At 41.4% G+C, this 142,011-nt stretch overlaps 9 protein-coding genes across 18 annotated transcripts in view; 7 read left to right on the top strand and 2 right to left on the bottom strand.

Moving 5' to 3' along the window:
• Window positions 1-4,207, top strand: part of LOC133468005 (sine oculis-binding protein homolog) — a 10,786-nt gene extending 6,579 nt beyond the window's left edge. For 2 of the 3 annotated variants that reach the window (XM_061753323.1, XM_061753321.1), the window contains exons 5-7: window positions 137-232; window positions 304-2,244; window positions 4,071-4,207. In XM_061753323.1, coding sequence (XP_061609307.1) covers window positions 137-232; window positions 304-2,238 — 2,031 coding nt within the window. In that variant the 3' untranslated portion in view covers window positions 2,239-2,244; window positions 4,071-4,207. The remainder of the gene's footprint in view (window positions 1-136; window positions 233-303; window positions 2,245-4,070) is intronic. The other variant, XM_061753322.1, reaches the window with a different exon arrangement.
• A 4,528-nt stretch (window positions 4,208-8,735) lies between these two features.
• On the top strand, window positions 8,736-39,742 carry LOC133468003 (rho-associated protein kinase 2-like). 6 transcript variants are annotated; one of them, XM_061753315.1, is made up of 34 exons: window positions 8,736-9,188; window positions 14,724-14,805; window positions 15,859-15,959; window positions 17,508-17,645; window positions 18,826-19,086; window positions 19,414-19,558; window positions 19,769-19,907; window positions 21,012-21,103; window positions 23,267-23,426; window positions 24,203-24,299; window positions 24,390-24,472; window positions 24,545-24,593; window positions 24,671-24,806; window positions 24,929-25,020; window positions 25,756-26,002; window positions 26,655-26,761; window positions 26,874-27,033; window positions 27,458-27,618; window positions 28,857-29,041; window positions 29,135-29,204; window positions 29,351-29,454; window positions 30,788-30,974; window positions 31,684-31,777; window positions 31,875-31,969; window positions 33,209-33,397; window positions 34,205-34,373; window positions 34,526-34,738; window positions 35,135-35,202; window positions 35,296-35,384; window positions 35,797-35,875; window positions 36,569-36,836; window positions 36,915-37,182; window positions 38,214-38,315; window positions 39,252-39,742. In XM_061753315.1, exons 1-33 carry the CDS (start codon window positions 9,093-9,095, stop codon window positions 38,287-38,289), a joined length of 4,500 nt encoding a protein of 1,499 aa, XP_061609299.1. In that variant the 5' UTR covers window positions 8,736-9,092; the 3' UTR covers window positions 38,290-38,315; window positions 39,252-39,742. The 6 variants fall into 6 exon arrangements, with proteins under 6 accessions (XP_061609299.1, XP_061609300.1, XP_061609301.1 ...); XM_061753316.1 differs by lacking the exons at window positions 38,214-38,315; window positions 39,252-39,742 and adding an exon at window positions 37,982-38,187 and having other exon boundaries at window positions 8,737-9,188; XM_061753317.1 differs by lacking the exon at window positions 38,214-38,315 and having other exon boundaries at window positions 8,738-9,188.
• A 140-nt stretch (window positions 39,743-39,882) lies between these two features.
• LOC133468006 (leucine-rich alpha-2-glycoprotein-like) lies at window positions 39,883-43,056 on the top strand. Its single transcript, XM_061753324.1, has 2 exons — window positions 39,883-41,170; window positions 42,029-43,056. Exon 2 carries the CDS (start codon window positions 42,031-42,033, stop codon window positions 43,018-43,020), a length of 990 nt encoding a protein of 329 aa, XP_061609308.1. The 5' UTR covers window positions 39,883-41,170; window positions 42,029-42,030; the 3' UTR covers window positions 43,021-43,056.
• A 1,050-nt stretch (window positions 43,057-44,106) lies between these two features.
• Window positions 44,107-45,877, top strand: LOC133468007 (phospholipase A2 inhibitor beta-like). Its single transcript, XM_061753326.1, has 2 exons — window positions 44,107-44,271; window positions 44,363-45,877. The coding sequence occupies exon 2, from the start codon at window positions 44,372-44,374 to the stop codon at window positions 45,353-45,355; it is 984 nt and encodes a 327-aa protein (XP_061609310.1). The 5' UTR covers window positions 44,107-44,271; window positions 44,363-44,371; the 3' UTR covers window positions 45,356-45,877.
• A 10,536-nt stretch (window positions 45,878-56,413) lies between these two features.
• On the bottom strand, window positions 56,414-61,342 carry LOC133468586 (potassium voltage-gated channel subfamily F member 1-like). Of its 2 annotated transcripts, XM_061754664.1 has the most exons (3): window positions 61,256-61,342; window positions 60,479-61,166; window positions 56,414-59,937 (listed from the first exon to the last, which is right to left on the bottom strand). In XM_061754664.1, the coding sequence occupies exons 2-3, from the start codon at window positions 61,136-61,138 to the stop codon at window positions 59,158-59,160; spliced, it is 1,440 nt and encodes a 479-aa protein (XP_061610648.1). In that variant the 5' UTR covers window positions 61,139-61,166; window positions 61,256-61,342; the 3' UTR covers window positions 56,414-59,157. The 2 variants fall into 2 exon arrangements, with proteins under 2 accessions (XP_061610648.1, XP_061610647.1); XM_061754663.1 differs by having other exon boundaries at window positions 60,479-61,325.
• A 982-nt stretch (window positions 61,343-62,324) lies between these two features.
• Window positions 62,325-70,195, top strand: pdia6 (protein disulfide isomerase family A, member 6). Of its 2 annotated transcripts, none has more exons than XM_061753513.1 (13): window positions 62,325-62,468; window positions 62,761-62,905; window positions 63,730-63,787; window positions 64,034-64,160; window positions 64,263-64,369; window positions 64,442-64,572; window positions 64,896-65,010; window positions 65,970-66,110; window positions 66,402-66,486; window positions 67,028-67,100; window positions 67,184-67,342; window positions 67,433-67,529; window positions 69,627-70,195. In XM_061753513.1, the coding sequence occupies exons 1-13, from the start codon at window positions 62,450-62,452 to the stop codon at window positions 69,696-69,698; spliced, it is 1,329 nt and encodes a 442-aa protein (XP_061609497.1). In that variant the 5' UTR covers window positions 62,325-62,449; the 3' UTR covers window positions 69,699-70,195. The 2 variants fall into 2 exon arrangements, with proteins under 2 accessions (XP_061609497.1, XP_061609498.1); XM_061753514.1 differs by having other exon boundaries at window positions 62,326-62,468; window positions 64,445-64,572.
• On the bottom strand, window positions 69,936-77,416 carry hpcal1 (hippocalcin-like 1). The gene is made up of 4 exons (XM_061753516.1): window positions 77,137-77,416; window positions 72,206-72,699; window positions 71,409-71,514; window positions 69,936-70,898 (listed from the first exon to the last, which is right to left on the bottom strand). Exons 2-4 carry the CDS (start codon window positions 72,581-72,583, stop codon window positions 70,801-70,803), a joined length of 582 nt encoding a protein of 193 aa, XP_061609500.1. The 5' UTR covers window positions 72,584-72,699; window positions 77,137-77,416; the 3' UTR covers window positions 69,936-70,800.
• Window positions 77,417-80,913: 3,497 nt separating this feature from the next.
• apobb.1 (apolipoprotein Bb, tandem duplicate 1) lies at window positions 80,914-98,668 on the top strand. Its single transcript, XM_061753512.1, has 29 exons — window positions 80,914-81,071; window positions 82,702-82,884; window positions 83,900-83,932; window positions 84,020-84,132; window positions 84,864-85,009; window positions 85,099-85,246; window positions 85,364-85,516; window positions 85,637-85,761; window positions 85,866-85,951; window positions 86,040-86,484; window positions 86,570-86,684; window positions 86,798-86,944; window positions 87,032-87,243; window positions 87,347-87,542; window positions 87,625-87,801; window positions 87,881-88,084; window positions 88,186-88,353; window positions 88,444-88,649; window positions 88,750-88,932; window positions 89,025-89,155; window positions 89,258-89,468; window positions 89,553-89,725; window positions 90,010-90,170; window positions 90,252-90,361; window positions 90,444-90,817; window positions 90,903-96,914; window positions 97,005-97,116; window positions 97,211-97,397; window positions 97,486-98,668. The coding sequence occupies exons 2-29, from the start codon at window positions 82,827-82,829 to the stop codon at window positions 98,473-98,475; spliced, it is 11,376 nt and encodes a 3,791-aa protein (XP_061609496.1). The 5' UTR covers window positions 80,914-81,071; window positions 82,702-82,826; the 3' UTR covers window positions 98,476-98,668.
• Window positions 98,669-102,155: 3,487 nt separating this feature from the next.
• Window positions 102,156-141,705, top strand: LOC133468701 (apolipoprotein B-100-like). The gene is given in 51 exon segments (XM_061754907.1): window positions 102,156-102,355; window positions 102,559-102,603; window positions 102,964-103,076; window positions 103,168-103,313; window positions 104,018-104,165; window positions 106,029-106,181; window positions 106,354-106,478; window positions 106,600-106,685; window positions 106,782-107,232; window positions 107,321-107,438; window positions 107,912-108,058; window positions 108,149-108,360; window positions 108,436-108,655; window positions 108,747-108,920; window positions 109,001-109,204; window positions 109,284-109,451; window positions 109,552-109,757; window positions 109,953-110,117; window positions 110,301-110,422; window positions 110,535-110,736; window positions 110,852-111,024; window positions 111,113-111,288; window positions 111,376-111,491; window positions 111,605-111,966; window positions 112,066-116,744; window positions 116,846-117,938; window positions 121,779-121,808; window positions 122,096-122,781; window positions 124,555-124,613; window positions 127,714-128,071; window positions 128,887-128,955; window positions 129,223-129,328; window positions 130,096-130,283; window positions 130,981-131,153; window positions 131,264-131,636; window positions 131,709-131,802; window positions 132,589-132,696; window positions 132,815-132,960; window positions 133,256-133,379; window positions 133,468-133,608; window positions 134,017-134,322; window positions 134,418-134,645; window positions 135,598-135,865; window positions 135,978-136,107; window positions 136,206-136,340; window positions 136,487-136,624; window positions 137,142-137,267; window positions 137,516-137,587; window positions 138,345-138,466; window positions 138,938-139,130; window positions 139,494-141,705. Coding segments are annotated over 51 exon segments (14,364 nt in total). The 5' UTR covers window positions 102,156-102,300; the 3' UTR covers window positions 139,626-141,705.
• The last annotated feature ends 306 nt before the right edge of the window (window positions 141,706-142,011 follow it).

Genomic DNA, 142,011 nt, shown 5'->3' with positions numbered 1-142,011 from the left:
CCACTAACATATATTCTTTTAGCAACTACATCGCTATGGTTTTAAGTTAATCCATCACATGTGTGAACTCAAGTTTTCCTAACTGCTTGACATTGGGGCAATGTGGATGTGTCATACTGTGGTTTCTACCAATTAGGCCAGAGATGAGGACCTCCATGGGGAGAGATCCCCTCAGCACCCCCATACAGAGGACTCACCAAGGCTGGTGATGAAGATAAACAGCAATGTTAGAGTAAGAGGATACTTAATAAACAGTTCTACATAGGTAATTTGATTATGGATCACCTGTGTGACCCTCCACAGTCTCTCTCTCCTGGGTTGCAGGTGTGTGATTGGTGTAAGCATGTCCGCCACACCAAAGAATACCTGGATTTTGGATCTGGTGAAGAACGACTCCAGTTCTGTAGCACCAAATGTCTAAATCAGTATAAGATGGATGTGTTCTACAGAGAGGCTCGTGCAGCCCTTACATGTTCCAGCCCAGCTAGAGCTGGCCAAGAGGGGAGGTCGGACCACAATATTGTTGGGCAAAAGCTTCTCACTCCAGAGTCTTGGAACAGCAGTAATAGTACAGGGGAAGCACATCAAAGAAACATATCTCCCAAGGGCCCTACACCAATCCTTGGATCATCAGAATCATCATCCATGTCCCCTTCAGAGTCATCATCCTCTTCAAAGCTTCCTGTCACTGGGCAGAGAACTCTGGACAGGCCCATGCAACCTCCTCCACCTCCTCCTGCTGTAGAATTGTCACCTCACCCTACACTTATTCCTCCTCCTCTTCCACACCACCAGCTAGAACATCCACTGATTCCTCAAATGCGAATGCCCTTCATTAGACCTCCTCTTCATGCCCAGGGTCTTAGAAGCCCTCTTACCACTGCTCACCATCCAAGACCCCCTGGTCCATCTTCCAGCCCTATCTACAGACCTCCCCATTCTCCACACCTGCAGCCCCCCACTTCCTCCTCCATCAACCCCCCAGGATTGATGCATCCTCTCCCTCGGCCCTACTACCCTGGCTTGCACTCGCCTCCACTTATGTTACCCAGAGGCCCTGTTCCAATGCCTCCCTTAATGAACTTTGGCATTCCTTCCTTTAGTCCTCTCCTACCCCAGCCCACTGTCCTGGTACCATACCCAATTATTGTTCCTCTACCTGTCCCAATACCCATTCCAATACCAATTCCAGTCCCCCCCAAAACAAATCTAGAAACCCAAAATCACACTGGTGTTATACAGCCTGTGCCAGAGGGAACAGACAGATGTAGATCCATACCTGCAAGGTTTCCATCTCCTGGGATCCCTGAAGGGAACAACCAATTGCTACACTACAGACTAAGTGGAAACATGCCTCATGGTCTCCCTTCACCCAGTGACCGCAATGCCAAGGACATAGGCTGGGTTAAATCAGAGAGACCCTTCTCATCACCATCATCAACGTGCTACAGTGGGACATTGTCCCCCAGAGCGCAGTACAACACATCACCCTCCTCAACACGCAGCTCGGAAGGACCGACAGACTATAAACAACAGCACTCAGAACGACAAGTTATACAGAGGGTTTTACAGAGAACCCAAGTGAAGCTGGAATCCAATTTCAAGGCAGTCGTGGACTTCTCAGGACCGGAAGAGTTAGGTTCTGTTCAGGGTACCAAATCAGGGCTCCATGAGATAATTAGACCCAGTCCACCTCCACCACCACAGCCCCCTTCACATGACACTGTATACCAACAAGACTGCCACACCTCACCTTCACACACTCCACCAAGCCCTATAGTGAACAACCACCCATATGATGCCATGGCTTCTGTCCTGAAATCTCAGAACTATGGTCCTAATGGGATTTCCTCAGTGCTATCCATAGCCAGTCCAGGCTCAACCTTACCCCAGAGAGTGCCTGTACCACCCAAAGATCCTGCACTAACTGAGCTTGAATCTATAAAAGAAAACAAGTGCTCAGTTGTCTGCTCTGTGCGAGTTGATGGTCCAGTCAATCAGACAGAAGAGCCTTTAGCAGTAGTTCGGGATGCAGGAGAGGACCCACACTTGCCAGACGAGGACCACGCCTATGCCCTACCTACTGCACCAAAGACAGGTGGGACCACCACCCCACTGCTCTTGCCCAAACTCAGGGACAAGGGTAGCTTGAGGAGCCCTGCTAATACGCCCAGTGCTGGAGACATGGAGCCAGCTCTGAAAAGGAGATGCCTACGAATCCGTGATCAAAACAAATAAAAAGAGGTAAGAAATGATAGTTCCAGGCAAGAACACTTAAAATGCTTTATTTGGTGAGGGAATGAGAGGAAAAGTGGACTAACTACTGTATATTTACTATTGATCTTAGAAATCCCATTGCATTAGAATACTTAGCAACCCTTTCCCAAGTGACATGCCATGTTGTGAATTAAAAACCACCAATTATACTAAACTCTATTTGACCAAGGACCGGAAAGTCTGTGCACAGACTCCCATAGGAGAAACTGAATCACAGGTTTCACATGCGCATGGTCACTAAACAGCATGGCGCCGAAGAGAAAGAATCCTGGTTACCTGGCACTCTTCGGGGTTCTAAGGTTACAACAGGGGAAGGAGGTGAAGGGCACGGGTAGTGAGAGTCACTTTGAAAGGCGATCACTTTCGACAACCTGACAGTCACAATGCTTTGGTTGCATGCCAGGATCCCTTTAGCTGCACCAAGTTGTGTGTGTGTATACCATATACTTTTATCCCGGGCGGTTTGCAGTGCGGAAATTGTTTATAGGCTTTTTGTATCAGACAAAAATAGATAACTGGTGCCCAAGAGAAGATCAAGCAAGCTTTGTAAATGACCGGTGAAGTCAAATTGAGACATGACAAACCTTCAGTTTAGAAGCAGATGATTGTCAGAAAGACTTACAAGGTACTACTGTAAGACCCAGCTGGAATACAGCTCAGGGGCTTCTTCAGAAAACATATGGACAAAACCAGAGTGATTCAATTATGCACGTCATAGTGACACCCTAGCTTGGCTGACTTAAGCGCTCTCCTATCATCCTCTTCCCTGTCTGCACTCACAACTGCTGTTCGTTGCCAAACAGATGTTAAGTATAGCAGAACAGCCTCCTTACTTTGGACCTATCAAAGGGCCCTCTTTATTTCACTCGCTGAGTTGGTAGTCCAAATGTCTGTAACACCACCCGTCCGTCCGCGCCCACTGGTATCTCGCCATAATGAGATCATGTTACTGTTTGACTGTATGCCCTGAGATTAAGCCGCTGATATTTCAGACATGGTTTTTAATTTCAACTGCTCTGCTTTTCCGCTGCGTTGTCCCTCAAAAGGTCAACAGTCATCTTTAAAAACAATATTTTGAAATGCTATTGACGGACAGTACGCAAACCGTTGTCTTTTGAATTAATGGTTTTGGCACAAGTATCGCAAGATTCCCTTTCACTAAAAGTGAGTGTTGTCATCTGTTGTGGTTTCAAGTGTTCCCTTAGTAACAGATACATATGAAATCACAGCATGCTGCTTGTGTCGTGCAGACGGATTTATGGTCCGGCGTTGTGTGTAACGAGAGCTGGCTGCTGCCCTATGTGAATGGCTTTAGCTCGCCACCTCTGTGCTCTGAGCACCGCATTACAGTCCTCCCTCATTGTCTTTACAGCTAAACGTCTTTTAAAATATTTCTCACTCTGAAAGAAATGGCAGCCAACTGGGGGATTTGGGCTCAGGAATCAGTTGCTTTTTCTGTCTAAATTTCCTTGCGTTTATTTGGGATATTTTATAGGCTTGTGTAATCTGAGCCCACCACTTGAGTATTCGCTGAGCTTTTGAAACTAAAATGCAATGAGAGCGAGGGAGTATAGAACACTGCCTTCACATGAGTGCGTGCCTGTTGGCATTTAATTTGCACGTGTGTGTGTGAGAGAGAGGCCAGATGTTCTTGGTTTGATTGTGTAAGTTATCGGTAGTGTCGACTTGACTCAAAGTGTTTATATGACATTGGCGGATAAATAAATGTGATATGTTTCAAGGATCTCTTACATATTATCCTCATCTCCCCTTCTGTTTTTTTTCCTTCCCAGCGGATGAACAGCACCCCTGTTCAACACAGTATGGCAGCGCCAGATTCAGTACCCCGCCCTCGTGTGGACGGTGCCAGTGCTAACACCTTCCCGCCTGCTCTCCACAGCCCACCAGTGTTGCCCGGCCTGTGGACCAGCAGGATGCCAAAGCACGACGCCCAGATGGCCACGAGAAGTTTATGTGGGGGGGGGAGGACACAACATAATCACACATTTTGGACCAAAAAAAAGTGTCACAGGGTAGTGTGTTTTGTTGTGTCCAAGGACTGGTTTATACAGACCGTCTTTTCACATCTTGTCAGGCAATTCCCTAAAGTGTGTTGATGTTTGTCCACTCGTCTTCCTCAACCCCCTTCTCCTCCTCCTCTTCCTTGGTCCACACAGCAGACAAGGCACTGATCAGCCTTGTGTGGTCTTCTCAGATGGAGCCTGAACATGATCTCTTTCCAGGGGAAACGGCTTGTTTTCTCTGCCCAGCTTGCACAAAGAGCCACATTGTTCCTCTCCGCATATACCACACAAACTCCCTGATCCAGGTTTTGGGTTACCTGGCCGACGGGGGCTCAGACTTCAGGAGAAGGATTTTATTTTATTTTTTGACCGACAGCTAGAAATATAGGATAACCTCTCTTCCATCTCCCTGCCAAATCTAAGTACACTAACCCTTGAATTCTGAAGTATTCACCAACTACTTTTTCTTCCTTTCAGGGAGGGGGGAGATATTTTTTTTTTAAACATCACAGAGGAATTTTGGAGTTAAGACTGTTGACTGAGCAGTATGACAGATGTCTGAATTAGATACCTGTAAAATAATGTATAAAAAGCATAGATTATAAGAGGGATTACCTACTGATATACAGTGGCTACGATGATATGTGATCACTCTAGTGGTCCTGATGATGTGGGTCCATAAATGTTGTTTAAAGACCCCAGCTATCAAAATTCACCTAATTTGTTCAGATGGATGTTTGACCACGTTTCCTTAAATCGACGACAGAGAAAATAATGACTTTTTTTTTTTTTTTTTAATAACGGAACAAGGGAATTTCTTGTACGAAGCACCACAATGCTGCCTATAGGAGGTGTGCGCATGTTGCTCAACTTCCCACAGCTGACTTTTGACAGCTAACTACTGGAGACTGAATCAACAGCGCCTCTGCTGGTTGCAGCTAAGTAGCGCACTCGCCTCTGTTGCCTCAAAACGCAATTAATCAACAATCAAATCCACACAATCAACCAAATTCTTGTTCAATTATTTAATAATTATGTTAAACAAATAATAATAATTCTACTTGCAAAGAATGCCATAATGGCACAACCTTGTACAACTGATCTAGATTCTGCCTTTTAAAAAGGGGCGCTGATGAAATGATTCCAGAAAATAGCAGGCTTGTCATTTTTAGGTGTTATATTAAACCATCAAATGCTGTAGTATACAGCAATCAGTATTACATTTCCCTCTTTTTGGAACACATCCTGAGATTTTATTTTTTTTCCCCCTCTTTGATCACAGACATACAAAGTTTGTGTTATAATAATTTATGGATGAGACTCATAGATTAACACGAAAGTGATTTTATTTGTCAGTTCTTATTCACAAAGTCACGTATGTGTGCGTTTTGAAGCTCTTAAATCCCCATTCTATTTATACAGATAGGTCTAAACATATTTGGACAGTGACAGGGTTTTCATGATTTTGCCTTTATACCCCACCACGAAATAAAGTCAAAGTGAAAGTCTACACTTTAATCACATCTTGAGTCTTTCAAATCCATTATGGTGGTTCATAACGATAAATCATCAAAACTTCGTCACTGTCCAAATACTGTACTCCTGTAACCTAACTGTACTGCATCCCCACTAGAGAGCACTGTATGCTTTGGAAATGTTACATCTGCTTGTTTGTGGTGAGTCAGCACCAGGAAATGTTACCAGTGCCACCAGACGGACTTTAAATGCCAAATACATGATCTGCTATGCCATTATTTTACTTTTCATGCCATAAAGCATTATCACACACAAAAAAAACCCACAAGTGTGTAGTCATATTTGATGGGCTAAGTAGCCAACTCAACAGTTAGAATAACCATATCCGAATGTGACCCCCCACCTGTGCCATCATTCCAGAACTACATCCAGTTATGTGTGCTTGTCCAAGCGCATGCGTGCCTCCTGCGGCGACCCACGTCACGTCACATCACCCCACTCATTCCAGCCTCCACTCTCACCACCACAGGTCATTGGGATGCCATTACTGGAAGTCATCCTTGGCTGGCCAAGGGACTTGGACAACAGCTTGTGTGAGTCACTACAAATAAATAAAGAAATAAAATAACCCTCTTATCACACCATAGGCCAAAACAAGTCAAATATATGACTGCCATTACTGATTTTGTTGCACATTTTAACTATTGGCTGTTTCCCCCCCCCTCCCTTATGCTTTATATGTGCTTACCGAAATTTGGTAAAAAGTACTTTAGTGTCACAGTTTTGTTGCTATCACACATTTAGCCCACTGAATAAATACCACAGGTTGTTTGTATTTGAACTCTTTGTAAAGTTAAATAAAAGTTCTTCTAAGAGCAACAATTCTTCTCCCCCCTGAGTGCCATGTCTGAATCTTGAATCTGTGTTTACATAATTAAGTAATTCAGGCCTATGACAGCCATAATCTTAGTTGCTAAAGTCTATTTTTAGCTGCAGCCGCATGTCTGCGAGACTGTGCATCAGCATTCCTTAAATACTGAAAGTCAGTGAGTCGAGGCTTTGAAAGAGATAGATGAGATAAGGGGGCAGGAATTCCGGCCTAGTGGTGGGGTGGGTGGGGGAGATTGGAGGGTGCAAGTGTATCCCGACATGGGGCAACAACATCGAGTGGCAGGATGGATGAAGAAAACTGGTGGGCTGAAGTCCTCAAAAAAAACTTGCTAATAATAATAATGTATGTGTAAGGTGGGGAAGGTGGATGACAATTAAGTAAAAATAAAACACAGCCCTACCGGAACTACCACTTTCAAAATAAAAGCAAGAGGTAGAGCTGCAAATGCAAGTAATGCTCCTTTTGGTAAGGTTTATTTTAAATGTTTGACTACAAATACAATGTGTCTCTGGAGTGCCTGTCCACCCATCAAGTGAGAAATTCTAAGATTATAAAACAATCAGAGTGGCAGTGTTATCACAGATTAGTGTTAGCTAACAGTGTTACCAGTATTAGCTTGTGACAGTAATGTTAGAATAATGTTCGGTCAATAATGCACTAAGTTGTGTGTCTGTGTATAACATATAGTTTTATTTTTTTAAGGCATGAGTTGACTGTACAACTGACAAAAGATCCACAGCCTAAAACGAGATCATTTCACATGTGCTGTAAAAAAATATATATCAGCGGCAGACCATGCATTTGATAACTGGGCCTTCAGTGTGGGCTAATCTGACATAATACAGCTCTTAATATGACCACTATCACTTTGAAATTACATCAGCAATACCATACATTACACAATATAACAGCACACAACTGTGTTCAACATCAATATTTATTGAATAACATGACAAAAGTATTAAATAAAGTACATCATCCGCACCAGAGATTCAGATTTTTGTATGTATCAAAGTGAACAGATGACTACAGATGTGCTTTTCTGGTCGAAGTTTGTTTGAATCCGATTGGTTAAAGAAACAGTCCCATTGCTATGAAATAGCACATACACAAACTGGAAGCGTTCCAGCCAAGAGTAATGCTACGAAACGAAGGGAACATACTGTGGTACCTTACGAGTTTTGTTTTTGTTGTTGTTGTTGCGAGCTGTCGCTTGTTCGATTTTTCTGTTTTGTTCCGAGAGCAAAATTGTGAGTTACAAGCAAGCTTCAGTGAAAGTCAAACACACTAATACAAAATGAAAACACTCCCAAGGTGCATGGAGCAGTCGCTCACACTGCGTTAGTCCACTAACCACGTAATGAATGGCAAGCTGACTGATTGTGGCTTCTGATGTCGCTAAACTGGCAGTGCTGCTTCAAAGCACACGTCAGCGCGTGTAAATGAATACATCATGAAACAAATATGACAATTTAGGTTGTAAATGTAGGTGAGTGCTTCAGACAGTGTTAAGGCGAGCAGAGAAGGCCTTGCTGGCCCTGACGCCTCACGACTGAAAATATGGCTTTTAATTGTTGATCCATTCCTGACCTTGGTATTTTTTACTAGTTAATTACAAACAAACATGTTATTGAAACACCTGGGAACTCTTTTATATTGTTAAAAAAAATGCACGATTTCTTTAATGTCGCAAATGTGTTCTTTTTTTTTTTAAACATCAGAATCATATTCACTTTGTAATAAAATAAAAACTGTCATTAAAGTTGCTTAAAAAACAAGAGTGTTATCGTCACTTATAGACGTCATTTACATACCAGCTATTTGGGCCGTCACTGATAAAAAAAAAAGACAGGCAGCCACACCCATCAGACAAACCAAGCAAAAACAATAGTTCAGTTTTGTCCCCAACTCTCCTTCCTCTTATTTTCTCACAGGCTACGATGTCAACATGAGTTTTTCCAGTTTGAAAGAGGAGTTCAAAAGCAGAAGTTTTAATTTGGTGGTCCTTACCGGAAGTGTCATGTCGCATCTCATCTGACAGCGGCGTGTGCGTCGAGCTGTCCTCGGATCAGTTTTGCTTGGCTTGCACCTGCGACAAGATCGAAGCGGGCTCACCTGAGCAGAGCAAAGCCGCCTCGCGTCGGCTCGGCACTCCGAGGAGTCCGCTTTGCCGGTTCCCCTGCCCGTGGACACTTTTAAGGAACACTTTTTTGATGAAGAACTTTGTACGCGGATAATTCATTAACCTGCCTAACTTTTTAACTGCTACTTACCGGAGTGCTGGCACGAGGAGCAACTGGCAAGTCGTGAGTAATCAAGCCTAGATAACGTCAAGAGGGATCCAAAGATCACACTTCCGGTGTGTTTTTGTTTTTATTTTTTTAAATTAGTTTATTTATGATATCTGAAGAGGAATATTAAGCATGCTCGGGGCGGAGAGCAGACTGGAAAGCCGGCTCAATAAGCTGGAGGTCCTCATGAGGAACCCGGAGTCGATGCTAAACTTGGAAACACTGCTGGTGAGTCGGAAAAAAAAATAAAAAATCGAAGGACAACTCAGGTAAGAGGTGGAAATGCCATTATTGTAGCGTCATAATGGCCGCAGGTTAGACGAGCTCATTTGACACCTGTAAACATACAAACACTCACGGGACAGGTTATTAGGTACACTTTCACAATCTAATGAGATCCAACACAAGGCTTCATTTGGATCAATGCTGAGAATATGTTTGTTATTCGTTATTTCGTTATTCATGGTGGACTAATGGTTAGCACGTCTTCCTCATAGTTCTGAGGTTCTGGGATTGAATCTCAGCTTCCTTCCTGTGTGGGGTTTTCTCCATCTTCTGTACGCCTTCCACGTTCCAAAAAACAAGCATGTTAGTATCAGGGGAGACAACTAAATTGTCCATAGATGTGAATGTTTGTCTATATGTGCCTATAGGATTGACTGGTGACCAGTTCGGGGTATAACCCTGCCTCACCAAAGGTCAACTGGGTTGGGCTTCATCTTTACCACAACGCTCATGAAGAAATACTAAAGTAAATGGATCGAATGTTATGATTAGGGATGGGGGAGTATCGCTTTCAGGCCGATTCCGGCCTTATTTCAAGGTATCGGGTACTCGTGAATGCTGCCGATACTAGCCACCGATACTTAAGGCAAAAAGGTCCTCCTCGCCAGTAGTTGGCACTACACTGCGGCCGTTTGACACATCGGCAAATCATCATGCACATCAGAAACGAATTATCTGTCATTGTATTCATTTGAAATGTTATGTATAAATAGTAGTATAGGTCCTTAGTATCGGGGGAGTACTCTACTGGTATCAGTCTGAGGGGGAAAAAAAAGTGGTAATGAACATAACTAGTTATGATCACTTCGTGTTAGGCTACCTTTGACTCTGCTGCTGTGTTGTGCCAATACAAAGTTCACTTGCCAGCTGTTGCTTATGCATTGGTTCATTCAGACTCAGCCAGCACAAAATGGACATCTTTGTTAAGCATCTAAAACAAGTTTGGATGACAGTTCCAAATGTTTGCCACCCAATAACCCCCCCCCAAAAAAAAAAGCTCAGTGGAGTCATTAGAGGAATGTTTTTCACTCTTGTAAATGACATAATGCTATGGCAATTTGAGAAAGTAACGTTGCGTGTTTTTCTTTGCAATAACTGCCACCCGCCCGGCCTTGTTTTAAGCATCCAGCCAGATGGACACAACAATGTCCGCTACGCCAACTAACTGCCGTGGGCCCGTCCCACACAGGAAGAGTGAGGTCACGTCCTGGAATTGAGATGGCGATAACCCGCTGTGACCTCACGTCATCCCCTTCCCGTTTGTTCACTAACACTAATATTTTTGATGTTGTTGTTAGCATCAGTAAAATAAACCCCAATGAAAGCATGAAACAGATTTCTTGCGAGGTTCGGCAGGTGTCGCAACTGCAGTGTTTGCAGTTTTCGTGTGCTTAATGCTTATCATTGAACCATGAATGGTCAAGGTTCAAAATGAAGACATCACTTCAACAGTGTTGCAGAGTTCTCAGTCTATTGTCCATACATTATCTTTTAACATGAGGGGAATTTTGCTGTTTTACAACAATAGGAATCCCCAACAAGTGCTCACCATCCACACATTGTCTAAAATGAAACACCTCAATTTAATTGAATTCAAAGGTAATACGAAAGATACAGTTTTAATTTCAAAACACTTAGCACATAGGAAATAATTTGTTCCAAGCTCTAACTGTCACCGTCATTAAAACATGTATTAAATAACATTGTCAACAGTGTTTTAAGTACCGGTAGCGTCTTTACATTCCTAGTTAACCATTATAGAATAAAAGTAAAAAATATTTGAAGACACCTAACAGACACATAATGGAGAGGGAACAGGAAGGTGTTTGCAGAGATATACAGTACCTCTTACCTTGTGCTGTTTATACCGATCGATCCATTTGAAAAATACACCAGAAGTGCGAGGACGCAGGCGTATATGTCACCACTTCTCAACTTGTAAAAATACCCATTACTACTTTCCTATTAGCTATTTTATTACTATTATGACCAAGTGATAAATATATACTCTCCTTTTTTAAATACATAGATCGCAAATGACTCTTTAGCTTTAGTTGGGCGCTTCGTGTACTTTGCGTTGAGCAGTGTTTGCTATCGCTGGTAACCTTCCGTGGTGGCATAAAAAAACAACAAAAACACCTTTAGTTGCTCACTGAGCTGAAGTCGCTCAAGATTTTTGTGTGACTTCATGCATGATGATGGTTTAAACTTTAAGTTTTGTTGCACTTTTAAGGAATATTTTACCTAAATATTTTGGTTGAACTTGGGATGTTCTGCTGTATTTGAATATTGTATTATAGTGTATCTAATATCTATTTTTTAATCTCCTTGTTGAACTGGTCGCTATCCTTAAATTCCTGACTTAACGGTGGGGGGAAAAAAGAACATTATTTATTAGAATGATATTTCTGTAAAGTGTCTCTTTGAAGTCTGAGTGAGCCAACCTCAGCCAACAGTTTTTTTAAGGACACGCTACCTAATCATGTTGAGATTTGTTCAGACTCCAGAAACAACAATCAAAAGGAGTTTCCTCTAATTGTCGAATCGTAGGGATTTACATTATAAACACACGAGATCACATGTGAGTTGACTGGCAATTGTGAGTGGAATTGTAGACTGAAGATCACCTGGAAACATGGCAATGATGTTATGATTGTTTTATCAGCCTTAGGCAGATGATAAAATCTTGGTCTGCTGTTAGCAATAAGAATGTAATAGCAGGCCAATTACTTCTCACCAAGGGTTCTGACAAAAAAAAAAAAAGGTCCCTTTAGGACTCCATCTTTCTTTTAGTGTCTTCGATCAGATGTTAGCAAAAATCGACGTTTCGTCCCAGAACAATCATCCCGATTTTTATTTATTTATTTTTTTTTTCATTAGGCCCACCGCAAACATAGCGTTGCGGCCCAAACCGACTGAACTGTTGTGTGTGCGGGGTTCAATGAACAGCGTAGCAATGTCGCCGATGTAACGGGCAATCAAAAATGCCATGTTATATCACGTGAGCTTTCGCAACCAAAATACGTGTCCCGGTTATAAGCGAGATTCAACCGGCCGCTGTCATTGTCAAGCCTTACAAGTAAAATATTTTACAGTATATATAATGCTGCTTCTTGCTTGACCACTCCCTGGGCTTGATGTTGTTTGTGGTTCAGTAAAAAAATAAAAAAATAATAATACAATATAATGTATGTGTATTGTTACCCCATAAGAAGAATGGGGGTCACAGTTTTTTAGTTGCAGGGAGGTAGTTTATACGTGCAATGGACAATTGCCTGATGTGTGGCGGGGAGTCGCCTAGCGTATTTTTTTCATAATCGTCCATTTGCTTTCAGTGGCGTCGCTCAGTGTGCACCAGGCCTCAAAAGAGAGGACCAGGACCGAAACTTGAACTTTGACCTCCACTACCTTTGCCATCTTGTTACCTAACCAGTGTAAAATGTTTAAATTTCATCCATCCATCCATTTTCTGAGCCGCTTCTCCTCACTAGGGTCGCGGGCGTGCTGGAGCCCATCCCAGCCGTCATCGGGCAGGAGGCGGGGTACACCCCGAACTGATTGTGTTTAAATTTCAAAACAACAAAAATGTAGTTTTGATCATAAGTTACACCACATTTGTTAATGCTGGAGTCTTAAAGCTTTGAATGTATCTCGCGCCACAGGCGCATATTCTTATCACCTTCACATTCCTCTTAAGACTGCTTGTTGAGTCTGGTCCTTCTTTTGGAATAAGTCAAAAAGCCAGAGAAAGTCTTGAAAAGTTATGTAGACATGTCATAATTTCGGAATAGACTTAAATGAAGATGTACTGTATTTGTGTATGATAAAAATGTCAGCCTTCTTTGTGTGTTCCTTCTATTTCGGTAACATCATTGCAGCGTATATGCATATACACGCATGCGTGCGTAATGGCAACGTCAGTCCAAAGCCATAAGCTGTTTGTCCCACAATAAATAGCATGTGAGCCTGCGGTCTATTTCCACCCGTCTGCAGTGGGGGAGATCTCTCTTCACCGCTGCTATTTAAAGTTGCAGAATTGTTCCGGATGCCCCCCTGCCCACCCAGGCACATGTCCACCGACAAGCGGACCGAGAAGACACACCTTGGAGCCGTGGCGTTTTGATTCCATGCTGAAACCCGATGCCCCCGATGACACAAGTGGGGCCACAGCGTTCAGCCCATTTAGCCCCTGTCCACCCGTCTGTCCTGCTGTGTTGACCGACAGGGAGGGGGTCCTGTGTTGAGATGAAAATGGCTGTTTTGTGATTTACAGCATTTCATCCAACCTATTGTGTCATATTCTGTCAAGAGACCTGAGTTCAAATGGTTTGGTGGGGGTATGGGGTGGCAAGGGTTGCAGGCTTTGGAACAGAATTTTGGGATGTGTGCAAAATTTCAAATATGAATTTTAGTAGTAGTTTAAGAGTCCCTGTCCATCATGGCCATAGTCAGCTATCAGGTCATCGCGGTCTGAACTTACTGCTAGGTTTCATGTTTGCTCTATGTGGTCGATGCCACAAACAAACATGATGAGTTGTTAGGAATGCCAAAGCACTATGGCTCCAAAGGGTCAAAAAGGTTCAACTTGACGACTGGTGGAAGAAACCCAGGGAGTGGTAACAGTCCAGGTTAACCAGGAAATAGCCCATCTCACCTGGCAACCCATGCTCTCGTCTCTGTTGGCCGACATTAGAGAGAAAGAAAATGAATCAAGACCATGTGTGCAATCGTCAATAAATAGCGTCCTACTCACCCATTCAAGACTGACCCAGGATCTGCTTTGAGCCCAGACTCCAAGTTTGAGAAGTCCAGGCAAGACCTGAAATAATGAATCAAATTACTTCCTTGTGACTGACGGACCTCACCTGTAGTTGTTCACTCGTGGGTTCTCTTCCAGTCAGTGTGAATGCGAGTCTTCATGGTTGTCCGTCCATCTTTATATAGCTCGCATCGGGCCAAAACCCACGTACAGTATCCAATATGTCATGTTCTTTTTTTTTTTTTTCCCTCACAAATCAATACTATTGGTCAGAACCTACGTGATTATTTTTACAAATGATTGACTAATCTTGGGATGTTTAAAATGGCTTGCTCTCTTTGATGATGCAGTGTTAATGGCACAACAAACATGCCATTTCTTGGGGTTTCTGGAAAGTTATAGTTTTGGAGATGCAAGGTTTCCACCCGACGCCTTGCAATTGCCTGGCAACCAGTCCAGCGTGCAGTCCGCCTTTTGTGCAAAGTTAGCTGATAAAGGCTCAAGCTCACCCGGGACGCGGAACAGGTTAAGTAATATAGAAAATGGACAGATGGCTAGATGGACGGACAACTTGCAAATGTTTGAATATCTAGATTTAAAAAAAAACTAACACATTTCATTGTTTTGAAAAGAAGTAGCTTTGTTATTGCTCCCAATTACATGTCCTGACTTTCCATATTTATAGCATCTCTTGGCTGATTATATTATATTTCTTCCAGGATTCCATAAATGCCTTGGCTCATGATTTGGACTATCCTGCTCTGCGGAAGAACAAGAACATCGAAACATTTCTCAACCGATGTAAGTGCTACTGTGTGAGCTTGCATGTATATGTATGTGTATGTACCATGCCTGTGTTTCCCAACCTTTATGGAGACAAGGCACATATTATACATTCAGGAAAAAAAACTCATGGCACACCACCAAACGAAAAAAACAAAACAAAATTGGATGCACACTACACAGGTTAATCAGGTTAATCATTTACCTTCTGCCATCTAGTGGAATAGCATTTAATTGTTCTGCCCCAGGCGGCACGGTGGACGACTGGTTAGAGCGTCAGCCTCACAGTTCTGAGGACCCGGGTTCAATCCTCGGCCCCCCCTGTGTGGAGTTTGCATGTTCTCCCCGTGCCTGCATGGGTTTTCTCCGGGCACTCCGGTTTCCTCCCACATCCCAAAAACATGCATTCATTGGAGACTCTAAATTGCCCGTAGGCATGACTGTGAGTGCGAATGGTTGTTTGTTTCTATGTGCCCTGCGATTGGCTGGCAACCAGTTCAGGGTGTACCCCGCCTCCTGCCCGATGACAGCTGGGATAGGCTCCAGCACGCCCGCGACCCTAGTGAGGAGAAGCGGCTCAGAAAATGGATGGATGGATGTTCTGCCCCACACTATATTTCACTGGTGTAGATTGTTGAACAAAGATACATTTGTAGTAACTAAATAATTTTCAGACCAATTAAGTGAAACTGAATATTTTCCCACAGTATACCGGATGATCTCTTGCGGCACAAATGTGTGCTGCATCAAACTGGTTGGGAAGCACTGTCATATACAACAGCCTTATAAAGCCAATATCAGCAACTTTATATTTTGGCTTCCATAAAGCAAGGACGACTTAAACTATCGATAGACATGTCATCGATAACACACATTCTCGCTCAGTTTTTCTTCAAAGAGTTACTGTTAGCAACGAGAGTTTCCCATTAACTCTGCTAGAAAATGTATGAAGACCCGACTCACGCGTCCCTGATCTTGATGTTAACAGCTCACCCTCTTCTCTCAACCTGAGCGATTGAAGTTTGACCTCCGTGTTGCTGCGGCAACACATCGATATCTCTCTCTGCGCAGATGAAAAGGCGGTGAGCCAGCTGCGCGAGCTGCAGGTCAAGCTCGAAGACTTCGAGAAGGTGAAGGTGATCGGAAGAGGCGCTTATGGAGAAGTGCAGCTGGTGAGATCCCGCTCATAAACTCTGTGTACTGTGTGCCCACCGGCCGCTCTTTTAGGTAGACCTGCGCAATCTACTGAGGTGTATCACATGGTCTGCTTTATACTGTGATTGGGTTTAAAAAAAAAAAAAAAAAAAGGGCTACAGTATTTGGCTACATAAGAGAAGCAAAAAATATGAGAAATAAAAGGGGAAAAAGTTTTTATTTACAGATAAGAAAATAAGTGCCTTCTCTTGGAAAAATGTACCTTTTGTCAAAATGTACATATGCGACCACTCCTCAATAAATCAACAGTTTAACTGGTCCGTACCGTATATCTGTTAAGGGTTAAAGGCCTCTTTATACTTGTGCGGCCGAAAACGCCCGCATTGCATCACATGACCGACGAATTGGCCCGGGCGGCCACTCTGCGTAGCTTGGCGTGCACACGACAAAAATTGTTGCTGCGCGTAGAACGCCGCGGAGATCAACTCTCGTGATTGGTCCGTTTTAGTCACATGCTGTGATGACGTACTCAGCGTGCCCCATGGTTCTACATACCATCTACGCCGCCGCCTTCTCGATCAATTTTGCAGCATAATTAAACGTATCACCTGGTCATCTAGGTCCATTTGTTCTAGCAGACACTGTTCCACGGTCGCCATTGTTGTCGCTTTGTTCCTTGTTACTGAAAGGAAAGTAAAAACGTCTACCGGAAATGGCCAAAAAAATGCAGAGGAAACTCCACCCTGTGGTGTCCTAGCCAATACCCCCGACTTGGGGGTGAACTGCAGTACATTTTCAAAACTGCGCGCGGGTATAAAGGCAAACAAAACGCGGGACAGCTGTAGTGACTTCGCGAGTATAAAGAAGCCTTACCACCGCACCCCCTCCAGCTGTCATGCTTTTTTCTCATGCGCTTTCTTGCCATACAGAAAACAATGTGAAAATAATTCCACTCATGTTCTCTGTTTCTGTGCGGGTTGCTATTCTGAAAAATAGACACTCGAGCAGTCAAAAAAGTATTTGTTTCAACCGGATGGCTCAAATCAAAAGTTGGTGACACTGACCGTGCTTTTGTAAACTAGCTCCTGGCTGTTCGCAGCAGTTTCAGCAGTGCACATCCGCGGGATACACTCTGAACTACAGAAGCCATAAAAAGAAACTCATCCTGACAACTAAACATGGGTTTAGTGATAAAATCTATTAATCACCCAGCCCTATTCATTAAATTAATATCCTTCTGACTGTGTCAATCACAATTGAGCACTATTTTAGTAGCGCACCAGCTCACAAGGCATCTTGTGTGACACTAGAAGCTCGACTTTGGTGTGTGCTGAGAGGTTTGTGGTACAAACCTGTCTGGACAGGAGCAGTGTGTGGGACGACAGTGATGCAGGGGGGTTGGTTCGCTGCAGTTTAAAAACATGTGCGAGCATGCCATTCTCCAGGCGGGCGCCTTTAATTGCAGCCTTATGTCTATGTCAATAATCCTAATCATTGTGACACTGTGACAATCTTGCTGTTCTCGTGAAGCTAACATCGTATGTATGCCAACATCTGTGCTGTAGGTGCGACACAAGGCCTCTCGGAAGGTTTATGCCATGAAGAAGCTAAACAAGTTCGAGATGATCAAGCGCTCCGACTCGGCTTTCTTCTGGGAGGAGAGGCACATCATGGCCTTCTCCAACAGCCCCTGGGTCATCCAGGTGTGAGCATGTACTGCTTTTATTACAGTTTATGCTCACTCGAGGTGGTAAAAAGGAGTAGATTGAGTGGAAATTAAGGAAAGAAGCTTGTCGCAAGGCTAATATCACTTAATTCAATCCAAATTCTGCTCGTTTCTACTTAGGTGTGCACCTTGTTAGACACTTGACTGGACAACTTTCTAAATGTTTTTATATTAATATTTTGTTTGTTTTATATTAATTTTTATTTATAAGTTTACATACCTTGGCGGAAATAGTGAAACATTGGGTATTTAATGGAAATGACAGAATGGGGACCATCTCAGTAGTTTCTTTATTGCTATGTTTTAATAGATTGGGCTTTTCTGAAATGGCTCATCGTTTAATTTGAATCCCATTAATAATAAAATTAAATGTGTATTGCCTCAGCACTGATGTTTTCTTTCAATGGCACCCATCTTACAAATTCTGCCAGGTTATGTAAACCTATGACCACAAACTTAAGTTACTTAAGTATTTTAATTTTTTTGCGTTGACATATATGTTACTTATTTTACTCTTTTTTTTCCTATCAAGTGCCATGCATCATTTACACGAGACACTGAAATTGTCAAAAAGCCCCAATCTTTTGAAGTAAAGAAAAGTTTTTCAGAAGTTATTTTTGAAAATTATATGCTATTTGAATTCACTATGTAGTAATGTCTTGAAACTTTAAAAATATATTCAAATAATAAATGTAAAATTATGAGAATAAAAACAGTATTTTTATAATCATATATCTTACAAACATACTTTTAGGAAGAAAATTGAAATAGAGAAATACAATATGATGAAGAAAACATTGGCTGTAATGTTGGTGGTCAGCATGTACTGTGTAGTTAAATCATTAGCAATGTTAATTTAAAAATGACTGGTCTAAACTTAATATGTTCACTAAGGTGTTGTATAATTTATTAACATTTAAAACGTTTCTTTTTAATTTTCTCTAAGCAGTTTCGTATGAACAAGGATTAAAGTTTGCAGAACTAACAAGAACTCCCTGTTTATGAATATACAATAGTAAGAAGCAGTGAGTAAATGATACATGGTTGTTTTATTAACAATCAGTAACAAATGGAATATTTGGGTTCATTTAAAATGAGTGTGCATTAGTGTGTGACTGACGTGCGCTCGTGTGTGTGTGTGTGTGTGTGTTTTGTAGTTGTGCTGCGCCTTCCAAGATGACCGCCACCTCTACATGGTGATGGAGTTCATGCCGGGCGGCGACGTGGTCACACTCATCTTTAACTACGACATCCCAGAGAAGTGGGCTCGCTTCTACACGGCCGAGGTGGTGCTGGCCTTGGACGCCATCCACTCCATGGGCTTCATCCACCGCGATGTCAAACCCGACAACCTGCTGCTCGACCACCACGGGCACCTTAAACTGGCCGACTTTGGCACGTGCATGAAGATGGACTCTGTAAGTTAGCATCCATGCTCTTTGACATTCTTCTCAACACACCTGGAGTTTTGAAGAGCCGGTTGCCTTTTTTCACAGCTGAACTGCCCCACCTAGTGTTTAGTAGATTGTAACAGAAAAACAGCACACACCTGTTACCCTAATGAGAACAAGCGGTATATAAAAATGGATGAATGGATGTTTCATAAATGGATTCTACATTTCCCATAGGTGTAAATTTGAGTGGTACAATATTGTGCTTTCTTGCCCTCGTTACCACATGGCAACTCCCCACTCTTAAATTGTTGAGTTCCATACATATATTATCTTGTTTTTGTGTGTCCAAAGACAGGCATGGTGCGCTGTGACACTGCCGTAGGAACACCTGACTACATCTCCCCTGAGGTGCTTCAGTCTCAGGGAGGAATGGGTCACTATGGGCGGGAGTGCGACTGGTGGTCTGTCGGGGTCGTTATGTACGAGCTGTTAGTGGGTGAGTGACCCCTTGTGGATATAATATGCTAACACACTCACCAATCGCAACATTATGTACGCTTGCATGAAAATCTGGATTGACAAAGATACTTTTTAGTTTTGTCCCATTGGTATTCATTTAATGGTAAATCTTTTTTTTTTTTTCCAAAATGTTCCCCCATTGTGAGACTAATAAAGGTTTCCTTATCTTAAATGATTTACGACACAGGTGAAACACCTTTCTATGCTGAATCCCTTGTGGGAACCTACGGAAAGATCATGAACCACAAGAATTCCCTCATCTTCCCGGATGATGTTGAGATGTCCCAGGAGGCCAAAGACCTCATCTGTGCCTTTCTAACTGACAGGTTTCTACTCCAATGCCTTGTTGATGTTTACACTTAACTCAAGCACAAAACAGCAAACAGGAATTGTGCCATCATGGAGGTCTGCATAAATGTAGTTCAGCTTCCCATTAGTTTGTATTATGTGTTTCTTTAGAGCAAACTAGTTGACTGAGTCAACAAACCCTTGGCTGGTTGCAGCCTTGTACATTTACTGTAATTAATCAACAATTACATAAATGTGACAATTCTCAATAAATCAATTTATTTAATAATTTTAACATACTCTCATCTCTCTAAGCTTGAAAATATATCTTGAAATTGCTTTAACACAGTTTTTAACACCTGAACTGCATGAACCCTGTGAATAATTGAAAACTGTGTTCAAATACTAAAGAAAACTACTTGTAAAAGTTAAGCAACCGTGAAAATGTGACAAGGACCTTTCCCCTGCAGAAGAGACAACTTCCTATTTACAATAGTAGCCCTGCCCCCCACCTGAGAGGGCTCAGACAAGACCCTTTCTACCTCACTACAGAGGAGCCTTTCACTTTTCTTCACTGTTTATTGACTCTCGTTTGCAATTCTCTCAGGTGAAAAAGTCACCTCGCCTGCTCCCGGTTATCACCACTCTGCTGTGATTTCATACCATGCTTCCTTCCATTTTGACAGAACCATAGCGGTTTTTTTTCTTTTTTTCTTTTTTTTTATATGTTAGCGGGGATTTTAAACCGCTCTTCTCCCTTTTCTGCTCCCCGCCCCTCCGTTTTCTTCCTCTTGGCTGAGTATGGAATGTCCCACACGTGGCAAGGCCAAGCTGCCGCGCCCCTCTTCCCGTGCACCCAGCAGTGGAAGAGGGAGGAAGAAGGGGGTGGAAAGAAAGTGAAGGTGGAGTTTCAGAGAGGTGGAAGGGTGGGGGGGCGCTTTAGTCCGTTATAGTTAATCGGACCGTTATTTTCTCGGGCGGTCACAGGAGGTTCTGGTGCGTGTCCACCAGTGGTCATGTGGTTGTCCATGCTGGTCACTGTGGTCCACACCTAGCGGTCAGTCCTCTCAACAGTGACTGTGATGATGGTGATAGTGGGAGGTGTTTTCAGTCTGATTGTTTTACGCCACCGCTGTGCGCAGGGAGGTTCGTCTAGGCCGCACCGGAGTGGAGGAGATCAAAAGCCATCCTTTCTTCAAAAGCGACCAGTGGACCTTTGACAACATCCGAGAGAGTAAGTGTCTTTTTGGATTTCTTCTAGCTTCCTTCTGGTTGTTAGTTTCTACTTTACTTCTTGTTTTGACCATTTTGGTGCCAGTGGACCAGTCACAGTTCTGTATTATTAGTTGATTGAGGACTTCCATGCCCTGTATTTTTGGCACATATGCTCTCCATGTGCTCATCCTGCATGAGGCAACATAGAAGAGCTGCAAGCAGGAACAACGCAGAGCAAATATGTCCTATAAATATAGATTATATACTAAAAGCAGAGACACATTTCAACCCTTTCTAACAAGATATAGTCACACTAATCAAAGCAAAAGGCTGTTGTTGTTTGGCACCAAATCCTGTAAAGCAGCCTGATAGGTGTGAGCCAATTATTATCTCATTTTATCTGGCTTTTATCAAGCTTTGGGTCGGAGCTTTGGGTAAATAATTACATGACACGCTTGCACTGCATGGTTTTGGATTGGGTTTTATCACAGCAAGAGAAGGATAACAACCGCACAAAGACATAGAAATCATATATTTTAAGAAGCGTCCAGTGTATATTACTTCAATTTAAAAAACAAAAAAACAAAAACAAAACTATTTTTTTTTTTTAAACTGAAGCTTTGGGGACTTTATAGCTTCAGTTTTCTGTTAGTCAAGATAATCAATTTAGGTAATGTTGGAACAGCTTAGCTTCAAAAGAATAAGTAACAGTTTTTAATTAAAAAATATATATATAGTTAAGTAGTGACAATTTTTGTACACATGAAATTTTATATTTTTTTTATGAATTCTCACCCCAATGTAATGGAATGCTATTCATCCTTTAAAAAAAAAGAATTAAAAAAATATTAGCACTTACAGTACATTTAGGAGAGCTCAAACATCAGTTGTGAAGTTTTAATAATTGCACTACAGATGAAAATATTATAGCATTATGTATAAGACGATGTGCAGCCTCCTTCTGCTTCACCTGGCTTCCATTAAGACGATGCACAACTTCTGATCAGAATCCGGCAAGTCTGGAAGGTGAAAACCCCGCTGTTCCGTATGTGCACGACACACACATCACACATCACACACACACACCAAACAGCACCTGCAGGGTTCGGTGCACCCTCCAGTTTAAAAATATCAACAATGCATGTGCCTCGCATGTTCGACTTTAAGACGTCGTCACCACGCATGAATGGATGGACGCGCCTGGCTGCGGCACCCTCCTCGTGGGCGGGTGGGGCCAGCCGTGCGGCGGGGCCTAATGAGAAGGGATGCCCCAGTAGCGGGGTTTGCTCCCGCTCTCTTGCTGTCACTGTGGCCACTGCTGTCTGTCATTAGCCACCCTCTATCAAGGTGCATTCTGGGAAACGGAGCCACAAGGGCCCGTTTCTCTTTCCGGCTCACCAATTTTGGGATATTTTTTTTTTTAAATCTTGATTTGCTTCATTTCTCTGCTCTCTACTTTCAGATTTGTTACCATGAAAATGAATTAAGCTTGCAAGGAAGACTCAATGTCACTTATTCTTGATTTAATGACAGTTAGTAAACTTATTGGATTCTGCCAAGAATGTGATGTTTTTGTATTTTAGGCATAAAATGGATTATTCATAAAAATGAACAGATTCGGGTGACATTCTGCTCACTGCTGGGTTATCAACCCAGGGACAAGCTATTCAGTTTAGCGATTAATCAAAAGCTCTTTTGGCATGAGCCAAGGACGAACCCTTAACTTTGATGTGGCTCCAGATAAAAGTGCAGATCAAGGAGTTTATTTGTAGCACTTATTAACTTTGCACGATTTTTGGTCATTTTTCTTAATGTGCTAATATAAGACACAAATGCCTCACATGCAGGTGATAATTTGCTTTAAAGCCTTAGTGGAGTGTTTTACTTCACCAATTGCCATTCTGTGTCATCCTGTGATGGATTTAATTTTTTTTAAGTGTGCGTTCCCTGAGAAAATTGCAACGTTTAGTCTATTTGTGAAAGCCTGTTTGTGTGTGTGAGTGTCAAAGTGTGCGTATACACAAAGTGAGCACTGTGCGTGAAAAGGAGCAGTGGTCACGCCAGCCTTACCCAAGTCTCGCTGTTTTTTTTTTTTTCACACTACGAGCAGCACTGCCAAAGCCTGCTCACTTGTGAAGGGGGCTTTTGAAGGCTTTCAACGTGTTTAAATGTCTTTCTCCAGCTGTGCCTCCCGTCGTACCTGAACTGAACAGCGACATTGACACCAGAAACTTTGATGACATCGAGGATGATAAAGGAGCCGTTGAGACCTTCCCACCACCCAAAGCCTTTGTGGGCAACCAGCTTCCATTTGTCGGCTTCACCTACTTTAAGGAAGACCAGTAAGTGTTCTTTCTTTCTTTTATTGTGACACCTGCTTGTTAGTCTTTTTTTGTTGTTGTTAAATGTCAGTTTCCATGTAGTTTCCTCCACTCAAATGACTCTCATGTGTAGCAAAGGTAACGCAGGCCTCCAACACAGGAAACAGAGGCTACGGTGGCTACTTTTTATTTTTTTCATTTTTTTAAATAGAGCCCTCCAGAACTCACACACTGTACGCCTGTTCACTCTGCACACTGTGCTGCCTTGTTCTGACAGCCGGCCTAAAATTGCCCTTGCCTCTCACCATGAGCTTGCATGCTCTCAGCGTGCATGCAAAAAAAAAAGAAAGAAACGAAACCTCCATTTTTGGTTTGAGGCCGTCTGAATGCTGTTATTACTAGCAGTTGTTGTTACTCTGCAGTCTTCGATTTCTCAAGATAGATGTGTGTATTACAGTCCATAGTCCATTCTTTTTTAAAATAAGTGTCACATGCATTGTCAAAAGGATATGCAGATGCAGGTGAAAATATACACTAACACTGCCTTTTGTATCTGGGAACCATTTTTCCATCTTGTTAAAATGGCTTCAGATTCCTTGTTTGTCATAAAACCATGTTGAAGGGTCATGTAATGATTTCCAGATATCGTTAAACCGTTAAACGTCTCTCATCATCATGATCAAAACCAATCCAGAAGCGTGAAAGTCTCAAAGTCCTTAAGATATAAACATATGGTTATTTTATTTAAATACAAAAACTACAAACCGTTGCAAAAATTTGCCTCTCTTTTCTCTCAGGCTGCTGAAGCCAAAGGAAAACAGCCCAGAGGAAGATTCTGAGAACGAAAAGGAAAAATTAGAGGAAAGGCAACAGCGCTCTGACAACAAGAAAGAAGTAAGCAATTGCTGACATATGGACACTGTGAAGTTGAATTAATAGAGGTACGGTGGTAGTATTGAATCATATTCTATTCTGTTTTGTTAGCAACTGCAGAAAAAACTGAATGAACTGGAGGAGCAGCTCGACCATGAAATGCAGGCAAAAGACGAGCTGGAGCACAAGTTCCGGTAGGAGGGGAACTTCATAGATAATAATGGATGACTCCAAATTCTGTAGTTAAAACTGCTCTTTCTCCACAGAAATGCCTCTAACCGCTTAGACAAGTTGGTCAAGGATTTAGACAAGGAGGTGAGGATGGATGCCATCGCAGCAACAGTTTTAGCTGTTTTATTCTGCTTAGTCTGTGTTCTTGTCCCTCTGGTCAGATGAATAGCAGACAGCGTATGGAGGCCTCGCTGAGGCAGATGGAGCGCGAGCGAGCGTTGCTGCAGCTCCAGAGTACCGAGAACCAGCGCAAAGTAGAGATTGAGACGGACAGGAAGCGTGGCTTGGAGAATGAATGTAAGCAGCCATATTTCAGTGTGGCCAACCTTCATTCTTTGTGTTCTACTGCGCATTTGTAGCTACTGTGTTTGATTAACCCTTTGCTTAATCGATCTTCTACTTATATCGTTAAACCCTAGTGAACAACTTGAGGGACCAGTTAGAAGATCTGAAGAAGAGGAACCACAATTCACAGATTTCCAATGAAAAGAACATCCAGCTGCAGAAACAAGTAAGGAAAAAGAGTGATGTCTGAATAAGTATTTTCTATTGACAAACTGGTAGACAGATAGAATGAATATTTAAAGAGCCAACACAGAAAAAAAACAACGCAAATCTCTACCAAGGGGTTTATGTCTTTGTGTCTGTTTGTTGGTGCAATACAATAGAATAAGGCTTGATTCATTTCGTGATAGGGTAGTGGCACACTTGAGGAATAGAAAGAATATATGAAAACTAAAACTACAATAATCAAGCTGTGCCCCCAAAAAATCATATTCCCACACTAACTTACTAGCTTTCAAATTTTAAATATAATAAAAATGATGATCCCAAAACAGCTTTGGTGACATATGTGGCCTCTTAGGGCATTTAAAAAAATGCGAGAGGTGAGTTTTTCAGGAAATAGCTGGGGATAGCTTCCACAGGAAAAAAGCAAATCGGTAAATTCATGAGTAGTAAAACGCATAATGTATATGCGATGAATACTGTATGTACATTTTTACAACATAGGGGAATATGAGTCAAATAGTATGAGTTGGTAACGTTAGACTTTGTGACATGTTGAGGCCTGGGTGGATGCAACTAAAGTTGCGAATGCTTGTTTTTTTAACATTAATAAGTATGTATTTCCATAGTAATAGTAATGAATTATCTTCAATGATGATGAAGGGGTTCTAATTATTAATTATGGCTTAATATTGATAATTTATGTTAATTGTTCACGTCATTTCCTTCTCATCGGCAGCTCGAGGAGGCGGCCGAGACACTTCAGGTGGAGCAGGAGGCTGCCACGAGGCTAAAGAAGAGCCAGGCGGAGATGCAGAAACAGGCCCAGAGCCTGGAGTTGAGCCTCAGGGAGGTGCAGGAGAAGTGCAAGCAGCTGGAGGAGGGCAAGATGGAGTTGGAGAGGCATTTGACGACACTGCGGGCTGAGTTGGAGGCGGAGAGGAGGGAGCGCATTATCAAGACGGACGTTATCGCCGACTTACAGGGTGAGTGAGCCCTTGTGTTAATGTCAGGGCTTTGTGCACACAAGTGGTCATTATGAATTATATCGAATGCCATTTTTAATAATGTGAAGCTTAATCAAATTACCAAAATCACTTAATGTTGTTGTTGTTTTATTTTGTTTTTTTAAAATTTTTTAATGGTAACATCTGCTGCGGTAATAAAATCACGTCCAACACAAGCTACGACTGGCAATAAGATGTTAATTGTTTATTTGAAGCAAGTCTTTGGAAATCTTTAAGTCATAGGTGGAAACATCTTTTCAAAAAGCCTGAAGCAAAGGGGCCACGGATGCTAACGCGGCGCCAGAACCTCTTGTGCGATGCAGTTTGGAAACATTCAATAACAAAGTCTGGCCTGTTTGCATGATGCCTCCATTTTTTCCACTCGTACTGGTTTAAAAAAAAGTCCACATATGGGTGGAGATAGGTAAAAGTATAAAACTAAGTAAATATATGATGTATTCTGGAACATTATGTCATGTCTCACCTTCAGAAGTCAGGTTGTTTTCCATGTAGTTTCTACTTTTTTTTTTTTACTTTTTTTGTTATCGTGTAATACACAGCCTGACAGATCGGACTAGGCGATTTATGTGCTTACTATGTATATCTATACACTTGTAATTACCTACCACAGGACATACAACTAGCCTGGAAGAGGAGGTGAAAGACGTGAAGTCATGTCTCTCCATCGCCGAGACCAAAAAGAGCCAACTGCAGGAGAGGCTCAATAACCTTGAGAAGGTTGTTTTCCAGTTGTTTTAACTATTAACTTGAAGTCTGTACTGAGGCTGTGCAAGAACTGCTGTGAAAACTAAGAAGTTCTAGCCAGTTTAAGTCTGCTTTGACCAACTAGGAAAAGAGCAACCAAGAGATCGAGTTGACGTTCAAGTTGAAGTCGCTCCAGCACAGTCTGGAGCAGGAGGAGGCCGAACACAAAGCTGCCAAGGCCAAGCTGGCGGATGAAAACCAAATTTACCAGTCCATTGAGGTGGCAAAATCTGCGGCTCTAAAAGGTGAGTGAAAGGATGGCTACAACTCACAAAAAAATTGGGATGTACGATTAAAAGTACACAATGCCTCATCTTACATAAACAATGCATGAAAGGAGTGCACTTAGAGCTTATCATTCATAAATGGTAATTAAAACGGTTAAAACAGTTAAAACAGTTTGGAATTTATCTTGATAATAGTCTGGTAATAAGTGGCAGAGGTCAAATTTCATATGCATGTATGTCATGACAATAGATCTTCATAGTAGAACTGTGTCTCTGGCATTGCTGTGCATCACCTACTTTCATGTTCTATAAATCAGCGACTTAAAAGTAAATTGCCCTTCATAACAGTAGGGGAAGCCCCAGTGCGACAAAAATCTTTCCCCTGCTTTAAAGTGTTTTTTGTGCAAATTGTTTATTTTGTCATCCTTTCCTTGTGTTGCAGAGATGGAGCACACCCTTCAGGAGGAGCGCATTCTGAAGCAGCAGGTGGAAGCCAAGCTGCTGCAGCTGAAGAAAGATCACTCCATGCTGGACTGCGATTACAAACAGGCTCAACACAAACTGGACGAGCTGCACACGCAAAAGGAGAAAGTTTCTGAAGAGGTGTGTTTGGTGATTTCCCACTCATCACAATGTATTAAGCAGGGTACAGTGAATCCCTGTTTATAGTGGGGCATGTGTTCCAGACCCATCTGTGACAGATGAAAGTCTGCAATATAGATGTTTTTTTTTTTTTTAAAGAAGCTTTTATTTTACCTCTCCCACAGGCTTTAGTGGAAAACTGACAATGAAAACAAGAGAATTCGCCAAACCAAAATGTTCAAACAGACCATATAATTTCGACTAATGAAAGTCTTCTAGCTTAATGGTAACATACAATGTGAAACACCACAGATGGGCTAATGAAAATTAACATAACTAATCATAAACCTTCAAACAAATGCTACTTTAACACACATAAACAGAGCATATAACAGTACACAAATTTAAAATTATTATTATTTTTTTTCAAATTTGCTAATTTCCCACAGGTTCCGTCCCTCCTGTTACTGCTTCTTATTGCTTTCGTATTACCTCTTAAAGCGGAAAATTGCTGGGTTGACTTTGTCCTGCCTCATTATTTCTGTCTCACTGTTCCTCATGGCACAGCCACAGAATAACTTTGGCTTCTAAAAGGACCTTAAGGTCAAGCTTTTTATAGTGTATTGTATTGAACATACAATAAACTTTTTTTTTTTTATCATCAAAACTGACCCACACCATACTAAGTTTACTTCGTGTCATGATTTACAGTACCACATTGACGCAAAAAATAGATGGTGCGGAATTGATGCACTGCTGGTTTCTTTCAAGTACAGTAATCCCTTGCACTTTGTGTGCTCTTTCTGAATAGCTCTAAGATGCCACCAAAGCCCTGTCTAAATACAAAACTAGTACAGTAATTGGTGTCAAAATATGTTGAGTATGTTGAAGTGATTCATCTCAACCGAGAGACAGGCTTTGTATGTCGGGGAGGAGCTTTTGCCTAGGTTGCTAGTGTAAGTTACGGAAAGTCTTCGCCACATGTACATGCGCACTTCTGGTCCACTTTTACAAAATCAAATCATCTGTAAGCCTTTCATTTTCAAGGGTAATGTTGTAAAAAGAATGAATTTATATTACATTGTTTTGGGATCGTACTTTATATTATTTATTTATTTATTTATTAGCCGCAGGGCTAGCCCTCTCTCCCTAGTTTTAATGCAATGCCTCATTAATGCGAGGATTCCGTTCCACATGACCCGCAAGATTCTTAAAAATAGATCAATTGATTCATCATGAGCTCTACTGTGCTTGTCCAGGTAAAGAACCTGAGCCTACGTGTGGAGCAGGAGGTCCACAAGCGCAGTCTTGCCCAGAGTGACCTGAAGATGGAGAAACAGCAGGTGACCGTCCTGCACACCTCAGAAAAGCAGCTCAAACAGGAGCTCAACCAACTGCTGGAGATTAAACAGGTCCTTGATAAACAGAACCAGGAGATGCGCAGGTCAGCTAAACACACAAGCGTGCTGATGTAAAGCACGCATGTTGATTTAAAGAAACTGTTGGGTGGCATGACAGATCCATGGTGCTGTTACAGGGAGAAGCAGGAGTCGGAAAGCCTGCTGAAAGATTTAAAGGACCAGCTGGAGGCGGAGCAATTCTTCACGGTAGAAAGTGTTCCCTTGCATTTTAGTGCACTCTTTGAAAACAGCAGTGCCCACCATGTTGGAAAGTCAGCATTGCTTTTGTTAGTTGACCTCTAACTGTGTGAATGTTGTGGTATGAAATGAAGGAAAAATCCTGTCTCTGTTAGACCCTTTACAAGACGCAGATCCGTGAGTTGAAGGAGGAGTGTGATGAGAGGAACACCATGTATAAAGAGGCTCAACAACGTCTGGAAGAGTACCAGGAGGACAGGTAACTAGAGGCTAAATGGCAGAACAGTAACACACTGCATGAATATTCAAGCAGTACAAACGAGTACCAAGGTTTTTTGCTTCAGGGTTCCCCCTATCGTGTAATTGACTTTTATGCCACTGGGGGGGATACGAATGGACTGCAGTAAACATGCATTGCAATACATTACTTAAACCAATAAATACATCAAAGGGAACTCATGAATCCAATAAATGTATATGCTCAACATTAATAGAACATGTCTAAATTACAGCATAATTTCTACAGTATAGAAATGTGCAAAAAACTTTGTACAAGCACTACACACAGATCTAAACAGTTAGTATTGACGTTTAGAAAATGTGAAATGTCCTGACTGGTCCATGAGACTTTTAGCTAATTGAAGTAGGTGATCTGGGTACAGTGTGCCATTAAAAGGATTGCCTTAAGAGGTAAAAATATGACATATTGTTTCTTGATGCTCGTCCCATACAAACTTTCTGTTAAACAGATCTAGTGCTAACAGGGACTGAGGTGTCCTGGCTGGGCTATCAATATTACAGACCACTGAAGTAGGTGATCTGCAGCCACCATAGCAATGATAGCGACACTACTCTTATTACAAGTGTACCATCAAAAAATAATCAAATGATCACACATGGCTGCTTTAAAGTAATGCCAAACAAGATTGTTAAACAAAATGTCAGAATTTTGCTGCCCAAATGTATACTGTGTTCCTCGTGCTTATTTGCGATTCGCTGCTCACATATTCACCTAGTCACATATTTTGCTATCTGTTGAGAAACTCACATATTCACGGGGTATAGGGACGGAGCCCCGCCGCGAATCGCGAAAATCCACAAATGTATGCACCCCTAAAAAGTGTTATACTGTAATTGCTTATGGATGTCACAAGATGGTGGCAAAGCACTGCATGAAGCTCCTTAACTCACTTTAACATAGTGCCTTGGCACTAAAATGCCATACATAATATGCAAGCAAGACACAACATGAACCGCCTCAACTCACTTCAACACAGTTCCTTGATACCAAGCTGCCAAAAGATGGCGCCAGGAATACTTTTATATGAGACAGCACTTTGGCCTGAGTGAGCTTTGCTGCTAATAACGAAGGTCTGTGAATATGCGAGAAGCAAATTGCGAATATGCGAGGGAAAGTAAAGGCAAATACATTCTTTTTTTTATCCTTGTGTACTAAAAACAGAATCAGCAGAAATGCATCTTCAAAAGATTTTTTTATGTAATTCCTTTTCCTGTAATTGTTGGGCATTGATACAGTTTTTTTTTCAACACTGTAATTAATAAGCCTTTTTTTCCCTGCTGCGCAACCACAGGGAATCACTCGCTTCCCAGCTGGAAGTCAGCCTGACCAAAGCAGACTCGGAGCAGTTGGCACGCTCCATCGTCGAGGAGCAGTATTCTGATCTGGAGAAGGAGAAGATCATGAAGGAGCTGGAGATCAAAGACATAATGGCGAGACACAAACAGGAGCTCAACGACAAGGAGGCCACCATCAGCTCGGTGAGGTGGCAGTTAGCTGCTACTAAAAATATTCATCAATGTGTTTTCTTTGGGTTATAATCAGCTAACACTAAGAACACTAAGATGTTGAGGTTCGCTCTTGGAGTGACCAGGTTGGATAAAATTAGAAGTGAGCTCATCAGAGGGACAGCCAAGGTTCGATGTTTTGGAGACAAAGTTAGAGAGAGCAGACTTCAATGGTTTGGACACGTCCAGAGGAGAAATAGTGAGTATATTGGTAGAAGCTAGAGAGCTAGAGAGCTAGAGGAAGACCAAAGAGAAGGTTGATGGATGTCGTGAGGGAAGACATGATGGCAGTTGGTGTTCGAGAGGAGGATGCAGGAGATAGGCTTACATGGAAAAGGATGACGCGCTGTGGCGACCCCTAACGGGACAAGCCGAAAGGAAAAGAAGAAGAAGAATCAGCTAACACTAAGCATGGTTTAACCATCGAATATTCAATTCCTTCCCATGCCGTGCTGAATGGTCAATTCACGCATTGCTGAATGTCGACAATCCACTGAGACATAAGTCCAATCCAAATGTGTTCATGGAGCACATTTAAAATGAACAGGGTTGACCAAAGTGCTGTACACAACAGCTTGGTATCCTGCATTTTAAATTAAGAAGGCAAGAGTAAACATGTTTCCCTGACCAGAAGGGTTAAAGTTTACTTATCACGACTTAAGCCGAATTGTCTTATTCACAGCTGGAGGAGTCCAATCGCACCCTGACTGTGGATGTGGCCAACCTAGCCAGCGAGAAGGAGGAACTCAACAACCAGATGAAAGAACTGCAGCAACGTGAGCTCTCCAGGGGAAAAAAAAAAAAAAAAAAAAGGTTTTTCGATAGATTTTTTTGAATAAATCTCCGAGCATCTGTGTTCTGCTATTTTTGCAGAGCTCAAGGAAGGAAAGGATGAGGAACAGAACATGAGCTCTCTCATAGTGATCTTTGAAAAGCAGTTGCAGACTGAAAGGACACTAAAAATTCAGGTGTGTGTGTCTGTGTGTCAAGCCGCCTACACTAGGCTTGAACGCTCTGACTTTTACTTTCAAGAATGTTTTCCACAACTAATTTCTTTGTCAGACATTTGTTGCTACCAAAAAAAGAAAAACAAGATATTTGACTGAAGGCTTATGATTCCACTCAATGTTATTCACATTCACTGTGTTTATCTTAAATATAGTTTGTGCTGTTAAAATCCTATTATAGTGCACGGCTGAAGCGGTATAGCTAAACTGAGTGAGAGCTTGTAATTGCCTTATCCCAAATGAGAAAACACTGAAAACCCATCTTAAAAATATGTGGGTTCAAGTACTGTTGAGCAAGGCATCCCTGTGCCATTCACTGTGGAACGTCTACAGTATTTGTGGCTTTTTAAAGAATGTTTCCTGTAAGAGCAGCATGGAGATGAGTGGTTAGTACACTCGCTTGACAGTTTTGAGGTTGGGCGTTCAAATCCGGGCTCCGGGATTCCTGTAAGGAGTTTGCATGTTCTCCCCGTGCTTGTGTGGGTTTTGTCCGTGTGCTCCAGCTTTCTCCCACATTCCAAAAACATGCATGTTGAGTAAATTTAAGTAAAAATTGTCCTGAAATGTGAGTGTGTGAATGTTTGTTAGCGAATATATCCCCTGGGACTGGCTAACAACTCATATAGGATGTACTCTGCTTCTACTGAGGATAAGCTGTATAGAAAATGGATGGATGGGTGGGTTTTCTCCGGGCACTCCGGTTTCCTCCCACATCCCAAAAACATGCATGAATTGGAGACTCTAAATTGCCCGTAGGCATGACTGGGAGTGCAAATGATTGTTTGTTCCTATGTACCCCGCCTCCTGCCCGATGACAGCTGGGATAGGCTCCAGCACGCCCGCGACCCTAGTGAGGAAAAGCGGCTCAGAAAATGGATGGATGGATGGATGGATGGGTGGTTTCCTATAAGAAAAAAAATGAAATATGGTATACTGTAAATAATCCTTTCCAGGCTCAAATTACCGCCATGTGTGTGTTTTGGTTTGTCCCATCAGGGAAGGCGAGTCACTTTTGGAAAAGTTTTTACTCGAAAAATCCTTCTTGACACAACCCACCCATTTTTTTATTCACACATAACTTCCATTCAAGAGTAAAAACTAGTCAACATCTTTCCGAATTGTACAACCTCACGGTACATTCAGACGTAGATGTTCCACCCTCCATCAATGTGACAACAAAATGTGCCGTGTATCACGCAGGCCGTCAACAAGCTCGCCGAGGTGATGAACCGGAGGGAGCCCACGAGGGGAGGCCACCGAGGCATCGACACGGAGGTGCACAGGAAGGAGAAGGAGAACAGGAAGCTGCAGCTGGAGCTGAGGTCCGAGAAGGACAAACTCAACAGCATCATCATCAAATACCAGCGAGAGCTGTCGGAAATGCAGGCGGTGAGGACGCCCACGCTGCCTCTGTGACTTAGATGCAGAATATGCACCCTAATACATAAACAAGAATGAGGATATATATATATATATATATATATATATACATATATATATATTTTAGATACAAATCTGATTATGACTCAAATATCCAGAGTTTTTGCGGTCGTTCAATGCAAAGGTTTCTCAGGTGTTCTATTTTTAGCTGTAAAGAAGTTCCTCAGTGCAAAGTTGCTCCTGTTTGAAGAATCAGTAGTTGGAGTGTAGGTAGTTAATAATTAGGATTTTCATGTTTAAAAACTACACCAGATGTCAATGAAACTGCAACTAACTGGTGGGCTACCATCAGCGGGGTACATACATACTGGTTTTTAAAATCGCAGCTTACTGAGGACCTGTGACCGTCTCCATTCATATCTGTATGTCTGTATTATACTGCCCCCAAGTGTGCAAAGCGTGCACACACCATGAGGAGCAACACAATCGCAATGAATTAATCATGATGCACAAAATGTTTAATTATTTACATTCTATTTGTGTCATAACTATATGATTTTATAACGTACAATATTATAGAGTGCTGTTTTTCACGAACATTTTTAGTATTTTTTTCTTAAAAGGGTGAAGCTGATTAATGACATTTCCATTCATTTCATTGGGGATAGATGATTTGAGATAATGTTTTGCATTACGAGCACGGTCACGGAACGAATTAGACTCATATCTCAAGGCAGCACTGTGTAGCGACCATGAAAGTGCATTTCTTCATAGCCTGAACTATTTCATCATAGCAAGTTTGTGTGTTTCGTGCAGCTCATTGCAGAAGAGAACCAAGTGCGTCAGGAGCTTCAAATGACATTGGCCAGCAAGGACAGCGATATCGAGCAACTGCGTTGCCAGCTCACCTCCCTCAGCGTTCACTCTCTGGACTCCACCAGCATCAGCAGCGGCAACGACCTGGACGTGGGCGAAGGCTACCCAGGTGTCAACAAACATTTCAGTTTTAACCATAATGATTGTAGCTCACCCTTTCTTGAAATCTTTCCAATTCCTCTCTTTTCACTTTATATTCTGCGCCATCCCCTGTGGTGTTTTTTCCTCCCTCTTTATGCTTCTTCAACTCCTCGGGCGCAGTGCGCATTACACACTCACACACCTCCGAATCAATGTCCTTCACCTACCAGCGTACACACAAATCAGTGCGCATCGACACCCGGCCCGAGCTCTGTTCGGCCCGCTCTCTCTTTGACTCTGACTCTGAGGATGAAGAAAAAGAAGAAAGTGAGGAGGAGCAGGGTCAGCGCCCACTGGCTCTCACCTACCAACAGCCTGAGCCTGACCTTGGAGGTGAACCCTGCATGGTGGTTCAAACTAAAGAAGGGCTTGGACATTAAAACTATTACTTTTCATTGAGATACATTTAAAAAAATAAAAAACAATAAAAAAATCATTTCTGACCATGATTCAGCTCAGCATGATGCCATCTAATCCCGCTACTCTGTTTACTCTGATTCTGCTGTGTCTTAATACGCTTGATGTCCACTGATGCATACTCACAGCTTGAATTCTGACCTGTTTTGTTCAAATGTCTTCCACCTCAAAAGAGGCACATGTTTTGTTATCTACAATATATGGACAAAGGTCTTGGCGCACACTTCTTAATTAGTTTGAACACAATAATGAGTTTACATGCAAGATAAATACCACATAAAATGTTGAACCAGGCTCTTTGTGTTGTTTTAGACTCCAGACTTGAGGGCTGGCTTTCACTCCCTACCAAGCACACAAAACGGTTTGGCTGGGACAAAAAGGTAACATAATCAAATTCAAGTACTGTAATTTCTTTTTTTATTATTATTTTATGTTTAACAAAATTGGCCCTTGTTTCCCTTTCCCTTCAACAGTTTGTGGTGGTTAGCAGTAAAAAGATTCTGTTCTACAACAGCGAGCTGGACCGAGAACAGGCCAACCCTTTCATGATCCTGGACATAGAGTGAGTCTATCGGCTTTGATTCTTACACCGGAATCATTTTACTACCCCTAGATTACGAAATAGAGCAGAAAGGAAGCAATGACATCCCCATGAGGCATCACTGGTTAACAACCACGAGAAAAGTTAGTTAAAAGGTGCTCGTCATGTACCAGTAAGACATGTACCTCAAGCATCTCATGTAGACCTCTCATTTGCCCACATTTTTTGCCTTGGATGCAGATAAATAAACTTTAAGTTTGAAGATCAGCTAGAAGTTGCAACCTAACCAAAAAAACAACAACAAAAAAAACTGTAGAAGTGGTGGAATTAGGTCATATTCAACGTAGAATTTTCACTGTCAACTGTTCGACTGCAGTTATTATTCTGGTTTCTTGCTGTTATTTCAAGTCTTCTCTGTTATTGCCCGCCACAGCAAGCTCTTTCATGTCCGACCTGTCACTCAGACTGATGTGTACCGTGCAGAAGCCGTAGAAATTCCCCGGATATTTCAGGTAAGGTAACAATACAATATGAATAAAACATTTTTTTTTCTTTCCCTCCTGTTGCTTTTTTTCTATATGCCTCACCTCTCTGATTCAATCTGGCTGAAAGCTGTTTGCATGGACTCATTAAAAGTTTGTTTCCTCAAATGCAAAAACATAACGTGGAATAATAGTGAATCTCAAAGTGGAAATTTTTTAGTACATCATCATCGAAATGTTTAAAACAATTGTCTTTGGAAAGGGAGGTGTCGTGATCAATCCGGGTAGTTGAATGTGTTGCCAAACCAAAACAACAATGGCGGCAGACACAGCTACATGTCAAAAACTAAAATATAACCACGATGAAATACAGCAATGTCTTAAGATACGAGTTTATTTCTTTCTGTGATCACAACTGCATCTTAAAACTTCCCCATTGAAATGAATGAAAATGTCATTATTCCATTTGAGCCCCCCAAATAACATAAATAGTATTGTAATGTATGAAACCCCACAGTTGATAACATTTGCTCGCAACATAACCTGCAAACACGGAAAATGCGAGCACGACAACTGTACCTAATATTTTGTCCTTGCTAGTTATCTTGCAAACTACTGTGCTAGCTTGGCATGCATTCTACAGCATAATTTTCAGAGTGTGATGCTGACAGCGCAAACGTGAAAGTTTTCAAAAACACAAAAAGCATCTTCTTCTTCTTCCAGATCCTGTACGCCAACGAGGGCGAGAGCAAACGTGATCAGGAGGTCGTCATGGAGAACACGCCCTTCGGCGAGCGCCCCTCCCACATCAACCACAAGGGCCACGAGTTTATCCTCACCCTCTATCACTTTCCGTCCAGCTGCGAGGCGTGCACTCGGCCGCTGTGGCACGTGTTTAAGCCGCCGCCGGCCCTCGAGTGCCGCCGCTGCCACACCAAGTGCCACAAAGACCACCTGGACAGGAAGGAGGAGGTCATTGTGCCCTGCAAGGGTTAGTGTTCAACTTTAAAACACTTCACTTTGTTAATTTTTATGGATATTTAATATTCTATTTCTTGTTCCTGAACAGTAAACTATGACATGTCCACCGCCAAAGAGCTGCTTTTGCTGAGCGGCAGCCGGGAGGAGCAGCAGCGATGGGTCAGCCACCTCCTCAAGCGTGTCCCCAGGAAGCACCCGCAGCCCGCCGCCCCGGCCCACCTACCCGAGACACCGGCGCGATCCTCCCCCCGCGTTTCGCCGCGCCCGTCACCCAAGGGTTCACCGCAGATTTCACCGCACCGTGGGGCCATGAGAGTGTCGTCCAACAGACAGCAGCAGCCGTCCGGGAAGGCCAGGTGAGGATGCCGACACTATTCTGATCCCAATTGTCTTCATTTATGTTTATTATCACACTACAGGGGCTCCTCGGTTTACGACTGTACTGCCTTTTGAGGTTACTAACGGCGAACAACGAACTAGAGTTTGTGCAGTGCCATGAGAATCCATCATCATGGAGCAATTTAACTTAATGTTTTGTTTTATATTCGTGGCCTTTAAGTGTTTTTCATAGAAATATTTATAGTCACTGTGACGTAACTTATGTCTTACTACTGCGTTAATGTCGGTTAGCGTTCAAATTCCGGTTATGTCTCCGCCGTAGGAACGGAAGCCGATCGTAAACCGAGGACCTCCTGTATACGTATGTTTATTTGTATTAATACCATTACTTTGCTATTTAATATTATGTAATTATTTTTTATTATTACAGTGAACCCTCACGATTTGTTGTTGGCAGTGCAAATAGCAAACATTTGCAAGTAATGGACGGTCTCCCTTTAGAATTTTCTAAATATATAGTTTAGAAGGAGCAGGGAGTTTGGGTAGCATCTTAGAGCTTTACAGAAAGAGCATAAAAATACACACATACTCGTACTGTTGGTGCAAATTGGTTAGTTTTTAAGCAAATACTTTGGTTCTTCATAAAAAAATTGCAAATAGACAGGGGTTCACTGTATTAATAATGATCATGTGCTTAGAAATACGCACCTGAAAGGGACCAAATGTTACATTGTACTTTTTAGCTACGGAGTCTGTCGGCTGTCTGTGTTTTTATTTCGACTGTTAGCCGCACGCTAACTAGCTCTCGCCCCTCAGCAGCGGCCCCATGCTACGCATCATCCTCCACTGACCTCTTCACCCCACCATTCTAACGTCTCCCATGCTTGGGAGACTGTAAGTAGCTGAGCTACCATGCGCACCCCGCCGGCTCACACGCAGTTACGCCAATTAACCCCCTAATCCTTCCACTCACAGCTCTGTACTGCCCCCTGACTTACTATTGCCCCTGGCTAATGGCCTTCAGTTGAATCTCCTACTTACTTTTCAGGTTGCTTGATTTTGGCCTGAAAGACTGGAGGTGGTCGTTGGACGACACCGACAGTGATGATGATATGTTCTTCTGAAAGAAGTGACAAAGGGGGGAAGGAGGGTAACTTGGCCTCTGCATGCGTGGTTGCATCTCGACGAGAAGCACGTTCTTGTGCGTTTTCTAACAGTTGCAGTGAAGTGAGAAAAGTTCCACTTGCCCCTTCCACACTGGCCTTTTCCACAGCTTGCTGTCCTGTGTTTAAGGGGTAAATGCGGGAATAAGGGAGTTGAAATTGATCTGCGAACTTGCCAGGAGCAACAGGGACAGAAAGTCAACTGCGTGTAATGGATAGCAGGAAGCCGCAAACTGAGCGTGAAGTTTTACACTGTTGACTCACTGCCCACGGTCCCGGTGGACGGCTGGAATGACTTCACAGAGTACTGTCCTTAAAAAATTTACTGTACTTTAAAAAGTTAAAAAAAAAAAAAAAAAAAAAAAAAAGCTTAAAAGTGGCTGTATGCATCGCTACATGCTCCATTTTAATATGTTTGTGGTTTAGTTTTAAATGCTGGAAATGTTCATGGCATTTAAGTCAGTGATTCTTTCATGTTTCACTAAAGGGAGTCCGACACACTTTGAGAATCCCTGCTCTAATTTATAACCCTTGTCCGCTGTGTGTTGTGGTGAAGACATCTACTGAATAATGTCATAATAAAATCAATCAGAGCTCCTAGTGGTAGCACTTTTTTTTGTTCTTTTTCCTCGAGGGAAATACGGAGGTGTTCTATTTGTCCAAGTGGAGGACTCATTAATTAAGGGAAGTCATGTATTCCAGTGGAGGCTATTCCAGTGGAGGAATTACTGACAGCATTTTGTAAACACACCGACAAACAGACCTTCCTGATCATTTAGTTTATTTGAACAGCATTTCATGGGTATTTTAGCTTCTTGTGTGGCTATTGCGTGGGCGTGCCATTTATAACAGCTGCAGCATGTGTGTGTCTATGTGTGTTTCTGTTTTTTTAAATGTATTTTTCTTTCTGTTTCTCTCTACAGTTAACCCTGGCTCAGCAAAGGGAATCTTCCTTGCGGCTGATTGACAGCAGTGTGCCAACATGTGATACTTTTCAGGAAAGCGGAAAACTTTAACTCAGAACTTTTTTAATAACAGGAACAATAGTGCAATCTTTTTCATTATACCAAGTTGTCAAATTGAAATTAGGAACCAAAAAAATGGACTTTCACAATTGTGTTTGAAGTGCAAGGTGTGTGAGCATTGTGTATATATAAAGTTGAGTTTTGTGTGGCATATCTTAGAGGGTTTAGCACGTGGATTATTTTTCTGTTTTTTTTTTTCTTTTTTTTTTTTATAGCATATAATATTACACATCAGCACAGGCCTGCCTGGAAATAGTTTACAGAACAAAATTGCACGTTGTCTTTGGGTCACAAGATTAGTTTTGACACATTGGACAGTTGTCTTATTGAATGGAAACGCAAACAATCTTCTTTTATTCAACGGTCAAATAAAATTACACATCCATCCATTTTCTATAACCCTTTTCCTCATTCGGGTGGCGGGTGAGCCGGGGTCTATCCCTGCAGACTTTGGGCGAGAAAGGCAAGGTACACCCAAGACTGGTTGCCATCAATTGCAGGGCACATAAAAAAAACAACCAACCATTCACACTGACGGCCAATTGTGTCTTCAATTAACGTGCATGTTTTTGGGAGGTGGGACGAAGCTGGAGTACATGAAGAAAAGTGGAGTTGACCACCATGCTTTCCATTTGATAGTCATAAAAAAATTTATGAAAAAATATTAACATGTCATCACTGGAGACTTTCTTACAATAAAAGGAAACAAAAAATGAGATAAAGAATCTGTACAAAGTCGATCTTTTCACAAGTTCTGTACCTAACACATTTTTTTCGGGCACCGTTCGACCAGAATAGTTTCATCTCCCTCTGAGGTTCTGGTGCAATGAGTGGGCCTACATTAATCTTTCAGAAGCGCCTAAAGCCAACTGGCACTCATCATACATAATGTAATAGCTCATCATTTTGCCCATCTGCTAAAAATTGTACTTCACACTGCACATCGAATACATTCTAGATCAGTGTGTGAATGACTCGAGGTTCTGGTTAAATGACCACCAAACGTCTGGCCTGACCTGGCAGTGGGCAATACGCACACATGCACGCACGCACGCTCAGTAGTAGAATTAAAGTGGAACTTATAATGATTTCAAAACTAATTTCCCCAAAGAAAATCATGGAATGCTCAGCATAAAACTGCAGTTAAGTCATATTTTAACTGCCACACAAGTGTGGAGAAGAAGAAAAAAATACACTAAGCACTTTTGATAAGTTAAAAACTAAGCGTATTTAATTACGAATAACAAAGGCATAATGAGATGAGGTATGCATTTGATTGCATAACATCCTTAGAAGTTAACCAATGTAAATTAGAAAAAGTTTGATAATTGTCAGTACATTATAAGATATGCAACCAACCGTCCAATAAAACATACACAAAAAACACCATCACATTAAAGTCTACAGAAGAACAGTATTGCATTAGTGTTTTTGCATGGCATCAAGTGAAAAAAGCATGTTATTGGAAGAATTTCAGAGAACATGCAAACTCCACACAACAAAGGGCTTGAACCGAGATTCAAACCCAGAACCATTCAACTGTGAGGCAGAATTACTAACCACCAGCGCACCTTACTGCACTGCATTAATCTTCACGTACCATATTATCAAATGTAATTAGCGATGTTCCTGTCTTGTTCTTTTTGTCCAAGTCACGTGGTCAGCTGCAACTGTCCGTCCTTGACTGTGCAGAGTGTGGGACTTGTTTGCATAATAAGTAATGATTATATTGGGAATGAGCTCCCTGAATGACTCAGTGGTTTTGCACATCCTGCAGCCTGACTGACACTCATCCACATTCAAGCATCAGCACAACAGTAAGTTGTATTCTACTTTTTACTGCCTTTTTTATCAGTACATTAGGACAGTGATTCCTGAAAGATCTGAAAGATCAGGAGTGCCATGGGAAATTATCCAATTTCATGTAATTGGTCTGAAATTATTTCTTTACTAGACATAAGTTATCTTTGTTCATCTCCAGTGTCTATGCCAGTTTAGTGTAGTGAAAGGGAAAATAATTAAATGCCCTTCCACTAGATGGCAAAAGGTATATTTAACCTGCGTATCCAACTGTTGCCAACAGAATATAGTGAACCCCGCTATTTCGCGGTTCACGAATCGCAGATTATTAAACGATCGTTGTTTTGGTGTTTTTGCACTGTACAGGCAATTCAGAATTTTTATGTGTCAGTTTTACAGTAAACCTAAAGTGGATGTGACAAATAAACAAGTAGGCGTTTGCTCTTTTTTGGAGAACTGTGCAAGCAAGAGAAGAACAAGTGCTAAGGAATACTTTTAAAAGTGTGTTTTAAAAGTGTGTGATTTAATAAGTTTAAATGTTTAAAGCATGTGGGAAGGGTACAGCTATACAAAATTTTTTTTTCATGTGGTCACAGATTTTCACCGATCGCTGGTGGGTCTGCAATCTTTCCCCATGATAAATGAGTTTACTGTAAGAGCTTTGTGTTCAACACTGCGGGCACATATTTTATACTGTTAATTTGTCCATAAATTCAGGCAAGATCATCATTATTTCAGTATGTACTGTATACTCTTTGTAACATTTTTGTTTGGTGGTGTGCTGTGAGAGTCTTATGTAAAATGCAGTATAAAGTTTTGGATACAGTGCTTTTGAAGGCGTAAGAGTTTTTAAGTATTTCTTCTTCTTCTCCTAGTAATGAAGGTGTGTGGTGCAGTTGTCTTCTTCTTGGCCTATTTTGGCTGTGTTACTTCAGCATGCCCAGCGCTTTGCCAATGCTACCCAAGGAGAGCAGAGGTGGTCTGCAATGAGGTTCCCCTGACAGCATTCCCCTCCGAAGGTCTCCCCAAGAACACCAGCACCCTCACCATCCAATTCACCAACATCACGTCCATCTCCGAGCAGGATCTCAATGCAGTGCCCCAGCTGAAAGAGCTCCACCTGTTCAGCAACCATCTAAAGAACCTCTCCTCGCACCTCCTCAGGGGTGTCCCTCACCTCACCACTTTGGACCTCACGGGCAACCAGCTGAGCCACTTGCCTCTGGATGTCTTCAGCCACGCCCCGCTTCAAATCTTGGTCCTCAAGAACAACCTGATTGAGAAAGTGGATGCCACGTGGCTTCCCGATAACTCCAACCTGACCTGGTTGGACTTCTCTGGGAATCGTTTGACAAACGTCCCTGTGGATTTTCTCCACAAGATGCCGCACCTGGAGAACCTCGACCTCTCCAACAATCATCTGGAGAAGATCTTGGCGAAGTCTTTGGATCCGCTCACCAAGCTCGATCGCCTGAATCTGCGTTACAACAAACTGGACAGTCTGGATCCTTCTTTACTCAGTAGCACCAGGAACCTCACCTACTTGTTCCTCTCTAAGAACAGGCTCAGCCAAATTCCCCAGAACATTTTTCAGGAGCTCACTCAGCTCAAACATCTCAGTCTGGACGACAACCAGCTTAACAGTGTCCCCTCAGGACTGCTCGACCATCTGAATGCTCTGGAGGACGAAGGGCTGGACCTGACCGCCAACCCGTGGGTGTGCGACGGGAAAATGGAGTACCTATTTGGGTGGCTCCAGAAGAACCAGAACAAGGCCTTCCTCCCGGAGACCATCACTTGTTCTGGTCCTCAGTCTTTGAAGAGTCGCTCGGTGATGTCACTCACAGAGACTGAACTAAAGATTTGAGTAAAGGATTTAAAATAAAAAACTTGTCTTTTCTCATCAAGTCACAGTTTACATACCGACTGAATGATATAGCTAATGCTAGCGTGGTATATCAAGCTGCTCTCTGCCTCTCACAGCAGAGAAAGGATTGAGAGAGCCCACGGGAACATTAGCTATGACAGACAAACACACTTATTAAATTGCTTCAAAATGATTATTTTAAGGATTATGCACACTTTCGCAGTTGAAACACTGCTCTGTATTCAATATAAAGTACAGATCGGGTGTTCATGTTTGATCTTTCTTGCTTTGTTTTGTCAAATGTTTACAACAGTCGTGGTTTACATCACGCATATTGTTCAGCATATCGGTAACAATTGTTTAACTGGTACCAGGTAAATGTGTCAATATTGATGCACCTGTTGGATCTGATGGGTTAACCGGCAAAGCCCACTGCATTGAATGCACCGTTCAGAAAGAGACAACTAACAAGCTAAGTTAACAAACAGTAACAACGGCGGAGAACAACGGTCTCCTTTATTTACTTGACATGGCTGATAGTAAGGAAATACATTTTATTCGAGATAAGAATGAGTGCAGCAAGAAAGCAAGCCGCTGAAGCAAAGTGGAAACGGAACGGAAATGCTGCAGCAACATGGTAAGATAACATTAGCATGTGGTTGTTTTTATTTCTGTGTCCTGAAATGTTGTTGTCGCTTATCAGCCCCTTCTCCTTCCTGACGTAGAAGACAATGAGGTAGTAATGCTAAAATAAAGTCTTCTCTGATACAAACTTGGTGAACAAAGACAGGTGACAGCCAGTAAGTATTGGATCAAGCGCTGCCGTTCTCGAGGAAAGCTCTTTAGCCGTACCCCAACAACTGGTTTTAAAGCCTCCAAAGTTCTTCTGTAAGCCAAGTCCTCCACCAAATTTGGTCATTGCTAAAAATAAAGCCAGCTAATGCTTGGTGCTCCTCAATTTAACTGACAGCAGAAGCAGCAAATCGGCCTTTAGGAGGAGCTGGTCTAAGGGCCATTATTGGCTTCACTTTAGTTGAGCTGTAAAGTCAAGTGAATGTTGTACAGTCCAAAAGGGGTAAAAGTCAAAGCTCTGAAGTGTTTGTGACGCAAAAGTCAGCAGTTGGTGAGCTGGATTGTTTGCTCGGTTCTGTTTGCCTCTTGCAACATTTTGTCCCAACTGACCGTCCTCGTTCACCTGTATATCACAGCAGCTCATTCGGCGTTAACCGACCGCTCTCGAGTTACTTTCAGGTAAGATTGAAAAACTTCATCATAATTCATAAAGACGAAAGATTCAGTATTCCTTGTGTATGCTTTTTTTTTTTTTTTTTACACTGTGCAGTGGTTGAAGATGATCTTGAGGCTGCTGCTGTTTTTGTTTGCGCTGACTAACTGCGGTGTCCACACTTGCCCAAGTCAATGCTCCTGCTCCGTTGCTGAGGTGGAGTGCGCTGACATCGCAACCATGACATCGTTCCCCGTAGATGGTTTACCACCCAACACCACTGTGTTGGCCATCTGGTCCACTCAGATCTCTTCTATAGAAGCCAGTCATTTAAATGCCTTGCCTTTTCTGAACAGGCTTCAGCTGTATGCCAACAAACTGGAAAAGCTTCCTTCGGATCTCCTGCGGAACGCTTCCCGGCTGAACTCATTGGATCTCACAGGGAATCAGATTGTACGCCTTCCTCCAGGAATCTTCAGCCAGAAGTCACTCCGCAACCTGGTCCTCAAAAACAACCGCATCGAACAAGCGGACGCCGAGTGGTTTGATGATAACAACAACCTGATCTGGTTGGACTTGTCCGGGAATCGCTTATCCGAGATCCCGGTAAATTTGCTTCAGAAGCTAAAACATCTTGAGCATCTGGACGTGAGTGACAACAATCTGGAAGATCTGCACCCAGATGCCTTGAAGAACCTGTATCACCTGGACATTCTGAACCTCGCCGGGAACAAGCTGAGCACCCTGACGCCAACGGCCTTCAGTCATAACCCGAAGCTCTCGCGTCTGTTTCTCCAGGAGAATCATCTCAGAGAGCTTCCGCCATCGCTCCTGTCAGGTCTGCAGCACCTTCAGATGCTTCTTCTTAACCAGAACCAGCTACAGCATCTCCCCACGGGCCTTTTGGATGGCAGGCACTCCTCCTTCCAGCTGATCCTAACAGCAAACCCATGGGTGTGCGACGGCAAGATGGAGTACCTGTGGAGGTGGCTTAATGAGCATTCTCAGAATGTATTTTATTTGGAGGAGGTGACATGCGCTGGACCAGAAGCTCTCAAAAACAGACAAGTGGCGTCTTTAACTGAAAGTGAACTTGGTCTGGTCAGATAAGATAATTCCATGGAAGAGAACATGGTGTGGTGTCCCTTTAACAAACAAACAAACAAAAATCAACCAGGTAGAATGTGAAAATAATGTCCATCAAAGTGATTTCTGTAAAATTCAAATACGCCCCCTTTTGGTGGTAAACAGTATAGAAATTCAGTGATGGCAAGTCACAAAGTGCACATACTTATGTGCAGTGGCATACAACTCTAATGTATCATAGTGAGAGTTGTTCCTTACAATTTTGACTCTCATACAGAGTATTAGAGGCTACAAGTAATTGAGATAACCATTAGAATTCTTGTATTGGGAGTCATTAAATTGGGCAAGTGGCCATAATGTTGTTGATCTGGCAATTGTGTTCTTTTCCAATCACCTGTAAAGTAAAATATGATCAGAGATGTCCAGAATGTAACAGAAAATATGATCAAGGACATAGAAAACTGTGATCAATGCTCCTATGGTATTTCTGTTGGTGTTCAAGAATCTCACAATAGCAGACAGAATTTTCTCCTTGTTTTCATTGCAGCATTGTGTGTCCTGTTGTTTTTAATGATGTCGAGTACAAGTGGGAGTGTGTGGGCTGAATCTTCCAGCTGACCTCTGGATTGTTTTTTTTTTTTTTCCTTTTGCATTCATTCTTCAGGTTTCTTGCGCCATCTCTAACTATATGAATCTTCTGTATTGGTAGTAATTCCTTTTGAGGATGAAATACAGCCTCCTGCTTTAGGCTCTCACTTATGAAAATGAAACATCATTCATCAATCAAAGAGCAGAGGTAAACAACTTGATTTTGATATACAGGCCAGCACAGAGTGCAGCTTTAAATGTGCCAAGCTAAATGTTGATAAAGGTGCTCTGAGACTGCGTTTAATGTCAAAGGAAACACGCACGCTCTCGCCCATGGTGGCGAAAATGCTGCAAGGCAATGTGTATTTCATCTCCAGGCTGTCATGTTTAAAAGAGAGCGGGCTGGTAAGGCTAAATGACAAAGAAACCTTTTCTCTTGACATTTCACCACACCGCCGCCTTCTAGATGACGAACTGCCAGTGAGAATGCAAAAGGTCAAAATTGAAAGTTTTGCTCTCTCTCTCTCTCTCTAACCCTAAACCAAAAGGTAAATGATATATTTTAAAATGTCAGCAAACATCTTGGTCCAAACGTTCAAAAGGAAAGCTATAGACACGTACTAATTATTTTGTCATTATGCAGCACTCTACACTTGTCATTAGGAATTACTCCACCACTTAGGCTCACAATTCACAACAACAAACACTTGCCCTTCTCAGGATCAGGATTTCTTTCTAAAGGGAATGTGGAAAATTGACTTTTTATTCCTTTTATACAAATAGTCTCTGGATTGCCTGCACCCCCAATGAGTGAGAAACTAAACCACCAGGTCAGTCTTTTGAAAATGTGTTTGTGAGTGAGCGCTTTTGGACTTCTGGTTAATTTACATAATAACTGCCGCCACAGTTTCTCTGCCTGTTGTTGGAGCTAGGCTAGGCGAAGAGCCAGTGCCCTTTTCAAGCAACGGCTGTAGGTAGGCTGCCCTGCCATGGCGAAACATCCACCTCCCCCATGGATGTGACAGCAATGTGATCATGTCAAAGCCAAAAGGTAAGTTTTGTCCACTTAAGATGTGGAATAAATCAGTTTACTTACCCAGTTTTCCTAAATTTCTAAATTGTACTTCTTAACTTTTAAAAGGTTTCCTCAATCTGGAATCATATGATTGCTCATATTCTGGATTTCATTATTTCACAACGGTGTCATCTAAAGAGCTTCAGAAGTTTCTCTGAATAAAAATTCCTCCAAAACACACTTTTTAAAGGTCTACCCATCAATGGAGCACTTTGTTCTTTAACCATTTTTCATGTCCATCTCAGGTTAAAAGGCAAAAAAAGATTTTTCTTTTTTCCCCCTCATTAAAATGTAACCTTAAAGTGGAAGAGAGGTGTCGCCTACAGGCGCCATTAACATGCGAGTGCTCCCACTGAGCCTTTTATCAACTCCCACACATCGCGACTCAAACCTGTCCATGTTCAGGGTCTGCTGGATTTTTCATTTAATCATTTTTAAGCATGTAGTTGAGGTGACGACTGCGAAAACACATCATCATCCCATGCGTGAACCTCCATCTACATCTGTCGGAAGCCCTACATGCGTTGTATCCATCCCAGCCTCCAGCTCATAAATCATCGCTCCATTACTGGAGCGAGAGAGGGGGGCAAACTTTTATCTTATTACTGAAACAGAAGACTGAGTTTGCTTCCACAATCACACGTTTGGTCGCTGTAAACGACCTTTCGCTGCTCCCGAGGGAATGAGAGGCCATTAGGAGGCTGTTGTTAGGCGGATGCTGTGTTTAAACGCCATGCCACAAATTGACGCTGTTATATTGTGAAGAAACAGAAGTCCCTAATGATGTATGAACATGAGATTAACACATTCACTGCCATTGACGGCTTTAGAAGTCAAATATCCATGTTAACTGGGAAGCCTGGCAGTGAATGAGTTAAACTGGCACATGGACTCAATCCAGCTCAATGACGATAGCGTGGACAGCTAGTTATAATTAATAAGACACAACAATGAGATAGGACACTACACTAGGATTTTGCTCACTAGAAACGTGTGGAGCCCAAATGAATTTGTAAACAGAGTTTGACCATTTTACAAAAATACAAGGTGTGTCAGAAAAGTACAGAAAAATACATTATATTTTAAACCCAAACTACAAGTTTTCCCCTTCAGTGTGGGCCAGATGATCAACCAGCAAATCTATGATAGAAAGAAATCCTGCGGTGTTTGCTTCATTTAGTGCGAGAGTTGAGGCAGGTCATGCAGACGAGGAAAGTAGGAATTGACCTTGAGACTCCAGTGGGATTACTTTGAAAGGGGAAACCTTTTAGTTTGTAGTTTGGATTTGAAATATTTTCTTTTGTGACACCTGTCGTAGACCTTTTCACACTCTTCGTGATGACTACTAACAATCAGCACGGCGACCAAGTGGTTAGCCAGTCTGCCAAACAGTTGTGAGGTTCTTGGTTCAAAATTCGACTCATTCAGCAAAAATACTTCTCTGATGTCATACAAAACGTTAGTGTGAACTATGTAAAACATGGAAACAATTGTATGTAATTTTAATGTATTTGCCGATTATAATACACAAGAAGCATTATTAAATCAAGACAATTTAATGCTTTACATAAATACATCAAAATTAATATGGAACACAGTTGAGGTCAGCATGTTGGCATGGCCCTCGACACCCGCGGCAGAAATTACTTTTACTCATCTACAAAAAAAAATATTGTTTGTTGATTGGTATATAAATTACTTTGTGAGTAACGCATAGAACTATTGAAGCTGAAGGTGCGTTTCATTGAATGACCTTGTCATCACTCATTTCGCTTTGACCGCTCAAGCATTAAAGTTGACTTTGCTTCTGCGTGGGGGGCTATTGATGAGTATCACGAAAAGTTTTAATGGATTTTTCCAAGGCGGCTCACCTTGTCGTGTCAGGACTTTGACATCAGAAATAAAGTAGATGTTCGTCACGCTGTTCACGGGGATTGCAACACCTCATTGCATGCTAAAGTTTTGCATAAAAAGTGCACCAGTGCCAGAAAACGTCAGTATATGTATCATCACCTTTTGTGTTCTTCCCCCCCTCCTCTCTTTGAACATTGATTTCTACAAGCCCAGTGATCACTCACATAAGGGGACAAACTGTCCTGACAGAGTTTAATGACCTCCAAGCATTTAAAAAAGAAGAAAAAAAAAACATCGCACAGCATTTCATCAGTGAGTGACATCTAAATCTCCTTGATGGCTCCTCACATTCTTTGCCAAGAGTTATTTGGATCCTCTAACGATTATTTAGCTCTGATGTGATGGGTATTATCATCTGGCTCGAATTGTCCCTGCGGCGGCTTTATGCGGCGTCTATAAAAGACCTTTCACCTGTTGTTGGGCTGCCTGCTGCGGTATGCTCCCATGCTGCAGGTGGGAGGGTCAAGGCGGCCGAGTAAGATCATTTATCAGCAGGCGGACGCGCTGGCAGGAATGTTTTCTGAAGGCGGACAGAGATAAAGTTAACAAAGACTTATGGACTTGGACATCCACTGAAGAAATCCATTGTGTTTGACACCGAGCTTGAAAGATGTCTGGCTGCTTATCACAAATGTCTTTGCTGACAGAAGGTCTACCTTAAAGCTCTTAATGGGGAACTAAACACGTGCTAGTCTAAACACGGTTTCATGATTAATATTGCATTCATGTAATACGAATTAAACCGATTAATTCATCAATTTTCGTCCTTCTCAGAGGGCCGCCATATTGTGCGAAATCGCCCTCCGCTGTTGACGAAAATTAAGGTCACAACTGCTCTCGTGCTTGTGTTGCGCACGTCACGTGACCCAACCCGGAAAACAGGTAGCGGACTCCCCGTGTATGCTGCGATAACTAGCATGGCTGCGGATCGATGACGTGATGGTTTGAACAAAATATGAGTAAGTTTGGGTTCAAAACATGTCATCAATCCGTAGTTTTGCAACTGGTTGTGTTGAGTGTTTGGATAACATCTAAAGAATTTTTCCTGATCATATGTGGGAGCTCTCAATTAAGATGTTGAGGGGGAAAACAAAGTGTATATATAAATATATATATATATTTTTTTTTTTAAATTCTTTTATTTTTTTATTTTTTTTGTACCCAGCTTTAGTTAAGTTTAGTTTCCTGGTTAAATACATTTAACTTATACAGATAAATAACGTCGAAACCCGATGGGATAGCGATTGTAACTTATTGTGCGACACAACTCTTCCAAATCTTTCAATATTAAATCAGATTAAAACGAAGCATTGATTTAGAACTCATAACAGCAAAACGGTCAAAGTAATTAAAACAATCAGTGAAAGTAGACCGACTGCGGCATAATCACAATAATGCAAAGCCATGTTGTTAGATTTGAAAAAGACTTTTTGGACTAATTGCAGCACAGATCAATGGGAGGAAGATACAGTCGGTCTCACGAAGCCCTCGCCGAGTATTGTTTTTTAACTTCCGAATGTGCTGCTAGGACTTACATTAATTGTGACCGTAGCAGTTCGCCGCTATCGAACGTGTACATTGCCACTCCAATAAAACACAGTTGTCTCCCGATGAGATAATCATCAGGGGCAAGTGCATCAGCAAGTACGCACGTCTCTTTTGGTCTCTCAAGGCCAATTTCCTAAATGAGATGTCCATACAGGTTATCAGCGGAGGTGACGCAGGGCCACTGCAGCATGGATCAGATGGAGAAGTGAACAACAGGACAAGAGAGAGAGAGCACCAGTTCAGCAATTTTTGTCTGAAATGTCATTTTAAGGAGCCCCATTTGGCGAGCTCCTGTTTAATATGCAAGAACAAATACACAAGAGAGCCGTTTCTTTCTTTTTATGTGCCAGCTGCTCTTTGTAACCCATGGATGGAACTCATTTGCCAAGGAAGTCAAGCATTGGATGGATTAATTTTTGGAATTTAAAACAAGCCTCGGCTTTGAACAATTCATTTGGGCCTGTCGGCCCTCAAAGGCTAAATTCACTCGGCGCTTGGCACCAGTGTGCAAGGTGCTCATTCAAGCTCCCAGATAAGGTGAGACTGAAGCGCCTTACTGGAAGGTTGCAACTAGATGACGTTTTAAGCACTGTACAACACCAAACACACAGGGAATCCATTTGGCCTTATGCCCTCCAGTGAGCGCTCTGATATAAACAGGAACCACTACTACTACACCGCCAGGGGGTCAAATGTCACGCTGGGTTGCGCAGTACACAGAGATCACGTGGAGTATTGTGTTTCGGAACCGAGACGAGAAAACCGTCCTTTTGGTTTACGGACGGCCACTCGTGTCTCGATATGTAAAACCGCTGGAGGGCAGCGTCCACTTCACATCACCCGATCCCCAAAATGCCTTAGCAGGAAATAAAATCAACTCAGATATATCTTCCAATGCTGAGCACAAAAATAATGATAAACTTATCAGTATTAATAAAGTATCTCTAAGCAATCATCTTTTTGACCGTTCACATAAAATGTATTCATTTATATCCATCTCGACATGATTGATTTGTTATTATTGTACATAAAGTACAATCATCGAGTATCAATTATCTTGTGAATGGATACCGTACCCCAGGAAACTGTGGCTGTGAATTTCGAAAACGTTTTTTTGTTTACACACAAAACTCCTGCATGACATTTTTGCTCTTTATTTGTCTTTTAGTGTTTTTATGAGAATCCTTCCACAGAGAGAGGCCAGCATCAACAAGTACTTGTGGAACATTATACAATATATCTTGAAAGATTCAAGTGGAGCTCCACTATAAAATCTGATTTAGTGTATAAACCTTTGCCACATTCATGAGTGCACGCCAGCAGAGCTCATCTCAACAACTTTTACGGCCTTAAGTGTTTTGTGAGCAAATGTAAACAAACGCACCCCGGCGGCAATATTGGAAACACCTCCGCAATCCACTGAGTTCCAATGCGAGCGCCGTTTAAAAGAAATATCCCCTTTACAAGGGTAATAACACTCAACCGTAACGCAGGGAAATCAAGCATCCACATTTAGCAAACAAACCAAAAATGCTGCGGAGACGAGATGATCCACGCAGAAGGAAATCATTCAGCACATTTGTTGGGCCCTTTGTGTTAACTTTTACTGCACAACACAACAGTGTAAGCAGAGAGGCAATTTACAGAGGAGCAAATCACATCTTCGGAGAAGCTGACTTTGATTCTATTTTCAAGTCCACCATTTCACCTCTTTAGATTACAACACGGGAGAAAAATAACAGGAGAAAAATAATGAGGCTCTAACTCTCCTCCCAAATGGGAAGATACCATGAGGCTGAATGCACTGTTTGTCCACCACCTGGAAACACTGTTTTAAGTCACCTCGGACGATATATATTTCTTATCTTTTTCATTAACAGAGAAGACAAAGTAATACAGAACGTCTGTATAATCTGGTATTGATAAACTGTGCCGCATTCACAGTCGTCAGACAACTTTAATCATCAGTCGACTTGCATTCATTTATTTTTCTGTTTGGCACCCCTCCTTGACTGCATTTATTTGCATTTTTACGAGTCTGGCGAAACAGTAGAAAGTTGCATTTCATCTCCCCTGTCAGTTTTCTCCAACTTCTAAAAGCATAAATACACAGAGAACACACCACTGTGATAATCACATTTTTTCAGTGGAAAAAGAAAAGCTAAAACTAGGATAACAATAAAATAATGTGCCCTTTAATCTGTCCAATTCAAATGAAAAAGACAAAATTGGACTTAAAAATGTATTTGATTTTAAAAAGTACAATTATCCTAATAAGCATAAATATGCACACCCTAAGGAGAATACAGGTACAGGTGAACCGCCAAATTCAAACTCAACCAGTGATACTGGTTATTAGTTCTAATTTCAAAACAGGTTTTACCATTGCAAGTAATCACAGTAGAATTGTCCTGTCCCTGGGTGATACTGTCGCCATCTTAAAAACCATTAATAACTGTATCGGCAATGTTTTAAGGAAGATTTTACATTCTCAACTGTCCTGCAAGCATACAAACTCTGTATAATAAAACTAAAATAAAGGTAAACTGCTCACCATTTGAGGGAGTTTACACAACACACTTCTTGAGTTTCACAAAACACCTCAATGGTGACAGAATTAAAGTAATTGAGGTATGTATGCCTTTCCATATTTCATGCAACAAAAGGGTTTTGGCATAGTTTTAATGAAAGGCCTTTTTACATGTGATGCAATTCATATGTTTTGAATGTATCATATAATTCGGAGCTATTGTACATAACGCATCAATGTGCACTGGACCATATTTCAGAATAAGAGCCCTGATAGGGTTAACAGAATGTTTAGTTCACATTTCGTCCCGATTTTCCATTTTCACACAAGGTCACGATTCATCTTGGTAATTGTTGTCTCGCCGACGCAGTCATAGTGCTCCGGGGTGCACTTACGTACACAACAATTCAGCTGTCTCTCTGTTAACTCCCTCGGCACATGAGAGCCCTCCTGGAACATTCTCAATTGCATCCGTTTCTTCTGGTCGGCCACATAGGGGAGATTTGTTTTACGTTCCTGATTCTGCAGCGGAAAATAAATCCCAAATGGAGACGAACACTGGGGAGACTGTAAAGCCAAATTGCTGTTACACATTATCACACATCATTATTCAAATGACTGGGTTTGGTCATCTCGGATGCGAATCCATTTAAATATCCTATTTTGAATGCCTCAGGACACACGATAACTGCATTCTGTCTCATCTTTTCTAATTGAATCCCCCAAAGTAGCTGCTTTGCTTGTACCCATTGGAATTTACTTGTGGGACTCATGGTTAGCACGTCTGCTTCATGGTTGTAAGGTTCAGGGTTGGAGTCCTGGCCTTTCAAATGCATGTCAAATACGAGTCTGCACACACTTGCCACTATTTAAAGCGCCTCTGATTAAAGTTCAGCTGTTCTATGCTTTTCCAGACATTTTTGGGTGCAGTATTGAAAATGGGGGGAAAAAAAAAGAAGTTTTTTTTGTTTTTTATTTTAATATAGAGAGGAGACATTTTAAATCCAAACATAAAGTTTATCAAGTGATAGTTGTTTTACAGTCCACACGGCCTGGGTCTGCCGAGAGCAAATATGGGTAGTACAATAACATCATATCATTGCATAGCATATATCATGTTGTTGTTTTATGTCCAGTGGTTAGACGACCAAGAGCTGGGAGGTCCTGCAAGGCGAGGCGAGGGGGAAAGTGCTGCCAAATATAATGTGGCAACATGTCATCATTTGAAAACGATGAGCGGTGCAGGTCAGCTGGCAGGAGTTTCAGGAATAATTGCCTCCTACATGGGCAAACATTGCTCTTTAAATATAGCTGCGGTGTCATTATTGTCCACCCTCACTACTCTACATGTTGACTTAGTTGTCAAATGTGTACAAGCAGGACACAAACAACAAAACATATAAAAAACATTCATGGTATACCCAATACACATAAAAAAAAAAAAAGTGTCACTTCGATAGTTTTCTTTCTGTAATAAGTTTGGATACATTGGCTTTTTCTAAATATTATTTCATGGACAAGAATATAGAAACCAATTTTTTTGTAGCTGCTCCGTAACTCGAGCGCCCACAGAATGCCGCAGACGAGCAACATGGAGGAGTGAAAATAGTGATTAGCCAACAGCCCACAGCAGGTCACAAATCAAGGAGCCAATGTATGCAGTTGTTTGTGTACGTTGGAGGCGGGTGACGAGGACAACGATATTTGTCTCGGGCAAGGAGCTCGTGAATCTATTTTTGAACCTGGAGATCCATGTGCTCTATATTTGTTTATTGTGCCGGCCTTCCTTGAACAAAGCTTTGACATTGTAGTTCCATTTGTCATTGTGCACAAAAGACCTTTTTCACCAGGCTTCGACGTGTGCCGTCCGCCTGCCGGTCAGCCGAGCTAGCCGGTGTTGTTGTAGTTGTTTGGAGCGCGAGAGGGCGGCGGGCTGGTCTCGACCTTTTGCGTGATCTTCCTGTAAGCATGCAAAAAGAAGCATGCGTTCGCGAGGAGCTTTGCGTGTGAACGCGGAGATTCACACTTTGGTGCCATGTTTACATGACAAAGATCTTCTAAAATGAAATCAAGTTCAACGTTCGACCTTCAACTCGCCTAAAAAGGCTGTAATAGGAATGCCAGGTCTGTAGATGGCGATGCCACTTTGCAGAGGTGGCAAAAGGACTCGCACTCTTTTTCTGGTTGATAACGTATGCACACCAGGGTCGGTCCAAACAACACAAATAAACATAAAAATATAGCCTAAATCTGTTACTTTGGAGGTGTGTCCATCCTTAAATGTGCAAAAAGAATTGCATACGATGCATTACTCCGCTGAAGTAAAGAACACGTTACCCTCATTTAAATCAATGGGGGGGAAAAGTTAGCCCAGGCCAACTAAAGTTTTTGTGATTAATCCGTTCCAGAAATTCTGACTCAAATTGAATCATATCAAAGCCAAAGCAATATTTCACATAGGAAATAATGTAAATCCAATTAATCCGTTCCAGACACCCAAAGATATTGACAAAAAATACATTTTGAAGAGAATAACTACAGCTTTACTACAAAAGACAGTGTGAAATAAATATAAAGGACGAAAGAACTGGATAAATGAACATTTAACATCACGCTTACCTTTATTGAAGATTGTTGAGGTGAGGAGGGGGAGCCTTTTTCTGAGCTCTTTCTTGAATTCTACAGTGTATCCCGCCTTATCAAATGGCTAGCACGAGGAAATGTCATTTTGTGTAAAAAAATTTAAACAGATGACAAGACATATTCCGCAGTGAAAGCTTTTATCCACAATTCAAGGTAACAACAACCCTCTCGGTCTGCTCGGCAACCAAGTTGGGGCACCATTGATCAAACATCCTATCAAAAGTCAGGCTTTTAAAGTTTTATAACTTTTTCTTTGGCATGCATGGTGGCTTTTTTTGGGGGGGCGGGGGGGCAGTCGCACTCAAACTATTTTGTGCTTGTTTATTGAGTGTGACTGTAAATAAGCCACCAAGAAAGGCCCAAGAAAGCATGGTGAAATTGTTATTATACTGCAAATGTGTTTCGCAGAGCTTCCACTGTGGAATATGCCTTGCCGTCTGTTCAACCCTTTATCAACAATTTCCAAAATACTTCGGATGAACACACATTAATTCTGGAAAAAGAATGGCCAAGTCACGTTTAAATATTTTTTTTTTTGTACAAAAACAGTGCGGATGGGAAAAAAAAAACAAGAGAGCATTTATATGGGTGGGGTGGGGGGGAATAGTCAAAACCCAAATACGACAAAAACTAGGGTATACAAAGTACTACTATATTTGCATTACTGTGTACCTTCTTGTTGTCATGGCCAAGTGTTGTCTTTAAAAAATATATATATCAAATAGCAATCAGTTAAAATACTGCATACAAACACATAAAGGATGTCATTGTGGTAATCACAATACTGTTTTTAACATCTGGTCTTTATTTTTAGGGTCTCTTACAGGACAAAACAGAACTGATTTATCCATTTTAGTATGACAACACAACACAGACAGAATAGACTGAAACAGTGTTCATCTTTTCTTGTTTTTTTTTTTTAAAGGGATTCATCTCTCACAATTACAATGTGGTCTACTTGTACTGCACATGTTGACAACTCCGACATTATAAAGACTTTGTTACCAGCAGATTAAATACAGCATGTAATTGCTTTCGAGTAGCCCCGCAGCGCATGCATTTACAGCAAGGACAAATATCACAAAAATCAATCATCAACATTTTGACGCCAAGCATTCCTGTATGCAACTAAAGCAAACTAAATCTGCTGTGCTATTTCCAAAATAGTGCTCCGGTGGTGTAGCAAATTTCAATATAACCTTTAAATGCGGCACACATTAGGGCAATATCAAAGTCTTCTTTTTATTTATCCAAAGACCGTATGACACATTATGAATAATTTAACTACCCACATTACTGGAGTCATGTGTACAGCTTAATCTAACTAGGCAAAAAAAAAAAAGACTTTAGTTTAATTTCTGTTTGTTTTTTCTCCAAATATAAAGACTCTATACATTTTTAAACTGACTCTTTTATTGCTCCTTTGAGGCCATTGTTACACACACATGCAACTTTATGAACAAGTCAATTCAGAGATCCTCGAAGGAGGCGGCCAAAGCTGCTGCAACGTTGAAAGCACTCACGGTTACACGTCCTGCAGGCAAAGCGAGCACGTAAACTCCCAGTGTCGGTTTTACTGGGATCGGGGGAAGGGTGGCCGTGGGGGGAAGGCGGGCCACGGCTTTTTAAACATTCTGGCACACTGGATCGAGTTTATATCTGATGCCTCATAGTCACGCCACGGCCGAAAAAGACCGTGAACAGCTGTGAGGTTGTGCTAGACTACACACCGCCCCCGAGGAGGCCTTCAGACTTTTGTTCACACACTGAACACTTTATTAGGTACACTCGTGGAGAAGATGGTGAACTGAAAAAAAAGAATATTCGAAAAATTACCGTTTTCGCCCAGCATTTATACAGTTATCGCCCAAAATGGGAACACACCATTTAAAAAAAAAAAAAAAAAAGGAAATCTTTGTAAAGTGGACAATGATAAATTCATTGTCAGATACAAGACAGGCTGGTTAATGTAACAATGTTGTGGGCCATGTGCATGTTTTCCCCCCCTCCACACCTTCCTCTATGACACAAAAACAAACATAGAAACATTATGATTTATAGAGAGGAACAATAAGGCTCACAAATATAAGGCTTGTTACTATACAGTGGATATAAAAGGACTACACACACCTGTTCAAATGCAAGCGTTTTGTAATATTACACTATGAGACAAAGATCATTTCAAAACGTTTTCCGCCATTAATGTGAACTATAACCTGTACTCAACTTGAAAAAAATATATATATTTTAGAAAGGGGAAGCAACAATAAACAACTGAAATAATGTGGTTGCACAAGTGTGCACACCCTCTTATAACTGGGTATGTTGCCGTGTTCAGAATTAATGCCATGCTTCACTGTATGTATAGTGTTCTTTTTTCAAAAACACTTGAAATCTCCCGAACGCTCGTGGCAAAATGTGTCATGGTTGCATCGCAACAAGGTGGAGGGAATTATGAACAGTTAACAAATATCAGTCAGCGTTCGTGCAAAACTTTCAAGCTTCTGCTATAAAGTTAACAAAAAATGTCAGGAAAAGCCTACAAGAACATCTGAACTTTATTTCGGGTTAATCAGAGGCACTTGAAATGATCCTACCATCAGTGAGGAAAAGATTTATTATTTTTCTTCTCCAATTTAGTTCCACAGGGCATAACTGACGCTAATGGTGGAAAACGTTTCGAAATCATTTTTCTTGGTCTAATTTATTTTTTTTATATCACCAAAAAAAACCTCTCATTTAAACAGGGGTCTGTAGACCTTTTATATCCATTGTACATGCAGCTATTCCGTGACAATTCATTCCAATGTCACAATCCACCTGCCTTGAAGAGAATCACAAAGGCACAGCTCATTGGGTCAGTACTTGAATGCACTTTCAAATCCATTTCAAAGCCTTCAAGACTGCTTCTGAGTGACCCTACCATCATTTTCTTTTTACAATCACGTCGCCATTGTTGTGTTCAAGCAGAGGCACAGTAGAGATTTGATTAGTAATTATGTGGGGTAATATTGTCTATTGTCAAGTATTTAAACTGAACTGTGAGTCCAGTCCGGTTTTAAGCCTTTTTTTTTTTTTTTTTTTTTTTTTTTAACCCTTTAGGGCAAAGTATGACCTGCAGGCCACATAAGGACCACTCTGCTCTTTTAAATGAAATATTTGCTTGATTAATTATGATTAAATTGATTATGAATATGAAAATTAAAGTAATTCTTATTACATACATTTGATTTCACATAGGCAGCACGGTAAAGGAGTGGATGGTGCATCCGCCTCACAGGTCTGAGGTCAGGCGTTTGAATTTACCTCAGTATTTTTAACAGACTTGGCATGCATGGACCCAAGTGTGTTTTCACTTTTTCTATATTTTCCACTGGTTCCAATAAACAGCAATTTTAGAAAAGCTGATCATTTTGTAGCGGTCTCTTAATTTTTTCCAGGCAGTCCCAAGATGGTGGACCCGTTGGGAGAACAACCCCCCTCGGCATTCTCCGCATGCTTTACCATTGTATCCATGTGAGGAACTGTTCAGTGTTTGGTTTCAGCTTTGCTCTCCGAGTTGGCGTTCGTGTTGGGGCCCCGGTTCGTTGCCCATCCCTTGTGGGGGGTCTTCAGGAGTACCACCTGGGTGTCCCCAGCCCCACACACGTGTTCGTGTTGGCCACCGTCCTGGTCGAAGCGCAAGGCCATCAGTTCGATCTCGTGTTTGGCGGCCGTCTCCAGAACCTGCTGCTTATTGTAGAACAGGACAAAATTGTTGATGATGGGATGGATGGGCAAGGCGATGGCGATCACGCCGCACAGGAAGCTGATGGCGGCGTTGCACCGGCCCAAGGTGGTCTTGGGGTACACGTCGCCGTAGCCCACCGTGGTCATGGTGATCACGGCCCACCAGAAGGACTGCGGGATACTGGTGAACAAGGTCTCCGGGTGGTTCTGCTCCATGGTGTAGCCCAGTGCGGAGAATAGGAAGACCCCCACGCCCATGTACATGAGGAGCAGGCCCAGCTCCTTCAGGCTGCTCTTCAGGGCACTCGTGAGGGTCTGGAGTCCCGACGAGTGGCGCGCCAACTTGAAGATGCGAGCGATGCGCATGATGCGTAAGGCCTGCACCGCCTGCTGCACGTTGGCCAGCTCCATCACGCCCGCGCCCAGCGAGGTGAGGAGGAGCACCACGAAGAAGGGCATGATGGCCATGAAGTCCACCACGTTCATGAAGGCCAGCGCGAACTTGACTTTGTTCGGGGACGAGATGAAGCGCAGGACGTACTCGACGGTGAACCAGCCGATGCACACCGTCTCGATGCACTGAAAAAAGTGAAAGTGTTATTCATCTCAAGTGCACTTTTACATGAATTTCATTGAAAACTGGACCGAAGGAAGACGTGAGAAAGGAAAAAAAGGACAATAATGTAATCAGAGGGGAAGGAATTGCAAAAGGAAATTATGTAGCATAAAGCAGTGATTCTTAAACTGTGGTACTACGTGGAAAAAAAACATTGTGGTACAGTTCAGTTGTATTTAACTTTTTTGTACAATACATTTGGATTTAATCTTTAAGAACTGCTGTTTTTAAACTTTTGTTTAGGGACTATTTTGATTTTACTATTATGTGTAGTCTACATATTTTTGAAGATATTTCTAAAAAAAAAAAAGTATTGCCAATCCCAGTTTAAGTTTATTGTCAAGCTAAACAAAACGAGAATCACGTGTGTTTAAAGCAATGGCATGACTTTGTCTTAGTCTGCCAGCTTAATGGTTACAAATATGGCGAAACGCCATAGACGGGCTAACAATTTGTGTGACGGTGTTGTAACTCTTTGAAAAAGATCATTTTTCTCAGCGTGACCTCCAAGGTGGGGTTCTCCATGAGGTTCCCCTCCTCGTCCTCCACCTGCAGGTCCGGTATGGTGCTGACACACATGACCACGGAGGAGACGAGGATGAACACGAAGGAGAGGATGGCGATGATGTGCGCCGGCAAGGAGGACTCGGGCTTCTCCATGAGCCTCCACAGGTACGTCTGGAAGCGCTGCCAGCCGATGGCACTCGGATCTCCTTCCCGGTCCACCAGGATAGTCCTCACCTTCTCGGCGATCTCCTCCAGCTCGTCCTCCACCTCCTGCAAGTTACTCTTGCAGCACTCATCCAAGAAATCCGAGTCAATTTTCCAAAAGTCCATCTCCTTCATGAAGCAGACGGGGCAGATGCCTCGCTTCACGTGGATCTCCCCGTAGTAATAAAGCTCCGTGATGCACTTGAACGCGTCTGGATCCCTGTCGAAATAAAACTCTCCCTTTTCCGGGTCGTAGTCATCGCACAGGGAAGAGATGTCCTCCGCGGGGAGGGCGGGCGCTGAGTTCACCAGTTGGGCCAGGCGGGTGTCCGGGAAGCGATTGAGAACGTCCCGGCAAAACACCTGCTTGAGCCCGCCGATGTTCACCGCGATCTCCGGCTCCTCGCTGGCTCCGGAGCCGCTCCGGCGCCGGCTCCTGTGGGTTCCCCACATTCTGCTGGAGCGGGGTGGTGGGGTGACCCTAAAATATCGTCCAATTCAAATAAAAATCTTTGATACTTTAACAACAACAACAAAAAAAATCAATAAAATTAATTAAGACAGAAATACTTAAGCAGTGGTTGATGTGTCCTTGTTCCACGCGCGAACGTTTGGTGGCTCTGAGTGGACAAAGTTGGATTTTGAAGCGCGCGTAGGGTCAAGGCAGAACTAATCGAACCAGACCAAGTTCCGGTAAGACAGCAAAATAAGAGTTTACTTTTGATTTTGAAGTCTTTCCTGTTTCGACAATCTTGAACTCCCTACATACCATAAGAAATAACGCATAGTGGAATTATTATTATTATTATTACTAACCATTTATTCACCGTTGTGCTATGATGCTATGTATTATTTTTTGCTTTGTTTTTCTCTGCTGTTTGCTGTAAGATCGACATCGGGATCGGATAAATAAAAGTGTTAACTGTAAAAGAGTAGCAGCATTATATGGAATAGAAAAACAGGAGATACAGTGGAAGATTGCACAGTGCTGTGTGGAAAGAAGAAGTTTGTTCTAGTTCGATGGAAGCTAGAATAAGATAAATACTTTATTCACCCTGTGAATTTGTCCATTTTTTTTTACAAATACTTTTAAGCGTTCAAACGTATTTCTATTTTTATTGAACAATGTTATTTATCTGAAGACTCAGAAATAGGGGACAACAAACAAAGTTGGTTCACAGGCTTTAGTTGATTATTTGTCTCCACCTCGAGACTCAAAAAAATAATACACTGTGAACAGAGGCACACAAAGCTTTAAATATACCTAACTGGTATACATCAGTCATTTAACATAACTAAATGAATACAGTCTCAAGGGGATTATCTGTCATATTAACCCCTTTGACTCCCGTAGCATTAACGTTACAATTATACATTTATTGCAAGAAAGCACAATATGTTGTGCATCAGCTCATTTCGGCGCGATTCCTCCGTGTTTTAATTATTACACGACATTCCCTCGTTTGTTTGTTTGTTTGTTTGTTTTTCGACATCGCCGACGTAAAACAATCACAACTCGTTATGGGTTTTTACTCGTTTTTCTTAAAAACCTTACACGGCGCCTCCCGATTGGTCAGCCAAGCGGAACTGTTCGTGTCAGCCAATCGGCGTTCGTAGGTTGGTTGCGCTGCTCGAGTTCAGCCAATCATCGTGGGCCACGGTGAGTCTCCTCCACTGAGTTTATTCAAGGCAGCTAAAGGCGAGCGGCGGTCGTCTTCGTACTGTTTGCGTGTCAAGGAGGAATCTTTGGAAGCTGCTCAAATCATGAAACCCTTACTTTCTGGTAAGTGGAACCGTACATTAATATAATGAGTTCTTTAAAAATGCCCCGTTTTGGGATTGTTGGGTTAGGCAGTTGTGGAGTCTGGCTTGTTTGGCTAGCTTGAATAACACAATAATCAAAGGTTTACAGGCCTCTTTAATTTTAAATTTAAACCTGCGTTAAAGCTCTCCCACATTAAGTAGAATGATGTGCTAATGCAGGATAAATCGTGTTTCAAAACGGCTGCGTTGAGCACAGCTGGCTATCCGTAGATGTGACAGAATAATGACTAAGGAGTGAGTCTTTTGTGCAGGAGTGTTGCTGGGCTGCTCGCTGCTTGTGGGTGTGCGAGCCTTTTATTCCCCCAGCGACGATGTGGTCGAACTGAACCCGTCCAACTTCAACAGAGAGGTGATCCAGAGCGACAGTCTGTGGCTGATCGAGTTCTACGCTCCCTGGTGAGTGCATTCACACATCTTGGGTGGGCCTAATGCAGCGCTTAGGGGTGTCCCAAAAAACAAATCGACAACCAAATCGTGCTATTGTTATGTTTAAAGCGTCCAGTAATTTATCCATCCATTTTCTGAGCCGCTTCTCCTCACTAGGGTCGCGGGCGTGCTGGAGCCTATCCCAGCTGTCATCGGGCAGGAGGTGGGGTACACCCTGAACTGGTTGCCAGCCAATCGCAGGGCACATAGGAACAAACAACCATTCGCACTCACAGTCATGCTTACGGGCAATTTAGAGTCTCCAATTCATGCATGTTTTTGGGATGTGGGAGGAAACCGGAGTACCCGGAGAAAACCCACGCAGGCACGGGGAGAACATGCAAACTCCACACAGGCGGGGCCGGGGATTGAACCCGGGTCCTCAGAACTGTGAGGTTGACGCTCTAACCAGTCGGCCACCGTGCCGCCGCGGCCAGTAATTGTAATAGTTAATTTAATATTTATTTATTATGTGTAACTGTTGAATAGACTCACAGTTCTTAGGTTTGGAGTTCATATCTGTGTGGAGTTTGCATGTTCTCCCCATGCTCGTGTCGATGTCTGGCTTCCCACATTCTAGAAACATGAATGTTATATTATTTGAGGACTCAAATTTGTCTATAGATGTGAACGTGAGGAGGTATATGTCTATATGTGCCTCGATTGAGTGACCTGTCCAGTATATACCCTGCTTCTCACCCAGAGTCAATTGGGATATGCGCCAGCTCATCTGTGACCCTAATGAGCACGAGTAACTACTGCATGATGTTGACATGCCTTCTCTTCTTCATCAGGTGTGGCCACTGTCAAAAGTTGACGCCAGACTGGAAGAAGGCTGCCACAGCCCTTAAGGTAAACACTACATGAGTGTATATTTATAAAGAACATTTAAAATACCCATTAATTGGAGACTCTAAATTGCCCGTAGGTGTGACTGTGAGTGCGAATGGTTGTTTGTTTGTATGTGCCCTGCGATTGGCTGGCAACCAGTTCAGGGTGTACCCTGCCTCCTGCCTGATGACAGCTGGGATAGGCTCATTGACTAGTGTATGTTGTGGTCAGATGAATGTTGAATGTACTTCCTGTGCTCTCTCTCAGGGTATTGTTAAGGTGGGTGCAGTAGATGCAGACCAACACAAATCTTTGGGAAGCCAGTATGGTGTTTCCGGCTTCCCCACTATCAAGATCTTTGGGAGCAACAAGAACAAACCCGAGCAGTATCAAGGTATTTGTGACAGGCTATATTTGTGCTCTAAACAAAAATAAAAAAAAGATTCTCGTCTTAAGTGGACAAAAAAAAAAAACTGGGGTTTATTTCATCCATCAGGTGGACGCAGTAGCCAGGCCATTGTGGATGGCGCCATGAATGCTCTGCGCGCTCTGGTCAAAGAACGACTCGATGGCAAGTCTGGCAGCTCGGGCTACAGCCAACAGGTACGAGACGAGTCAACGCAGCTTTTCTGGTCGCAAACTATAAAGCCGAGCTGAGTGAGACTTTTCCCCCAGCAGAGCAGCGGCGGTGGCAGTAAAAAGGACGTGGTGGAGCTCACCGACGACAACTTTGACAAGATGGTGCTGCAGAGCGACGACGTGTGGTTGGTGGAGTTCTTCGCCCCCTGGTGTGGACACTGCAAGAAGTGAGTTTGACCCTTTTGCTAAGCTTGGACAGTGGAACCTGTCCAGATGGCACAGATTGGAAATTCTACCAACATTTGAAGGAAAAATAGCTCTTATGAATTGTCACTTCAATCAAGTGAAGGTAGTGATTGATTGTTTTTTAGGGTTTACATTGCTTAATGCTTGTGACAGTTCGTGTCTCATTCATCTTTACTTAAGTTTGACAATCATGCCAACCTGTGTTCTAAAATGGATCGTTTGATCAAAGGTATCCCACTGTATTTTAAAGTGATTTAATTTAAAAACAAAAAAGTGACGTGATGTTGCCTTTTGCGATCGCCAGCCTGGAGCCTGAGTGGGCAGCTGCCGCTTCAGCTGTCAAGGAGCAGACGAAGGGCAAAGTTCGCCTCGGAGCCATGGACGCAACCGTACATCAGGCCGTGTCCAGCCGCTACGGGGTGAGCATAAAACCATAAATGTCCTGATGTGTAACTCTTTTAACTTTGAGGTGTTCTTTGTGCAGCAAACTAATTGAAACGGAATCATGCTTGTTGCAGCCAAGTAGTCCACTGTTTTAACTCAATTGCTACACACAATATCAATTCCACATAATCAATGAATGGCTTAATGAATAACTATACCTGTCACACACCAACTCTCTAGAGAACTACAGTCTATCAATATTTGGGGTTTCAATTATGGGTCAGTAAATTCTGCGTCGCCAGTTGAACCAAAATGTCGACGCCCTCTCTAAATTCCATCTCTACTCGTTTTGACATTATTGAATGATGTCCCAATTGGAATCGAATGGTTACTCCTTGCACTCTTCAGAAATATCAGTCATATTCCAGTGAATGAAAAATCCAATTTGATTTGAAAAATTATCTATAAAACTTCATTCATATGATACCGTAACAAACAAATGTTTATTTCTCTACTGGAAAACGTTAGTGTAGTTAGGCCTTTCACCGCAAGATGGCACTGCTGATCTTCCAGCGGCTGAATCTAAAAGGAGGCCGCTTTGTTTCTGTTTCTGTGAGTGTGTGACACATTGCGTGCTTATTTGCATTTAATTTAGCAAAGAACAAAAACTAATATGTAACAGTACAGTGAATACGACGAAAACCAAAAGTGTTTTCATACCCGCTACTGATGGCAGAAACTATGCACAGTAATTCGATAGAATATTTATATTTCTATTTTCATTTTTTTTAAGTAAATGTGGCATGGCAACAGTTGCAGTTTGATTCCTTCTGAATCAGAAAATTGTGCTTCAGCATTCCTTTTTTTTTTTCTCCTCAGCACACTTGAATGCCAATTCGAGTCGCCGCTGATTCGTGCATAGCCTTAGTTGCTACAAATACAGCCTCGGTCCATCCTAAATTGTAATACAAACATGCATTCTCTCTGTTTGCAGATCAGAGGTTTTCCCACCATTAAGATATTCCGCAAAGGGGAGGAGCCTGAGGACTACCAAGGGGGACGCTTGCGCGGTGACATCATTGAGAGGGCCTTGGATCTGTTCTCTGACAACGCCCCTGCTCCTGAACTACTGGAGGTTAGTCGGTGTGTCAAGTGCTGCATTAGACTTGCAAAAAGGTTTGAATCTTTTGGGTGAAATTTAAGGAGGAACTTAAAATTGCCTATGAACTTTAGAGGGGGAACTTAATTTGAGCGTCTCCAAACCTTTGGCTGCATATGTCGTAAAGGTCAAGTTATAGCTTAGGTTCATGCTGAAATTTAACCTGAAAGCTGACTTTCCCAAACTTCTTGTGAGTAATGTATGTGGACACCAGGCCATGACATCATCTGCAGGAAATGAGAAGGGAAGAAAATGTCTGTCTTACAGATTCTTAATGAAGATGTCCTTAAGACGACTTGTGAGGACAGTCAGCTGTGCATTATTGGCATCCTGCCACACATTTTGGACACAGGTGAGCACACACACACACACAGTGAACAGTAACCCCACCCATTCCCCATTCACGATTCGCCTCACAGCTGCCATGATAATTGTAATAACTCGAATCATTCGACTACAGAAAAAAGTAAAGGCAATATCTCTGTCGCGAAGCTTTTGCAGGGATCATTTTCCCGCACAGACTAATGTTGCTTAAGTCTCACACACCACTCCATATAGACATAAGTTGGTGGCAAGATGGGAGATAAAGTCTGTAAAAGACCAAGGTCCAAAGTTTGGGATCATGTCACGCAAAAAAAGTGCAATGTGAACCACAACAGCACACGACAATTGCCTTATCCTTGATTTCTGATTTCAAAAAGTATCCATAGATATGTTATGTATATGTAGTAATATGATGAGCCAATTAAACATTTACATGGTTTCACAGTCATAAGGGCACGCTGAGGGAAATCGTAATTGCAATGTGGCCCGTTTCCCACCCCTGCTCTCGTCAGTCATCCAGTGCTTCCTTTCTGCTCTTAAGTGAGTGCTTGTACTGTTTATGTGAACAGGTGCCGCTGGTAGAAACAGCTACCTGGACGTGATGATGAAGCTGGCCGACAAGTACAAGAAGAAGATGTGGGGGTAAGAACGAAAGCAGAGCGTCTTTACTTGGATCTAATAAGAGAGGTGATTTAATGACCTTTCTCCCGATCTTCCCTCACCAGCTGGCTTTGGGCCGAGGCTGGCAGTCAGATGGAGCTGGAGGCCTCGCTGGGCATCGGCGGCTTCGGCTACCCCGCCATGGCCGCCATCAACACGCGCAAGATGAAGTTCGCGCTGCTCAGGGGCTCCTTCAGTGACACCGGGATTCACGAGTTCCTCAGGTGAGTTGCAGAAGCTTCCTTCCTTTTTTGGCGGGGGGCATTCCAGGTTAGCAGCAGGAAGCAACAGTTCTCTTTGCTCATCTTTTGCAGGGCGCTTTCTGTTGGACGAGGCTCGACGGCCTCATTGGCAGGTGGTGTAATCCCCAAAATTCACTCCGTTGAACCGTGGGATGGAAAAGATGGACAGGTGAGACTAGGGCTGTGTGACGCATTTGATCATTAATTCTTGCTAAGAAACAGACACGATCCAGCAGTATCCTTTCCACATTGTTTGGACACATTCCACATTGCCATAGAAGGCAATGACGGAGTCGATCGGTAATCGTTGCCAAAGACGTGGTGCCCATTTATAAATTGTAAAAGCAGGAATTTATCGACATAGGAAACTTGCATGCTGCAAATATTTTGCTGATGTCGCCATGTGTCCCCCACTACAACTCCTCATGAGAAAAAAACTCAGAGCTGGACGGGGTGCTTTGTTACTTTTTGACAACAGACATATGGAACAACCGAGCCATGCCGTTTCACGGCTCATTTTGTTAAATTGTAGTTATGTTAAATCGTTTAGATTTTTTGACAAAAGCAAGAACTTAATTTTAACATCTGAAAAGAAAAACATATTTTGTGGAATTTGTTGCAAGTTAATGCTGTATGCGATGCCAGATGACCAGTTGGAGGAAAAACATATTTTGTGGTTATGTTAAATCGTTTAGATTTTTTGACAAAAGCAAGAACTTAATTTTAACATCTGAAAAGAAAAACATATTTTGTGGAATTTGTTGCAAGTTAATGCTGTATGCGATGCCAGATGACCAGTTGGAGGAAAAACATATTTTGTGGTATTTGTTGCAAGTTAATGCTGTATGCGATGCCAAATGTCCAGCTGGTTCCCCAATGTCATGAATCGTACAACCCCAATTCCAATTAAGTTGGGACGTTGTGTTAAACATAAATAAAAACAGAATACAATCATGGACTGGACAAATGGACAAATCATGTTCAACCTATATTTAATTGAATACACTACAAAGACAATATATTTAATGTTCAAACTGATAAACTTTATTGTTTTTAGCAAATAATAATTAACATAGAATTTTATGGCTGTAACACGTTCCATCAAAAGGTTCAGAGAATCTGGAGAAATCACTGCATGTAAGCGGCAAGGGCGAAAACCAACATTGAAATTGCGTGATCTTCGATCCCTCAGGCGGCACTGCATCAAAAACCGACATCAATGTGTAAAGGATATCACCACAAGGGCTCAGGAACACTTCAGAAAACCAATGTCAGTAAATAGAGTTCGGCACTACATCCGTAAGTGCAACTTGAAACTCTACTATGCAAAGCAAAAGCCATTTATCAATACCACCCAGAAACGGCGCCAGCTTCTCTGGGCCCGAGCTCATCTAAGATGGACTGATGCAAAATGAAAAAGTGTTCTGTGGTCCGACGAGTCCACATTTGAAATTGTTTTTGGAAATTGTGGATGTCGTGTCCTCCGGGCCAAAGAGGAAAAGAACCACCCGGACTGTTATGGACGCAAAGTTCAAAAGCCAGCATCTGTGATGGTATGGGGCTGTGTTAGTGCCAATGGCATGGGTATCTTACACATCTGTGAAGGCACCATTCATGCTGAAAGGTACATACAGGTTTTGGAGAAACATATGCTGCCATCCAAGCAATGTCTTTTTCATGGACGCCCCTGCTTATTTCAGCAAGACAATGCCAAACCACATTCTGCACGTGTTACAACAGCGTGGCTTTGTAGTCAAAGAGTGCGGGTACTAGACTGGCCTGCCTGCAGTCCAGACCTGTCTCCCATTGAAAATGTGTGGCGCATCATGAAGTGTAAAATACGACAACGGAGACCCTGGACTGTTGAACAGCTGAAGTTGTACATCAAGCAAGAATGGGAAAGAATACCACCTACAAAGCTTCAACAATTAGTGTCCTTAGTTCACAAATGTTTATTGAATGTTGTTAAAAGAAAAGGTGATGTAACACAGTGGTAAACGTGACCCTGTCCCAGCTTTTTTGGAACGAGTTGCAGCCATAAAATTATAAGTTAATGATTATTTGCTAAAAAAAATAAGTTTATCAGTTTGAACATTAAATATCTTGTCTTTGTAGTGTATTCAATTAAATATAGGTTGAACATGATTTGGAAATCATTGTATTCTGTTTTTATTTATGTTTCACACAATGTCCCAACTTCATTGGAATTGGGGTTGTACTTAATGTATGAATAAATCATAATTGTGTTCTTTTCTCTCCCCACAAGCTTCCTGAGGAGGAGGAATATGACCTCAGTGACGTGGAGCTGGACGATGTCTATGACAAGACTGAGTTATGAGGCTCTTAATGGGGGGAAAAAAACAAAAGGGGCTGGGATTTGATCCAGGCTGGTTTGCTTGGATGTTGTCTGATCCCGTGCGAGCCACCTCCCCTTCTCCTGTGGACAAATGGAAGGCCGGGTCAGTCGCAGTTACTGAAATACTCCAGAGGGGATGCCTGATGTTTCATCTTTGGTGAAGTCACACACACATTGGGGTGGGGCATCACTCAGATAACTGCTGACAATTGTAATCCATCATATTTAAGAGGAGGGAGAAAGCCTTTTATTGTTCATGCGTCTCCTGTTTTTACATGTGGACTCAAAAACACATTGTCTAACCCCTCAATTGGTGGCATTTTTTTTTTTTTTTTTTTTTTTTTTCCTTCCCTCCTGGTTTTCAATCCAGTCGGCGGGTTTAGGATGAAGGGGTGACATCTTGTGTAGATTTTTCATACACAAAACTTTATTTCAATTGTGTGAAAACATTTGTTACAATAATAAAACAGTAAAAACAGCCACTGTCTCTAAAGTCACTATATGATATGATGTGTTATATCACACAGTGCATGCAATACTAAAAGGCATATACATATTTTGTGTAGAAGAGCCACCGAGCATTCCTGAGCAACATTGAAGTGAATCAAATCTTAACATAATGATGTAATTAATTCCCTCTTAACGTAACATAGCTAGTCTTGATAATACTTGCAAGTAAGGAATCCAGTCAATATAAATACATGATATGGCACTTGACTTTGGGAGGACAAGTAAAATCCATTTCAAGACGGGTGGAAAGCTTTTACACGTGACAAAAGTGCAACAATCCACAGAAAAGAAAAAAAAACGCCACAACAATTATGAAAAGCAGGGTTTCCCAAACTAAGGGGCTGGACCCAAAATGGGTCACGGGTCAATTTTTTATTAGGTAACTGATTGTCATAGTAAAAGGGTTTGAAGTAAACATTTTCTGTTTTTGTCGTAATAGCTCTGTCATGGCAGTACATGATGAATTTTAGCAGAGGAACCAAATTTATAATATTGAGTAGAAAGTTTAGGAAACCCTGATGTAAACAATAAGACGCTGTGGAGTCCTGTAGATGTTTGGGAGCGCATTGTTTTCTCAGAACTGACGAGAGGTTCCCTGATCGGACTGCAGCAGTCGGACAATGGACGGGTCGCTCTTGGCACCTTTAATGAACTCCTCCAAGGACAAACGACCTGTCCATCACACAGAACAAAAGCAGTTTGTTAGACCCGAGGCTTGCGTAGCACGTTGGCTAACAGGTGACTCTGGGGGTTTAAAGTCAAGCACTTTTTAGTCTCCCAGGCTAAATCAGTGCCCGTTTGATCATGTGTTCAATATCCTTCATGTCCGGCTTAAGGTCCAATTTAAATACAATTTGATTGAGAGACTGGGTACACCCTGGTCTAGCCACCAGTCAGTAGCAGGGCACATATTACGAAATAAATAATCTTAACATTCAAATTCCACACAGTAAGGCCAGAGCCGAGTGTGGAACCAAAAACCTTAGAACTGTGAGGCAGACGTGCTAATCAGTGAAACCCCTCGTCTACCGCGGCCACACCAACAAATAATATCCAATGTTCTATTTGCAGTTGTGTCAGTCATGGTGCGTTGACTTCCTGAGAGATACAAATGTCGTTGTTTGTATTATTGTTATTGATCTGTTTTTGCAGAAATGGTTGGATAAATGCGTATCGTCTCACCGTCGTTGTCGATGTCCATCTGTCTGAAGATCTTATCCGTGCGTTTCTCTGGTGTGGATTCATCCTCGGGCATCTTCATCACTGAAGACACCATCTTATAAATGGCCTACAAAAACAGGGTTAGTCACACAGTACTTTTCTTTAATGCAGTGAACATCGACTGGAAGTGAGAACCTTATATATTGAATCTGTCTTGTAAACAATCTAAAAGGTCTCTGGCTTGGCTCAGGACCAAAAACAAGAGTAACAAAATGCCCCGATACATTTCTATCAGCAAACCCAACAGGCAAAGCCAATATTGATGTGACACCGCAGGCAGCTCGGCTCACCACATTGTGGGAGTAAATTTAACCACGGAAAGGGCAAGAGAGAGAAGTAATACCAACATTTTATATCTGATGTTTCAGAAAGAGCTTTTATAATAAATTTGAAATACAAGGACTTTTTAAAAGTAAATGTAAACTTAGCTGAAGTCAAAGATTTTGAAAGACAAATGTCACCTCAGCTTTTACACTTCCATTTGTAAGCAGTAATTGCAATCTAGTTGCGTAGCTGCTTTTCCAACCTGTTGCTTTCGAACTACCCAAAAAAATAATCAAGGTACTATGCTCGCCCATAACTGCTCCGGTCACAGGTTAAGACCCAGTCCCCAATTGCCACGGTTTGAATTTCTCGTAAGAGTATTTAGTTCTAAATGTGTGATCTTGCCCCTTTCTGGCCACTGAAAAACCTGTAGAGTTAAAATGTCTTCATAATATCGTCTCGCAGTGGAAAAGGTCTGGGCACCTGGTCCTCACCTGGACTATCTCCAGCATCTCGGCCCGGCTGATGTAGCCATTCCCGTCCAGGTCGTACATACTGAAGGCCCAGCGCAATTTCTGCTCCAGCCCGCCACGCGACGTCACACTCAGGGCGATGATGAACTCCCGGAAATCGATGGTGGTGTCGCCGTTGGTGTCGAATGTGCGGAAGACGTGTTCCGCGAACTTGGAGGCATCTCCGTAGGGAAAAAAGTTAGCGTAGATCTTCTTGAACTCCTCCACGGTCAGGTGACCGGTGGGGCAATCCTTGAGGAAGCCGCGGTACCACTCCTGCAGCTCGTGGTCGGTGAACTCGGTGTTCTCCCGCAAATCATTGAGGACCTCGGGCCGGAGCTTACTGTTCTGTTTTCCCATGATGCAGCGCTACCGGCAGCAGGCTAATAGCTGGTGTTTCTATAATGTCCCTGGAAGCTCTCCACACTCCCACTGCTTTTGTTTTGGACAACTACTCCGTTGTTGAGGAGACTCTTCTGCAAGGAACCAACAATTCTCATTAGTATGCATATGCGAAAATAATGATTCATACGTTCAATAAATGGGCGGTGGAGTTCCAGCACTTGGAGAGATGCCGTTTAGATTCTCAGCTACCTTCAAGCAGAAGTGATGCTAAAGTGTCATATTATAATAATAGGCTGGACTCCAGTAAGACCTCGGGCTCTATTTTCATTGATAGCGTATTTGCAGAAATAAACTTATGCCTGCACCCTGTACTCGCCAGCGGTTATCACAAGCTCATTCTGTAGACCCGCCTACATTGTCTGCTGCCACATCATGGCCAGAACAGTGTCAAAGCTCCACTCACGTACAGATCACTGCAATTACGCACCGTCCCCTTCCGCACATAGAACGGTGCCATGTCTCCATCGAGACTGTCAGTTGTGCCACATTTAAAGGGAATGAGAGGAGCCGCTTTGATTGGTAGTGACTGAAGTTGACTGTAAACATTCCCGCAGTGATGCAGAAACTCCCACTGTAGCCCGACCACTCTCTTATCCGCTGGCCTACGAAATTACCAACACCGGTCTAACCCACCCTTGGAGCACAGTTGCGCAGGATTTATGCCGTTCACGTAAATAGGGCCCCTTGTGTTAAAAGGATTAACAGCCGTATGTAGTGCCTTGGACAAGGCGATGACGCAACCCAAATCTGTTGAAACCCGTTGTAGTTTATCATTAGCATACACTAAAGTAGCAGTCATAGTTATATGATAATGAAGTCATAATTGAAGTAAATATTTAAATGACAAACACTTCTAGACCATAAAAAAACAATTGCAGCCGTTACTAAGCGTTTAGTTACTGTTTGCAACCTCATACCAACCAACTGACCTATGGCCAATTTTGAAATGCATCAATTCTTATTTTAGTCAACTTCCATCAGAACAGCAAGGTCAAACGTTTGTGAGGTCAGACGTCAGGAGCAATAGTTAGTGATCTAAACATCGCAGGTGTGAGTAAGCGTGGCGGAAAAAAAAAAGTATGATCGTCTCTTAGACATCGTATTATTGTATATACGGCATTTATCATTCAGGCATCTGGTTGACCAAATTAGGTCATTTCCTTGGAAAAAGCATGACTGGCATTCATGACTTTTTTTTTCTATGAAAAAAGAAAATGCTGTGAGCCTCTGACTGTCCACAAAAAAAAAAAAACTTGATGCAAAGACCCTCGAGTTTGCCACTGCTAAATCCCAACCCCCTTGTGCTGCACAGTCCACATTTTCCAGTGGCTTCTCTGTCTTGTGTGTGTGTGTGTGTGTGTGTGTGCATGTCCTGTAGGCTGCAATAGAGGCCAGTTTTACTGTAGCTTGTCACAAGCCCACCTCATTTGCTATGTCACTGTGTCAAAAACAGCCGACCCTTCTGCTCTTTTCTTCATCATGGTAAAAAAGATTTTTACCAAAAAAAACAGGGCTGATGAAAAGTGACTTATGCGTGTTTATTGCACGAATATGGATGGGGATGACCAGCCAATAATAACGTGAATGGAACAAATGATGTGAATGATTTTCTTAAGGTAGGGGATCAAATGACAAGTTGGCTCTGTTTACATCCTCATTACCGTATTCCCTTCAAATATGGTTGTCTCTGCTCTAATAGGTGCAGTGTCTTAATAGCAGGATATGTCTTCCGCTTGAATAAACACCACACCCCTAAATAGATACCGTAAATATGGTGGCAGTAATTGCTTTTGCGATGACATCTGATACCAACTTGCGTTTTCAGTACATGGCTTTACCATGCCACATACTGCATGCTAAGCAGGTATGGCGTGTGTAAAGCTGATGTTGGGAGAAGTTCGGCGTAGTGGTACAACAGTAATAGGTTAAAGGACAGGCTGGTAGGGCCAGGGTTTTATATATATATATATATATATATATATATATATATATATTACTTTGTTGTATAATATACAGGGTGTACACAAAAACAATCCCTGATTACAACATGTAGAGTATAGTAATATTCTTTCACAGCTAGTAGCTACAGTTGCATGATTTCTTTCAGTTTTGTGTGTCCTGAAATACACTCAATATGCACCCCACTGGTTACTTGGCACAAATCAATGCGATAGTGAGTCGAGCTCTGCCCAGAATCTCTGCAGTACATGCAGAGTCCTCATGCGTACTGCTTCAGTGATTTTTCTGCTCTGTCAGGGTTGCAGGAATTGGGGGTACGTACCCCAAAGAAAAAGGTCACAGTAAGTTTCGGTGACCTTAAGGGCCACTTGCACAACATCACTCAACAACAGTTAATCACCACCCTCAATAGCTACAGTAGTTGTACTGGCGCAGTGGTTCTCAAGGTGTAGTACGAGTGCCACTCGTGGTACATAGGTTCTCTCTAGTGGTACGCAAAAGAAACACTGGTCTAAATATTTAAACGGTGCACAATGTTACAGTGGCGTACTGTAATATTAAACATATCTTCTAGGAACACAACCTATGACTTGTTTTTTTTTGTGAACACTTAGGCCAAGTACGCTGCTGTATTTCAATGTTGGTCATTACGGTGGTACTTGGAAAGCGAAGTACTTTTCTAGGTGGTACTTGGTGTAAAACGTTTGAGAACCACTGCGCTAGTGTTTTCAGGCTGAAGATAAAGTAAAATGTTAGGGAATCTATGGATGCCGTATTTAAATAAATTTAGCTGTCATAATGTTGTGAAATCTGGAAATATTGCACCTTGTATATTATATGAATGGAGTGTCGTTTATCATTATATATCATTTATTTAAAAAAAAATAATAATAATCCAAAATCAGCTGGACACACATGGATGGGTGGCGTAAAAATTGGATAAATAAATAAATGCTGTATGAGGAAATGTAAAAACTAAAAACATTACAATGTTGAATTGGGAGCTTTCGTTCTTTCGATAAAAAACATTAATCAGATAATTCCTAACACATCCTTAATTAAAACGATTCCTTTTAATGATGTCAGGGGTCACCTATTATTACCGCATGATCGGATGAACATTTTAAAGTATCCTTTCATGCTGTTTAATTGGATGGAAATCAAACAAAACACAAAGCGCTGCACCAAGCTCACAAGGGGAGGACTAAAGATTCATTTTGCTGCTGTGTTCTGCATCTGTGTGTGTGTTGGTAATAAGCACAGCATCAATGCAGTTGTAGACCAATTGGTTTGGGGGAGAAAAAAAAAAAAAAAAAAAAGATAAATGAGCTCTCCCCTTATTTTCCGCTGTGTGCTGTTCTCTGAACTACTGTGGAGAACACGATGCACCGGATCAGGATGAGGTCCCCTGACACACCAGTTGCCAAGGCGACCGAATAGTGGTGCTAATGCTCAAGGAAAGGGAGGCAATGCAACTGTTAATCTGGTGCACTTGCATGACAGATGATGCGGTACTGTTTACACTCTAATGCAATAAACCACACCTTAATGAAAATACATTCAGTTTAGTTTCCATTCTATGCTTCCAACTTTGTACAAACACTCCAGTTCAATTCTGCCTCACAATGACTATTTATGGTTCCGGCCCCCACTTCGATCGCCGTGATGCTAAAACACAAAAGATGAATTACAAATTTGTCAGATATATCTGTGTATCCACCTGTTGCCGAATAAGAGTAATACGATTACTGTTGTAGTTTGGGGGGAGGGTACCGTGAGAGTTTCCCAATGTAAAATATGTGCCTTGGCTCAGAAAAGGTTGGGAACCACGAGGACGAATAGACACTTAAATATCGAAATGTTGTCTGAGTCTCTGTGGCATTTTAAGTCATTTGAATGATGGAATTTAAGGATTCCGCATTTTAAAAAAAATTATAATTAAGGCCCTAATTTGAAGGAAAAATCACATTGAGGACTTTTTAAGGATCCATGGACACCCTGCAGTACTGAACTGTGCTGCTGGATGGAAAAGCTCACGTAGATGCAATGTGTGGGTGGACTAATGCAGTTGTCCATAGTTTATTTCCCCGTGCGTCCATTTTTCACATTTTAACAGTTGGTTAGCGAGCACAATTACACCGAAATCAAATGTGCTGACTCCCTTAAGATTTCCATCAATAATGCGACTACGCTTAGTTTAGTTGCCATTTGTTATTAGTTACTTGAATGGCATTTAATGAGATTTTCCTCACAAATGATGGGGTTTTACAGTAGTGTAATAACGAAAAAATGACATTTTGACATGATTTGGTGATGATGGGATCCAATTAGCACTCATTTTCAACAACAAAAATAATAATTGTACTTAAAAATTCGCACACTGCCTTGACAGAAAGAGCTGTGATGCAGTCTAGTCCTAAATGGGTGTAACCCTCAAAACTATCATCGCGTCTTGAGGGAAAACTGGCACGGCAGCCGAACGCGGACTTTTTACGTCCCAAGAAGTTTGTTATTAAATACAAGAAAGGAAAAGAAAGAATAAAAATTACCTTATTATTTTTGGGGTTTTTCTTTTTTTTTTTTCTTTTTTTTTTTTACAGTAGAAAAGTCCGCTTTAGTCGCTCCACTTTTATGTCGTCTTCAACGGACACCAGCAACTTCAACGTCTTCTGTTGACCAAATCAACACCCACCCCCCCCCAAAAAAAATGAATGCTGGAGATGTTTTAAAGCTGATTTGTTCGGAAAGTTGTTGCGGAGCTGTTGTGTGACAGTTGTTTTGTTTTATCCTGGGCTTCTGGCGATGCTTAAGCTTGAACGGCTGGTGAAAGATGTGGCACGATCCAGCTCGGTTTTCATCCGACTCAACCATAAAACGATAAAGGGGGGGTAGTTGTTATTCATAACCCGAATATGTTCTTTCCCCCTCTCTCCTGGGAAATAAATATACGTTTTATATTATTTGAATTACTATTAAATCCTTCAAGTGAACGTTGCGGGTGCTGAAATGTTTTTTTCTTTCCTGCTGACGGTGTGACGTGTTTGTATGTCGACCCCCCTTACGTGTACGGAATGGTTCATTCCACTCTCTCTTTGCTGCTTCCATCGGAGAAAAAAATCGCAGCGTCCGGTGGAAAATTATCTCCGTAAGACTATTATTAGCTCTCTAAAATACACGTCTGAGAAGAAAATCCTACAAAACCAACACCAAATAAAACAAAAAAAAAGATTTGATGGAAAATACAGTCCTTTTTTTAAGTCTTTATTTTTAAATCCGCTTCACGTCAACTACTAAACAAACAAACGGAAGAAGAAAAAATCCCAAATCCATCACAAATCCTCTTACAGTTTATTTCCGCAAATATTTTAACAGCGAATTGTGTATGGCTTTTTAACCATATGCCGTTACTTGTGCAGCTTACAGACACTTCAGGAAGTGTGGTGGTGTGTATGTCAGCATTTCAGTGCGGGGATATCAATAATTAACCGTGTGTGTGTGTGTGTGTGTGTGTGTGTGTGTGTGTGTGTGTGTGTGTGTGCGTGTGTGTGTGTGTGTGTCTGAAGCCTGACACCTGTTCCCATGAGCACGTAGTGCGTTTATCTCTCTAAGGGGAGTGTATCCAGTACGTGCAGACAAATGGTCATCAGTAAAGTTGAAGTGAAATGAGACAAAAAAATTTTTTAAAGATGATGTATCCCAACCACACCTGGAAGATATCATCAGGTGGGATATCAATCAAGTTCCTTTAATTGGTTCGAAAATGAGCTTTGTTCATCTATCTATGGCAGCGACATGTAGTGACAGACAGAACAATGAAATGTTCTTCCACTAGATGGCACAAGGTACAATTAGTTTTGTGTTTAACTGAAAAGGTCACACTAAATTGGTACATTTGTGAACAATCATCATGATTTCAGTATAGTATATACTTTGTGACATTTTTGGTTTGGTTGTGAGATGTTTCTACTGTAATATACTGTAATATTGTCATTTGCGAGGAAGGCAAGGAGAGATTTGGGAAAGTAGCACAGAAGCAGCACACCGCTGTTAACTTTTTTTTTGGCTTCGTTTGGTTTAAATGATTCAGGAATATTGCACTAGAGGGTGCTAAGAGAAATGTTTCAAATATAGACACTTGCTATGGCTTCAAGCAGTATACAGTAAATGGAGGTTAATATTAGTTTTTTTTTTTCAATAGATGTGAGGATACTTATTATAATGGGAGCACATTCTTGTTTGAGCCAAGACAATTATGACATTATTGTTTTGTCGGTAATGTTGTGTTATTAACACCTTCCAATGTATTTCACAGAAATAATTAGAAGGGGGGGGAAATGTGGTTTTACACATTATGGTTAGAAAACAAGTCGACTTAATGCTCCTCGAGGGGAAATCAAACTGACAACGCGTCACATTTTGTAACTGTGATTGACATAATGATATAGTTGTTACTATGCACAACAAGGTGTAAGGGGGAGAAAAAACAACAACAACATTAAGTTCATCTTTGGACTGTGCACACCATAGCATCGCTTGTTTAAAGAGGTCATGTTGTGTTTAGGTGGAGAACGAAATGCCATACTTAACTGTACACATGGGAAAGGATTAGATTAGGGAAGGGTAAAGTCTTTGCATGCTTGTTGGAAACTTGTGGTATTGTGCCCAAAAAAACAAAAAGAACTTGTTGACCTACTGTCTTTTCTAAAACCAATGGCCCCTGATAGTAAAAAGGTTCCCCACTTCTGAATTTTTACAGTGAGCTGCCAAAAAAAGGGATGCAAGATTTAGCTTTAGTTTATAATTGAGATTTACATTTCTTTTTTTTTTTTTTTTAAACTTTAGTTTGATCAGGTGATATGAAGGGATTCTAGGGTTTGGGCTTTAGTCACATTGATGAGGTTTTATTTTAATGAGTTTGGATGTTTGTACAGTCATGTACAGTACAGCGTGCAAAATAGTTTGTGTGGTTTGGAGGGATGTGAGTAATAGCATCAAACCAAGTTTTAACAGTTTATAATAGGAAAATAGTTGATTTAATTGGATCGTATGTTTTTATTCATCTTTAAAAAAAATAAGAACAAGTCTGACTGAGTTGTTCATTTTGGAAGTGCCTTCCTACACAAAATTGTGGCCAATATACTGGACCCGTACTTGGTATGCAATATGTAAGGACACGATAGCATGCATGCCCTCCTTATAGTGTAGAGAAATATGATAAACTTTGATCTGTCTTCTTCGAATGTCAATGGCGTTTTATTGGGTTTGAAAAGTGTTATCATTCTCTACCTGATAAAGTGGCTGCAGGGGCACAAGACGATTTATGACACAGCAGATACCCTGTGCATGACTTGGTTGTGTCTGGACTTTCAACCAACTTTCGCCCCTCCGGATAGACCAATACCAGTAAACCTCCAGTGTGTCAATGGAGTGGTTTACAGTTAACAGTAATGCTTAAAAAAAAATTACAAATCTAAAATTAAATTTAATCAAATGTGTATGATCAGCATAGCATATTAAAATATGAAAGTCACTAGCAGCCCTCTAATGTATTTTAGGTGGCGGAAACCAGTTCCACCTTGGCGTGGAGGAATGAATTTTTTTAATTTAATTTAATTTATTTTGTTAGCAAATGAGATAGATAAGGCTGCACGGTGGACGACTGGTTAGAGCGTCTGCCTCACAGTTCTGAGGACCCGGGTTCAATCCCCGGGCCCGCCTGTGTGGAGTTTGCATGTTCTCCCCGTGCCTGCGTGGGTTTTCTCCGGGCACTCCGGTTTCCTCTCACATCCCAAAAACATGTATTAATTGGAGACTCTAAAATTGCCCGTAGGTGTGACTGTGACTGTGAGTGTGAATGGTTGTTTGTTTGTATGTGCCCTGTGATTGGCTGGCAACCAGTTCAGGGTGTACCCCGCCTCCTGCCCGATGACAGCTGGGATAGGCTCCAGCACGCCCGCGACTCTAGTGAGGAGAAGCGGCTCAGAAAATGGATGGATGGATGGATGAGGTAGATAAATGCAAAACCCCAGCAAATGCAGGATGGAAGAATTATAGTGCGGTGAGGAATATGACCATCAAAATCAATAGCGTGATTGGTTTCCTGATTGAATCTAAGAGACAAATTGCACACAGTGTCGCTTATCAAGTGTTCAAGGGCTGACCCCCCCCCCCCACGACCTCCTTGTCAGTCAATGCAAAAAAAAAAATGCAATGCTAACAAAACATGCTTCCACACTGCATGGGAATTTCGATCATTCACAAAATTTAACATACAACCTCGTGGTATAGGGATAGAAACATGTTTCAACCTTGAGTTAAAATGTTTATTTATGTTTGCTTGAACAGCAAACAAAGCCTTAGAGGAACCTTTGAATGTTTGCAGACCGAAGTTCATCATCCATCTGGTATTGAATTAGGGGGGACTGTTTTCATTTTGGGTTAGTGGCAGCGGAATCGGGGCAAGAAGCAGCAACACAAGAGCAAGGTAAAATGCTCTCAGTACTAATATCCCTATTATTTGATTTTTAACCTTGATACGTGACTGTGTTTAAATGTTGGGTATTGCCCATGGGTGGCGAACCTTTTTTTTTTCCTGTGAGAAAAGAAGCCCTCTAAGGGTCATAAACAAATTCATCAAAAAAAGATTTTTAAATGACTAACATAACGTACAGTAAATGCAATGTATCGACATTTTAGATATTTTTTTTATTACTAATTCAACAGTAAGAATGCTTTTTAAAAAATGTGAGAAAATGTAATAGGTATCATTCACAGAACATGTAGATAAGAGTCATTGTTTTTACACAATGTTAATGGACTATTGCGTTTGGAGCATGCTTTGATCGATGAGGCCACACAAAATGAGAACGAGTTCACTTGTATCAGTGACCTCATCCACACAGCTGGAAGCTTCTGCGATGACTAAGCAAATGTGCCAAAACTTGAGGGCTCACATTAAATGGATGTAATTCAGAGTTGAGCCACTGAGAACTAGACTGGCCTAATTCCATCTGGTTATTTTGCAGGCGAGTGATTTGAAGTTTTATGTGCAATAAAATCTGAGGTTTATATCTTGGTGTATCTTATATGGTACTGATGACTTCTTATGGATACTTGTTTTGACAAAACTTGTGGTTTGCCCAAGATATTAGCATTTTGCCAAATCGAATGATTTTGGACTTCGTCAAACGGATTTTTATATGAGATCATATTGCTTGCACTTTTACCCACAACGGAGGAACTGTCATATTCTTCAGTTTTCTAGGTGGGACCCCTGTCTGTATCATCTAGGTTGCCTGAAAAAAGAAACAGGCTAGTATTAGAGAGAAAAAAAAGTACAATGCCATAGTGCTCTCAGTCCAAACATGCCATTATTTCATGAAAGATGGTAAATAACATCAAATTATATTAGCATGCAAATGCACTGGCACCCTAAGTAAAACACTACTTACCTTTTGACTCTTCAATCTCTGCAGCTTACTTTCTGGCAAATTTTTGTGGAAGGTGAAGCCTGGTTTCATGGGGGAGGCCATCTTGTTAATGGGAGTTGGCACTCCATTGCGTTGATGAATCACGAAATGTGCTGATTTAAGAATTAACTGTATAGGCTATAACACCCAGAAAAAGGTCTACATATTTTTAAATACAGTATACTATATATGATCTTTAAGACAACATATTAGCTCTTAATGCATTTAATGAAATGAAATGAATTTCAAACATGAATGTCATGGCGTGGATTGATAGCATTTTGGAGAATAGCTTTTAATATCCACATTTCAACCAAATACTCGATGCTCTAATACAAAATCACCACTACTTGGAGCCTTTTCAATAATTTAGCACGAGATCCGTCTATGACTGGCTTCTAGTGGAATCAAGTTTGTATTACATAATTGTGCCATTTGATCAGCTTAGTCCATCTCGGTCAAGCACAAACATTGAGTTTGAAAACCAACAAAGTAACTTGAACTCATTGACTTGTCTTGATACGATCAAACATTTGAGTCAGGACCCCCTGTGTAACGATTTCAGAAAATCTGGTGTTGTAAGCCTCTGATTTGAGCAATGAGTATCCTTTTCAAACCTTTTCCCTTTGTCCCTCCACACTGCAGGGCACAGCGGACTTTGAGCGTTGCTCCCAGTATCTGCTCTATAAAAGACCCGAGAGGATTCGGACAACTCAGTCTCATCTGAGTACTCGCCAAACACCGAAGGGATTGAGCTTTATGAGCCCACCATGAGGGACTCAAAGCTCTGCCTTCTGCTGATCTTCAGCACATCGGCCTTGGCTGCTGGTGAGTACTTTCAACAGTTTTTATCCTTCTTTGGTCGTTGTTTTAAAGATATAGTATTCAATAATGTTAATTATCAAATTCGTATTATTTTGCAGGAAAAACTTAAGCTTGGTGTTGCGACTTTCCGATGATCAATGTTGGCTAATGATAATGTTTTTTGAAGCATTCTAATACGTTGGGCCTTTGGCTGACCATGTGGAGCCAGTGCATTTTTTGGGGGGCATTTTACAGATGAGAAGCTTTACTTTTAAGGACAATTCAATTTACGGCACATCACTGTTGTTTCTAAAGAAATTGCAGTTTCGTTTTTGTTTTTTTGCTGGAAAGGATTTATTCAAGTCAGTCGATTTCTTTTCTGTGATTCCATTTCAAATATATGTCATGCTTTTATAGGATTACCTGTGCTACCTTTAAGGTCTGCATTTAATTCAGGTGTTTTGGTCCCTTCTTACTTGGCAATAATAGATTCACGTTCTGATCCAAATATACTGCAGGTTGGTCAGCAACAAATAATATTACTGTAAAAAGCGCTATGGACCAAGGGCAATATTGTGCTGCTTTATTTATTGACCTTACCAAAGCTTTTGATGCTGTTGACTATGCTTTGCTGTCAGCCACAGCTTGCACCGAGACACCCACATACAGACTTCCTGACATCCACTTAGTTGATAATAACAAATTGACTTCTCTCATTATAGATGGGGACAGTGTAGAGTAGACGTTTGATCAGTGTGTCTTTATATATATATCTCGACTGTCTAATATTGTCGAATGTTTGTGAGTTTTTAGTTTGTAGCTGAAAAACAATAAAAATGTTGTTTTGTTTGTGTTTGGAGTCTGGACAGACATGCTTTTCATTGAATAGTGTTTGTAAAATAAATACATACCTTGCAGATTTTATGTTATTCTTATGCCTATGTACGAGCCACATGAAGAGAATATGCCTGAGCTATTTGAATGCAATCTTTCTTTTGACATACTGGAAATAAACAATTATTCTCTTTCTTGTTCCAAGTGGCCCAAGATGGATATCAGCCAACTTGCCTGCGTAAGTTGTCCCAGATGAATTGCTAAATAATTTATCACACAATAACAGTGAATGTCTCACCAAGGTGATACTGATGTTGTCCTTTAGTTGCCCAAAGGTACAAGACCCTGCACAAGTACGAATACCAATACGTAGCTGAATCTCTGAATGCCATCACTGGAACCTCGTCTGTCAAGAACGGACCCAGGGCAACATGCAAGGTTTGAGCGGTGCAGTCTCTTTTCAGATAATTAACTTTTTTAAAAGAACAAAAAAAATACATAAATAAATAATCACCACCATCAACCACTCGGGTAGGCTACACACTGTACCTTACTAATTTGTGCAGACGACAAGCATTTAGGACTAACAGAATTGAATTTCTGAAATATTATAAAACATTTTTAGTTTCCTAGAAGGCACAGTAAATTTGATCAAAAGAAATGTGAATGAGAGAATTTGGGTACCCCTCAGGCTGGGGAGGGTAATTTTGTTAGAAAGACACTTATTAAGGGCTAAAGTATTGACAAAAGTTTGTATACAGGCTATAGTTTTCCCCCATTATGTTGTGGTTCACTTGCCGCGGCCCAGCGCTATCATGTTGTTGTTGTTTTTTTCCCCAGATATACTTGTCTGTCACAGAAATCAAATCTATAATGCACTCGCATGTGTGGAAATAGAACCACAGTCACCGGTGCACTTTTCAGTTGTTTTTTTTTTTTAATGCCTGGATTAGAGTAAAACACAAACCACAATGGGTTTCACAGGAGCTGCAGATGACCACAGCTCAGACACTCACAAATAGGTCCGCCATAGCTTGAGCCAACCGGCCAACCTCCTCCTAACCTCCTAAAATACATTTAAAAAGTGTGTTTCAATAAGTTTAAATGTGTGTAAAGCCTGTGAGTGCGATAAAGCTACGATATAATGTTGACACGGGTCTCTGTCACAGGTTGAAATCGAAGTTCCCCAGACTTGCAGTTTCATCGTACGCACCACTGGCTGTAGCCTGAGTGAAGTGGTCGGTGTTGACTCAGATGGCAACCCCACGTTCAATGCTGCGCCCAGCTCGGATGCCTTTGCTGATGAAATGGAAAGGTACCACTACCACATATTTTGGAACATAATCAACAAATATTTAGATGTACAAAACCAAGTCCGTTAACATTTTCTCTGTTGTCTTTTAGATATCCTCTGAAGGTTGTGGTTGACGGTGTCCACGATGTGAAACTGTTCCCTGAGGAAGGTGAGACAACAACCACCCTGAACATCAAGAGGGGTATCATCTCAGCCTTGGCTGTGCCTCTGGTGGAACAGGACAAGAACACGAATATGGTACCGTAATTTCCTTTGGCAATTTCCTAAAACAACTACAGTATTCCATTTTCTCAGTCAAATTAATAATGCCTACAAATGTAAAGCAATTATGCATTTATTCCTCTTGCATTTTAGCCAACAATCCATGGTATGTGCAAGACCTATTACACGGTCAACGCTAGAGAGGACATTGCAACTGACATTAGCCTGGAAAGGGACCTGTCCACATGTGACAGATTTGTCCCAGTAAGAGATTATACCAGCCCCTTGGCACTCATCTCTGGCATGGTAAGACAAGACAGCAACAATTTAGGATTGAAAAATGCCATTCCAAATTGAAGGGAGCATAATGTAATTTTCTCAATGTCAAATTACCATGAGACAAATGATTTCATTTTTCATTTTCAGCAATACCCTCTTTCCAAGCTCATCAGAAGCTCGCAGACCTGTAACTACAAATTTGACAATGAGAAGAAACACATGACCTCTGGGTCTTGCACAGAGAAGCACATGCTGATCCCATTCTCCCACAAGTAAGTCTGAATCTACGTACCTCATGCCCCATATATTGTGTTTCAGTAATATAGCCTATTTTCTGCCTCAGTCTGGAGCCTAAAGCCGTGTTTTACAATTTTAGGGGCGAATATGGAGTTACAAATGTTGGAAAACAAGAACTAACCCTGGTGCAGGTTTCTACTTCCAACGACAGAATCTTTGACCATGGTAAAATCAGAATTTAATCTGAGATGTTTTGATTCCCATCTCCAAAGTGGGAACCATTAATTACTACAATGCTGCTGGTGTGTCACAGGTGTTAATGCCAAGGGTCTTCATATGGACACTGTTGAGCACAAGACATATTTCCAAGATAAAGATGCTTTTCTGGATCTGCTGAGCGACGTGGCCACTCTGCCTGAGACCGAGGGCGAGAGGAGGGCACACCTATTCCATCAGATCGTCACCGTGGTCCGCGGAATGAAGACCGAAACCCTGAGCAGTGCCATTCCCGAGGCTCTTGTTGTGTCCCGTGTCCTGACCTATCAAGTTCTGGCCCAGTGCGGAACTCCAGAATGCAGCAGTGCCATCATGCAGATCCTCAGGGGCTTCCAAACCTCAGCAGTTGAAGTTGATGCCACAGTGTTTGCATTGGGACTTGTTTCTAATCCTTCTTCTCTGCTGATAAACGACATGCTTGAAATGGTCAAGTACAAGCCCAGTAAGCCTATCATGTACGGCCTGAGCAATGTAGTCAAGAGGTGAGTTACGTTACCTTTATTCAAGGTATACTAATGACCGTCAAATGGGATTCAACAGCTTTGAACCTAAATGTCTTCATCACAGGTTTTACAAAAGCGAAGGAAAGCTAATCCCTGAGATTCGCTCTGTTGCTGAGTTCATGGCAGGTCATTTGGGTGACTGCACTGGTGATGAAGACAACACTTTCCTGACTTTGAGGGTACGTAATTTAACAAATGGCTAGTTCAAAGACATGACTTCTGGAAACATTATCCAAATCCTGTTTGTATTTATTCTGTACAATAAAGAGAACTTTCGTCTGTGTTGGTCTAGGTTATTGGGAACATGGCTCCCGCTGTTGTGCCTGCTAGTCCTGCACTCAGAGCTTCAGTGCTGCAGTGTGTGAACCAACAAGAAGCTTCCCTGGCAGTGCAGCAAGCTGCCATTCAGGTTTACCGGCTGACTCCCATCCCAGATGAGGCAAGTGCAAACATTTAGAGATATTAAAGAATAGTAAAAATAATTGCTTATAATGCTTGCTAATTGGATTAATTGTTTGTTTCACAGGGAAGAGAAATTCTCATTCAGGTCCTTTTGGACAGTGCCAACCCTGTGCAAAAGAGAATTGCTGCTTATCTTGTGCTTATGAAGAACCCCCTGCCAAGTGAGTTGGTGCGTTTGGCCACTGCCTTGCCTACTGAAGAAGACACCCAATTTAAGAGCTTTGTGGTGTCCCATATTACCAATATTTTGTCTTCAAGTGAGCCTAAAACCGAAGAGTAAGTGAAGTTTGCTGCATAATCATTTATTTGTTGTTATTGTCAGAGTGCCACCAAATCGAGAAAATTAGAGGTTGAACTGTATCTTTGTTTTCTTGCCAAGACTCAGACAAAAGATTCGTGACGCCCTCCAGGACAATGAGATTGGACCCATCATGAATCCCATCAAGTTCTCTCGCAACTACCGGATCGGATCTGTGGAAGGAAACATGATCTTTGAGGGCACCAGCTACCTGCCCAAGGAAGCCATGCTGGAAATGACTCTTAAGGCATTTGGTTTCGACATTGACATGATGGAGGTAAATATTTTGAGTGGTCAGAAAATAAACTGTCAAACTAAGTTTAGATCAAGTTAACTTGTGACTTGTAACACCATTACAGATTGGGATGGAGGGTAAAGGATTTGAGCCAACAGTTGATGCACTGTTTGGTGACAACGGATTCTTCCCTGACACTGCAATGAAGACGATATACTTTGTCTCGGATAACATGCACGCAGTCAGAGAGATTGTACAGCGCTTCCTTCCTGGTTCGAGGAACGCTGAGATGAAGAGACAGGTATTTGGGGTGGCTGAAAACAACTCTACTTTGGTTGTATCAAACAATTAAGTAATACTTTGTGCACATCTGTGTTTAGGTCTCTCTGAATTTTATGAGAGAAGTTGGGCAGAACCTCAACATGCTGATGAGAAAACTGGAGACCTCAAAGTCTCCAGAGGCAATGATGTATCTGAGATTATTCGGAAATGAGCTGGGATATCTGAAGTCCAGTGAAATGGGAGAAATGGCATACTCTGCTGCCTTGATGATAAAGAGCATGTTCAGGATGTTCCCCACTGACGTAAGGAAAGAAAATATAACTTGAGGAGAACAGTTTACGGCATTATTCTTTTAAATCGATTTATTTTGTATGTGATTTAAATCTGACTTGCATTTGCACAGGTCTTGATGGGACTGATGACAAAGGCTGACAACACCATCTTTGCCCACTATATCTTCATGGACAATGACTTTTTCCTGCCTACTGTCACTGGTGTACCTCTGAAAATTTCATTGTCTGGGACCTTCACCCCTGGTATCAAGGCTGGACTTAAGATTGCCCGTGACATGGTAATTATTTGCTGAATATGTTTTAATCACACCAATGATTTATAAGTCACATATTCTAATTACTGTACATCTTTTGTGTTTCTCTGACAGAGTGAAGTAGCTTTCATGCCCTCTGCTGGCATTGAGTTTGCGACCCATGTTGGAGCCTACATTCCTGAATATCTCAACTCTGGTTTGGAGATGCACTCCAACATCTTCCATGAGAGTGGCCTTCAGGCCAAGCTCTCCATGGGACGTGACCATGTTAAACTGACCATTCCTGCTCCAAAGAGCCCAACCAAGCTCATCAAAATGACGTAGGTTACAAAATAATAATAATAATAATGGTAGCTGTATGCCAAGGGTGGAAGTTAAATTTTTGTTGATTTTAACTCCTCCTTTGTATTTAAAATTTAGAAACACTCTGGTGGCAGTGAATGAACTAAAGGTTGTGACTATCACCCCAATGGGGGCAAACAAAGTCGATGTTAGTGAATGCACCCCCTTTTTTGCTGGGATGAAATACTGCACTGCTCTTCAGTACATTGATGCTTTCTCTCAAGACACAGCCCCCTACTTCCCCTTCACCGGTGACAGCAAGTGAGAAAACACACAGAACATCTGCATTTCTATGAATAAATTACTTAATAATAAAAGATTAATCCATTAAATGATATCATAAATTTTGATAGATTTGCACTGGAGCTCCATCCTACCGGTGAAGTCACTGAGTACACCGCCAGTCTTGCCTATGAGCTGCTTAAGGAGGGAGACGAGGCCAGACAAAAGGTCGACTCTGTGAAGTTTGTTCTTAGAGCAGAAGGTACGTCACACTAAAGATAATAATAATATGAGCCTCTACATCACTCAAAGTGGTTTTGAAATCCAGTGAAGTGACATTATTGGGTTGGTTGGGCAAAAACAGGTGCAGAGCCGACGGAGGCCAGAGCTATCATGAAATACAACAGAAGGAAGAACACGGTCACAGCTGATATCCAGATTCCTGACTATGATGTGGAAGCAGGATTGAGGCTAGGTGTTGTTGATGGGAATACTAGAGGCAAAGGAACACACTCCATCTCTTTGGATCTCCTGAACAAAAACATCCCTCAGCTTTCCCTGGTTGGTCGAGCCAAGTAAGAAATAAAGTGTCTCATGGAGGAACAAAGATGTCATATGTCATATTTTACTGTGGGTTCTGACTTTGGTATTTATTTCAGTCTTGAAATGATGAAGAAAGGTATGCTTCAAATTCAGCTTCTGGTCCCCACATTGAACGTTGATGCCTCAGTCACAGCTAACATAAAGCGAGAAGAAGAATTGGAATTGAAGCTGAAGAGTGAAGTGAAGGTCCTGGAGGCTGTGTCCAAACAGGAGCTTGCAATGAAATATGGTAATATATTTTTCCATATAAAGTGCACTGATTTACCATGCTTCCAGCCCTATCAATAACAACCATCAGCAATACTTATACTAATACGAATACTCAGAATTGGCTAGCTCACTGCATATTTTCTTTCTTGGGTGTTTCATATCCATTTCTGACTTTACACGGTACCTTAAAATCAGCACTGAAATTGAAATGCTAATATTAACCCAATCGTTAAGGTAAAAGTAATTAAAAAAGAAACACTTCTTCATTGCTTAAAATGTTTCCATTTGTTCTCCATTCTCAAGATGACAGCAAGGTTGCGGTTGAGTTCAAATCTGATGTCAACACTGATGTCACCTTTGGGCTATTCTCTGATGTGTTTGAGAAGTATACACAACAACTTCTTGACACACAGGTGGGACAGACTGACATGAAGGTCGCTCACATCTTCAATAAGTTTGGGGAGGTATGTGATACAACTATTATGGCTGTTTTGTTTTTATTTTCGTGAAGGTAAAACAGATTTTTATTGTTGTCTGTCTATTAGGCAGCAAACAACTACATGGAGAAGTATGGTGCTGAGATCCCTTACTTTCAGAACTTCAGAGTTCCAGATATGCCTGAGATTTCTCTGCCAGAGAGATTGTTCTTGAATACGTAAGTTTGAAATGGGCCAGATTAATTGGTTATTGGGGTTCTCATTTCACATTTATGTGTTTACCTGTTGTACTTTTAACAGTGAAACAAAGGCTGTGTACTACTTCAACAAAGAGCGCTTTACCATCGTCATCCCACTCCCTCTTGGAGGAAAATCAACTAAGGAGCTCAATTTCCCACCAGCTTTAACAACACCTCACCTGTCTCTGCCTGAGTTTGGAATGGAGATCGTCTCAATGGAGATTCCAATTCCAGAGCTTTTTGTCCCTGAGAGCCTCACTTTAACTGTTCCTCTTTTTGGCAAAACTGAAGTTTCAACACAGATGAAGAGCAACCTCTACAACATAGAGGCATCGATGGCAGCCGGCAAAGATGTTGTGGAAACTCCAAGTTACTCTGCCAAGTTTGATGTGAAAGGAACCTCACCATTTGAAATACTCGCAGTCAAGCTTGAAGGTATTTCTAAAATAAAATTACACTCATGCTGCATCATCCAAGGGTAAGGCTGTAATAACTAATTTTCTTTCTGTTTTTCATTTAGGCTCTGGAATGTTGGCCACCACTGACTCACTCAAGGCCCAGATGAAAGGCTCTTTGTCCCACAAGTTCATTGAAGCCAGTGTCAATTTTGTTGAGAATGCAACCATTACTGACAAAATTAATGTGCAATCAAGTTCCAAGATTAAAGCCACAAGCCCACTTAGCCTCATTGTTGACATCGAACACAATTCTCTGACTGGAATCAACGCTGAAAAAATCTCTATTGATAACAACTTTAAGGGAATGTTCAGGGCTGGACCCCTCTATGCCCAGACCATTTCATCTCAGACTTTCTATGTTATTCCATTCAAACCAAATGCAAAGATCGATTCCTTGGTTGAATTTGACTCAACTATTGTTCAGGCTAAAAACAGAATTACAGCAACCTTTGTTAATGGTGACTTATTGGTTGTTTCTCACACCAATGCCTTTGAAGACACCTTGACACATGTTGCTGAGCTTTCTTTCACAGACAGCAACCTGTCACTGAAGTGCCACTCAAGTGCCGCTGCGCTTGGTATGAAAATCCACAACAAGGCTGAAGCTTCTGCTGGAACCGGCAAAATTTCGCTGAGAGTGGAAACGAATGCAGACCGCTCTCAAGATCAAATCTACTCTTTGCTGACTTCCTCCCTTGATGTCAATGGTCTGACTGTAAACAGTGATGCCATCATTCGGCTTCTACAGAACACTGCCATACACAAAGCCACCCTGAGATTGGACAAGGACGGTTTGATCACAAGTGGAACAAACACTCTTCAGAGTCCACTGTCTCTGGAAAACACCTTTAATGCTGGGCTGGACACTACAAGAGCAACTCTGTCCATTAACAACAAGGCCGCAATGCTCGACCTCAAGTTTGATAATGGCAATGATCTGACCATAACACTTTCTAGCTTTAACTTGAACTCTAAGGCTAAAGTCCAGTACAGTGACTATGCCTCTTATAAACATGATGTTTCCATTGACTTGACACCCTATGCAGCATCGGCCAAGGTCAACAACAACCTGAAGCTTCTTCCTGCCAACATTATTAATGAGGCTCAGTTGCACGCAGGTTTTTATAAGATGGACCTGACTGGAAGCCTGAAAGCCACCTATGATGAGGCAGAGATCAAGCACCTCTATCAGGTTAACTATGCTGACATGACTGCCAACGCAAAGTGCAGCACAACTGGAAATCTTTTTGGAACCCACATGAGCCATAACTCAGAGCTTGAAATTATTGGTCTTGCTGCCAAGTTCACCAATGATGCTCGCTTTAACTCACAGGTCATGCGCTTTGACCATACCCTCCGTTCCAGCATTGTTCCTTTTGACTTCAACCTTGATGCCATCTTCAACGCTGATGGAGACTTATCGTTGTATGGAAAGCACAGTGCACAGCTCTATGGCAAGTTCCTCCTGCGAGCACAACCCTTGGCTTTTGCTAGCTCACATGAATGCCGAGCCTCAGTCAGCCAGGCACTAGACAACGGAATTTCCCTGGAGACCACTTTTGACAATAAGATGGACGCTGTTCTTTCCCCTAATGAACAGAAGACCAGTGTTAGTCTGAAGTCTAAAATGAATAATCATGCCTTTAATCAAGACATGAGTCTTTACAACACTGCTGAGGGAACTGGCATGGGCATTTCTGCTACTCTACTTACAAACATCATCAACACCGAATCCACAGACAACCAGGAATTTGGTCTCTCGGGTTTCCTCAAGTATGACAAGAACACAAACTGTCACATCATTCAGTTCCCTCTGATAGAAAATGTGCCTTTCTTCTTGGAAAGCATCAAGGATGCTATTGTCCGTGTTGCAGAAATTGTTCAGGACTGCATCAGCAATGAGGAAATCAGGGCGAAACTTGAGGCACTTCCTCAGCATGTAGGTGAGTTTGTTACTCAATTTAACATTGAAGGCAAAGTCATTCAGTTGAAGGACTACTTCAGTGAACTTACGCCAAAGATTCTGATTTCCATGGATGACGTAGATACTGCATTAAGAATCCAGAGGGTTATTTTTGACAAAATGATCACTGATGTCACTTTTTACATTCAAAGCTATGTTGCCATGATGGAGCAGATTATTGTTGATGGAAAAATGTTTGAAACCATCGCGTCAAGGATTCAGGAACTGGTAAATACTATTAATTATGAGTATGACATTAAGGGAATGGTTCTGTATGTTATCGATACAGTGAAGATGACGATCCAGCAGATTGACTTGGAACAATTGCAAGGCACCAGTGTGGCATTCCTGCGTAATATTGACAATAAATACCAAATCATGGCTATTCTGAATGATTGCCTGAATATCATGAAACGCACAATTGAAAATTTTGATATTGTCGACTTTGTTGCTGAACTAAAGGAGTTTATTACAGACATCAACATCAGTGGTTCCATCAAGGATCTAATGAGTCAGATTCCGACTCAGCTAGCCAATGAGATAACAGAGTTTATCAAGAAATTGATCCAGGATCTCAACATCTTTGAAAAAATCAACACAGTCTTTGGCCAGCTAAGGGAGTGCGTTGTAAAGTTTGAAGCTGACAAAAAGGTCCAAGCCATCTTGGAAAAACTGGTGGAGGTCATCAAGCAGTTTAGAATTGAGGAAACCCTCAACACAGTTGCCAGGATGGTGAGGGATGCAGACATCCCTAATAAATTCCAGCTGGTCTTCCAGGTAGTTATTGACTACATGAAATCCACTGAAGTTAAGGATATGATTCAGCACCTGAAGTCCTTCGTTGAGTCTATCGCGCAGAAGATGACATCATTGGATTATAATGGGTTTGTGGATTATGTGAATGAATTCATTGCTGCTTGCACTACTTACATTAATGATCTCATCAGGGCTCTTGAAATTCCCCAGAAACTTGAAGCAGCAAAAGATTTCTCCAATGTTGTCTTGACCTCTGCTAAAGGCTTTATGGGTCGTCTGAGGGAAATCAGAGTTGCAGAAATTATTACATCTGTAAATGAATTGATGGACCAGGCTATGTTTAGAGAAATCAAGAGATTGTTCGAATATATAAAAGAGGAAGTTACAAATATTGACATTAAAGGTGAGCTTGCCTCATACCTGAAGTTAGTGAGCAAGTACTACAGGAAAGTCCTGGCAATTGTCACTCGTACATGTGATAGTGTGATTGAGGAAATCAGGGCAGTGTTCCCTGAGCAAAAGATCATCAGTGAGATTCAGCAAATCTTTGACGCACTACTAAGTAAATTGAAGAAATATGAGCTGAATATTCCATCTTTCACTGTTCCGCTCACTGACCTGGTGGTACCTTCCATGAAGTTCAACATGGATAAACTTCAGCTGGTTGAAATCCCCACACACCTGGATATCCCTGAGTTCACAATTCTGGGCTTCCATACTATCAAAGCCACCACCATTTCATTTGATGACATCAAGGAGAGAATCATCCAAATTATTGATTTCATCTTGAATTTTCATTTCAAGATGATTGACATTGATACTTTCTTTGGAGACCTTACAATGAACTACCTCCCTTCCATGCCTGAGATCAACTTCTCAGATATCTCTCTTTCTGAGATATCATTCCCTACTATCCCTCACTTCCCTGTGGAGAAGCTTGTTAAGTCTCTTTCGATTCCTGAGATGAAACTTCCAACAATGCCATGTGATATTGTGGTCCCTTGCTTTGGCAAACTCTATGGTGAGATCCGATTTAATACTCCTATCTACACTGTCAAGACATCTGCTGAGCTCCAAAACTCCACCGAGACAGTAATGACACCCCAATTCAAAGGCATCATTACTTCCCAAGGCACATCTACCAGCTTTGAAATCCTTAATTACAAATTCGACTCAACTGCTCAAATTGCACTTCCCAAAATGAGCCGTGTTGTGCTCGCAGAGACCCTCAAGATCAACCATCTTGCGCTTGTTGTTGATCACCAAGCCTCTCTATCTCTCTATGGTCTCTCTGGCCAGGCCCAAGCAAAGACTGCAGTGAAAGTTAATACACCAACTTACAATGCTGATGTTACGAACCTTGCTTTTATTGCCATGGAAGAGGGAATGGCTGCTTCTCTTGAAACAAACTACAAACATCTTGTAGACCTTCCAATCATTAATGTCAAAAATGATGCCACCATGAACCAGAAGGCAATCCTCCGTCAAGATGGCTACACCCTCACTTTGACTGTTGACAATGTTGGCAAGTCTGTTGCTCAAGAAGGGAACCACATCAGCAACCTGTATTTGTCACTCAGTCCAAGCCTTGTCACACTGACTTTCTCTGGTAACACAGACTCAAAACCATTGACAATGAAACAGCAAGTAACTGCTGAAGCAAGCCCTTTGCTCTACAAGTTTAATGTCATTAACGAGATGAAGGCCTCCATGATTAAGAACAGTGTGGTTTCCGCCTCTGGACATCTCAACCTTAGTAACATGAAGGCTGAACTTAAAGTAAACCATAACACAGACTTCACTGGTGTGGTTAGAGGACTTCTCTCCAATGGAATTAACATTGTTGCCTATCCCTATGAGTTTTTCGCTGACTTCCAAAACAAAGTAAATTGCAGGGTTTCAGTCTTTGGAGCACCAACTGCTAAGATTGATTTGCAGAACGATTATTCCGCCACTCTGACCCCCAACAACCAGAAGATGAACACAATTTATACTGCTCGTCTTAATCAGGGTGTAATGACCTACAACTTCACTGTTGACAACAACAAAAATGAAGCTGGTGCCTTTATTGCAATGGATGGTAATGCCAATCTTGACTTCCTGACTAACCCCATCAGCATTCCTGTTATTGAATTCCCTTTTGTTGACATCCGTACCCCAGCAATAAGTGATGTGAACTTGTATGAGCTGACAGGACTGAAGCACCTTATGATTTCTACTGAACAAAATGTCAATCTAGGTGCTAAGATTGTTTATCAGAAAAAGCAGGCTGCTCCCATCGCTGTTATAATGAGCTTGATCGAGATCCCCCCTGTGGGTGACCTGATTACAGAGCTGTCCTTTAAATCTGCTGTCATCAATGTGAATGTCAATACTGGACTGTCTGCAGCAGATGATATTGTATTCCGTCTGGGAGCTACCACTGCCTCTGTGTTTGAGGGCTTGAAAGCCAAACTTGATGGCACCACCAGCCTGACCACCAAGAGAGGAATCAAGTTGGCCAATTCCTTGTCCCTAGAAAATCGTCACATTGACGGAACTCATGACAGCACCTTCAGTATGAGTACTGAGACCCTGGAAGCTGCTACTTCAGTGGCTTCTGCTGCACGAATTTCTCTGCCTATAGTGAGCTTGGAATTGAACCAGCATCTGGTCGCAAACACCAAAGCCAAGGCTCACTCTACCATGAACATTAAGGGTGATTTCAACATCCCTGTGGTCAAGGCTGTTGGAAAAGCAAACAGTGAATTCAGCCTGAAGCTGGAGGGAAGCAGTGAAGACATTTCCATTGAAGCATTCACTAAGGCAAACATGGATGGCACAGTGCTTGATGACTATATAATACTAGGAGTCTTGGATAGTGACGTTAACCTGTTCTTGAATAATGGCCTACGCTCCACCTCCAAGGTCATTGCTGATGTCAAGCTTAACCGCGGCACCACTAAAGTAATCAACTTTGATTTGATTGACAGTCTGTCTGTCCAAGCCTCCCTAAATCACGTTTATGCCACGCTTAAGCATACAAGTAACAACGAGCTCAACCTGTTCAGTTTCAACACGAATGGGAAGCATTTTGCCCAGACTACCATTGATCTTGCACCAGTCTCATCCTTGACTGCTGATATCGAGATTAATCTGTCACAGCCAAGCAGCCTGGGTGATTTCACCATCTTTGAAAAAACTGTGACCGATGTTACATTTGCCAAGCAGAAGATATCCACCAATGGCAACGTTGCAACCCCACTGTACACCTCAAATTTTGACATACTACTGGAGGGAAACACTCCTGTTTTCAAAGGCACATTTAAATCCTCTGCCACTTCCGCTTTTGTCTTCTTGGATTATGACATAGATGGTGAGTTGATGATATTCCCTTAATATAATTATTTGCGTTCTGTTGCAATATTTTCAACTACTGAATTACACAAAACCTTTTGCCCAATAGCTTCTTCAACAGTAAGCTTTGAGAATGCAGCTTTGAACATGATTAACAAGCTCGCCCTGACACATGCCGACCTCAGCATGGATGCTAACCATGTCATTGACCAAGGAACAAGGTAAGATTATCTTTGTTTCAATATTTGTTGTATATTTGGTTTCTCATTCAATCACAGGACAAGAGTTCCTTTCAAGATGTATTCTCTATTTCAGTGTTTCTCGCCAGACCCTCAATGTGGACATCACCAGTCCAACTTTCACTGATGTCAACCTTCGCTATGCTGCTCGCAGAGATGGTCTTAGTGCCTCACTATCTGCTCCATCTGCTGGCTTTCTGGGCTTGCAGTTAAATGGCAGGGTCCCATCTCAGATGAGTGCAAGGTTCTACGGTCGTTATCCTGTGAGTTGAGTACCCTGACACTTTTGCAAATTTAATTGATTTTACTCAGTATTGCTTCAGAGTTATTTTTTTGCATTCCTTTTGGCAGTCTGCTCCAGAGGCTGATGTTGATATCTTGGTCATTAAATCATCTTCCAAGGATGCAAAGAGGATGAACCTCCAAATTGTCTACAACATTGAGACACCCAAACTGATGCTCTCTGAACTGAAGCTGCGACTCCCTTCCGTCATTTCTGCCTTCACAGAGTTTCTTCACAAGTATCAGATCATGAGCAACATGAAGAAGTTGAAGAATGTCGTTGTCAACCGTATCAGCGATGTCTATAATACCGTCATCAACTGTGATGTCCAGATGAGCCAGCTGTCAATCTTCTTTCGAAACACCATTGTCCATTGCCAACAAAACATCCATGTTGTCTTGGACACTATCGTCAACCTACTGAGAGAGATCAAGTTCAAACTCCCAGGGTCTGAGGAAATGACCACACTTCCTGAGGTCCTGAAGATGATGACCAGCAGCATAGCTACTACTCTGGACAAAACTATCCAGGTTATTTATCAGAACACAGAGGTCTACTATAACTTATTTGTGGAGAAAATCAGCAGCGTGAAAGTCACCTTGCCAGTTGGTGATGCAGTTACTGTCGGCCAGATCTTTGAAAATGTAAAAACATATGTCAAGGATGGCATCAGTGGACTAGTGTACTTTGTGAAAAATATAGAGAGTTTAGACACAGTGCTGGTGAGAATTAGTGAGACCCTGACAGCTATTGTTGACAAATCTCAGCAGTTTTTTGACTCAATTAACTCTGACTATTTAGATGAAGTGTTCCTCCAAATCAATGAGCTCTATTGCAGTATTGTGAGAGTCATAAAGGTTGTTGTTGACAAGATCTCCGCCCTTGATATGGAGCAGTTCAACAATGCATATAATTCCGTTATGGAGAAGTTCATTAAGGTAGTCGATCAAGTCAACACCACTGTTTTTGAGCAAATTACACAAGCTTCACAGTATGCTGATGTGAAAGTCAGTAATGGAAGGCTTGAGATTGACCTCCCCTTTACTTTCCAACAATGAAGAACCAACAGAGGTCTGAATCAGCATGAAACACTCCCACCTGTTTGGAAGGAGTATTGCCGGTTAGATTGCTAGCATATTTATAACATCCAATGAATAACAGTTTTAAATGAGTTTGTTTAAACTGTTAAACATGTAACATTTCACATACTCATGCAAAGAATGACACGTCAATAAAGTATATTAAAATTAACCATCAATGTCCAATGTTTTGTCCACATTGCATATGAAACAAAACCATTAAAATGGTTTTATATTATAATATTATTGTGCAAAATGTGCAGTTCCACATCTCATTCTTAAAACTAATAAACTTCTTGCACCTTCTTACTACACATCAGCTGCACGAATCAACCAGTTTCCTAAAATGCCCAGCTTCATGAAACTTTTTTTAAACAACCACTCCAAAGCAACATTAGTTAGACTTCTATTCTAATAAGGTTCAATCTGCATTTAGATTATAATTGATCATTTTGTTTGATCCCCTGCTGAATTTGTAATTTCTGTTTACAAAGAAATTAAACAATTTTATGATTGCTTATTGATTACGGTCATAAACAGAATATCAGTCAAAATGTAATGATGCAAATGGAGGTGGAAGACGTGAAATGATTGCAATTACCCTCGGTTTGCGGCTCTGTGCAAGAGTCTCTTGTGGAGAGATGATGATTGTGAGAAAGGTAAGGGAGCAGACTCAAAGTAAACAGCAGGATCTTATTTATGATCTGAAGACATTTGGGACATCAGTCACCAAGAAAACAGTTGGAACGTCGAAATACGCCGCAACGGACTGACAGGACAGGCCGACCTTATGTTCTTCAATCAACATCCAAATGACCCAAAATCTCGCTAGTTATTTACAGTACAGGCTAAATCAACTATCCCCAAATAGGGCACCACACACTTAAAACTGATTACATTTAAATTCAATTAAATGATGACTAATTCATTAATTATAATAAATACACATACATGAATAAATTACATTTTAATAGTCTTATGAATCTTTTTCAACTTGGAAAGATTTTGCCCCTATAAAGAACCCCTGCTGTAAGGAATACGAGTATGAGTTCAAACTTGATTCTTGATCAACCGTAGTATTTTTTTTCTTCTTTGCTATCTTTACCTGCATTCATGTAGCTTTTAATGAACGCTATTGACTGTTAGTCCTTTTGCATATACTGTACAGTAAGGTTGTTTTTATTTACTGTGATGCAACACAAGACTTGTCATCCTCTGTCAGATTAGGTTATCTTGAGTGCAACTCTCTCCCAATCATGCTCAGACAGCCTTTACTGGCTTTTCTAAGTAGGGGAGAGGTGAGTCAACAGTGTACGGATTGACAGGTTATGTTCCTTTTTGCTCTAGGGAACAAACCCTCACTCACACATATGCTAAATCTTCATTGGTCTTAACATTTAGTACACCTTTGCAATATAACACAACCCTCTGCTGTGATATACAGTAGAACCAAGAGGAAAACAAATGATCCATTTTGATGAGACTGTGAGGAATTCATTTAACAATATCGCCCAGAGACAGCTGGGATAGGGTCCAGCACACCCGTGACCCTAGTGAGGATAAGCGGTATGGAAAATGGATGGCTGGATGGAGATATTTATTATTGTGATTATAGTTTGCGGTGGTGTATAACCTAATAAGAGATTTAACAAAAAAGACGTTACAAAATATTCTCAGAATGATGCATAGCAGAACTACAACAATAATGATGCACATATTGTTAAAATAATGAATAAATTAATAATTTGTTGACAGTGTCAATCAATTCCAAACAGAACAATTTACATGGTAGCAGAAGGTGTTGATAACATCACAAAACTTGTGACATGACCGGGAAAAGAATTTAAGCGATTCTGTTCAGGAATTTCGTGCACTTTGTTTTTTGTTCGTTTGTCTTTGTTGTTGCCTGCGCAGACGATACATTGTAAATATTATTAACAGAAAAAAGCTCATAGGTGGTGTCATTATTCTGATGTAATTGTGGGCCTTTACTATTCTTTGTTTTGATTAAAAAGATAACTGATAAAGATAACTGTAACACGCGAGTGAGGATAAGCGGTACAGTGAATGGTATCGATGGATGGTATAATCCTCATGCTTACATGAGGATTTGATGACAAAATCCCTCCCACCAAACCCTACAGATAGTGGGCCCACCAATTCAAAACATAAATATGACTGAAGAGAACTGTTATTAAAAAAAAATATATTTATTATTATACTGCATGCACGTGCCTCTCAATACATTTTAATGTTGTATAAACGTTTGTTTCGGTATTTCCATTCAAAGTGACTCATACAGAATTTTCCATCCATCCATCCATTTTCTGAGCCGCTTCTCCTCACAAGGGTCGCGGGTGTGTAGGCGCCTATCCCAGCTATCTCCGGGCGAGAGGCGGGGTACCCCCTGAACTGGTCGGCAACCAATTGCAGGGCACACATAAACAAACAACCATTCGCACTCACATTCACACCTACGGGCAATTTAGAGTCTTCAATCAACCTACCATGCATGTTTTTGAGATGTGGGAGGTGACCGGAGTGCCCGGAGAAAACCCACGCAGACACGGGGAGAACATGCAAACGCCACACAGGCGGGGCCGGGGATTGAACCCGGGTCCTCAGAACTGTGAGGCAGATGTGCTAACCAGTCGTTACACCGTGCCGCCCATACAGAATTAATAAAACATAATTCCAATTCCTAACTTAATGTCTATTTTTTAAATAATTTTTATTGTTTCTTATTTTAAATTCTAATTTCTTGCCATTTTTATTTTGGGTTTTCATTAGCAGTAAGCTATGATCAAAATTATATAAAAGAAGTAAAATCATGAAACATTTTACTCTGTGTTGTTAATCCATGACTTTCAATTTATTTAATTGAAATACAGAAATAAATGTGTTCATATTTTTATTGCTTGATAGAGATGCACCTCTAATCGTTCAATCATATTGTTTTCATAAATTTAGTTTGGCCTCAGGAGGATCTGAAGAACTGACAAAAAAGTGTTGCCCATCCATGAAATGATATGCCTTAAAAATATATACAGTATATAGAAATATTTATTAGTTATTCTATGTTGCAGAAATAAGAGTAGATCACGTCTAAAAGCTGATGTAATAGTATCATAACAAAGTAGAGAGAGGGGATACGTTTTTACTTCTTCCTACTCCTTTTCGAATATGTACAATTTAGCTTGATTTATTTATTTATCACCCATGTTCAAAATAAAGTATTCAATGCAATTCAAATTTCAAAAAATTATAACTTAATATATTATGTTGTCATACACTCACTAACATAAGCGGCGGGTGAGTCATTTCTTTCTCAGTCAATATGATTTATATCGTTAAGCCAAAAGTGCAAAGGTTTTCTGTTTTAAAGGTTCTAGATGTGACTCATTAGTGAATAACTCTTGTTTCCTGACATGTCAATCCATTTTAAGAAGCTATAGAACTATCACAATAATTTGAGGGGGGAAAAAACTTGCTACTTTATTTCAGTGACCTTTTATAAGTGTGAAAAATCTCCTAAAATACCAAATCAGAATATTCGGCATTATCACAGCAAACACCCCCACCCAGTGCTGACATCATGCCTTAGTTTGTGAAATATTTTACCTTTGGCCTGCCACAAGGACTGCTCAGACTTTGGAACAAGGGCAACACATTTGCAAGTCCCGCTAATCACGTCCAGTAAGACGGCAGAACTATAAAAGCCATCATATCAAACCATAAGGATTAGTCTTCACTGAAGGAGGGGGACTCTTTTTACCACAAGGATTTCCAGGTGCTGAGCCCAATATGGGACGTAGCAGGATCTACCTTCTGCTATTGCTGGGCACATGCACCCTAGCCCGTAAGTACTATTAACTATGAAAACATTTTAATGCAAAGAAAGACAAGAGTATACATTTTTGGAATACAGACTCTTCATTATTCTTGACATACTGTATGTTCTATATATATACTAGCATATTTATTTATTGTGCAGATTGTATTGTCATTCTCCACTGAGTAAATCCCAAATTATTATTATTATTATTTTGCTATTCTTTCCAGAGCAAGATGTAGGAAGTGTGGCTGAACAATCTCCAACATGCTTATGTAAGTTTCCCATTTATTCTCAATAATTTCCTCTGTTTTTAGAAATGATAGTAAGGCACATGCTTTGTGAACGCATTGAATTCTGTGTCAACCCCACGCCAAAACTAGGGCTAAGTGTTGTTTGACTGACACAGTTAAGGTTATAGATTGGGGACAATGTGTTTGTTTTTTAGGCTGCAGTGTTCAGTGCATCATACTGAGAGCTCTTTCTGATATTTCCAAATTCTTATACTCACCTCTCACTGTGATGTAGGAAAAATGTTGATACAGACCTTGTATCGGATCTCATGCGTTGCTGTGATTTAGTGCACAAAAACTCAATGTGGCTCAAGTCTAACTGATGTTTACAACACATTTCAGTGGCTAAAAGGTTCAGGAACTTCAGGCGCTTTGTGTACGACTATGAGGCTGAGACCTTCAATGGCGTTCCCGGAGCCAATGTCAACAAGAGCGGCCCCAAAGTCTCCTGTCAAGTGCGTCTCGTGACCTGAACCGATCGTCCTTACCCAGTCCTGACTGTCAGGAACGCAAAGCCTTACTAAACAGTTGTTCATCTACTGCCAGGTTGAGCTTGAAGTGCCACAGACCTGCAGCTTCATCCTGCGCACCACAGAATGCTCTCTGAGCGAGATCTTTGCTGTGGATGATGACGGGAAGGCACTGTATCACCCCGCTGCTGGAGCTCAGGCTTTCAAAGCCGCCATGGCCAAGTAAGTCTATTTGCCTGTCTTTAAAACTAACTTTTAAAAACAGAGGCTATTTTATCCAGGTAGCACACGAAATTACAGCAACTTAATTACATTGGCTTGTAGTTATTTTTAGAATTGATTTTTAAACTTTACAGGTAACTTTTAAAGTACGTATGGGTCTGACTCTGAGCTGCATAACAAAATTTGTAATCCCTTATGAGCTCGCCAGCAGCCTGAGATCCTCAAATGATGGAATTCTGGTTGTTCCAAACCTGAGGCTTAAAACTAAAGGTGATAGAGCATCCTCCATCAGGGCACCTTGGCTTTGGAAAAACACGCCCCAGGAGATAACACATGCAAAATTGGTGACATTTTTCAAATCACTTCTTAAAACTCACTTTTACAGAATCTCACTGTTATGAGATGTCATCTTCTACCTCTTTATTTTATTTTTTTTACAAACCTACATCGTGACTTCTGGTCTACATTCCTCAATCTATTTTAAATGATAGCTTGTACGATAGTTGTTATATATATACGATTGTTTGGGTATTTATGCATGTTATTTTGTCTAATTCGGTTTTATGAACCATATGCTTTTCTGTTCTGTCAGAGCACTTTATAAACATTCTTTTAAAGAATAAATGTATTATTATTATTATTAATGTGTATATAAGAAGAAAAGTAGAATCAGGTCGTAAGTGACGATTCGTCCATATCATCAGGAACCCACTGAAGGTCACAGTTGAGCGGCACACTGAGGTGAAACTCTTCCCCGAGGAGGATGAGCCAGTCAACATCTTGAACATCAAGAGAGGAATTGTGTCGTCCCTCCTTGTTCCCGTCATGGAAGAAGAGAGGAACAATGAAATGGTGAGAGAGCCTGTTTGTGGCTGAGTGGTCTTTTTTTTTTTTTTTTTTTTTTTAAATCAATCAAAGCAGAGTTTGTTTCTGTTTGTGGTGAAGAGTCATGCAATGGTAAACACGTTGCACAATGACTAGATAATCTTGAACAGTCATAGCTGATATATGCACATGGTCCACTTTGTGTTCCCACATCACCAAGCCGGTCAAAGTCCTAGATAACTTTATCTCGCCCATGGCATCACCTACTCATATAATTGGCTTTAATCTGGCATATTGATTTGACAATCTGATTCAACTAGATTGCTGCAAAACAGAAAACATGTTTACCCTTTCAGATATTAAAACTAACTTTGGATTGGCTTCCATTGTATAGTCCATGTAATATTTTGAATCACACAGACAACAAAAATTAGTCACCAAATAGCTGGTACAGCAAACGTAGGTCAACACAATTCCAAACTGAATCACGACGAAGGAGCAATGAAAGGGGAAAAACTAAATATATAACTCTTTTGTAAATATGGGCCTGCTCCAGAGCAAACACTGCTGAAACTAACTAGCCCATCTTAATATCTTAACTAATATCTTATTCTTTCGTACTTCTGCCGTTTTGTTTTGGCATTTTTTTTCCCAGACAAAATGCGGTCCACACTGTTTAACGTGAGGTATGAAAATATGTGTCTCATCCACACTAGTATCGGAACTTCTTTTTTTTTTTTTATTCTGTTACCATTGCAATGCAATTCCCCAAAAACTGTACTGTACTGCCGTACAAAATGAGGAATGATGCTCTGCCATATGGTAACCAACAGACGCATTTTTCCACCTCATTTTCTTGACACGCTTCTGATCTTTATCTTGCCGTCACTCTTTTTTTTTTCTTAAAATGTAAACTTGTGCTTCTGTGTCGATTGAAAGAGGCAGAGCAAATTCAGCAAAAATCGCTGTTTTATAAGAGTGGGATGGAATTTACTGGATTTTAGAGTGTGAGCCAGCAGAAAACCCTATCACAAATTCTCAAATGAACTCATCACCCTAGCCACACAATTATCTCCTGTAGCCTGAAATTTGGTGATTTTGTACACCAAAAGAAAACAACTAAAAAACCCACTAAAAATCCCTTAATTTCACTTTCAGCAAGGAAAATTCACGACAGCACTTTGTTCCAGGTTCATATTTTCAGCGAACTGCCTAGAAAATGGCAAGTTATACTGTCACTGAGCCATACAGTTGCCATCTGTCACATGACACAGCCCCCCCCCCCCCCCCCCCTCCCCAACTGACTTATTATTCAGACTCAGGCTTTGCAATGTATTATCCATTAAGCATAAACTAAATACCTTATAACTTAGCGCATTCTGTACTCAGGTTGCTATCTTGCTACATGTTAGCATAACAAACTTAGCGTGTTAGCATTGTATAAATTCTCATTAGAAATAGTATGCAAGCACAGGGGAAAATGCAAAATCCTTATCCATGTGCCTCAGCTCTTTCTCCACTGAGAGTGTTATCTTGCTAAATATTCTAATAACAACTGTTAGCATGTTAGTATTGGAGCTACAGTATTGTCTTTCACAAAAATACCTGACAACAGACCACCAAGTTAAATCCAAGGTACTATCTTGCTGTTCGTTAGCATAACAACTATTAGCATTTCCTTTTTTCGTAGACTGTTACATTTACCAGTACAGGTATATGAAAATACTGATATTCACGCACGACCTGATTTTCTCCATATTTATTAGTAGAGCATTATTAAAAACAAAACTCAACGAACAGAAAGAAACAGAAAGACCATCTGATATAAAGCTGTGTGGACGCCACTGACAGATTCCAGTCCCCTAGTCCTAAATATGAATGACTTTCCAGCCCACCGTGTACGGTGTCTGCGCCACCGACTTCACAGTCAACGCCAGAGGAGACATTGCTACCGACGTAACTATCAGCAGGGATCTTTCCAGATGTGACAGCTTCAGCGCTCACAAACAGGCCACCAGTCCCCTGGCTCTCATCTCAGGAATGGTAAAGGCCTCAAGCTACCTTCCTTATCACTTACTAAAGCCACAACTGTGTCTCATTCCCTCAAAACTGCATTTACTGTACTTAGTAAAAGCATTTTGACTCAACCACTCGGGTTAATGGAACATATTACAGTACTGCATCTGAATGTTTGCTCATGTCTCTCCACTTTCAGCACTATCCTTTGTCCAAGCTGATTAGCAGCCACCAGACTTGCAACTACAAGTTTGACAACCAGAAGAAACACATGACCAGTGGAACCTGCACAGAGAGGCATATCTTCCTGCCCCTCTCCCACAAGTGAGTGAACAAAATAATCATAGGCAAAAGTTACATAAAAAAAAACTCATATTGTCACTTTGAATCTTACTACTGCTTTCTCCATTGTTATTCATTTGCTGTAACTGTGTGCCCGACATAGGAACGAGTACGGAATTTCCACTCTGGTGAAGCAGACTGTGACTCTGAGAGAGACCGCCAAGATTAATGACAGAGTCTTTGATCATAGTGAGTGTTATTGCTTTTAGAATTTGCTTGAATCTATCCAATAATGTTCATTTCTGGATGCAGTGTAATGGTTTGTGGCAATTTTTGTTTTAACAGATGAGGCCCTCCCCCGTTTCTTGCCAATTGAACCTGTTGATGACAAGTCCCCTGTGCAAACTCAAGATGCTGCCATTACCACAATGGAGCAGCTGAAGACCCTGTCCCAGACCAGTCATGGGGAGCAGCGTGCCTCCCTCTTCCACAAACTGGTGTCTGAGCTGCGTGGCCTGAAGGCTGACGTCCTGCAGGCTGCTGCAATTGAGATGATTGATATGTCGGACTCCCTGACCATGCAAGCTCTGGTACAGTGCGGTACACCAGAGTGCACCAGCGCCATGCTGAGGGTTCTCGGGACCTTTGACAAGTCTGCTGTTGAAGTCGATGCGGCAGTTTACGCCCTGGCACTGCTGCCTAACCCTTCACGCCTAATGGTCAAGGATATGCTGGCCATGGCTCAGAACAGGAAGAGCAAGCCCATCATGTATGCCTTGAGTAATGTAGTCAGGAGGTAAGTAAACATCAGTCGTGATGCCAGTTATGTTGTAGAAGTGGGTGATTTCTCGTGTAAAGAATGTAATATCAAACTTTGTCGCTAGGCTGCACCGGGCTGAGGGGAAAGTCACTCCAGAGATTACTGCTGTTTCTAACTTCATGACATCCCTTCTGGGCCCAGATTGTTCTGGGGAGAAAGATCTGACCTTCCTGACATTGAGGGTTGGTCATTAAATTACACATGCCCAAATAGATGCCACGATTCATATTCAGTGAGAGAGACAGAGTGTTTACGCCCAAGGTTGAGAGAGTGCCTCGTTCAAGCACTCCTCTGTATTGCTTGGCAAGAAAACAATCATCCTTCCAGATACTGGGATACCCACTACATACATACAAGTACACTACGCTGTATCTAATTCGATTACCAAATAGAGGCTAGGCTAGTGCCACTGAATTAGAATTCTATGATTCCAGTTTTGTGAGTTTTGTGTCTCTGACCACATAAATATGGATATATGGATATATGGATATATTGACAAACATTTTCAGAGACAAATTAAGAAATCATTTAAACATTATTCCGAGATAAGTGGAAATTGATACAATGTAGCTAAAAAGGAGAGATCAACTCTGTATTTATTCTACTTTTGCTTACTTTTATTCAAAATGTAACAAGTTTTTACGCTTTAATCTAGGTTGTTGGTAACATTGGAGATGTGATGGAAGATGCTGACCCTGCTATTAAGAACACCCTGCTGAAATGCATGAGACAGCCTGCAACCACACTCTCTGTTCAGCTTGCTGCCATCCAGGCTTTCAGACGAATGTCTTTGACAGATGAGGTAACTAAAACCTGTCTGAACAAACATTCTTTCAGTTTTATAGGGAATCCTTTCCACAAGTGTATTAATAAACTTTAATTTGCTGTGCAGGTTCGCTCAAACCTCCAGAGGGTGAGTCAGTATCCAAAAGGTGCTGTGCAGAAACGCCTTGCAGCCTACCTGATTCTGATGAGAAATCCTATAAATACTGACATTGACATGGTGAAGAAGATCCTGAAACAGGAGCAGAATGAGCACGTCAAATCTTTTGTGACCTCCCATGTCTACAACATCATCTCCTCCACTGATCCTGAGACCCAAAAGTAATTTGGCGCAAGTACACATCCTGAATTATGAAACCATATACAAATAAAGTTGTTGTTTTTTTTTTACTTCAGACTTGGGAGGAAGATAATGGACGCTCTGCAGGACATTGATGTGGGCACACACAATGACTATACAACAAAGTCTCGCAACTACAAGTTGGGTATGGCACATGAAAGCATGCAGGCCAGTATTCAGGGCAACGTTATCTTTGACCCTAGCAACCAGCTGCCCAGAGAAGTCATGTTAGAATCTACCCTGAAAGTGTTTGGCTACAATATGGACATGTGGGAGGTGTGTAACACTGAAGTTCATAATATAGAAATGTTGGCAGATAAATTGTAACCTGGTCGCTATTTCTGAATCTTGTTTGTGCTGCGGATAGCTTGGAATCGAAGGAAAAGGCTCAGAACCCTCTATTGAGGCTTTGTTTGGAAAGAATGGCTTCTTCCCAGACACATTGTCCAAGACTCTGTACTGGGCGGAGAATAAGATGCCACTCAAGATGATGGAGGTTCTGGAGAAGTGGGTTGCTCCCTTGAAATCGGAAGGACAGAAGGTATTTTGGTTTCAATCCGTACCCTTTTCAGTATGAGTTAATGTCACCATTAAAAGAATCCAAACAAATTTTTTCCCAAGGTACCTGAAGATCTTATGAGAGAAATTGTTCGCAATTTCAACAAGCTGGTAAAGGATTTGCAGGATCAAGAATCTCCAGAGGCCATGGCCTACCTTAAGATTATGGGAACAGAGCTTGGCTACATCAAGGCCAGCGATTTGAAGTTTATTGCTGATAATGCTAAAATGTATGCAGAGATTTTCCTTAAGATCCTCCCTACCCAGGTATTCCATATTTTCTAATTTCATGATATTTATAAAGCACAGCATGAGTACATTTAAACTGATTATTTCTTTTTTTTAGGTGGTGTCTAAACTGATGTCCGGCACAGACAATGAGATCTTTATCCATTACATGTTCATGGACAACAAATTTGTCCTTCCAACTGCCTCTGGGTTGCCTCTGACCTTTTCTCTGTCAGGCACCTTTACTCCCGGAGCTAAGGGAGGACTTCGCATTTCCCCAAACATGGTACATTTTCTCTTCTCTTTTCTCATCAATAGCCAATTATAATTTATTGTGATCGTCTGTATCACGTTTCTATTCATACAATCTGTTTGGTTCAACACAGAATGAACTGTTGTTCATGCCGTCTGTTGGCGTTGAGTTTGTGACCCAAATGGGCGTCCATGTCCCCGAATTTGTTGTCTCTACTGTCGAGATGCACACCAGCTTGTACCACGAGAGTGCACTCAATGCAAAGCTAACCATGGAGTCAAACCAGGTCAAGCTTTCGATTCCGGCTGCACAAGGCCCTGCAAAGCTTTTTAGAATCAGGTAAAAAAAAATTATCAGAAAAAGTAGTTTGGGTTTGTATTTTGTCTTTGCCAAATAGGCCATTAGAGTGCATACAGTAGCAATGAATTTTCCATCTTCAGCAATAATTTATATTAGTTCATTGTAGCTGTTTATCATATGAAATCATAAAATGGTAACTTTTTAAAAACTATTTCTGTTATCTGTTTTACATAGCAATAGAGTGATGATTGTTGGTGATGGCAAGGCTGCCATAATCCCACACAATATGGGTAATGTGAACTGTGACTCTCTCTATGGAATCAAGTATTGCACAAAAAAACTTCAAGTTGATGTACGCGGTAAAAGTGATGTTTACTTCCCTCTGGCTGGAGAGACAATGTAAGTTGAAAAATATGGAATGAAATAATGTATTAAGGATCATTTAATGCATATGAATTTGACATTTTGACAGTTATCTTTAAAGAATTATAGCATATTTATGATGATTATTTAGATTTTTGACTGAAGCCTTTTGTTACTTTTTCAAGAAAACTAGCTAAATGTTTGTCCTCTGCATCTCAGGTTTGGAATTGACATCGAGCCCAAGGTCTCATACACAGCTACTATTGCATACACACTCCTCAATGAAGGAAATGATGGCCGCCAGAAGGTGGATTCCCTGAAGATTACTCTGAAAACTGAAGGTATAAGTGCCACATTTAGGAAGACGATACCTATCAACCTCTTTTATTCTGAGAATAGTTCACACTTCTCTCAGCATCACACGTGACGTTAGATTTGTTTCCAACTACGCAGGGGCTCAGGCTGCAGAAGCTTCCGCCACCATGAAATACAACAGGAACAGGAATGTCTTCACCAGCCAAATCCAGATACCTGACTTTGATGTCGAAGCTGGAATCAAGGTTGGCCTGACTGATAGCAGCACCAAAGGCAAAGCCCTCACCCTTGAGCTTTCCAACAAGAATGTGCCACAGCTCACTCTGACTGGTCGCGCCCAGTAAGTAAACAAACCAGTAACTCAGAACTCTGACACGGCCCAAGGCTCCAATTAACAGGAACCTTCTCTTTTTTTTATGCATGCTCTAATTTTCAATTTTAAATTATTTTTTTAGCATTCAGGCCATGACTGATGGCATGCTGCAGGTTCAGTTGGTGGTCCCCTCTCTGAAGACAGATGCTACCATCTCTGCCACCATGAGTAAAGCTGAAGAATTAATTTTTGAGATCAAAAGTGATATGAAGCTCCCAGAGACATCCTCGATTCAGTCAGTCACATTCAAATATGGTATGTCTTGAAAATCACATACACAAAACCAACATTGAATATGTGTGTTCACTACAGAAGCTAAAAGATACAATATTCCGTATTTCAGGCACAGATCAGGCAGAGGTTAAACTGATGTCAAACATGAACGCTGAGACCAAAGTCCTGGTACCTTATACTGGAGCCCTCAGGGCCTGGGTTAGGCAGTTTGCTGAGGATGCCATGGATCATCGGGTTGGTAACACTGACATGAAACTGCGTCATATTGTCAACAAAGCATTTGAGGTGAGTTTACTTATACTGAAGACTTTGACTTAATTCACGTTCAAATGTAAACAAAACAACAACAAAATACATGTGTTTTCTCTTAAGGCCAGCAACATCTGGATGAACAAGATCTCAGCTGATGTCCCCTATGTGGAGACTCTGAGGAACAATATTGCAAAGGTGGAAATGCCATCCATGCCTGAGAACCTATTTATGAACATGTAAGAAAAAACTCCTTACTGATTGTAAGAATTGGCTATAAATGTTAACACGTAAAAGAAGCTTACGTAAAACTAAAAGTAATATTTGGTATCTATTTTCATCTAATCATTAGGGAAAGCAAATTCCGCTACCAGTTCAACAAGGACTATCTGACCATCAGTATCCCCCTGCCACTTGGAGGGAAATCCTCTGAGGAATTGTTCATCTTCCCTAACATAATCACCATGCCACTGCTGGGTGTGGAGCTTGCACCACAGCAGATGGAAATTCCCAAATTTACCATCCCCTCTGAGCAAGAGATCAACCTGCCCCTTATTGGAATGGTGGAAGTGTCTGCCAAGGTGAACAGCAACTATTACAACTGGGAGACAACTGTGTCAGCAGGCAACAATACTGTGGACTCTCCAAACTATTTGGCCAAATTCAAGGTTCAGGCTACCAGTCCCATCAAACTTCTGTCTTTCACGACTGAAGGTAATTTGATTTATTACTTTAACCAGATATTTTAAAAATTTATGAAGATCAATTGAACAATGGCATAGTGTTAAAATGTCACTGTTTTTGTGTTTAAAGGAGCTACAGAAGTTACTGATACAACTGAGAAAACACTGAAATTCACCCTGAATGGTTCCTTGGTGCACGAGTTTGTGAGTACAAGGGTTAACATGGAGGAGACTATTGCTGTCTCAGACAATGTAACATCATCAGGAAAATACAACATCCATGCTGCTGCCCCCCTGGGTTTGCGGACCTCTCTGGAGATTACCAAGCACTTCACTCTTGATTCAGCCAAGCTATTGGGAGACATCAATGCTGATGGAAGTGTCACCATTGGATCTTTAACTGCTAGTACCACTTATCTCAACACCTTCTCAGCTGACCATGCAAAGAAAGAAGTCAGATTGGAGAGCACACTGAGAGCAAACTCTGAAATTCTGAAGGTTACAAATAAGATCAAGTCTGTATATGCAAATGAGAATCTTATGATTGAGTCTAACACTAACATCAACAGTGACCCCATCAAGCACTCGACAAAAATTAACCTTAACTACAAGGATGTCAAGCTCAGCATTCTCTCTAACTCTGTGACCAAAACTGGTCAGAGAATGCTTCAGAGCCAAGTTGAGTTCTCAGCCTCTGAATATCAAGCCAGCCTCCGTATAGGAAATACAGCTGAAGATACAGTGAACCGTGCCTACTCTTTGCTAACTGGTTCCCTGAATCCTTCTGGCTTGGAGCTCAATGCTGATGCCTCTATTAACATCTTTTCGAGCCTTGCCTCTCACAAGGCAACCTTGGCCTTGAACGCCAATGGCCTGACCACCAGCTGTACCACAACTGCTCAGCACAGCCCAGTGACCTTTGAGAATATTTTCCACAGTGGACTTGATGCTAATGGTGCCACCATGTCTCTCACCACAAAGGGAGGCACTAAAGAGAACAAAGTTTATTTTAATGTTGAAGGAAAGATTGCAAGCTATGAAGTCTACCTAAATGGCGTTTTTAACGGTGACATCTTGGCCATCAACACAAGAAACACAATGAACTTCAGAATAAGTGAAGATGGTCTGATCTTATCCAACAACATCGTTGGATCTTTCAATGAAATGCGGACCGATAATTCTAATTCCCTTTCTCTTACACCAAGATCTTTGACCCTCCACACCAAGACTGACAGCTTCCTTAACACAAGAAACTCCTACATGCATGACATCACAGTTACCATGGAGCGTTTTACAGCCTCAGCCATGATCAAAAATAATCTGAAGATCATGGAGATAAACTTTAATAATGATGCCCAGTTCAAGGCACAACCCTACAACATGGAGCTGACCGGAACAGTGAGGGGAGACTTGTCAGAAGATGAACTCAAGCACAGTTATGAAGTGAAGTTCATGAACATGATCCTGTCTACAAAGTGCAACACCAACGGTAACATCCTGGGATCTCAGATAACACATGCCACAGAAATGGAGGTTGCTGGTCTAACTGTGAAATTCAACAATGTTGCTGATTACAAATCTCAGTCTCTTCGTTTTGACAGTAAGATCAATGCTGTTGCTGAACCCTTCTCCCTTACCGTTGATGCCTTGTTAAACTCAAATGGTGGAGTATCTTTGTATGGACAGCAGAGTGGGGAACTATATAGCAAATTCCTCCTGAAAGCAGAACCCCTCCTCTTCACGCATTCGTTTGAATACAGAGCTTCAACCACTCATGAGATTAAAGGCAGACCCACAATCAAGACCAATGTGGACAACAAGCTCAGCAGCACCATGAGTCTTCAAGAACAAAGCGTTCACCTGACAGTTAAATCTAAGGTAAATGACCACACTTTTGATCAGGAATTGGGGGCCTACAACAATGCAGAGAGAATGGCTATTGACATGAGAGGAGCAGTCACCACAAACCTCTTTAGTGAAACCATTCAAGACTACAGTGTGTCTGGATTTGTGAAGTATGACAAGAACACTGATAGCCATTTCATCCAGATCCCTTTCACCGAGCACATTCCTGCAATTATTGAAGTTGTAAAAAAGACAGTAATGAGGTTGACCGACAATGGCATTGAATTGCTGAAAGACATTAACACCGAGTATGAGATCGGTACCACGATTCAGAACAAAGTATCTGAACTGAAGGAGGTCATTGACAACTTTGACTTAAGCCTCATTGCCCAAAATGTAAAAAAATATGTCAACTCCTTTGAAAATGTCTTGACCAACCTGACAGCCAAGTTGCCAACAGAAAAAGTCTTCAATGTGTTGAAATCAGTCAAGGATGCTATCATGGCTTGGATACAGAAACATAACATCTCTAATAGATTCAATGTAATTTATGAAAAAATGGAGGAAATTCTGTCCAAGTATGAGGTTGACAAGATGATCGGAGCAGTGATGGATGAGGTTGTCAAAATTATGAAGGAATATCAAGTGAGGGAAAAGATTAAGTCTGTATTTGCCCTTCTTAGGTCAATTGACATCCAGCCTTTGATTAAAAAGGTTATGGTACCTATTGAGGAGTTTGTAAATGAGCTATACTCTTTTGACTTCAAACAGCTGATTGAGGACATGAGGGATTATGCTATGAGAATGGTACAGAAAATACAATCCTTCGATTATGACAAATTAACACTGGAGCTGAAAGAAAAAGTAACAGATATGAGCAAGATTCCCTGTTTTGGAAAACTCTACGGAGAGTTTAAAATCAACTCGCCACATTACAAACTCAGGACTACAGCAGATCTGGAAAACACCACAGCTACATCAGTCACACCAGAGTTCAAACTGAACCTTAATTCTCAGGCCACATCTACTTTGACGGTCCTCCAGTTTACTATAGATGCCAATGCACATTTGGCTGTGCCCAAGATGAGCCGTCTGGCAATTTCTGAGTCTATTAAGATTGATCAGTCATCTTTTAAACTCGACCACAAGGGAACAATGACTATCTATGGCCTGTCAGGTCAAGGTTCTGCTGACACTACTGCAAAGATATCCACCGAATTGTATTCTGCAGATCTCGTCAACAATGTGTTCTTTGCCATGGAAGATGGACTCTCTACAAGTGTAAATACGGACTATAATCATGACCTCAACATGCCCCCTCTCAACATCTTCACTCACGTGTCATCAACGCAAAAGACTAATCTTGCACTGGAAGCAGGCTCTGCACATCTGAAAATGAACACTCTGGCTAATGCAAAATATGCCATTCGGGATTTCTCAGATGAGGCAACTCACAACAGTAACATGGACTTAGTCATGGATCTACACACAGCTAAAGTGACTTTCATTGGTGCAACAAGCTGCAGAGGCTTTAAAACCAATCAGAATGTGGTTGCTGATATCTGCATTTTCCGCCATGCAATTGTAGATGCTAAAGTTGAGACAGAAACACCTGTGATGAAGGGGAGTGTTTTAGACATAAAGTTCCAGGCTAGGGTTGAAGACATAAAAATTGATCTCACTGCCTCTCATAATGCACAACTGATTGAGGGAACTCTTTCAAGCTCCGCCCTTGCCTTGATCACACCTACTGAGCTCACATTTGACAGCAAGAATAAGGGAAATTCCAAACTTTTCCTTCCATTCAAGCTCGATGGAATGATGGAGTTCAATAATGACATCTTTCTTACACTGAACCCTGAAGTGCAGCAGGCCAGCTGGACTGGAATGGCCAGAGTCAACCAATACAAATATTCCCATTACGTCAAAATGGATAATGGTGAAAGGGAAATTAATATTATTACTCAGATTAATGGAGAGGCAAATCTTGATCTCTTGAGGCAACCAATCACTATTCCTGAAATAACAGTGCCATATTATGGAATGAGGACACCAAAAGTGGTGGATTTCTCACTGTGGGAAGATGCTAGTCTGGGTTATCTCCTCAGTACGACACAGCAGACCTTTGACATGAGCTCCAAGATTAAATACATGAAGAACCCAGAGATGTTCACCATAAACATTAATGCAGATCCCGTCATCAATGTCATTAACACCAACATCAAGAATCTACACAAGAAAGTGCTCATCGGCAAAGATAAGGCTGCTGATATTCTGGCTTCAACCTATGCCAATGCACAGGCAAAGTATGAACAATATAATATTGAATTACCTAAAACACTTACGATTCCTGCATACAAAGTACCAGTGATCAATGTTGAGATGTCAACATTCACCATTCCGCTCCCAGACACCAGTCTTGTCACAATGCCAGCTCTGCATGTTCCATCAGCTATCAGCAAGTTTACCCTTCCCAGAATCACTCTGCCCAAAATTCAGAGCATAAAGATTCCCGTGATGGGTGATCTGACCTTTGAGTTCTCCATGAAAGCACCAATGATCACTCTCAAAAGCAATGCCAGCATTCTCAACCAAGACAGCTTCATCATCAAACTTGATGCATCCTCATCATCACAATTTGAGTTTCTGACAGGAAAAATTCAGGGAAACACCAATGTTAACATGTTTGGCGGATTCAAGATGGCCTCTCTCCTTGCTGTAAAAAATACAATGTTGGAAGGAGACCATGGCAGCACCATCATCTTAAATTGTGAAAAGTTTGACGCCTCCATCAGCAATTCAGTCAAGGTCAATCTGCCTTATGAGACCATGGAAGTCCACCAGGAGATTACTGGAAACAGTCTTGTCTTCTCTCTGTCCACCACATCTGCTGGTCACGTTGGAATTCAAATGCAGACCAAGCGTCCAGCACAAGTGAGAGCAAGACTCTATGGTCGCTACCCTGTAAGTACTAACTTTTTTTTTTTTTTTGGTTTTACATTTTTATTGAAACATGAGAGAAAATAATGTATTCGTACATTTTGTAACAATGTGCTATTCTGCAGACTGAACCACAAACGGACATTGATATCTTGGCCCTGAAAATGTCTGTGATGAACTCTGAAAAGCTGAATATTCAGACTTCCTGGAACATGGAGATGCCATATGAGATGATGCTGGGACTGAAGAAGAATGCACCTGTGGTAGTCCAAACAGTCACCACTCCTGCTATCATGACTTATGATAAAATTAGCAGATATGCACGAAGCCTTGAGGGTTCTTTCCAGCAGGCTAGGAACCAGGGTACAGTGATGTTGAATAGGGCTGTTGACAACTTTGCAGCAGTTAATCCCTCCGATATGCTGACATCTGTCAAAGATCAGACCAATATTATCGTTAGAAAATACCAACAAAAGGTTGAGACTTTTCTTGACGCTGCAGTTAAATTCCTGAGAGAGACCAAGTTTCTAATCCCAGGCTATGTACAAAGGCTGTCGGGTCTTGAGGTCTATCAGAAATGCAGTACCTTTGTTGCTGAAGTATATGACGAGGTGATTCAGAATGTCTCAAAGTTTTTATTTTTCACGGTGAAAGCAGCCGTTGAGTCCTTTGAAGCCATTGAATTTAAAATTCCGGGTTCTAGCCTGATTGTCAGTGGAAGAGACATTCTAAATGACACTTTTAGAGCTCTGAGGATAGTACAGGACCAAGTGAGTGCCACAGTGAGACATGTGGGAGGAAACACAATTGAAGATATTCTCAGGGATCTTTCTGCATTAAATAAGAAGCTCCTCGAAATTTTAAGATCACAAGATGTAGCGAAGCTCCCCGCCCTTGTCACCGACATGTACCAGGAAGCCATTGACTCCCATGTCTTTACTAGTGTTGTTAAGCAGATTGAGAAGGTCCACCACATAATTAGCGAATACCTTAAAACTATGACAACAAACCTCCAGAACATTCTGGCCAACATCTCCACTGAACAACTCCAATCAGACATCCAGTACTCAATTGACTTGATGCTGAAACGTGCAAATGCTTTCCATAACAATATCATTAGAATCCTAAAGGAAAAAAGTAAAACTGTTGAACCTTTCGTAAGAGTTGGTGACAGACAGATGGAGGTGGATATTCCTTTTCCCTTTCTTCATCAGTTCAACTAACTTCCATGGATAACGACACCAAAACTACAATCTTTGTAACAGACAGACCATTCTAAGAATGAGATACAAAACCGGACACTAAATGTGATCTGTATCCATGATGCTGGTCTATTCTGTTTTTCATGTTATACATTTTGTTCATTTCACACCCGCTGTCTATTGTGCCTCATTTGTATGTCGTATTGCACTATTTAAAACCCGTTTCCTTAATTAAAGACAGTTTTTACTGCATACACCTTGTGTCCTGTATATGCTTTCGGCCAGTATCAGTTTGAAAACTGTATTAGCAAATGTACTTTTTGACAAAATTGTAATAATCTACCAACGAAATATGTATTCATTTGATTTGGGGGGGAAAGATCCCAAACAACATTTTAAGGGTAGTATAAGAAACAAAAAATACTCATCAACTTATTCTGTTTCTAATGTAATATTTTCAAGAGTACTTGCTGCCTTTCCCCCCCTATAATTGTTTGTATAAAGTGGGGAAAATCCTATATAGTAAATGGAACCTTTTAAAGGAAATTATTTGAGATAAACTTTCAAACCGATCCCTGCCATACACATCATAGACGTGTATTGTCAGGTCTAAATATAGCAAAGCAACATATGGCTCCAAGCAGTTAGTGACACATGCCCTCTAACTGGCAAACAATTGGAAAGAATACAGTCATTTTGTCAGTTCCTGGTTTAAAAATGCCTAATGCCTGTAAATGGTAGTGGCGATTAATAAGCAGCTAAGCAGTAAACTAAGCAGTGACTAAAATCGACGTTAAAGTACTGGTATGAACACAATGTTATTGTTAGTGGAGAAACAAATTGGTCATCGACGACCACAAAGTGTACCCACTGGGCATTCTCCCATTGATTGTTTTATGTGTATATGTACCATAGGTATGTAAGCTACCAACAGTTTCTAATGATTAGATTGACATGCTGTCACCTTACATTTCAAATACTCCAATGGTGATGGCCAAAGTAGCACACATTGAATCCAATGTATTCCCCATGTTGTCTGGCCATGGCAGCAAGTCATTTATACCATAATATACTAAAGCCTATAGAAAAGTGATTTATGTGAGCATATTTCATTTTATTAAATGTAATTTGAATGGTGCATTTTTTTTATTATAAATTACTTCATACAGTAGTTCATTAGATTAAGAGTGCACAATAATGCACAAATTGGCTTGCTGCATTTTACCATGTCCCCCACACAAATAAATAAAAGTGACATAAATCTGTAAGGGACATGTCTTCAGCATAATTATTTCAGATGTATGTAATACCATTACTGCGATTGGCTGGCAACCAGTTCAGGGTGTACCCCGCCTCCTGCCCGATGACAGCTGGGATAGGCTCCAGCACGCCCGCGACCCTAGTGAGGAGAAGCGGCTCAGAAAATGGATGGATGGTAATACCATTAATTGTGTGTGAACTTGCTTTGCAAGCAAAACAAGACATGGACGATATATTCATTATCAGTGTTGGTAAGACCAGTTAGTCTTTAAGGTACATTAAAATTAGACCAACGAATGACCAGTTAAATGGTAATATATTTTTTATTCATTTCATCAGAAAAATGCATGTTTGCTTACAAAAAATAAAATGCTCCCAATCCCCCATTAAAAACTTGAGAATGCAGCATAAGTATCTATTGTTCATATACATAAAATGGTTTAGTTTGGCACACTCAGCACTTTTCTTCAGCATAATTGTAGAAATGGACAAATGAAAACAAGACCGTCTGAGTAATATTTATGAATTCAAATCAACTGACAATTCCAGACAAGAGTGGAGCTAGTGTGGGAATAATCAGCAGCACAATACATTCCTACCCTGGAAGTCAGCAAAAAGCCCAGCAACACATGGCAGGCAGGAATGTGACTCTTACATCATGTTTTATAAAAGATACCCTTTCAAAAAACATTTTGACAGACAGTTGTTACCAGCAGCAGTAACAAGTCTCAAGTGTGATTTAAGATTCACAATCTAAGATCAAATCATATGTAAAATCTTCCCAGCACATCAGTTCTCTGTTAGGACGCCAATCTGTGTCATTTAAACAAGCACCCCCATTGTCTCGTAAAGGCAGTTACACAACATTGTGGAGTAGAGACTGATGAGCCAAAATGATTATACTCAAGAAAAAGCAACTGAAAAGCAACACAAGCGTTATACTGTTCATCCACAAAAAAGGAAATACATTCATAGTCATTACTCTGACACTCGAGTGGATTAATATACAGTAATGTGCATGTCTCAGTTGAATGAGTTAATTCATCATACAACTTTTAGAGCGTTCCAAATAAAAAAGCGCAATCGGTGTGCAATGCCTCACTCCATATTTTCACTGCCATCAAATGGCTTAGTCTCATTTGAGTGAATGCAATTTGCTCAACGAGCTACTACTCACGCTTATAGCTCTTTTTACACCCAATAAATCCTGTCCCGTGCTACCAAAATTGCAGGGTTTAGAAACGCATTTGGTTCAGGTCCAAATTAAAATATTGACAGCTCTAACAATATGTTCTTCTATTTAGTCAACACTTAACTGGTGGCCTCCCAACAAACAAGAAATTAGTTACTAGTTACCAGCGATGACAATAAGGTGCTTAAAAAGTACCTGAAAGACAAAACAAAAAAAGTACCCCAGTTTAATTAATAATTGCAAAATTGCACTGGACTGCATTGTTGGTCCTGAATCCACAATACTGTATTACGTTTCTGTGGTACAATGTGGACTAAGAAAAAACTGTACATAGACTTTGAAGCTATGCCATGCTATTTGTTACATACTGTAACATTTAATGTGAACTAGTTATAACAATTGCAGAGCTCTTTCTGGCCAAGTAAAAATTAATCGGGGGACTTGCGCATTCATTTTCCCCAATAGTGACAAGGAAATTTAGTTCATGCACATCGCGAATGAACACTATACAGTGCATCATTTCAAACTAAAGCCTTTGCAAAACACTACCGGCTAAAATACTGTACAATTCCTTAATTTAAAAACAAGTGAACATAAATAAGTGCAAACTTTACGGCTTTAACCTTAACAGACAGGCAGTGGTCTTCAAGCAAATACTTTCAATTGTGAGCAGTCTTTAAATGCAGACCGTTGAAGAGGGCAAGGAATTTATGCATCATTCACTCTCTACATTTTCAAACGGAAATGAAAAATAACAGTGACTCTATCCAACACAAAAAAAAAATGATTTTTTTTTTTTAAATCTGATTTTCCATAATTTTACCATTAGTAAAGATATCTTGGCTTGTTAACTGCCACAATCAGTCCACAGAGACAAATGCACACAGTTTGTGGTTGAAGGACTGAAAATGCTGTTTAAGTGATTTGCCCCAAGTCTACATATCTTCACGTGGTGTTCCGTGTTGAAAACAATGCAATTGGACAGTGAAACAGTTGCTGAAAGAAATTGTCACATCACACCTTTTGTTCTTCCATATTTGCCGATATAATATAAATGAGCTAATGTATCATTACTAATGCTCGTCACCAAACTTCTGAGTTGCAGGTGGATCCTAACCCAGCTGGACTTTGAGTAAGAAGGATACACCCTGGACTGGTTGCCAGCCAATCGCAGGGCAGATATATACACAACCATTCACACCTATGGACAATTTAGAGTCTTCAATTAAAATGTGCGAGTAACCGGAGAAACCCCTGGCAAGCACGAAGAGAACATATGCGAACTCCGGAACCTGGATTCAAACCCGCAACCTCGGAATTGTAAGCCGGCAAACCCAGTTCTGTGTGTGTAAAAAAAACAATAAACCTGCTTTGTCATATCACTCATTTTTTGATTTCCGGCAGAATCCTACAGAGATTTCGAGGCTACATGTGGTGAGTTTTAAAAGGCAAAAAAAAGTAGTGTTTTAAATCCTCCACCAGTGATGTCCAGCTCATGTGAGCCAAGACTGCGTCCAAAACACTCCCGCATCATGTGTGTGCCCAGAACAACGTCTTTGGAGCCACGAATGTTCTTTTATTTTTAGGCTGGCTGCGCCAGGGAGGGCCAGTCCCCGAACAGGCCTTCAACAACACGTCTAGGCGAGTCCCCGGTGCCTTCAAGTCACATCAAAACGCAGCGTTTGAGAAAATGCGGCCGTTGGGACTTTTGTTTTTGTAAGGCCGCCCTCGCCGCCGTCTCGAACACCTCCCAGATGCCCTCCTTCGTCTTGGCCGAGCACTCCAGATAGTCGTGGGCGCCGATGCGAGCGGCCATGACTCGGCCGTCGTCGGGCCTCAGCGGCTCCATCTTGAGCCGGCCCAGCTCGTTCTTGACGTGCTCGTCGTTGCGGAGATCCTTCTTGTTGGCCACCAGAATGATCGGCACGTTGGGGCAGAAGTGTTTCACCTCGGGCACCCACTTCTCCGGGATGTTTTCCAGCGAGTCCGGGCTATCCACGGAGAAGCACATCAAAATGACGTCCGTGTCCGGGTAGGAGAGCGGGCGTAGCCGGTCGTAGTCCTCCTGGCCCGCGGTGTCCCACAAGGCCAGCTGGACCTGCTTGGTGTCCACCTCGATGTCCGCCACGTACGTTTCGAACACCGTCGGGACGTACACCTCCGGGAACTCGTCTTTGCTGAACACGATCAGGAGACACGTTTTCCCGCATGCGCCGTCGCCCACCACCACAAGCTTCTTGCGGATGTCGGCCATTTGCGTCTCCTTCCCCATGACGAAGTCCACAAAGAACCGAGAAATGGGGGCGACAAAAATAAAATAAAAAGTCCAGACTTTTGCGTCCCGGCAGAAACACTTTTTACCGTGCGGGTGACAACTCGGCAAGATCTCTTTATAAAGCAAAGTGAGGTTTCCTAAATATAGCAATCCAATCGGAAATAGGGAGGGGAAGTTTCAGCTTGTGAAGCAACTGGTGATTGGAGCTCGCCGGGTTGTGGTTTTCCCCCATCGGGAGGGGGGGGGGGGGGAGGACTCGTCTGAATGACTGAATTTTATTTATGTTTAGCTCCCAACGTGCTGCGATAACGCATAAAAGGTCAACATAATATATCTTGTAGGCCGTTGAGTACAACACGGACGTTTATGAACACGTACTTTTTTTTTTTTTTAATTATTATTATTTTTTATTTTTTATTTTTCAAATGAATGAGAAGTAGTGATGGGTCGCTCGCGAACGAGCCGGCACAAAGAGTCCAGAATCCTCAAGTAGAATCGTACATCAATTTAACAAAAAGAATGCAAACTGTTCGGGGTTTGAATTGCTCATCTTCTTGTGTAGTTTTCCAACCACTGAAAACGGTTATTTTTTAAATTATTATTTTTTAAGTAATGTAAGTAAATGACTATACTGCGTTTCCACATTAGGGTCGAAGGTGTGCACAATTTAGTCTTCATTTAACCTAACATGCATATTTTTGGAATGTGGGAAGAAACCGGAGCACTTGGAGCAAACTCAGCAAGCATAGGGTGAAAATGCAAACTCCATAGGGTAGAGCCCGGATATGAACCCATGACCTCTGAACTCTAATATGAATTGCTATTGATATTAACACAGAAGAGGAAACAAAAAAGGCATAATACATTATACTTGTCAGACTGGATTATTGCTCAGATGCAATTCCAAAGCATGTTGGCCCAATACATTTTTTAACGAAAAAACATGCATTTGACTTTTGGGCATGGTAATGAAATTTGACCATCATCTGCTAATCTAGCTGGATGACTATGGATTTGACTACATCTGATAATTTGATTGCATAAAAACTCAGGTTTAGTGGAATAAACAGTATTGCTGAAGAATGTGACTGAATAACAATAAGGGAAACTCCTTTTTTGTTCTTCTACTTTTAAACAAAAGAGTAAGAGAAGAAGAAGAATGTATGATTCATACTTTCTGTGTTTGCCCTTATGTAAAACTAGTCTAGCTGCTCTATTCTGGGCAATCTGTAATTCTTTCTTCAGGAGACCTTTTGTTGAAGATGACCATACAGTTGGACAATAGCCCAGGGAACTTAAAATCAACAATATAACTACTTGACCCAGAATGTGTTCTAGTTCTGTGGTCTAAGTTAGTGTTCGAGCAAGTCAGCGCGAGGCTGCGGGGTTGTTGTGCGTGGGGAAAAAATGTATTGTCCTAACGAAAAACATGTTTATTTTTTTCTTTTTGCCCACGTCCCTTTAATATTCTTCTCTGTGGTGTGTCAAATTCACGAGATGCATGTTTGTCACTTTACAGGATCTTTAAAGAGCCGTTTAGGAATAAAAAAAAAAAAAGATTCGACTCTTTTTGAGTCGAGTCAAACAAAGCGGTTGACTAAAAAGAGCCGGAAAGTCCCTCTAACCCTAACAACGAAGCAGTTGGGAGGGGATTTTTTTTCTTTTTACGCCGCTGTGCGCACGACTGTGCAGTTCACGCTATTCACGTGCAGGGGGCAGCAGCACGGGCCAACTATTAGCCGAGGCTATCAAAGCCTTGCAAAAAAAAAAAAAAAAAAAAAAAAAAAATCAGCGATCTCGCCAAGGAAACAAAACAATATAGAATCTGGTTTACGGCGTGCCTCAAGCCCGGAACATCTCTAGATACGACAACGCGTAAGTATTTTTTTAAGCTCTTTTGTTCAGTGTCGACAGACGGAAGAAAGTGGCTCCGCGTGTTTGTTTGACACGCCGCCGCCGTCGTTGTGCGAGCATTTCCTCTTTTGTTTAGCGGTTAAGGCCCCTCTGTTTGGAAATTGAAGGGGTGCCATGTTGTTTAGCCGCTGTGTGTTTGCTTGATGCGTTTAGCTCGCACACAACACCGACTTCACAATTAGCGCTTAGCACAGCACCCGATGCGACATTTCTGCTTTTTATTCCGCGTCGCTGCCTGTTGCGAACTCTACAGTCGAAACCATGAAAAAGGTCGTCTGAGAACGAGCATTGCACACAATGGTCGCTGTAAATCTTGCACTGCTGATTTGTAGAGTAAACTTTGATGTCAAGCACAGACAACCCATAATAAATAGGCCTGACGCGGCTAATGTTAGCTGGCTAGCCATGGAGTTTGGTAATGCTAATTATAGTGAGGCGAGAAAACATGATCAGCTAAGTTGGACGTTGGAATAAAATGTAACGAACATACTATATGGAATAATATTTTCAAAAAACACAATTGATGTCCAGCTGTGTAAATCCACCAAGTTAGCTGGTGTTAGCACATCACACAATTGGTGCCTCTGTTAGCAGTTAGCTCGCTAGTTAGCTCCTCTTTCAAAATAGCCTGGCGTCCGTTTGCCACAACGACCTGTGTATATATATATATATCGTTAAAAATGTTTTAACGTATATCACGTCGCCAAGACTACCACTATGTCTGGTGCTTTGTGTTAATATGAAAAAAATGCACATTTATGTACCCACGGTTCAGTTCTAGCGTTGATATAGTCACAAGTGAAGCTAACAACGAATGCTAACAAGCGACGCTTGTTTTGTTCCTTTTTTGTGTGCTCGTTAACGCCCTTACTGATTGTTTTTAGTTATTTACAACTCTCTAGTTGATCTTAACGTACCCCTGTAACACAGGCTATATGACTGTTGTCATATTTTGGGCGACTCATCATTAAGAGTTAATCTGTCATGTAACCAATTAAATGGGGTTTAATCAAGCCAGTCTGCCTTAGCAAAGATGATGCTTAAATAAAATTTCTATGGCCGCAGTCAATAGAGAAGGAATTGCGATTTTGGTTGTTGTTGTAGAACTGTTTCTTGTATTTGGCCCCTTCTCATTTAGCCGGTAAATGACCAGTAAGTAACCAAAATATTAGAAACACATTTGCAAACTACAACTACAGGATAACTACAGAAGCTGTTACAGGTAATACGGTTGTAGTAACATTGTCTGTCAAAACTGTGCATTATCCGAGGGTGAAATTGGATTATAAATCCTGTGTTTTCACTTAAAATAATGCTAAACAGGTTGGATTATTTATTTATTCATTTTTTATTTATTTGAATAAAAAAATGTGTACAGTGAACTCTAGCTATTCGTGAGGTCGGGGCCGAAACCCGCTACGGATGGCAAATATTTGTGAACATTACGTTACAGGACTGTGGTGTTTAATTGTTAATAGGATATGACTGCTCAGAGGTCCTGACACCTTGGAATTGTGCAAAGCGAAAACCAAGATGAAACATTTGCACAGAAAACAAAATTAGGTTGTAGGTCTGTCAAATCCCTCCTTCCACAGACAGGGAAATCAAAGCTTTGTAGACAGATTTTGTAGGCAATACTGTGCATCAGGAAGACTGAAGACTCTTAAATCTGATTTCATGGAGCGAACGTCCGAAAATAAATGTCTCAAAATTGTGTTCATTTTTTATATATTTTCAATGACAACATAAATCAATCTGACAACGGTCATTACGAGATACCTCTGTCCTTTAAAGGCCAAGGGCCCACTAGCTTTTCCGAGCAACGATAAAATGGCTGTACTCCTTGAAAGTCTTGAAGACAAATACAAATTGTCATGACCGGTACAATGCTTTTGTGGCAGACATAATAAATCAGAGATGCAGAATTAGCAACCTTCCAGACAAGATGAGGAGTTGATGTGTTATCTTCGTCATGGTGTTTTATCACCCTCAAAAAACGGGGAAAACAGGGTAGTGTTTGACTGCTCATCAAAGTTTTGTAGTATCTCTTTAAATTATAATCTACCTCATTAATCCTCTTGTAGGAGTTCTCTAACCATTCAGATTATGAGAAAGAACCACAAGTGTACAGAATGGAAGTCCACCTTTTTGGAGCAACCTCTTCTCTAGGATGTGCCAACTTCCGAATGAAACATCTATCTAAAAAAACAAAAGGACACTCATCCACTTCCTGCAAACGTCATCATGAAGACCTTCTATGTTGGTGATGGATTAGCAAGTGTTTTCTCAATTGTCGAGGCCAAGCAATTTATGCCAGCAACAAAGGATATGCTGCATGTTTTTAGCTACTATACGTGTCTGGGTAAGGGAGATCATTTCAGCGTAGTTGTAGCAAGACGGTTGCCCCTTCTGAGGTTAGAATTGACTGCAGGTAAGTTCAGTTCAACTGGTGATGTAACTGACCAGTTGTATCAACATGATCAAAGAGCAAAAAGTAAAGACGTAATCAGCCGTCGCAGACACTACCAGTAACAAAGAGAAACAAGAAAATGATGTCACTGCAACTATCATCAAAGAAAACATAATCACAACTTGTGATGTAACTGAACAGTTGACCAAACTTATCAGTCAAATAGTATAACCCTTCACAAAAAGAAGCAATTGAAATAAGAAAATAGTGGCGTTAGAAGACCCCCGAGTGTCCGATACCAATCTGTTAAATAAAGTAAAGCGCCTGTCACCTGTTCATTGAACTGAGGGACAGCTATGGTGAAACTCTAAATGCACCACAAACTATGATCCTAAAATACTTGTTTAAAACTCGTCTTACAGCATTATCCTTCAAAATTAATGGTTTACAGATAAATTGGTATAAAGAAAAATGGACTGGAAGTTTTTCTGCGACTAGTTTTAATTCTGTTCTACAGAAAGATTCTCGAATAGGGGAGTTTGCGAATGGCAAATTGGTGGGAGTTTATTGTACATCTTAGTGTGAAATTGTGATCAAAATAATCAAATTCTGCTTTTCCACTTAATTTCATTTAAAATAATGTTGTCAAGCATACGTTTCGTTATATTACAAATCTATAGATTGTGTTTGTGTGCCTACGGTTGTATTTTGTGTCCACTAAAACTCTCTGTTCTCCTTAGGCTTACCCGTGGCATGAGCATTCCATGCAGCATCCTAGGTATGAATGACGTGGCCTGGCAGGAGACGAGAGGTGGGATGCTGCATGCAAATGGTGGTCCTGAGGCTGGAGGTGTCAGAGTCCACAGTGGAGGGCCCCTAGCCGCAGTGGCTGGCCAGGCTTCAGGAGGCCCCCATTTACAGGGCATGGATAGGGCCGGCAACCCCACACCAGGAACGCCGCAGCCTCCGTTGAGCGGTCGCTCGCAGGATGACGCCACGGTCGGCTACTTCTTCCAGAGGCAGCCCGGGGAGCAACTCGGAGGTTGCGCGCCGAGCAAGCATCGCTGGCCCACCGGAGACCCCAATCATGTTGATCAGGTAGCACGCATTTGCTTGAGAAAATTTGATAAATCGTCCTGTGTCAAGGGAAGCCCCAGAAATGCCTGTTTACCTCCCTCAATTTAGTAAAGTACAACCTCCAAAGTGAAACACAAACATTTCCGTGGGACTTGTTGTCTAAGTTGTTCTAATTCAACATTTTTTTCTTCCCCCCATAAGAAATAATGTAAAGTGAATTTAATCGGTCCAGGCTTAAACTGTAACCATTATTAAACCCTTATTAACGCAGTTAACATTTAATCATTGTTAACTGTCATACAAGCCCAGTAATCCCCACTCTGTCGCAGAGGTTACAATCCCAAAACTGCAGCAAAAACTGAATATTTGTGAGTACCTAATGCCCTGTCCACCTGTGCTGTAAAGCAGAGTGTTTACCTATCTTCAGAAGAAACGTGAAACAAGTTGGGTTGCCATGTAAGTTACAGGATCTTTGTTCGACCAGGCCCCAATGTATACAGTGGCTTCCGTAAGAGGCTTTCATTTCACAGCAACCATACAAGTTTACATTTACTAGTCTGTTCGCTCTTTTCTACATTATAGTACATACTCGACTCATGAAATACCAAAAGGCCTGTGAAATTAATGTGAACTCGAGGCTTTTGAAATGTGTTCTTAATCAGCTCAGTGAACTTTAATGGAAGCAAATCAGTTTCTGCAGGTCTAATATTATCTATTTTCATTGCTTGTTTTCGCTGTCACCTAACACCAACTCCAGGTCAGTTTCTTTTGTGCTGTATAATAATATGATTTTATTATTTTTTTTAAATGAAAGATGAATGTTACTTTTGTTTCAGGTCCGTGTTGTGGATGAAATGAACTACGACTTTCAAGCTCTTGCTTTGGAGTCAAGAGGGATGGGAGAGGTATGACTTTTTGTCATCAGATCTTCTAATTTGTATTTATAAATATGGCTGAAATTGTTATTTTTACACCTGAGGTTATATTTACACCAGAGATAATACCCAAGTGTAATGAGATGCAAGTTGCTCTAGCAAAGGCGAATGGATTTCACTCTGGGAATGACGTTTTGAAGTTAAATATTTTCCCCATTTACACCATCCTCTAAGACTGTTATAATTATTCACCTGGAAAGCATAGATTAATCTCATTAGTGGACATTTTGTTTGAAGCTTTTGCCGGCAAAAAAGCTCTGGGATTCAGATGAACTGGCGAAGGATGGAAGAAAAGGAATGCTTCTTGGAGAGGAGTGGAGGGATATTGCGTGGGGGGCATCACGTGAGTCACGCACACCGTTTTTGCTTTAGATTTACAAATTAATACCATGGAGTATTGGCGCAACACTGAAAAGTACTACAAGAATAATGTTGAATATTTCAAGAATAACGTGGAAATGAGAAAAGTTGTACACGTGTTACTTTTCAAGGTTACGAAAAGCGTAATGAACTAGTTTTTGTTTTGGCGTAAGAGTACACGACATGCTCACTTACGTGCGTACTTGACATTTTTCATTTGATTGTTTTGTATTTATGGCCTAGATGTGTTTTTCATACACATTTACTGTAATTATGACTTACCAATTGCGTTAGCATAGGTTGACATGCATACAAATGTGGGTTATGTCGCCGCTGCAGGATCAATCCCCATTGTAAACTGAGGAATCCTTATATTGATGAGAATAAAGTAGTAAGCATGTCAACCTACTAGAATAGCCGTAATTGTACAAAAAAAGTTGTACTAATGTCAAAATAAAGTTGTAATACAACAAGAATAAAGTCAAAATATTACAAAATGCAAGTCATAAACAATTAATTTAATAAGTGATGCACCAGTGATACACCAGTTGTGTCTTACAACAGCTTAATCCTTGTTTTTTTGTTTTGTTTTTTTCCCTCCCTCTTCTCAGTGTGTCTCAATACTCCTTTTGTAAATTACAGCTGACTGGAAATAATTTGAAATAAATAGGTATTTTTTTTTATCCATCCATAGAGTTTTTATGGCCAGCTATGTAGATGTTTAATGCCAGCCCTTTCCCTTTTCTTCAGACCATTCAGTCTCCCAGCCAATTATGGTCCAGCGCAGGCCGTGTCAGGGTTTCCACGGGAACGGCGATGCTAATTCCGTGCTGTCGCCTCGTTCAGAGGGTGGAGGCTTAGGTGTGAGCATGGTGGAGTACGTCCTGAGCTCGTCTCCTGGTGACAAGATGGATGCCCGTTACAGGAACGGCGGCTATGTGAGTTGAAACACACTCGCAATTTTGACGTTGATGCTACTAAGAATGCACTTATAACACTTTTTTGAGACAAAGTACTTGCATTTTAGTACTCACCAATGGAGAGTACCAATACTTCATAATGCCTTCACGTTTTGCAATTGTGATGAAAATGTTTAATTTTGACCAAATATTGTTCAACAACTTGTAACTAGGGTTGTCCGATTTGATCAAGTGATCGGAAATTGGGGCTGAATAATTTTCAGCTGATCGGTATCGGCTGAAAAAAAAAAAAAAAAAAAAAAATTTAAATTATTTGTTTTCTTTTTATATATATATATATATATATATATATATTTTTTTTTTCCAGAGGTCATAATGCACCCAAATTATCCTAAGGTAAAAAGATATTGCCTTATGGAATAGCCGTAGCTTAGTATTGTATTACACAAAGTAACGTTTTAAGTTGGGTGGTGGAGTGGAAAAGATGAGGTAGGGGAAAAAAACATCTGCACGAGTGCTAGGATTGTCATTTATTCAAGCTGCAACTTTTTAAGCCCAGTTGTACAGAACCTGTTTGTTCATAAATGAACCAAAACAAAAAAGGAGACCACCCAGAGTACAGACCTACAGTATTGGCACTGATCCTGGTACTGGTGGAACCATAAATGTAACCTTTACTGGCAGCTCGACTTAGCTTGTGTTATTAATGATGCAGGGTGGAGGCGATACGGATCAGGATGGGAGAGAGAAGAATGATGGCCCAGAGAAAGTGTCTCCTTTTGAGGAAGACAAGAGCCCAGAGATGAAGGTGGGGGATGACAGTGATCCTGCGAAGGCCAATGGAAGAAGTTTACTAAATGGCATGGACAGAGACTGCAAAGACTTCAAGTATGTTTTATAGGACGTTGGCAAAATTTTGAACTTATTGATTGGCTTGTAATATTTACAACTGAACCCTGAAGACTAATGTCCTAACTTAACTTACGTGTGCCCTTCAGTCCAACTCCGGGAAGCCGGCAAGCTTCTCCCACTGAGGCTGTGGAGAGGATGGGCCCTAACCAGACAGGATTGGAGATGATGAGCCAGCACCATGTCCATGCCCATGCTCATGCCCATGCCCATGCCCATGCCCATGCCCATGCTCATGCTCATGCTCATGCCCATGCCCATGCCCATGCTCATGCTCTACAACAACAGAACCACAGCAAAGGTCCGGTGGAGGATTTTCAGAACCAGGAAGCCCAGAACATGGGTGGCATGGAGCAACAAGCCGGTGTGGAATCCCTCCAGTTTGAATATGCAGGCAACCAGATTCAGGTGGACTCCTCCGGAACCCCAGTTGGATTGTTTGACTACAGCTCTCAGCAGCAGGTCTGTTTTTAAATGAAGCACTCTTAATTTTAAGTTTGGAGCAGGCTCTAAAGCGCTTTGGTCCATTTCCAGTTATTCCAGAGGTCAAATCCCCTAACTGTTCAGCAGCTCACAGCAGCCCAGCAGCAACAGTATGCCCTGGCAGCAGCTCAGCAGCAGCACCTTGGTAAGTTATTTAACAGGATACACTGTAATAATATTTCCCAATGTTGCCATATAAGATTTTTAAATCCCTGATTCTGCCGAGCAATTCAGTTTGGGCCAGTTAAGTATGATGGCCATTTTTGTTGTTTTTTGCGAAGGGCACCAAAGAAACTGAGCTTTACAAGACTGCCTTTTGTTATCCAGTGGGGAACCAAACTAGAAATCTAATAACTGAAGTGTGACGCTATGCCTTATTTCCGCCAAGGGATGAGCTCTGGAACAGTACACATTTTATTCTTTATATAGCGATCCCACAAAGTAGGCACATGTAAGTCCAAACAGAAGATCCGACAATAGAGCCCTTTGCTTCTTACAGAAAACCTGGTGTAGGTGTAACTGCGTGCCATTTTTCACACAGCGTGATGCTGGCGTCCGCAAATTGGTGGACAGACAAATAACCGCCTTGTTCCATGTTATGAAGGAAAAGGAAAGAAAACAAGTGCCAATATAAATAAGTAGATTATACTGGCCGGTAGAATTCAATTTTCTTATCTCTGTGTTTATTTTCTGTCATTGGCAAGTTTCATGCCCTCAGTTTCCATGAGCTCATATTATGTATGAAGCTGATGCAGCTACAGTATTGTTATCCCCCTCTAAACACCTGGTGGGGGAAAACCACAAGACACACGACTGTACTGTAGTGAAGTTTAATATAGTTTAGTGGTTTCAAGAGCTTTTATTTTTAAAAACTGCACTTTACCTGTTCATCTTTTTTTTTTTTTTTTTTTCCCCTTTCACTTCACTTTAGCTGGTCTTGCTCCTGCATTTGTGCCAAACCCTTACATCATCAATGCTGCGCCCCCTGGAGCTGATCCATACACTGCAGCAGGGTTGGCAGCAGCAGCTACTCTTGCTGGTGATCACGACACACCTTGTCTGATCTTTTCAAATTGTTCACATGTATATGTTTTTCCAACCTTTTGAGCAGTTACCAACATCAACGTACTACAATGTATTTTTTTCCTTCCCTACAGGGCCCACAGTGGTTCCACCGCAATACTATGGTGTTCCTTGGGGTGTGTACCCAGCCAATCTTTTCCAGCAGCAGGCCGCATCTACTGCCAATCACTCTGCTAATCAGCAAGCATCCAATCAGGGACCAGGGCCAGGCCAACCTCAGGTAAGAGTAATGTGCTCATTATACCTTTCACTTGCTCTGCACTAGTGACGCCCATAGCAAGAGGCTGAAAGAGCTTGCACAATACAGCTGCACTCTAGTCTTCAAATGCAACAGCAGGAAACATACCATAGCTAACACAGAATATTGCCTTAGGGAGCTGGTTACCTTGTAAAAATGAAAAAGCTGTGATTTGAAAGCTCCTTCGCACTATTCTTTGGAATGCAGTTTTAAAATAGTTCTGCTTTGTGGATAAGTTACCACGGTGTGTTGATGACATTATCCTTCATGCCACCAGGTAATGCGCACAGGAAACAACCAGCGTCCTCTTACGCCTGGGCAAGGTCAACAAAGTCAGCAGGAATCTCTGGCTGCAGCAGCTGCTGCTGCAAACCCCGCACTGGCATACACAGGAATGCCCGGTTGGTGCATGTCCTCTTACCACCAGGGCATACAAAAGACATCTTACATTTCAGTTAGTTGGCAGACTAATTTGCTTTCCCTTCTCAGGTTATCAGGTGCTGGCCCCTGCAGCTTACTATGACCAGACCGGGGCCCTAGTGATGGGCCCTAGCGCTCGGACTGGGCTCGGTGGGCCAGTTCGTTTAGTCCAGACTCCCCTCCTCATCAATCCTGCAGCAGCACAGGCTGGTAAGTAATTATAGAACATAGTCAATATATGGATGTATGGTAAATTATGGAGTTATTTATATTCTCAACTGAAAATATTAAAAAATTAAATAAACAAAAACACTCCAATATTGTGGTACTATTGTACTGCATTTTACAGTTTGACTCTCTCAATTGGCGATGATTGCAACATATCTTGTTTTGTGGTATTTTTATTTGAAACCTTTTTTGTGGTATTTGAAATGAAGGTGTGGTAGCCATCATTTGAGCTAAATCCTTCTTTAAAGCATTTTCATCTGGGAAAATAAATATTAAACTAGCCAAATCAGCCTGAGATTCAGCATGATACAAACAATCTTAAATGTGACGAAATCCGAAATCACACAGATTATGCTTGTATTCATCATACTCTTTGCGCTCTCTGACCAGCAGCTGCGGTGTCTGCCTCGGGTTCTGGTAGCAACATGTCTGGCCCTCCGGCAAACGGCATGTACCGCTCCATGCCTCAACCCCAACCTCAGCCACAGCAGCAACAGGCTCCCCCACAGAGCAGCGGCTTGCAATCAAGTTCCTTCTACGGCTCCGGGTCAGTCCCCAACACCTCTCAGAGCAGCTCACTTTTCTCCCATACATCTGCTCCACCTGCGCCCCAGAGCTCCTCGCTGGGCTTCAGCAGCACCGGCAGCTCGCTCGGTGTGGGTCTGGCCTCTGCTCTCGGAGGATTCGGCTCGTCAGGTCAGTGACCAAAACCCCAGGTTGTTTGATGTTTTAGCTTTTGCTTTTATTACAGTCCCCTCACTATAGTACTGTACTGTCTTTGTTCCTGGTAGTATCGAGCTCTACAAGTAGCAGTGTGTCTCGCAGGGACTCGCTGTTGACAAGTTCTGATCTTTACAAACGCGGCAGCAGCAGTTTAACTCCCATCGGCCAGCCCTTTTACAACAGCCTGGGTTACTCCTCATCACCCAGCCCGATTGGACTCACCCCCGGCCATTCGCCTCTCACTCCCCCTCCTTCTCTGCCCTCCTCTCACGGGTCCTCCTCCAGCCTTCACCTCGGTGAGAGCATATTTCTTTGATGTTATAGAACTAATAAGAGGCTGTGATTCACAACTGAGTTGGCGTTTCCAACGTTGACTATGATCAGCTAATTTGCATAAGAGATTAAACTGTTCAAATTTAGTGGTTCCACTGTACAATAATTCTCTTTGTATTAAAAGGGTGTTACAAAACATTTTACATTTTAAATATCTGAGTAACTACGTCCTCTGTAAATGAGATTAGATAGGCTTAATGTTGAAAAACAAAACATTTATAAAAATTCAACCAAATAATGATTTTATAATCGGTTTTACAAATAAAAAAAAAAAAAGGGTGTTACAAAACATTTGACATTTTAAATATCTGAGTAACTACGTCCTTGGTAAATGAGATTAGATAGGCTTCATGTTGAAAAACAAAACATTTATTAAAATGCAACCAAATAATGATTTTATAACCGGTTTTACAAATACAAAAAAAAAAAAAACTTCATAAAATCAATATGGTTGCCACTTGTGACATTACACACAACACATTCCTTTTTGCCCCTTGTTTTTGAATAATTTTTTTTGTGTACTGTCCAAAGCTTCTTCCTGCTTTTATTTATTTTTATTTTACCTACCCCCCCAATTTTTCCAAAAATGTACGCTACACTCTCATTTGAATGTGTTTGCCATATTTGAACACAAAATACCTTTGCATTCCTCGTGAATGCCATTGATCACCCTCGACAAAAAGTAAAATCAACTTTTAAGTTTTAACATTAAATTTGAATTCAAATTTACACACATACGTCTCGTTACAATTTTACATAATTTAGGCCAGAATTGGCTGTATTATTGATATTAACTACAAAATGATGTAAAATCTTTTGCCACAGCCTGTATTATAAAATCTGAATAGGGGGTGGGGCTGAAGCAGGCCTTCATATTTCCAGTTTATGGTCATGGCTATTATCCTGTAATCCCAGGTGGCTTGACAAATGGAAGCGGGCGTTACATTTCTGCAGCACCCGGAGCTGAGGCCAAGTACCGCAGTGCCGGTGGGACGTCCAGCCTATTTAATTCCAGCAGCCAGCTCTTCCCACCATCTCGGCCCCGCTACAGCCGCTCGGACGTGATGCCATCCGGCCGCAGCCGCCTCCTGGAAGACTTTAGGAACAACCGCTTCCCGAACCTCCAGCTCCGAGACCTCCCTGGACACATGGTGGAGTTCTCTCAAGATCAGCATGGGTCAAGGTTGAGGAAATTTGCTGTCTGATTTAATAATTGCTGCCCAGCTATTTCCTTCACAACAAAGGGTTTGACGTAGATTATTTTTTGGGGGCGTTTCCTAAATCTCTCCTCACAGATTCATTCAGCAGAAGCTGGAGAGAGCCAGTCCCGCTGAGAGACAGATGGTTTTCGGAGAGATTCTACAAGCAGCATACCAGCTGATGACTGATGTGTTTGGGAACTATGTCATCCAGAAGTTCTTTGAGGTAGGGGTAGACTACGTTTTCTGAGGGGTGATTTTAATGAGGACTTGATGTGTAGAGTTGTCATATTAGATTTAGATGCTGTGGTTTCTGTGTTGCAGTTTGGAAGTGCAGACCAGAAGCTGGCTTTGGCAACTCGAATCCGTGGCCATGTCCTCCCGCTGGCTTTACAGATGTACGGGTGCAGAGTAATTCAGAAAGCTTTGGAGTCCATTTCTTCTGACCAGCAGGTAATTGTAAGTGAGATTTTTTTTTAAATCAGTTTACCTCGTTTTATTGCAATACTTGTTTTCATCCCAACAAACTCCAGGCCTTTATTTCAACACGGTAAGATCATTTTGAAAGGTCTCAGCTTTTCCCGTTCAATCGATCTTGGTTTCAGAGTGACATTGTTCGTGAGCTGGATGGCCATGTTTTAAAGTGTGTGAAGGACCAGAACGGAAACCATGTGGTGCAGAAGTGCATTGAGTGTGTCCAGCCTCAAGCCCTACAGTTCATTATAGATGCCTTCCAAGGCCAGGTATGTGTATTCATTAACTTCAATGAAGTTTTGACGTTTTCGCAAATGGCAGCCTCTACTCTAACAGGAGCCGTGCCTCAGTTCATCGCCGGCTGTGTAGTCCGCTTAAAATAACCTGAGCCACACCTGGGGTGGTGTCCCTTTTGTCAAAACATGCACAGTATTTAAACATGATTCTTCATAAACTAACATTTAAAATGTTCAACAATTTAACATCTGTCAGTCACAAGCACCAAAAAAATCCCTTAATAGACAAGAGACAGGACAAGCACTTTGAGAGAAAATGAGACAATTGAATAACAACTTGCATGCAAGGAGACAGTTTGAATACAACCAGGTTGGCCTCTGTAAGGAAGTGCCTACCTGTACCCATCTAAAGTGAAGTCATATATATATATATACAAACATCAGCGAAAGAGAGAAAGATGTTAGTGGGGATGCGCTTTGAACTATGGAAGCCGCAAAAAAATAAATTCTTCCTGACAAAAAACGTGTTATCCTACCGCTGCTTTTGCAGGTTTTTGTCCTCTCCACGCACCCTTATGGCTGTAGAGTAATCCAAAGGATTTTGGAGCACTGCACCCAGGAGCAGACTTTGCCAATACTGGAAGAGCTGCATCAGCACTCTGAGCAGCTGGGTCAGGTAAGGATGTCCACCTTATTAAACTCAGGTTAAATTGCAGGTGCTTTTCTTTGTTTGTTTGTTTCCAGAACTGTGACTCATCCTCGTTATGTGCTTGTGTATGTGCATGTTTCCAACATTTCATATTTTAGCCTCCTCGTTGGTGTTTGATAAATGTAAACAATGAACGTATTTGTGCTGTTAGCTTTCATTACATCTGACATGTGAATATTGAAACATCCCCACCCCCCCTCACCTATCCCATCCAGAAATATCAAGGCGTATCATTGGAGATGACACCCAAAACATATTATACAGTGTCCCGTGATGCACTGTTCAAGGTCAGAGCAATTTGCCTCTCTCTAAAAGATGTCCACGTTCCCCCCCCCTCTTCTCTTCCCTTTTCTAATGATTTTAATATTAAAATAGATGGAGCTCCCAACTTTTATGGGTCCCTAATCTACCAATCTGCCTTTTTTTTCTTGACTTTCCCCTTTCTCACTCAATGCCACAGAAGATTCACAAGGCTTCTCTTCTGTCTCTTGGTCCTCGTTTGCCCACAGCGTCTCCTGTTTAATCTGGTGTTCCTAATCTTACTCGTTTGATAAATGCTTCCCAAAGACTTCAAATGCTGTTTGAGTTTTAAATAATTGGATTGTAAATTAAACTTTGTTGCAAAATTACACGTTCAAGTGGAACAGATTGACAGGAAATGCATTTGAGAGCAAATCTAAAAGATGGTTGGCAGTCACAGCCTCCATTCATCTAATTACTACTTTTTAATTAAAACAATTCAGAGTGGTGTTGTCTCCCTTCCGCTCACACCTAATTCATACCCATAACTGTCTATCACCCATTTCCGAAAGGGCAAAGGTGCTGCTGGTTCTGTTGACAGCTCAGTCCTTTTTGCAAACCATCAGGATCTGTTTTGTCTGACCTTCTGCACTGATGACGTCATATTTAACTTGGGGGTGTCTCATTTATCTTCCATTGTGACCTTGCATGATTACCTCATACCGATGTATTGCACGGGTGTCAGATGTAATACTTCTGTCAAAATTGTTGATCGTGGGCATTTGTCGTCTTCCTCCCCACCAGGATCAGTATGGTAACTACGTCATTCAGCATGTTTTGGAGCACGGCAGACCAGAAGACAAGAGCAAGATAGTCGCAGAAGTGCGAGGAAAAGTCCTCCTACTTAGCCAACACAAATTTGCAAGGTATAACGTGATGCACCGGCCCCATCCTGGATAAAAACAAAACAAAAAAAGCCAAAGTTGGCCCCCCACCCTTCCCAACAGTCCACACCGACCGATTGGCATAGAGTCATTCATGAAGACACTGATTTAATTTAGCCTGATATTTAGCTGCATGTAAAAACAAAAGTGGTACCTGGTGTACTGGGACCCAGAGGGGGGAAAAAAACCTGATTCAACTTAGGTTTGTTATTAGACTATGAAATGATGTCACACTTTTTTGGGATACCCTGTATTTTATTTTTTTTGTAAACTTTTAATTATCCACTGTATGCAAGAAATTAAATACAGATTACTATGAAATCACTCCTTTTAGTTAGTTAGGTCCCATTTCCGTGGCAAGAGTGGAGTTGTTGAGCTGTGTCCAAATTTATGGGTGTGACTCGGCCTCAAACCGCTAATTACTGTGTAATTGTCACGTCTTTTGCCTCTCAGTAACGTTGTGGAGAAGTGCGTGATCCACTCCTCGCGTGCCGAGAGAGCTCTGCTGATCGATGAGGTGTGCTGCCAGAAGGATGGCCCCCACAGCGCCCTGTACACGATGATGAAGGACCAGTATGCCAACTACGTTGTCCAAAGAATGATAGACATGGCTGAACCTGCTCAGCGTAAAATCATCATGCACAAGGTAGGCATGCTGGTAAAAGGTGGATGAATGCACTATAGTTTGTTTTCCTCAGTTAGAACGTTCCCCTATTGCCACTATAAATTACTGCACAGCTAATGTTTAATTTAGCATTTTAACACAGTCTGAAAATATCCGGCCAGGGGACACAGAGAATTCATAAAACTTTGCACCACATCTTCCGTAGAGATGTTAGTGCGCAGGTCAGGTCACTTTTAAATAGACAGTGTTAAAATTTTGTTTGAAACAGTATTTGAGATCTAGATGTTACATGGGCCGAAAATTATAACTATCTTGTATTTTGATGAAGTTATTGACTTGAATATCAAAATAACTTCTTGTTGACCTTTTTTGCTTCCTCCCTAGATCCGGCCTCACATTGCCACCTTGCGCAAGTACACTTACGGGAAACATATTCTGGCTAAACTGGAAAAGTACTACATGAAGAGCGGGTCTGAGCTGGGTCCCATAGGCGGCCCCACAAATGGCCTGATGTAGTCAACGCTGACATCATGGATCCCCCCAAAAAAGAGGCGCAGGTTCTCAGCATATTAAGATCTTTTCTCAACCCCTTTTTTGCAGGGCAGTTACCAAAAGGAAAAAAAAGACAAGTCAATTTTACCCTAAAACGCTGTGACAACTGACATTTGCCACTGTGCCGCCCCTAGTGAGGTCCCATCTGGGCCCTCAGCCCTCGCCATGAGCAGCATAAGTCAGCAGGCTTATTTTTGGGGGCACAAGGCCATTGTTAATTATGTAACTGATGTATTTGACTGGTTTTCATATTGTACATTTAAATTTTTTTTTACCTTGTAAATTCTTTGTAGAAAAAAAAAAACATTTGCTGAAACTTCTTACAATTCATACCAGCAAGTGACCTATTAAAGCTAAAAACTGAGTGACAAAATTCCATTTGCTTTTTGAACCGACAGACATTGTCTAAGTCCAGGAAATTTGATATTTATATATGACCCCATGTAGAGTTGAAACAATAGTATCCCCATGCTGTTGATTTCAAACAGCAAGGTACAGGCGAATACAAATATGTGTGAGGTGCCACAGGTCTTTATCAAGACCTTTTTGCTCGCTTAAATTGGGGGGACAACTCTGTAGTAGATTTTTAAATGGGGCCTTTTTCTTGCCTTGCTCCCCTCACCCCCCTTTCCTCGCATCCTCCCTTTTTTCTACAGCAAGAGCGATTTACCATGTTTACCTTGTCGGCCAGCAGCTACTGTTTTGGTACCCAAAGACAGACAGACTGGCTGGGCCCAAAGCGGCTCTCCATTTCCATTCGTTGATTTAACAGGTACTAACGAGAAGTTATAAAGTTATAGAAGGGCTTGGTTTTAATTGAAACTATCATAGCGCGGATTCAATGATGTGGTGAGAGGCACTGGCGGCATGCTGTGGAAGGTTTTAATTTTTTTCCTCTTAATCTTTTTTAGTGTCTTTTAAGTAGGAAATGAACACTGCTCTGAGCTAACTTTATGTACTAAATAATCATCTCTCGCTTAAAAAGTAGTTTAGTGTAGCATCTTATGTGTGATTCTTAATTGTTGCTTTCGGGTCGCTGTGACGGACTAATGCCCCACCCCACCATCTAAGAATTATCAAAATTGTAAAGGGGAGCTTTATCCCAGCGTTGTACATGAGATGGAATTAAATACTGGGAATTGGAAGAAGGGATTTTTAAGTCGGATTTTTAATGCTCCAAAGTTTGTATTTTTTAACTCTTTTGATTGGATGCCGGTGGGGCCATCTAAACTTATACAACTGTCCTGTAATACTCGTAGTGATGGCTTCTTTGAATTGTAGAATAATATGTAGTATATGTGCAATCGGTAAGTGTAAGAATATTATTATAATTATTATTAGCTAAAGTGAGAAAAAAATGTCTAGTGGTGTTTGACAGGCCTTGCAAACTTGTAGTGATGCTTTTATTCCCTCTGTACAGTTGTACATTTGTAACTGTTTATGCTGTAAATGGGATGTCTTCTACATTTTAGTGGGGAGAAAAAGGCTAAAAGTGTGCATTTTGACGTGTGTATATTCATCACTCCTTTCCCCCCTTTGAATATGTATACAGTTTTATTTGAGCAAGTGTTATTTTAAGAAAAAAATAATTTTTAAGGCTTCAATCTGGCATGTAATTTTGTTTTTTAATCTCCTATGGGAAAAGGTCAGCCTCTATTTGTACTGGAGCTGCTGTAACATCCACTGTTGATAGTCTTTCTGATGTGTGACACTTTTAAAAGACAATAAGGATTTAAAAACAAAAAAATCCTCAAAATCAGAGGCTGCCTTTAGTTGTCTACTGACTACACAGGATATGAAAAATATTTTTGTACAGAAAAGTGCTGTATTTTGGAACGGCTACAACCTTGTAAGCAAAAAAGCATTGTAAAATATTGTCAATTATATAAATATGAACATATGAGTTTTGTCACACTGTCAAAAGTCATGTACATTTTCAGGTGGCCTTATGTACATTTCCAGCTGTTAAATGAAGAAAACAAACTCATTTTTTGGGAGGCAGAATTGTGACTATGTATGATTAAACTGTTCTTCTAACACCTGACCTGCATTTTGTCATTTTTGTCTTTGTTTTGTAAGACTAAAATCTGTTTTGTGTAGCACTTGTACTCCTTCAGGTTGCAGGTGAACGTGAGCCCAACCCATCTGATTTTCGGTGAGGGGTACACGCTGGCCTGGTTGCCAGCCCACTGCAGTTCACATAGACAACCAACCATTCACACCTATGGACAGTCTTGAATTAACAATGTGGTTTTGGTGTGATGAATATTTATCTAGTGAAATAAATTAAAGGGGTGTGAGGAAGGCTAGGGTTATGGATTTAGGTCATGGGCCTTCCAGGAACTCAAAA

This window comes from Phyllopteryx taeniolatus, chromosome 18, assembly GCF_024500385.1.
Source record: "Phyllopteryx taeniolatus isolate TA_2022b chromosome 18, UOR_Ptae_1.2, whole genome shotgun sequence".
Lineage (NCBI taxonomy): Eukaryota > Metazoa > Chordata > Actinopteri > Syngnathiformes > Syngnathidae > Phyllopteryx > Phyllopteryx taeniolatus.
Note: the sequence above shows the minus strand (reverse complement) of the source record. Positions and strands in the feature narration are given on the sequence as shown.

What these genes read in the sequence shown, in the direction of transcription:
- LOC133468003 (XM_061753315.1), top strand. Translation starts at nt 9,093, where the DNA reads ATGCTCGGGGCGGAGAGCAGACTGGAAAGCCGGCTCAATAAGCTGGAG. An exon ending in CGAAACATTTCTCAACCGAT is followed by an intron (nt 14,806 to 15,858) that starts GTAAGTGCTACT and finishes CTCTCTGCGCAG; the next exon opens with ATGAAAAGGCGGTGAGCCAG. An exon ending in ACAGCCCCTGGGTCATCCAG is followed by an intron (nt 17,646 to 18,825) that starts GTGTGAGCATGT and finishes TGTGTTTTGTAG; the next exon opens with TTGTGCTGCGCCTTCCAAGA.
- LOC133468006 (XM_061753324.1), top strand. Translation starts at nt 42,031, where the DNA reads ATGAAGGTGTGTGGTGCAGTTGTCTTCTTCTTGGCCTATTTTGGCTGT.
- LOC133468007 (XM_061753326.1), top strand. Translation starts at nt 44,372, where the DNA reads ATGATCTTGAGGCTGCTGCTGTTTTTGTTTGCGCTGACTAACTGCGGT.
- LOC133468586 (XM_061754664.1), bottom strand. Translation starts at nt 61,138, where the DNA reads ATGTGGGGAACCCACAGGAGCCGGCGCCGGAGCGGCTCCGGAGCCAGC. An exon ending in TGGAGAACCCCACCTTGGAG is followed by an intron (nt 59,938 to 60,478) that starts GTCACGCTGAGA and finishes CACTTTTTTCAG; the next exon opens with TGCATCGAGACGGTGTGCAT.
- pdia6 (XM_061753513.1), top strand. An exon ending in GCTCGGGCTACAGCCAACAG is followed by an intron (nt 64,370 to 64,441) that starts GTACGAGACGAG and finishes CTTTTCCCCCAG; the next exon opens with CAGAGCAGCGGCGGTGGCAG. An exon ending in TACAAGAAGAAGATGTGGGG is followed by an intron (nt 67,101 to 67,183) that starts GTAAGAACGAAA and finishes TTCCCTCACCAG; the next exon opens with CTGGCTTTGGGCCGAGGCTG.
- hpcal1 (XM_061753516.1), bottom strand. Translation starts at nt 72,583, where the DNA reads ATGGGAAAACAGAACAGTAAGCTCCGGCCCGAGGTCCTCAATGATTTG. An exon ending in AGATGCTGGAGATAGTCCAG is followed by an intron (nt 71,515 to 72,205) that starts GTGAGGACCAGG and finishes CTGTTTTTGTAG; the next exon opens with GCCATTTATAAGATGGTGTC. An exon ending in GATGGACATCGACAACGACG is followed by an intron (nt 70,899 to 71,408) that starts GTGAGACGATAC and finishes TGTGATGGACAG; the next exon opens with GTCGTTTGTCCTTGGAGGAG.
- apobb.1 (XM_061753512.1), top strand. Translation starts at nt 82,827, where the DNA reads ATGAGGGACTCAAAGCTCTGCCTTCTGCTGATCTTCAGCACATCGGCC. An exon ending in CTGAGCAATGTAGTCAAGAG is followed by an intron (nt 86,485 to 86,569) that starts GTGAGTTACGTT and finishes TCTTCATCACAG; the next exon opens with GTTTTACAAAAGCGAAGGAA. An exon ending in GGTTCTACGGTCGTTATCCT is followed by an intron (nt 97,398 to 97,485) that starts GTGAGTTGAGTA and finishes TCCTTTTGGCAG; the next exon opens with TCTGCTCCAGAGGCTGATGT.